Raw genomic sequence first — 144,179 nt, 5'->3', positions numbered from 1 at the left:
CCCTGGGATCCATATTAAAGTGTAAAATAAAGAATTAAAATAAAAAATATTGTTATATTCACCTCTCCGGCGGCCCCTGGACATCAGCGGGAGGATCCGGCGTCCGGCACGGCTTCTTTCTTCAAAATGCGCGCCTTCAGGACCTGTGGAATGACGTCCCGGCTTCTGATTGGTCGCGTGCCGCCCATGTGACCGCCACGCGACCAATCAGAAGCCGCGACGTCATTCCTCAGGTCCTAGAAGGCGCTCATTCTAGGACTTTAGCTGAGGAATGACGTCGCGGCTTCTGATTGGTCGCGTGGCGGTCACATGGGCGGCACGCGACCAATCAGAAGCCGGGACGTCATTCCACAGGTCCTGAAGGCGCGCATTTTGAAGAAAGAAGCCGTGCCGGACGCCGGATCCTCCCGCTGATGTCCAGGGGCCGCCGGAGAGGTGAATATAACAATATTTTTTATTTTAATTCTTTATTTTACACTTCCGATACCGATACCCGATATCACAAAAATATCGGATCTCGGTATCGGAATTCCGATACCGCAAGTATCGGCCGATACCCGATACTTGCGGTATCGGAATGCTCAACACTACTTGCTACCTATCATAAACTATCTTTGATAAACAATTTCATTTTTTTCAATTAGTAAAATATCAAAATATTTCCTTACAGTATTAATGTTCTTATTTTTCCGTTTCAACAGTTGTTAAGCTATCATTAATAATCTTATATGCAACCACAAAGAGAAGCTTTAGTCCCAGAGAGCTGTGCGTAAATTGCAGTAACAAATCAATGCCTGTATACAGAGTGTTCATTACTCTTATGTGTACAAAAACTGTTATATCAACTATATTCTTTGTGATTAAGCTCACCCTAATTAGCCTGGCAAGTACCCTAGGGAAAGTCTGGGACCATTTGACATTGTGATTTTTCATAAGGGAATGGTGGATGTGGAGATAATTTCAGGCAACGAGATAAAAAATGAATTTTGTTTTGGGTCACTTTTAAAATCAACACCATGACTTTATTGTACTCAAACCCTTCAGTGTCCAAAATACACAATGTTACCCTTCATATTTAATATGACTTTGACTTAAAGATTATTGTAGTCGTCTGAGCAGCGACACAGTTAAAAAGTGAGTACTTAATCCAAAACAATGTTATTTATTCATTTTAGATTCAGATATGTTCAGAATAAGACATTGATATGCTCAATCATCAATTGGTTAAGCAAAAAGCTTATCATCTCCTGAACAAAACATTTTATTGCAAAATGCGCATTGGTGTGGTGGGTTCCTGGACCTTTACACTGTAGATAATGTTGCCTTGATACATGTGTTTATTTTAGTATGTCTGTGGTTTAAAAACTCTCTTAGGCTAAGTACACATTAGCGTATGTGTGTGCAGCATTTCGTCTGCATGCGGAAACACATGCCAAAACACATGCAAACGCATGGTTATGCTACGTTTTTTATCCGCATCATCTTACGCATGATGCTAAAAAACCACTGTGTTTGCATGTATTTGTATGCATTTTTGCATGTGTTTGCATCTTTTCAGCGCATGCATTTGATATTTCCAGGAGAATTTTCTTGACACAAGACACAAAACGGGCACATGCAACGGGCCTCATCTTTTGCTGCTGTATACTGCTGCAAGATGGATCCTGACATGGAGAGCTTCTTTCAGAGTCTGGATTTGTCCTTGAAAGTGCCTTTTTCCTTTGATGTGGCTTGTGAAGAAGGAAGGAAAGAAAGACGGAGAAGATGTCGTCGTCGCTGCTGGCAACACCCCATTGTTGAAGTCCCAAAGACTTGCTAGTAAATGTACCTGTAATGTTTGAAGACTTTACTACTAATAAAACACGTCCTGTTACACACCCATCACTACTTCAGTCAACCATACTATACACACGTGTGTTTTCACCTAAAGAATCAAAGAAAACACATAGATTGTGCAAACAGAATAAAATTTCTATTTAAAAAAAACAAAATAGATTTATTTTTGGGGTCTTATTGGCGGTGATATGATGTGAACCTTGGGAGTGTGGAGCTGGGAGGATCGGGTGGCGATTGATGATGAAGGAGTTAAAGGTGAAGGGGAGGTAAATTGGAGGATTGGCTCCTGGATAGGACTGGACACATTGGGAGTAGACAACACATTAGGAATCGTGGGAATGGATAGAAAAATTTGAAGGGAGGGAAGGTAGTGGCAACAGAGAAACACTGGGAGGTGAGGGTGGAGGTGGCAAGTCCATTTTTGGTTGGCTTTTCTTGCCCCGTGTCTTCATTTTTCGGTGCGGTGATGAGTCACTAGTGGCAGTCTTTTTCCTTTTTTGTGGGCAGAGTGGGAGTGGTGGCCTCTTTCAGTGGATGCTGATTGCTGCAGGGGTGCTGCACTTGGCGGCGTGGTGGATGCTGCTTGCTGCAGGTGTGGTGCACGCTGGAGCATGGTGGATGCTGCTTGCTGCAGGGGTGCTGCACTCGGCAGCATGGTGATGTAGCTGTGAACTGAGGGAACAGCCCACTGATGCTGTGATTGTGGATGGTGGTAAAATCCAGACTGCTGATGATAGCTACTGGACTGCTGCTGCTGTAATGCCTGGTTGTAAGCAGCCTGGCAGGCCTGCATGATGTCAAGCTGGAATTCAGGTGTAAGGTTTTCCGACACGCCCCGCTCTATTGCTGGAAAAAAAATGTTGTGCCGGTCTCTGAAGGTCAACATCCAGGTGGCCAAGGTGTTTGTGGACATCCTGGAAATCTGTGTTCATCTGAGTAACCCACCCTGGAAAAGTGTGTTCATCTGAGTGAACCCACTGCCCAGTCTATCTCCATTTACCTTCATCCCATCCTGGAAGATCGAGCTTAAGTGAATAAACTAGGGCATGACTGACCTCCCCCAAACCCTCTGCTGCTGACGAGAAGTCCTAACGAAAGCAGTGGCAGAGGGCTGGGAGAGGGGAAAACTTGATGGACCTGCTACCTGTTCCCCAGCCTGTGAAGCCTGCCTGGTTGCTCCATCACTGGTGGATGATTGGGAAGGTCAGTGGCTGGTCGATGAAGGGCTGCTCCAACTGAAGAAGATCCAGGTTGTAGAGTGCTGCTCCAGGTTCTGTGTGTAAAATAAAAGAAAAACATTAGTAAATTTTTTTTTACAGTTTATATAATAGTAAGACAACAGAAAAAATACTCACGTTCGCTGAGCAAACCGCAGTCCTCTGAAAAGATAGCATGCGGTTGTACTTGTGTTTGGACACCTTTGGAGCAGCACTACTTCACCCGAATCTCCTCTCTCATATCCTTATTGAAGTGATCTGTTATGACCTGGTGGTTAGGACAATAATGGACCTGGTGGTTAAGAGCACACGGAATGACCTGATAGTTACGAAAAATATAGGACGAGCTCTGGGAACTCTGCTGACCGCAATCCCTAATCCTATCACACACACTAGAAATAGCCGTGGATTGCTCCTAACGCTCCCTATGCAACTCGTCACAGCCTAAGGAACTAGCTAGTCCTGAAGATAGAAAAATAAAGCCTACCTTGCCTCAGAGAAATTCCCCAAAGGAAAAGGCAGCCCCCCACATATAATGACTGTGAGTAAAGATGAAAATTACAAACACAGAGATGAAATAGATTTAGCAAAGTGAGGCCCGACTTACTGAACAGACTGAGGATAGGAAAGGTAACTTTGCGGTCAGCACAAAAAACTACAAAAGACCACGCAGAGGGCGCAAAAAGACCCTCCGCACCGACTCACGGTGCGGAGGTGCTCCCTCTGCGTCCCAGAGCTTCCAGCAAGCAAGACAGAAAACAAAATAGTAAGCTGGACAGAAAAATAGCAAACAGAAAAAAACAAGCAGGAACTTAGCTTCTGCTGGGAAGACAGGTCACAAGAACGATCCAGGAGTGAACTAGACCAATACTGGAACATTGACAGGTGGCATGGAGCAAAGATCTAAGTGGAGTTAAATAGAGCAGCCAGCTAACGAATTAACCTCGTCACCTGTGGAAGGAAACTCAGAAGCCGCAGCCCCACTCACAACCACCAGAGGAAGCCCATGGACAGAACCAGCCGAAGTACCATTCATGACCACAGGAGGGAGCTTGCCAACAGAATTCACAACAGTGATCCTTCATCGAACGCCAAGGGACTTTTACTCTGTTCACTGTGAAGGGGGAAGAAAAAAAAATTGTTAAAATGACACCAACATTTCCAGGAAAACAGACGTGTCAGATCACATTGCAATACTTTCGAAAATCTTTTCTGACTTCCCAATCATCCAAACGTGATCTGGCCACTTCTTCACAGAGTCATCGAATCACTCCTGAGTCAGAATGGTTCCGATCATGGGGGTCCCACAATGCTACTCGCTCTTACACCAGGGGAATCAGTAGGTCATTGTCAATTTGATGTTGTTGAACCTACAGATCAAATAAAATAAGATAAAAAAATTAATAACCATATAGTGTTAAAGATACAAACCTGAAAAAAAAATCCAATTACAAGTCTGAGAATAAAAAGAATACTTACACCCCGTCTTTCCTCTTCAGGAATTTGAACCCAACGACCCTGGGAAGCTTCATTTCCACTTAACTGCTCCTGCTCTTCATCACTGGAAGGTACTGGTAAAGAAAATACATGATTTATCACATGTGTAGTATTGCCAGTCATTACATACCAATCAGTATATCAAATGTGATTACATAATCAGTGTCATGTCCACTCTGGGAAGCATTCAGGTCTTAACTGGAGTTCATGTTTGAACAGCAGGCAGCAATCAAGTGAAACAATAAAAAAAAGAACAGAAAAGAAAAATTCATCTTGAGAAAAAAACAATATAGGCAAATGCCAAAATAAAAAAATTGAAGGTCAATACTTACATTAAAGGCAGTCGTCCAACAGCACAGCAGTCAGGCAGCACAGAACCAGGACAGCAGCACAGCACCACAACCAAGAAATCCTGGACAGGAGAAGCAAGGACCACACCACTGCAACCTAGAAATCCTGGACACGAGAAGCAAGGTCCACACCACCACAACCGAGAAATCCTGGACAGGAGAACTGAGGGTCAGTACCACAGCAACTGAATGGAGAAATTCTAGATAGGAGAAATGTGGGTCAGTACATACCACAGCACCGGAATGGAGAAATTTTGGACAGGAGAACTGAGGGCCACAACAGAAATAGTCCAGGAATGGAGCAGAAAACTAGAAGGAACAGAAAAAAAGTACAGAGGACAGAATGCAGAGAAACAGACATCTTCAAAGCTTCTATACTTAGATTCAGAGTCTTGTGCCCTCATCTAGAGCCTGGAGAGTAATGGACTTGCTGTTTTTAGGACCCTTTTTACACAGCAAGCATTTTGGATGTGGTTGCATCATTTCCTGGAGATAATTAGTGAAAAGTGTGCATGCATATCGAACGCATGCGTCCGAATGTCCTTGCGTATCAATGCGTTCCCATAGACAGTAATGCGTTGTTTTGACGCACTCATTTGCATGTGTATGTCTGCGCATAATTGACGCCAAATTGATGCCTCAAAAATTCAACATGTTGCGTTCTCCACCCACCACAAAATGATGCATGCGTACGCAGCCGCATGAGAACTGATGCTAACGCATGTCCTTACGTACACAATTTTAAAGATAGGTAAGTGAGACGCATGCGGATGGGTATGCAGTTATATGCTGCGCACACATACGCTAGTGTGAATCCGGCTTTAGAGTGCTAGAAATTACTCTCTGTGTATGACATGGTTTGTTAACATTATATGAAGTTTTCCTGCATGATTCCCTAAGCTGCTAAGCTGTTTTTTTCATCTGTAAAAAGTTTTCTATTATATACTGTAGCTTGTTATTTTGATATAGAAATTTTATATAGTCTATTATAGTGTCATCTTATCAACTGACGGGCTGTGTCACCATTTATTTATTTATTTATTTATTACTTATTTATTGCTATATTCTGCCCCTTCATCATACCATCTATTTTTTGCAACATCTATTAACCCTAGAACGCATACCTGGGGCCTCGCAGGCCTGCCAGGTTACTTGTTTTCTATTTTCTGTAAAAGTACTTTAGTAGTTAGAATTTTGAAAATCTAGGTAATCCTCAGGTATATAGTTGTTAGTAATTTCCAGTTATTTATATATTTTTATGTTACAGACATTTCGGTATAACAACCTTTTTTTGGGACTACCCCATATTCATGCACCTGGGGCCTTTTAGGCCTGTACTAGGTTTACTCAGTCTTTTTGTCTGTACTGTTGCTGGGGAAGAACTTTTATGACTCTGCTATTGCTGGGAAGAGTGTGGATTCTGCATGAAAATTTTCTGGATGTGCGAACCAGCAAGCTATTATGGGATGAACCAGACCAGATTTGCTGTGGCAAAGAAGCTGATGCTCCAGTCCAGAAAGACCTATGTTCCGACATAGTAAAAACACTTGCTCTACCAATTTTCAATTCAGGAAAAAATATTACAATGGATAATTACTTTACCAATTTTGAAATGGCCAACTTTTTGCTTCAAAAGCAACTTACACTTTTTGGTACTATGATGCCAAACCGCCGCAAAATTCCTCCAATCATGAAGCACAATGCACAGCGAACAATCTACAAGAGTGTATTCGATTTCTGCAATCAAGCAACAATGGTGTCTTATAAAGCCAAGAAAGAAAAATCTGTGATATTACTGAGTACAATGCATCATGATGGAAGTATTGACACCAATGACAGGAAAAAAAAACTGAAATCATACTGCATTATAATAAGACAAAAGGAGGTGTCGACAAGATGGGCAAAATGATTGGAGAGTATTCGTGCAAAAGGCAGACTAAACGTTGGCCTGTTGCCCTTTTTTCCAATATCCTTGATGTGTCAGCCCTCAATAGCTACATTATTTATTGTCAAACTAATCCAGAATTCCATGCCAACAGGAAAGACAAGAGACGTCTATTTTTGACAGAACTTTGTTATGAACTTTTGATGCTTACTATGATGGAGAGAAGCAGCATGATATGCTTATCAAGGCAAATTACAGAGGCAATGATCCGATGTGGAATACACTTTCTGGAACATCCACAGCAAAGAGAAAAAAAAGAAAGCGCTGCTATATTTGTCCAGCAAAGAAGGAAAGAAAATCGGAGCGTTTCTGTTCTACTTGCGGACAAAATGTATGCAAGGAACATTCAGCCGAAAAAATAATATGTGAGAATTGTTGGGGGAATATGTAAAGTTACAAATAAATATTCCTGCACCAAGTTTGCTACAACCAAAAAATGTTTTCATAACAAAATTGCATATAGAAGGCCTATATTTGGCATGCCCGTTTACTTACTTTTTTGTTGTTTTATGCACATAATTATGTTTTGAAATATACACATCTTAGGCTATGTTTCCAGTAGCGCTGGGGTTCACAAGAAGGGGATCCATAATGGATCTGACCTCCTGGTAACTCCAGCTAAGGCTGCCGGAATGGTAGGATTCCGCCAGCCTTAGCTGAGGTCACCAGGAGGTCAGATCCATTACGGAATCCCATCCTGGCGGACCAGTGCGCTAGTGGGAATGCATGCTTACTTTGCAATAAACTTTGAAAAGTATTTTTATTTGAGTTATTCCATGATAATTGTAAACAGGCCTAAAAGGCCCCAGGTGCGTGAATGTGTAGATTTCTATGGGTATGCGTTCTAGGGTTAATAATACTATTTACTCAGTGTTTACATTATATTTTTTATCCAGGAATACCCACCTTTATCTGTATCTGTATTAGCTCATCTTCTTATGTGTTTTATGATCTCCTATCGACATTTTTTTTAATGAATATCAATAAAGATTTTTTAGCACTTTCCAAAAACCTTCTTTTCTCTATGTGTTTATGTTTAGATTAATGTGTGATAATAAAAGAAGTTATCCAGAATTTGAAAATCATGGCTGCTTTGTTCCAGCAACAGGGTCTCACCTGTCCACAGATTGTGTGGCAATGCAGCTTAGTCTCATAGATAGGTGCGGAGTTGCATTTGATAGGAGGTAGCAATGTTTAACTAACTCTTTTTGGCAGAGTGTGATCAGTGTGATTTCTAATCAGTGCTTTACATGCTTATTTTTCTGTACTTGTATTTATTTTTTAAATAAATAAACTAAAAAAAGATGTCGGGTCCCCCTTATTTTCCTAACCAGCTGAGGGAAAGCTGACAGTGAGCTGAGCATGTGAAGCGCTGCCTGTGGCCCACGGTAACATTAATGACAACACTGACGGCCACTCACCTCAGTGTGTTCAGGCTGGTTGGGTGAGAATAAATACAGGGGGACCCCACAACATTTTTGTGGTTGTGTTCTCCTCTATACTAACCAGTAAACTCTAAGCAAAAAGCTGTGAGCTGATATTAATAGCCTGGTAACCTTTATGGCTGTTGGCCCCTTCCCAGAATATTAACATCAGCCCCCAGCTGTCGGCTTTCCCGCAGTTGGCTATGAAAATTAAGGAGGACCCCATGCTGATTTTTTTAAAATTGAATTATTTATTTAATACAAGCTACACTGACAGAGTGTATTAAATACTCCAACTCCCATCAGCATAGCCTGGTCTTGCTGATAGCAGGGCGACCAGACGACAATGATGAGAGCTGCATTCAGGACCTGATGCTTGGGAACAGCGCTACTTGTACCGATTTTCCCAGGCGCAGGTACATGTCACACTGATGACACACGGATGTCTTCAGTATTCACATGTTCAGCAAGCATTTTGTCCTTGCTGCATTAATTAAAAGGACTTAATTAAAAGAACTTGTGGGCAGTTTTTTTCGCACGGACTCACAGTTCATGTGAAAAACCTGATGTGCGCACCACCAGACCACCAGGGTCGCTCCAGGTTTTCGTAAGGGTTCCAGGTGAAAGAGTCTCAGTGGGCCTCTTTAACACTAGAGATGAGCAAACCTTCAAGATACGGTTCAGTCCATAATGGATCTGACCTCCTGGTAACTCCAGCTAAGGCTGCCGGAATGGTAGGATTCCGCCAGCCTTAGCTGAGGTCACCAGGAGGTCAGATCCATTACGGAATCCCATCCTGGCGGACCAGTGCGCTAGTGGGAATGCATGCTTACTTTGCAATAAACTTTGAAAAGTATTTTTATTTGAGTTATTCCATGATAATTGTAAACAGGCCTAAAAGGCCCCAGGTGCGTGAATGTGTAGATTTCTATGAGTATGCGTTCTAGGGTTAATAATACTATTTACTCAGTGTTTACATTATATTTTTTATCCAGGAATCCCCACCTTTATCTGTATCTGTATTAGCTCATCTTCTTATGTGTTTTATGATCTCCTATCGACATTTTTATTAATGAATATCAATAACGATTTTTTAGCACTTTCCAAAAACCTTCTTTTCTCTATGTGTTTATGTTTAGATTAATGTGTGATAATAAAAGAAGTTATCCAGAATTTGAAAATCATGGCTGCTTTGTTCCAGCAACAGGGTCTCACCTGTCCACAGATTGTGTGGCAATGCAGCTTAGTCTCATAGATAGGTGCGGAGTTGCATTTGATAGGAGGTAGCAATGTTTAACTAACTCTTTTTGGCAGAGTGTGATCAAAGTGTTATCAAAATTTCTCGGATGCAGAGAATAAAAAAAAAAATCATCTTTCATTCATCTTCACCATTCAGTCTGTCTATGAAAATGGGACCACACTCAGATGTCATCTGACTGCGGTCCAATTTTTTTCACTGACCCATAAACTTGAATCGCCGAGTGTGTTCCAAATATCAGAGGGAAATAGTGCATGCTGCAATTTATTTCCTCTGACCACTTGGTCTGAAGAAAAATGTCGGACATTTGCATGACTTCATTGAAGGACGTTCATTTGAGTAAAAAATGGCAGATAGCACTTGTCCAATTTTTATGGTCTTGGGCACAAACCCTAAGATTCTGGGCCCACGATGAGTTTTTCATGAGTTTTTGACACTGTGCATTTTTGCTGCATCAAAAATGCAATGTCTTACAGTTCCAGCAAAGTAGATGGGATTTATTGAAATCTCATGCCCACTGTGATTTGTATTTACTCAGCATTATGCTTCCATCACATGTACTGGTGATTCTTGTACTGGAAAATCCAGTACTGGTGAGATCCGTGTCTGTGTGCCATCTGTGTGAATGTATGTGACATCCGTGTTCATGTGCGGTCAGATTGCTATCAGTGTGACATTTGTGAGAGAGGCCAGGGCTGTAGTCATAGCTATGAATGGCTGCTTCAGCGCACCCTGGCCCTCGGTCACGTGCATCAATGTCCCCTTTGCAGCTTACCTTTCTTCCTACTTTCTGTTCCATCAGGATCCTCGCTAATCTGCGGAGGAGTCGTTCCTGATGGTGTCAAACAAAGAGAGACAGAGTCCAGTTCTAATTTAACATAAACGATTTTACTTGGTTCCATTCTCAGTACATCCAGCTCAGTTACAGCAACATCATAGGGAACATCACAAAACATATCCTTGTCTTGCCCTGTGCTTTCCCTTACTTCTCCCAGAATGTCCCAGGGGCACACCGACTCGTCCGGTACTGCAGTGTTCCTTCTGGTCAGCCTAACTATCTTCAGGGGTTCCCCTGTCTGTTCTGAACCTGATTTAAGGGCATCGGCCCACATAGTTACCTGCCACATATTGGAGCTGCCCTGCATTCCTTCTCTGCTGTGACCTTCGGCCCACTGGCCCTGGACGACTGGGCTCCTTACTTAAACTTTATGTGGTCAACTGCTTTGTCCGGGCTCTAAGGCCCTCTGTTCCTATTTTATTACTATTACGCCCTATTGTGCCCCCTCTGGTTGGTTAAACTAACCACTTTACTTTCCCTATATATAATATACAAATAGCAGCATTCAGGTACATAACAATATATACAGAGTGAGACATTCAGCATTTACCAGCTGTGAGGAACATAATAGATGATAGATAGATAGATAGATAGATAGATAGATAGATAGATAGATAGATAGATAGATGTCAGTGTGATTTACGATACGATACGATACGATACACTTTATTGATCCCGTGGGAAATTATGGTATCACAGCAGCACAACTTAAATCATAAAAATCATAAAGGAATTACATAATTGACATGACAGTTTGTTGACAGAAGAACATTATACATTAGAATAGGACATACACAACGAGTGAACTGAAATGTAGAGAAATAAGTAGACATTCACCTTGGTGGTTTAACCCTAATGTTATTATTGTACATTCCCATAGCAGTTGGCACAAACGATTTCCTATATTTTTCCTTCTTACACCTCAGAAGTATTAGCCGGTTACTGAAGGTGCTCTTCTGTCTCATGAATAGCTCATATAATGGATGTGCATTATTGTTCATAATTGCCATACACTTTTTCAGAGTTCTTCTCTCCACTACCTCCCCAAAAGAGTACAGATTATAGCCCACAGCAGAACTTGCCTTCTTGATAATCTTATTCAGCTTATTAGCATCAGAGGCCCGCACACTACTACCCCAGCACGTGATTGCAAAAAAGATGGCACTTGCCACTACAGATTGGTAGAACATTTCTAACATTTTGCTGCACACATTAAAAGACCTCAGTTTCCTTAGGAAATACAATCTGCTCATCCCCTTCTTGTAGACAAACTCTGAGTGGCATCTCCAGTCCAGTTTGCTATCCAAATGGACCCCCAAATATTTGTAACTCTCCACCTGCTCTACCTCCTGACCAGCAATAGTGATCGGTAAGCATTCCAACTTAATCCTGCTATAGTTGGCCACCAACTCCTTAGTTTTCTTAACATTTAGTTGCAGATAGTTACCATTGCACCAATCCACGAAATTCGACACCACACTTGTGTATTCCTCATCCCCCTGATCCCCCCTAATGCATCCCACAACCACGGAGTCATCCGAAAATTTTTGAAGGTGGCAAAGTTCAGATTTATACTGAAAGTTTGAAGTATACAGTGTGAATAGAAAGGGTGCAAGCACCGTTCCCTGGGGGGCACCTACACTGCTCAATAATCTGCTTGACACAACTGCTCCCATCTGTACAAACTGTGGCCGATCTGATAGGTAGTCAGTTATCCAATTTCTCATCCCCTCCTCAACCTTCATATCAGTCATCTTTTTGTGTAGTAAAAGTGGCTGCAGGGAGTTAAATGCACTCGAGAAATCGAAGAACATCGCTCGCACCGTGGTTCCGTCAATCTCCAGAAATGAATGTACCCTATGTAACAGAGAAAGAATAGCATCATCCACCCCCAATCTATGTCGGTAGGCAAACTGAAGGGGATCGATAAAAGCATTGACCCTTGGTCTTAAGTGAGCAAGCACTAATCTTTCCAAGGCCTTCATAGCGTGAGATGTTAAGGCTACAGGACGATAGTCATTTAGGGTTGCAGGAGAAGAAGTCTTGGGTACCGGCACCAGACAGGAAGTTTTCCATAGCACAGGTACCCTCTGTGTTTGTATACTTCCATTAAATAGGCGCGTAAAGACAGTACACAGCTGGTCTGCACAAACTTTAAGGACACGTGAGCTGAGTCCATCAGGTCCTGCAGCTTTACCAATGTTAAGTGACTTAAACTGCCTCCTCACATCATTTTCGGATACTCTAAAATTAGTCTGCTCATCCTCCAATATCGATGTTGCAGAATTTGCACCCAGGTCCCCTCCACTATCAGTTGGCACATGTACACATGTACTGCTGAACCTGTTGAAATACTCATTCATCTCATTAGCCTTGTCCATTGTTCCTGGATCATTTTCAGGCCTCAGCTTAAGCCCAGTCAGTAATTTCATTCCTGCCCAAACCTCTCTGGTATTATTGTGGGACAGTTTATTTTCAAGTTTAATTCTGAAGGCTTCCTGGGCCTCCTTTATTTTATGCTTCAATTCATGCTGTATCATTTTAATTTCCTCTTTGTCACCTACTTTAAATGCCTTTTTTTTCCTGTTGAGCAAATGCTTCAATTCCTTTGTTATCCATGGCTTGTTGTTTGCAAAACACCTAATCTTTTTAGTCGGCACCAGCATATCAGTGCAGAAGTTAATGTAGTCAGTCACTCTGCCAACCACTTCATTAACATTTGTATACTCGTCCATTGTCCCAAGCAGCACATCCCAGTCTGTAAGATGAAAGCAATCCTGCAAAGCCTGTTCATTTGCTGGATACCACATTCTAACTGATTTAAAGGTAGCCGGCTGTTTTTTAACAACAGGTTGGTAGACTGGTGACAATAGTACAAGATTGTGATCAGACTTCCCCAAGGGCGGCAGGGTAGACGATGAATAAGCATTCTTGACATTCGCATAGAGTAAGTCTAAAGTAATATTGTCACGTGTTGTACATTTCACAAATTGATAGAATTTAGGTAAGGCAGTAGAAATTTTAGCCCGGTTAAAATCCCCAGAGATTACAGTAAGCGAGTTGGGGTGTTTCAGCTGGAGCCGAGCAATGACTCCTGACAGCACTTCACCTGCAGCCTCATGGTTTGCAGTTGGTGGTATGTACAACACTATTGCAGTAACAAGCGAGAATTCTCTAGGAATATAGTAAGGTCTGAGGCCAACAGCTAGCAATTCAATGTTCGGACAACAATGGCGCTCCCTTACTGTCACATGCCCCTGATTGCACCAACCATTGTTTATGTAGAGTATAACTCCACCGCCCTTTTTTTTGCCGCTCTTCATAGTGTCTCTATCCGCCCGGACCATGTGAAATCCTGGTACTGAGACACTTGAGTCTGGGATCTCGCCACGTAACCATGTTTCAGTAAAACACATCAAACTGTATTCCTTGTATTCCCTCTGGGTCCGTATTAATGCCAGCAGTTCATCCGACTTATTACCCAGTGATTGAACATTCCCCATGATGATGGACGGAACTACCGGTTTAAACCGTCTTCGCCTTGCCTTAAGTTTTTTGCCCGCTCTGCAGCCTCTGTAGGGTCGCCTTACCTCACACGGGACATGTGGTCTGCCCACTGCAGGAGAAGACATTAGCCTGCGCAGCTCCAGAAGTCGTCCCCTTGAGTAAGCAACACGTTTATGAACAGACTTAGGGACATCAATCAAAACCTTGCCCATGTTAGTCGCACTAAGCCTGTCCGTGTAGGGAGGCAAACAGTGCACTGCTCCAGACATAACTGTACCAATTCCCAGACAGGTAGTGGCCGCCTGGCAGTAGGTGCGTATAATACCAGTCCTAGGTTGCAAGGTGATCACAAATGCACTGTAAATCCAGATAGCTGCGGGTAGCAGCAAACATCCAAGGAAAACCTTCCAGGGGAGCCAAGGATCAGAAGCATACATCCAGAAAGCTGTGGGTAGCAGTATGCATCCAGGGGAAACAAATCAGAGGATCCCAGAAGCAACCAGCCAAGGGGAAATCCAAGGGTTCAGCATAAATCCAAGGGTTCAGCATAAATCCAAGGGAAGCATTCCAGCAGATCCAAGTTCAGAAGGAGAAGGTACTGGGGAAAAGAAATTCCTTAGGAGTACCAAAAAAGCTGAGGTTCAGAAAGAAAAAGGTTCACACATAACAAAAATAATTCCAAAATAAAATAAAGTAAAATAAAACAAAATAAAACAAAACAAAACTATTGCTGCTGCAATGGGCTGCCACTAGCACGGCGCCTTATTGTCCTCATCCAGCAGAGAGCAGACAGACACGTCTGCTCTCCTTGGTGTCCAAGGTGGTCAATAATTTGACTGATTTCTAATCAGTCAACTGATTTCTAATCAGTGCTTTACATGCTTATTTTTCTGTACTTGTATTTATCTTTTAAATAAATAAACTAAAAAAAGATGTCGGGTCCCCCTTATTTTCCTAACCAGCTGAGGGAAAGCTGACAGTGAGCTGAGCATGTGAAGCGCTGCCTGTGGCCCACGGTAACATTAATGACAACACTGACGGCCACTCACCTCAGTGTGTTCAGGCTGGTTGGGTGAGAATAAATACAGGGGGACCCCACAACATTTTTGTGGTTGTGTTCTCCTCTATACTAACCAGTAAACTCTAAGCAAACAGCTGTGAGCTGATATTAATAGCCTGGTAACCTTTATGGCTGTTGGCCCCTTCCCAGAATATTAACATCAGCCCCCAGCTGTCGGCTTTCCCGCAGTTGGCTATGAAAATTAAGGAGGACCCCATGCTGATTTTTTTAAAATTGAATTATTTATTTAATACAAGCTACACTGACAGAGTGTATTAAATACTCCAACTCCCATCAGCATAGCCTGGTCTTGCTGATAGCAGGGCGACCAGACGACAATGATGAGAGCTGCATTCAGGACCTGATGCTTGGGAACAGCGCTACTTGTACCGATTTTCCCAGGCGCAGGTACATGTAACATAGTAACATAGTAACATAGTTAGTAAAGCCGAAAAAAGACATTTGTCCATCCAGTTCAGCCTATATTCCATCATAATAAATACCCAGATCTACGTCCTTCTACAGAACCTAATAATTGTATGATACAATATTGTTCTGCTCCAGGAAGACATCAAGGCCTCTCTTGAACCCCTCGACTGAGTTCGCCATCACCACCTCCTCAGGCAAGCAATTCCAGATTCTCACTGCCCTAACAGTAAAGAATCCTCTTCTATGTTGGTGGAAAAACCTTCTCTCCTCCAGACGCAAAGAATGCCCCCTTGTGCCCGTCACCTTCCTTGGTATAAACAGATCCTCAGCGAGATATTTGTATTGTCCCCTTATATACTTATACATGGTTATTAGATCGCCCCTCAGTCGTCTTTTTTCTAGACTAAATAATCCTAATTTCGCTAATCTATCTGGGTATTGTAGTTCTCCCATCCCCTTTATTAATTTTGTTGCCCTCCTTTGTACTCTCTCTAGTTCCATTATATCCTTCCTGAGCACCGGTGCCCAAAACTGGACACAGTACTCCATGTGCGGTCTAACTAGGGATTTGTACAGAGGCAGTATAATGCTCTCATCATGTGTATCCAGACCTCTTTTAATGCACCCCATGATCCTGTTTGCCTTGGCAGCTGCTGCCTGGCACTGGCTGCTCCAGGTAAGTTTATCATTAACTAGGATCCCCAAGTCCTTCTCCCTGTCAGATTTACCCAGTGGTTTCCCGTTCAGTGTGTAATGGTGATATTGATTCCCTCTTCCCATGTGTATAACCTTACATTTATCATTGTTAAACCTCATCTGCCACCTTTCAGCCCAAGTTTCCAACTTATCCAGATCCATCTGTAGCAGAATACTATCTTCTCTTGTATTAACTGCTTTACATAGTTTTGTATCATCTGCAAATATCGATATTTTACTGTGTAAACCTTCTACCAGATCATTAATGAATATGTTGAAGAGAACAGGTCCCAATACTGACCCCTGCGGTACCCCACTGGTCACAGCGACCCAGTTAGAGACTATACCATTTATAACCACCCTCTGCTTTCTATCACTAAGCCAGTTACTAACCCATTTACACACATTTTCCCCCAGACCAAGCATTCTCATTTTGTGTACCAACCTCTTGTGCGGCACGGTATCAAACGCTTTGGAAAAATCGAGATATACCACGTCCAATGACTCACCGTGGTCCAGCCTATAGCTTACCTCTTCATAAAAACTGATTAGATTGGTTGGACAGGAGCGATTTCTCATAAACCCATGCTGATATGGAGTTAAACAGTTATTCTCATTGAGATAATCCAGAATAACATCCCTCAGAAACCCTTCAAATATTTTACCAACAATAGAGGTTAGACTTACTGGCCTATAATTTCCAGGTTCACTTTTAGAGCCCTTTTTGAATATTGGCACCACATTTGCTATGCGCCAGTCCTGCGGAACAGACCCTGTCGCTATAGAGTCACTAAAAATAAGAAATAATGGTTTATCTATTACATTACTTAGTTCTCTTAGTACTCGTGGGTGTATGCCATCCGGACCCGGAGATTTATCTATTTTAATCTTATTTAGCCGGTTTCGCACCTCTTCTTGGGTTAGATTGGTGACCCTTAATATAGGGTTTTCATTGTTTCTTGGGATTTCACCTAGCATTTCATTTTCCACCGTGAATACCGTGGAGAAGAAGGTGTTTAATATGTTAGCTTTTTCCTCGTCATCTACAACCATTCTTTCCTCACAATTTTTTAAGGGGCCTACATTTTCAGTTTTTATTCTTTTACTATTGATATAGTTGAAGAACAGTTTGGGATTAGTTTTACTCTCCTTAGCAATGTGCTTCTCTGTTTCCTTTTTGGCAGCTTTAATTAGTTTTTTAGATAAAGTATTTTTCTCCCTATAGTTTTTTAGAGCTTCAATGGTGCCATCCTGCTTTAGTAGTGCAAATGCTTTCTTTTTACTGTTAATTGCCTGTCTTACTTCTTTGTTTAGCCACATTGGGTTTTTCCTATTTCTAGTCCTTTTATTCCCACAAGGTATAAACCGCTTACACTGCCTATTTAGGATGTTCTTAAACATTTCCCATTTATTATCTGTATTCTCATTTCTGAGGATATTGTCCCAGTCTACCAGATTAAGGGCATCTCTAAGCTGTTCAAACTTTGCCTTCCTAAAGTTCAATGTTTTTGTGACTCCCTGACAAGTCCCCCTAGTGAAAGACAGGTGAAACTGCACAATATTGTGGTCGCTATTTCCTAAATGCCCAACCACCTGCAGATTTGTTATTCTGTCAGGTCTATTAGATAGTATTAGGTCTAAAAGTGCTGCTCCTCTGGTTGGATTCTGCACCAATTGTGAAAGATAATTTTTCTTGGTTATTAGCAGAAACCTGTTGCCTTTATGGGTTTCACAGGTTTCTGTTTCCCAGTTAATATCCGGGTAGTTAAAGTCCCCCATAACCAGGACCTCATTATGGGTTGCAGCTTCATCTATCTGCTTTAGAAGTAGACTTTCCATGCTTTCTGTTATATTTGGGGGTTTGTAACAGACCCCAATGAGAATTTTGTTACCATTTTTCCCTCCATGAATTTCAACCCATATGGACTCGACATCCTCATTCCCTTCGCTAATATCCTCCCTTAAAGTGGACTTTAGACAAGACTTTACATGTCACACTGATGACACACGGATGTCTTCAGTATTCACATGTTCAGCAAGCATTTTGTCCTTGCTGCATTAATTAAAAGGACTTAATTAAAAGAACTTGTGGGCAGTTTTTTTCGCACGGACTCACAGTTCATGTGAAAAACCTGACGTGCGCACCACCAGACCACCAGGGTCGCTCCAGGTTTTCGTAAGGGTTCCAGGTGAAAGAGTCTCAGTGGGCCTCTTTAACACTAGAGATGAGCAAACCTTCAAGATACGGTTCAGTCCATAATGGATCTGACCTCCTGGTAACTCCAGCTAAGGCTGCCCGAATGGTAGGATTCCGCCAGCCTTAGCTGAGGTCACCAGGAGGTCAGATCCATTACGGAATCCCATCCTGGCGGACCAGTGCGCTAGTGGGAATGCATGCTTACTTTGCAATAAACTTTGAAAAGTATTTTTATTTGAGTTATTCCATGATAATTGTAAACAGGCCTAAAAGGCCCCAGGTGCGTGAATGTGTAGATTTCTATGAGTATGCGTTCTAGGGTTAATAATACTATTTACTCAGTGTTTACATTATATTTTTTATCCAGGAATCCCCACCTTTATCTGTATCTGTATTAGCTCATCTTCTTCTGTGTTTTATGATCTCCTATCGACATTTTTTTTAATGAATATCAATAAAGATTTTTTAGCACTTTCCAAAAACCTTCTTTTCTCTATGTGTTTATGTTTAGATTAATGTGTGATAATAAAAGAAGTTATCCAGAATTTGAAAATCATGGCTGCTTTGTTCCAGCAACAGGGTCTCACCTGTCCACAGATTGTGTGGCAATGCAGCTTAGTCTCATAGATAGGTGCGGAGTTGCATTTGATAGGAGGTAGCAATGTTTAACTAACTCTTTTTGGCAGAGTGTGATCAAAGTGTTATCAAAATTTCTCGGATGCAGAGAATAAAAAAAAAAATCATCTTTCATTCATCTTCACCATTCAGTCTGTCTATGAAAATGGGACCACACTCAGATGTCATCTGACTGCGGTCCAATTTTTTTCACTGACCCATAAACTTGAATCGCCGAGTGAGTTCCAAATATCAGAGGGAAATAGTGCATGCTGCAATTTATTTCCTCTGACCACTTGGTCTGAAGAAAAATGTCGGACATTTGCATGACTTCATTGAAGGACGTTCATTTGAGTGCGATACGTAAAAAATGGCAGATAGCACTTGTCCAATTTTTATGGTCTTGGGCACAAACCCTAAGATTCTGGGCCCACGATGAGTTTTTCATGAGTTTTTGACACTGTGCATTTTTGCTGCATCAAAAATGCAATGTCTTACAGTTCCAGCAAAGTAGATGGGATTTATTGAAATCTCATGCCCACTGTGATTTGTATTTACTCAGCATTATGCTTCCATCACATGTACTGGTGATTCTTGTACTGGAAAATCCAGTACTGGTGAGATCCGTGTCTGTGTGCCATCTGTGTGTATGTATGTGACATCCGTGTTCATGTGCGGTCAGATTGCTATCAGTGTGACATTTGTGAGAGAGGCCAGGGCTGTAGTCATAGCTATGAATGGCTGCTTCAGCGCACCCTGGCCCTCGGTCACGTGCATCAATGTCCCCTTTGCAGCTTACCTTTCTTCCTACTTTCTGTTCCATCAGGATCCTCGCTAATCTGCGGAGGAGTCGTTCCTGATGGTGTCAAACAAAGAGAGACAGAGTCCAGTTCTAATTTAACATAAACGATTTTACTTGGTTCCATTCTCAGTACATCCAGCTCAGTTACAGCAACATCATAGGGAACATCACAAAACATATCCTTGTCTTGCCCTGTGCTTTCCCTTACTTCTCCCAGAATGTCCCAGGGGCACACCGACTCGTCCGGTACTGCAGTGTTCCTTCTGGTCAGCCTAACTATCTTCAGGGGTTCCCCTGTCTGTTCTGAACCTGATTTAAGGGCATCGGCCCACATAGTTACCTGCCACATATTGGAGCTGCCCTGCATTCCTTCTCTGCTGTGACCTTCGGCCCACTGGCCCTGGACGACTGGGCTCCTTACTTAAACTTTATGTGGTCAACTGCTTTGTCCGGGCTCTAAGGCCCTCTGTTCCTATTTTATTACTATTACGCCCTATTGTGCCCCCTCTGGTTGGTTAAACTAACCACTTTACTTTCCCTATATATAATATACAAATAGCAGCATTCAGGTACATAACAATATATACAGAGTGAGACATTCAGCATTTACCAGCTGTGAGGAACATAATAGATGATAGATAGATAGATAGATAGATAGATAGATAGATAGATAGATAGATAGATAGATAGATAGATAGATAGATAGATGTCAGTGTGATTTACGATACGATACGATATGATACGATACACTTTATTGATCCCGTGGGAAATTATGGTATCACAGCAGCACAACTTAAATCATAAAAATCATAAAGGAATTACATAATTGACATGACAGTTTGTTGACAGAAGAACATTATACATTAGAATAGGACATACACAACGAGTGAACTGAAATGTAGAGAAATAAGTAGACATTCACCTTGGTGGTTTAACCCTAATGTTATTATTGTACATTCCCATAGCAGTTGGCACAAGCGATTTCCTATATTTTTCCTTCTTACACCTCAGAAGTATTAGCCGGTTACTGAAGGTGCTCTTCTGTCTCATGAATAGCTCATATAATGGATGTGCATTATTGTTCATAATTTCCATACACTTTTTCAGAGTTCTTCTCTCCACTACCTCCCCAAAAGAGTACAGATTATAGCCCACAGCAGAACTTGCCTTCTTGATAATCTTATTCAGCTTATTAGCATCAGAGGCCCGCACACTACTACCCCAGCACGTGATTGCAAAAAAGATGGCACTTGCCACTACAGATTGGTAGAACATTTCTAACATTTTGCTGCACACATTAAAAGACCTCAGTTTCCTTAGGAAATACAATCTGCTCATCCCCTTCTTGTAGACAAACTCTGAGTGGCATCTCCAGTCCAGTTTGCTATCCAAATGGACCCCCAAATATTTGTAACTCTCCACCTGCTCTACCTCCTGACCAGCAATAGTGATCGGTAAGCATTCCAACTTAATCCTGCTATAGTTGGCCACCAACTCCTTAGTTTTCTTAACATTTAGTTGCAGATAGTTACCATTGCACCAATCCACGAAATTCGACACCACACTTGTGTATTCCTCATCCCCCTGATCCCCCCTAATGCATCCCACAACCACGGAGTCATCCGAAAATTTTTGAAGGTGGCAAAGTTCAGATTTATACTGAAAGTCTGAAGTATACAGTGTGAATAGAAAGGGTGCAAGCACCGTTCCCTGGGGGGCACCTACACTGCTCAATAATCTGCTTGACACAACTGCTCCCATCTGTACAAACTGTGGCCGATCTGATAGGTAGTCAGTTATCCAATTTCTCATCCCCTCCTCAACCTTCATATCAGTCATCTTTTTGTGTAGTAAAAGTGGCTGCAGGGAGTTAAATGCACTCGAGAAATCGAAGAACATCGCTCGCACCGTGGTTCCGTCAATCTCCAGAAATGAATGTACCCTATGTAACAGAGAAAGAATAGCATCATCCACCCCCAATCTATGTCGGTAGGCAAACTGAAGGGGATCGATAAAAGCATTGACCCTTGGTCTTAAGTGAGCAAGCACTAATCTTTCCAAGGCCTTCATAGCGTGAGATGTTAAGGCTACAGGACGATAGTCATTTAGGGTTGCAGGAGAAGAAGTCTTGGGTACCGGCACCAGACAGGAAGTTTTCCATAGCACAGGTACCCTCTGTGTTTGTATACTTCCATTAAATAGGCGCGTAAAGACAGTACACAGCTGGTCTGCACAAACTTTAAGGACACGTGAGCTGAGTCCATCAGGTCCTGCAGCTTTACCAATGTTAAGTGACTTAAACTGCCTCCTCACATCATTTTCGGATACTCTAAAATTAGTCTGCTCATCCTCCAATATCGATGTTGCAGAATTTGCACCCAGGTCCCCTCCACTATCAGTTGGCACATGTACACATGTACTGCTGAACCTGTTGAAATACTCATTCATCTCATTAGCCTTGTCCATTGTTCCTGGATCATTTTCAGGCCTCAGCTTAAGCCCAGTCAGTAATTTCATTCCTGCCCAAACCTCTCTGGTATTATTGTGGGACAGTTTATTTTCAAGTTTAATTCTGAAGGCTTCCTGGGCCTCCTTTATTTTATGCTTCAATTCATGCTGTATCATTTTAATTTCCTCTTTGTCACCTACTTTAAATGCCTTTTTTTTCCTGTTGAGCAAATGCTTCAATTCCTTTGTTATCCATGGCTTGTTGTTTGCAAAACACCTAATCTTTTTAGTCGGCACCAGCATATCAGTGCAGAAGTTAATGTAGTCAGTCACTCTGCCAACCACTTCATTAACATTTGTATACTCGTCCATTGTCCCAAGCAGCACATCCCAGTCTGTAAGATGAAAGCAATCCTGCAAAGCCTGTTCATTTGCTGGATACCACATTCTAACTGATTTAAAGGTAGCCGGCTGTTTTTTAACAACAGGTTGGTAGACTGGTGACAATAGTACAAGATTGTGATCAGACTTCCCCAAGGGCGGCAGGGTAGACGATGAATAAGCATTCTTGACATTCGCATAGAGTAAGTCTAAAGTAATATTGTCACGTGTTGTACATTTCACAAATTGATAGAATTTAGGTAAGGCAGTAGAAATTTTAGCCCGGTTAAAATCCCCAGAGATTACAGTAAGCGAGTTGGGGTGTTTCAGCTGGAGCCGAGCAATGACTCCTGACAGCACTTCACCTGCAGCCTCATGGTTTGCAGTTGGTGGTATGTACAACACTATTGCAGTAACAAGCGAGAATTCTCTAGGAATATAGTAAGGTCTGAGGCCAACAGCTAGCAATTCAATGTTCGGACAACAATGGCGCTCCCTTACTGTCACATGCCCCTGATTGCACCAACCATTGTTTATGTAGAGTATAACTCCACCGCCCTTTTTTTTGCCGCTCTTCATAGTGTCTCTATCCGCCCGGACCATGTGAAATCCTGGTACTGAGACACTTGAGTCTGGGATCTCGCCACGTAACCATGTTTCAGTAAAACACATCAAACTGCATTCCTTGTATTCCCTCTGGGTCCGTATTAATGCCAGCAGTTCATCCGACTTATTACCCAGTGATTGAACATTCCCCATGATGATGGACGGAACTACAGGTTTAAACCGTCTTCGCCTTGCCTTAAGTTTTTTGCCCGCTCTGCAGCCTCTGTAGGGTCGCCTTACCTCACACGGGACATGTGGTCTGCCCACTGCAGGAGAAGACATTAGCCTGCGCAGCTCCAGAAGTCGTCCCCTTGAGTAAGCAACACGTTTATGAACAGACTTAGGGACATCAATCAAAACCTTGCCCATGTTAGTCGCACTAAGCCTGTCCGTGTAGGGAGGCAAACAGTGCACTGCTCCAGACATAACTGTACCAATTCCCAGACAGGTAGTGGCCGCCTGGCAGTAGGTGCGTATAATACCAGTCCTAGGTTGCAAGGTGATCACAAATGCACTGTAAATCCAGATAGCTGCGGGTAGCAGCAAACATCCAAGGAAAACCTTCCAGGGGAGCCAAGGATCAGAAGCATACATCCAGAAAGCTGTGGGTAGCAGTATGCATCCAGGGGAAACAAATCAGAGGATCCCAGAAGCAACCAGCCAAGGGGAAATCCAAGGGTTCAGCATAAATCCAAGGGTTCAGCATAAATCCAAGGGAAGCATTCCAGCAGATCCAAGTTCAGAAGGAGAAGGTACTGGGGAAAAGAAATTCCTTAGGAGTACCAAAAAAGCTGAGGTTCAGAAAGAAAAAGGTTCACACATAACAAAAATAATTCCAAAATAAAATAAAGTAAAATAAAACAAAATAAAACAAAACAAAACTATTGCTGCTGCAATGGGCTGCCACTAGCACGGCGCCTTATTGTCCTCATCCAGCAGAGAGCAGACAGACACGTCTGCTCTCCTTGGTGTCCAAGGTGGTCAATAATTTGACTGATTTCTAATCAGTCAACTGATTTCTAATCAGTGCTTTACATGCTTATTTTTCTGTACTTGTATTTATTTTTTAAATAAATAAACTAAAAAAAGATGTCGGGTCCCCCTTATTTTCCTAACCAGCTGAGGGAAAGCTGACAGTGAGCTGAGCATGTGAAGCGCTGCCTGTGGCCCACGGTAACATTAATGACAACACTGACGGCCACTCACCTCAGTGTGTTCAGGCTGGTTGGGTGAGAATAAATACAGGGGGACCCCACAACATTTTTGTGGTTGTGTTCTCCTCTATACTAACCAGTAAACTCTAAGCAAACAGCTGTGAGCTGATATTAATAGCCTGGTAACCTTTATGGCTGTTGGCCCCTTCCCAGAATATTAACATCAGCCCCCAGCTGTCGGCTTTCCCGCAGTTGGCTATGAAAATTAAGGAGGACCCCATGCTGATTTTTTTAAAATTGAATTATTTATTTAATACAAGCTACACTGACAGAGTGTATTAAATACTCCAACTCCCATCAGCATAGCCTGGTCTTGCTGATAGCAGGGCGACCAGACGACAATGATGAGAGCTGCATTCAGGACCTGATGCTTGGGAACAGCGCTACTTGTACCGATTTTCCCAGGCGCAGGTACATGTCACACTGATGACACACGGATGTCTTCAGTATTCACATGTTCAGCAAGCATTTTGTCCTTGCTGCATTAATTAAAAGGACTTAATTAAAAGAACTTGTGGGCAGTTTTTTTCGCACGGACTCACAGTTCATGTGAAAAACCTGACGTGCGCACCACCAGACCACCAGGGTCGCTCCAGGTTTTCGTAAGGGTTCCAGGTGAAAGAGTCTCAGTGGGCCTCTTTAACACTAGAGATGAGCAAACCTTCAAGATACGGTTCAGTCCATAATGGATCTGACCTCCTGGTAACTCCAGCTAAGGCTGCCCGAATGGTAGGATTCCGCCAGCCTTAGCTGAGGTCACCAGGAGGTCAGATCCATTACGGAATCCCATCCTGGCGGACCAGTGCGCTAGTGGGAATGCATGCTTACTTTGCAATAAACTTTGAAAAGTATTTTTATTTGAGTTATTCCATGATAATTGTAAACAGGCCTAAAAGGCCCCAGGTGCGTGAATGTGTAGATTTCTATGAGTATGCGTTCTAGGGTTAATAATACTATTTACTCAGTGTTTACATTATATTTTTTATCCAGGAATCCCCACCTTTATCTGTATCTGTATTAGCTCATCTTCTTATGTGTTTTATGATCTCCTATCGACATTTTTTTTAATGAATATCAATAAAGATTTTTTAGCACTTTCCAAAAACCTTCTTTTCTCTATGTGTTTATGTTTAGATTAATGTGTGATAATAAAAGAAGTTATCCAGAATTTGAAAATCATGGCTGCTTTGTTCCAGCAACAGGGTCTCACCTGTCCACAGATTGTGTGGCAATGCAGCTTAGTCTCATAGATAGGTGCGGAGTTGCATTTGACAGGAGGTAGCAATGTTTAACTAACTCTTTTTGGCAGAGTGTGATCAAAGTGTTATCAAAATTTCTCGGATGCAGAGAATAAAAAAAAAAATCATCTTTCATTCATCTTCACCATTCAGTCTGTCTATGAAAATGGGACCACACTCAGATGTCATCTGACTGCGGTCCAATTTTTTTCACTGACCCATAAACTTGAATCGCCGAGTGAGTTCCAAATATCAGAGGGAAATAGTGCATGCTGCAATTTATTTCCTCTGACCACTTGGTCTGAAGAAAAATGTCGGACATTTGCATGACTTCATTGAAGGACGTTCATTTGAGTGCGATACGTAAAAAATGGCAGATAGCACTTGTCCAATTTTTATGGTCTTGGGCACAAACCCTAAGATTCTGGGCCCACGATGAGTTTTTCATGAGTTTTTGACACTGTGCATTTTTGCTGCATCAAAAATGCAATGTCTTACAGTTCCAGCAAAGTAGATGGGATTTATTGAAATCTCATGCCCACTGTGATTTGTATTTACTCAGCATTATGCTTCCATCACATGTACTGGTGATTCTTGTACTGGAAAATCCAGTACTGGTGAGATCCGTGTCTGTGTGCCATCTGTGTGTATGTATGTGACATCCGTGTTCATGTGCGGTCAGATTGCTATCAGTGTGACATTTGTGAGAGAGGCCAGGGCTGTAGTCATAGCTATGAATGGCTGCTTCAGCGCACCCTGGCCCTCGGTCACGTGCATCAATGTCCCCTTTGCAGCTTACCTTTCTTCCTACTTTCTGTTCCATCAGGATCCTCGCTAATCTGCGGAGGAGTCGTTCCTGATGGTGTCAAACAAAGAGAGACAGAGTCCAGTTCTAATTTAACATAAACGATTTTACTTGGTTCCATTCTCAGTACATCCAGCTCAGTTACAGCAACATCATAGGGAACATCACAAAACATATCCTTGTCTTGCCCTGTGCTTTCCCTTACTTCTCCCAGAATGTCCCAGGGGCACACCGACTCGTCCGGTACTGCAGTGTTCCTTCTGGTCAGCCTAACTATCTTCAGGGGTTCCCCTGTCTGTTCTGAACCTGATTTAAGGGCATCGGCCCACATAGTTACCTGCCACATATTGGAGCTGCCCTGCATTCCTTCTCTGCTGTGACCTTCGGCCCACTGGCCCTGGACGACTGGGCTCCTTACTTAAACTTTATGTGGTCAACTGCTTTGTCCGGGCTCTAAGGCCCTCTGTTCCTATTTTATTACTATTACGCCCTATTGTGCCCCCTCTGGTTGGTTAAACTAACCACTTTACTTTCCCTATATATAATATACAAATAGCAGCATTCAGGTACATAACAATATATACAGAGTGAGACATTCAGCATTTACCAGCTGTGAGGAACATAATAGATGATAGATAGATAGATAGATAGATAGATAGATAGATAGATAGATAGATAGATAGATAGATAGATAGATAGATAGATAGATGTCAGTGTGATTTACGATACGATACGATACGATACGATACACTTTATTGATCCCGTGGGAAATTATGGTATCACGGCAGCACAACTTAAATGATAAAAATCATAAAGGAATTACATAATTGACATGACAGTTTGTTGACAGAAGAACATTATACATTAGAATAGGACATACACAACGAGTGAACTGAAATGTAGAGAAATAAGTAGACATTCACCTTGGTGGTTTAACCCTAATGTTATTATTGTACATTCCCATAGCAGTTGGCACAAACGATTTCCTATATTTTTCCTTCTTACACCTCAGAAGTATTAGCCGGTTACTGAAGGTGCTCTTCTGTCTCATGAATAGCTCATATAATGGATGTGCATTATTGTTCATAATTTCCATACACTTTTTCAGAGTTCTTCTCTCCACTACCTCCCCAAAAGAGTACAGATTATAGCCCACAGCAGAACTTGCCTTCTTGATAATCTTATTCAGCTTATTAGCATCAGAGGCCCGCACACTACTACCCCAGCACGTGATTGCAAAAAAGATGGCACTTGCCACTACAGATTGGTAGAACATTTCTAACATTTTGCTGCACACATTAAAAGACCTCAGTTTCCTTAGGAAATACAATCTGCTCATCCCCTTCTTGTAGACAAACTCTGAGTGGCATCTCCAGTCCAGTTTGCTATCCAAATGGACCCCCAAATATTTGTAACTCTCCACCTGCTCTACCTCCTGACCAGCAATAGTGATCGGTAAGCATTCCAACTTAATCCTGCTATAGTTGGCCACCAACTCCTTAGTTTTCTTAACATTTAGTTGCAGATAGTTACCATTGCACCAATCCACGAAATTCGACACCACACTTCTGTATTCCTCATCCCCCTGATCCCCCCTAATGCATCCCACAACCACGGAGTCATCCGAAAATTTTTGAAGGTGGCAAAGTTCAGATTTATACTGAAAGTCTGAAGTATACAGTGTGAATAGAAAGGGTGCAAGCACCGTTCCCTGGGGGGCACCTACACTGCTCAATAATCTGCTTGACACAACTGCTCCCATCTGTACAAACTGTGGCCGATCTGATAGGTAGTCAGTTATCCAATTTCTCATCCCCTCCTCAACCTTCATATCAGTCATCTTTTTGTGTAGTAAAAGTGGCTGCAGGGAGTTAAATGCACTCGAGAAATCGAAGAACATCGCTCGCACCGTGGTTCCGTCAATCTCCAGAAATGAATGTACCCTATGTAACAGAGAAAGAATAGCATCATCCACCCCCAATCTATGTCGGTAGGCAAACTGAAGGGGATCGATAAAAGCATTGACCCTTGGTCTTAAGTGAGCAAGCACTAATCTTTCCAAGGCCTTCATAGCGTGAGATGTTAAGGCTACAGGACGATAGTCATTTAGGGTTGCAGGAGAAGAAGTCTTGGGTACCGGCACCAGACAGGAAGTTTTCCATAGCACAGGTACCCTCTGTGTTTGTATACTTCCATTAAATAGGCGCGTAAAGACAGTACACAGCTGGTCTGCACAAACTTTAAGGACACGTGAGCTGAGTCCATCAGGTCCTGCAGCTTTACCAATGTTAAGTGACTTAAACTGCCTCCTCACATCATTTTCGGATACTCTAAAATTAGTCTGCTCATCCTCCAATATCGATGTTGCAGAATTTGCACCCAGGTCCCCTCCACTATCAGTTGGCACATGTACACATGTACTGCTGAACCTGTTGAAATACTCATTCATCTCATTAGCCTTGTCCATTGTTCCTGGATCATTTTCAGGCCTCAGCTTAAGCCCAGTCAGTAATTTCATTCCTGCCCAAACCTCTCTGGTATTATTGTGGGACAGTTTATTTTCAAGTTTAATTCTGAAGGCTTCCTGGGCCTCCTTTATTTTATGCTTCAATTCATGCTGTATCATTTTAATTTCCTCTTTGTCACCTACTTTAAATGCCTTTTTTTTCCTGTTGAGCAAATGCTTCAATTCCTTTGTTATCCATGGCTTGTTGTTTGCAAAACACCTAATCTTTTTAGTCGGCACCAGCATATCAGTGCAGAAGTTAATGTAGTCAGTCACTCTGCCAACCACTTCATTAACATTTGTATACTCGTCCATTGTCCCAAGCAGCACATCCCAGTCTGTAAGATGAAAGCAATCCTGCAAAGCCTGTTCATTTGCTGGATACCACATTCTAACTGATTTAAAGGTAGCCGGCTGTTTTTTAACAACAGGTTGGTAGACTGGTGACAATAGTACAAGATTGTGATCAGACTTCCCCAAGGGCGGCAGGGTAGACGATGAATAAGCATTCTTGACATTCGCATAGAGTAAGTCTAAAGTAATATTGTCACGTGTTGTACATTTCACAAATTGATAGAATTTAGGTAAGGCAGTAGAAATTTTAGCCCGGTTAAAATCCCCAGAGATTACAGTAAGCGAGTTGGGGTGTTTCAGCTGGAGCCGAGCAATGACTCCTGACAGCACTTCACCTGCAGCCTCATGGTTTGCAGTTGGTGGTATGTACAACACTATTGCAGTAACAAGCGAGAATTCTCTAGGAATATAGTAAGGTCTGAGGCCAACAGCTAGCAATTCAATGTTCGGACAACAATGGCGCTCCCTTACTGTCACATGCCCCTGATTGCACCAACCATTGTTTATGTAGAGTATAACTCCACCGCCCTTTTTTTTGCCGCTCTTCATAGTGTCTCTATCCGCCCGGACCATGTGAAATCCTGGTACTGAGACACTTGAGTCTGGGATCTCGCCACGTAACCATGTTTCAGTAAAACACATCAAACTGCATTCCTTGTATTCCCTCTGGGTCCGTATTAATGCCAGCAGTTCATCCGACTTATTACCCAGTGATTGAACATTCCCCATGATGATGGACGGAACTACAGGTTTAAACCGTCTTCGCCTTGCCTTAAGTTTTTTGCCCGCTCTGCAGCCTCTGTAGGGTCGCCTTACCTCACACGGGACATGTGGTCTGCCCACTGCAGGAGAAGACATTAGCCTGCGCAGCTCCAGAAGTCGTCCCCTTGAGTAAGCAACACGTTTATGAACAGACTTAGGGACATCAATCAAAACCTTGCCCATGTTAGTCGCACTAAGCCTGTCCGTGTAGGGAGGCAAACAGTGCACTGCTCCAGACATAACTGTACCAATTCCCAGACAGGTAGTGGCCGCCTGGCAGTAGGTGCGTATAATACCAGTCCTAGGTTGCAAGGTGATCACAAATGCACTGTAAATCCAGATAGCTGCGGGTAGCAGCAAACATCCAAGGAAAACCTTCCAGGGGAGCCAAGGATCAGAAGCATACATCCAGAAAGCTGTGGGTAGCAGTATGCATCCAGGGGAAACAAATCAGAGGATCCCAGAAGCAACCAGCCAAGGGGAAATCCAAGGGTTCAGCATAAATCCAAGGGTTCAGCATAAATCCAAGGGAAGCATTCCAGCAGATCCAAGTTCAGAAGGAGAAGGTACTGGGGAAAAGAAATTCCTTAGGAGTACCAAAAAAGCTGAGGTTCAGAAAGAAAAAGGTTCACACATAACAAAAATAATTCCAAAATAAAATAAAGTAAAATAAAACAAAATAAAACAAAACAAAACTATTGCTGCTGCAATGGGCTGCCACTAGCACGGCGCCTTATTGTCCTCATCCAGCAGAGAGCAGACAGACACGTCTGCTCTCCTTGGTGTCCAAGGTGGTCAATAATTTGACTGATTTCTAATCAGTCAACTGATTTCTAATCAGTGCTTTACATGCTTATTTTTCTGTACTTGTATTTATTTTTTAAATAAATAAACTAAAAAAAGATGTCGGGTCCCCCTTATTTTCCTAACCAGCTGAGGGAAAGCTGACAGTGAGCTGAGCATGTGAAGCGCTGCCTGTGGCCCACGGTAACATTAATGACAACACTGACGGCCACTCACCTCAGTGTGTTCAGGCTGGTTGGGTGAGAATAAATACAAGGGGACCCCACAACATTTTTGTGGTTGTGTTCTCCTCTATACTAACCAGTAAACTCTAAGCAAACAGCTGTGAGCTGATATTAATAACCTGGTAACCTTTATGGCTGTTGGCCCCTTCCCAGAATATTAACATCAGCCCCCAGCTGTCGGCTTTCCCGCAGTTGGCTATGAAAATTAAGGAGGACCCCATGCTGATTTTTTTAAAATTGAATTATTTATTTAATACAAGCTACACTGACAGAGTGTATTAAATACTCCAACTCCCATCAGCATAGCCTGGTCTTGCTGATAGCAGGGCGACCAGACGACAATGATGAGAGCTGCATTCAGGACCTGATGCTTGGGAACAGCGCTACTTGTACCGATTTTCCCAGGCGCAGGTACATGTCACACTGATGACACACGGATATCTTCAGTATTCACATGTTCAGCAAGCATTTTGTCCTTGCTGCATTAATTAAAAGGACTTAATTAAAAGAACTTGTGGGCAGTTTTTTTCGCACGGACTCACAGTTCATGTGAAAAACCTGACATGCGCACCACCAGACCACCAGGGTCGCTCCAGGTTTTCGTAAGGGTTCCAGGTGAAAGAGTCTCAGTGGGCCTCTTTAACACTAGAGATGAGCAAACCTTCAAGATACGGTTCAGTCCACTTCGTCGAACTTTTAGTGATTAGCCAAACATGTGCGCCAAAAAGTTCAGCGAACATACCTGAACCTCATTAGATTAAATGGCATGCCAAACATATTCACAACATCTTAAGGGGAGACAAAAAGCTTCCTAAACAGTTAAAATTAGGAGCAGACACCATGAAAGTGGTATCAATTGACCACAGTAGAAATTTGCAAATGGCAGAGCAGCAGTAAGCCATGGGCCAAGCGGTCTGGGCCAGCATTTGCAGCTTTGAATTGAAGTTTCAATGAGGACCTAGTAGCTAAGAGAGAGGTGTAAGCCTTCTTAGTTGGGAGCCCTGATGCCTCATGCAACACCTCCAATTTTTTTTTCCAGCCACACTCAGATGGCACAAACATTCAGTAATATTGGTAGAAAAATGTAAGGAAAGCAACACAGATAGTTGAGTGAAAGTAAATGCAGGCTTGCCTCTCAGGAAACCCTACTTGTGCAGGAAACACACATGAAGGACACCTAACTTGGAGTCTCCACACTTCAATTATTGTCACACGCTATTAAAATGGCATCAATTTCCACAGAATAGAAACAGTATAATAGGCTTCTGACACACCTTTTACTACAGGCGGTTACCAGGCGGTCCCACCAGATGAAGACACAACTTGGATTTCCACAGAGTAGAAACAGTATAATAGGACTTGTACACCTCTTCCACTACAGGCAACCCACCAGATGGAGACACAACTTGGAGTTTCCGCAGTTCAAAAAATTATTGTCACACACCACTAAAGTGGCATCAATTTCCACAGAGTAGAAATAGTATAATGGCCCTATGACACCCCTTCCACTACAGGCAACCCATCAGATGGTGACTGTTGTATGAATTGGGACTCAGACTGCTTTCCTGATTTGAAAGGGGGTGAGGTGGAAGATTATGCAGATTGTCCTGTCACCTGCATGCACCAGAGGAAGGTGTTTCATTTGGATGTGTAACAGGCAAAGATCAACCACATCCTCTCTTTCCTTGCAGCTACACCATCACCAGCAGCAACATGGCCACGTCCCCTATTTGATGGTTTCCTCATTCTTATCATCCCAGAAAAGTGCAGAGTAGGGTTGAGCGACTTTTGTTTTTATAGGATCGGGTCGGATTTCACGAAACCCGACTTTTTCAAAAGTCACGCGACCAATCACAAGCCGCGACGTCATCGAAAGGTCCTTCAGGCGCTCATTCTTAGGAAGGAAGGCTCCCGGTTACAACCAGGGCGCGTCCGAGGGTGAGTATAGCAATATTTTTTATTTTTATTCTTTAATTTACACTTAAATCTGAATTCCGATACCGATTACCGATATCTTAAACATATCGGGAATCGGTATCGGAATTCCTATAACAGATTCAGAAGATCGCCGACCTCATGGCCGACCCCACACAGGGGTCGCGTTTCATGAAACCCAACTTTGCCAAAAGTCGGCGACTTCTGAATCTGGCCGACCCGTTTCGCTCTACCCCAGTGCAGAGTATTACATGGTCTGCATGCAAAGGGAGTGTGGAGAGCAGATTATTACACTTCCTATTAGCAGAGCATCCTCACAGAGCCTGTTTTCAGAGCAATCTCAAAAAAATATTTTTAAAAAACAAAGAACAAATAGTGTTGGCTACTTTTTCCTCCACCTCTTCCACCTACACCACCATGTCCACCTCTATCTCCTCTTCCACTTGGACATCCGCCTCATGGCTCAAGATTATTAATTTTTATTTTTTTGTATTCTATGTATTTTTAAGTCATTTTTCTATCCACATTTGCTTTCTGGCAATTGTCCTGCTGTTACCCACATTTTGCTTCCTCTTGCAGCCCCATAGCCCTTACTATGAACATTTTACAGCCATTTTACAGCACCAAAGTTCAGGTTCCCATTGACTACTAATGGGTTTGAGTTTGGGTCAAGTTGTGATGCCTGAACCATACTTTGGACTACATTTCCACCAAACCCTATGAACCCCAACATCCACAGGGCCGTTCATCCCTAATGACAGCAGATTTTTTTTCAGCACAGATGGATAACAAAACAGTCGTTTATTTGGGTAAAGCAATCAAATGGTCTCACTGATTTGGTGTCACATGAACCTCTCAGACTGGAACAAAGATAACCCACCCACTCTTTCTCCAAACTCAGCACAACTACCATACCTGGTAGAAGTCCAGCTGCCTTTTATTATGCATATAAGACCTGGATTGGAGTATGGGAGCTTTGCACCCAGGCTGATCATTCTTATTTATGCTTTTTGTCTCCAATTAATCAATGCATTGATTTGGTCACCCCTTGTGTCTTCCCTAAAAATTTGCTGATCCTATAGACTATGAATTTCAAAAAATTCGATAATCAATCAGCAATATCTATTACTTAAACAAGAGTGATCTAGTTTGGTAACATTTTTTTTTTTTAGAATTAAAGCATTGCATTCTCTTAAGAAGTGCATTAAAAAGAGAAAAAAAAACATTCCGTCATTTCTATAATACGTAATGCTTAGTATTTGTGGTAAATGTTGAAATAATGTGCAGTGTCAAATTATTATTTTATATTTTTTCTAAGTTAGCTTCTGTTCAAATTGACATTTCACATTTTCTCATTTCTGCCTCTTTCACAACAATATAATGGTTGAATTAGATTTGCAAGATCTATATACAATTTTCAGTTCTGCATGACCTACCCCTTAACCGTATTATGCTTTCACCTTAGATTTTTATCTGTTATCATGAGAATTCCACTTTAGAAATTTGAAGCCCCATGGTAATACTGTAGTTCCTAAATAAAATAACTCTGGTATCTTAAGGATAAGCACCAAGAAACTAATTCCACTGTGCATTCCCTACTGGCCTGCAGCTGCAATAAAAATATTATGCAGTTACAATAAAAAAGAAGAAAAAAAACATAAAATTTTGGCATTATTGTGTCTGTAGACACTTGACGGTGAAAATGATTTTTTTTCTTCATGTTAGTGAGCATATGAAGGCTGAACATTATGTAATGAATATTTTTATATTTTTATTATTATTAGTTGCAGGATGTTAGTATTATTGTTAATATTAAGGGTAATTGTATTATAAGTCTATTAAGTCTATAAAATTCTACAATTTTCTTCAAATACATTATGGACATAGCTCTCAACGACTCTTTTCTTCCCTAAGTTCAGTGTAATGCTTCAGGAAATATTTGTTATGACATGGCAGCTTCCTGGTTCCAATGTTCTTTGGAAACTTTTTCTACCTTGTCTTTTTGTGTGTGATTTGTAATTGATAACATATAATGTTGATTGCACTTACTGAACTCTGCATTATACTTCCACATTATATACCTTGGCATTGATGGCCGCCAATACTACTATTCTTGCTTGTCTTTTCCCATTAGTTCCTACTTACTGTACCTGGTGGCCCAGGCAGCGTCCTGTTCAGATTTTTATCCACCTCTGTGTATTTTTAACCTCTGCATTTCATGTGATTGTTTTGATGTGATAAAATAAAAATTGCTTTATTTTTAATTTTTTATTGTGTCCCATACATATTATTCACTGTTGATTTTGTTCAATTATATTGCTTTGGGACGGTATAGTGAAGGGATTGATGTCTTAGTTATTGTAATAATCAAAAGATATAGTAAATGAAAAGTCACTCAAGCAATATGTTCAACAGAGCAGTGTTATCTTTTTCACAATTTTCATATTTTCACAAGCCAATTTTCATTTTTGCGCTTTTGATTCTTCCTCTCCTTCTTCTTTTGTATTCTTCCATTGACACAGCCATATGGTAGCTTATTTTTGAGCAGACACCATTCTTTTCATCATTTACCATGTACTGAAAAAATGAGAAAAAAAAAGGAAATTGATGAACAAAAAAGATAGATATTTCTTTTAACTTTACATTTACAACATTCATTTTGTGGTCAAAATGACCAATATGATTTTTTATATCAGCGTGGTTGTAGTGATACCAAACTTGTACAGTTTTTTTAATATTATATGTAAAAAAAAAAATTGAGACATTTGAAAAAAATTGTGTATCCATTTTCTGAGACCTGTAACATTTTATTTTTTGCGTCGATAAAGCAGTATGAGGGAGTTGTGAGATGATATTATTTATTGATATTATTTTAGAGTACATATTATGTTTGGATCATTTTTTATTAAATTTTTTGTTTAAGTGTAGTGACCAAAAATGGTATTTCTGGCATTAAATTTTTTTTGTCTTTGCTTACAGCATTTATGGTACAGGTTAAATAACTTTACATTTATATTTTATATTTTGATATATAACACTTACCGATGTGGTGATACCAAAAATATTTATTTTTCATTTAACCTTATTGTATTTATTTTTAATGGGAAAAAAAAAGAGTGATTACTAGTGTTGAGCATTCCGATACCGCAAGTATCGGGTATCGGCCGATACTTGCGGTATCGGAATTCCGATACCGAGATCCGATACTTTTGTGGTATCGGGTATCGGTATTGGATCCATAGGGATGTGTAAAATAAAGAATTAAAATAAAAAATATTGATATATTCACCTGTCCGGCGGCCCCTGGACATCACGCTGGTAACCGGCAGGCTTCTTTGTTTAAAATGCGCGCGTTTAGGACCTGCGAATGACGTCCCGGCTTCTGATTGGTCGCGTGCCGCCCATGTGACCGCCACGCGACCAATCAGAAGCCGCGACGTCATTCTCATTCAAAAAAAGTTTGTGAACAGCAGTTTTCAGCTCTTTCCACAGATTCTCGATTGGATTGAGGTCTGGACTTTGACTTGGCCATTCTGACACCTGGATACATTTATTTGTGAACCATTCCATTGTAGATTTTGATTTATGTTTGGGACCATTGTCTTGTTGGAAGACAAATCTCCGTCCCAGTCTCAGGTCTTTTGCAGACTCCAACAGGTTTTCTTCAAGAATGGTCCTGTATTTGGCTCCATCCATCTTCCCATCAATTTTAACCATCTTCCCTGTCCCTCCTGAAGAAAAGCAGGCCCAAACCATGATGCTGCCACCACCCTGTTTGACAGTGGGGATGGTGTGTTCAGGGTGATGAGCTATGTTGCCTTTATGCCAAACATATCTTTCGACATTGTTGCCAAAAAGTTCGATTTTAGTTTCACCTGACCAGAGCACCTTCTTCCACATGTTTAGTGTGTCTCCCAGGTAGCTGGTACCCTGACGAAGGAACCCCCTGACGAAGGAACTTTTGGGTCCGAAACACGTGTCGCGGGGGCACAGCTTGATATATTTGGCGGTCCTGGAGATATTTTTCCCTCAGCTTTGTATAGTAAGTAATACTGAATCATATACATATTGAGCATTGTCCCATGTAGAGAGTGTACGGTATACCTGGCATACCATTTTCTTCTTGTTATACACACAGCACTTTGGTCAATATTGTTTACATGTGAGCTTGTCACGTATGAATTATCCTTTTTATATATATAAAATAGCACTATGCACTTTCTTACTTTTTCATGCGATTTTTTTATACGGTATTTGGTTTACACTTTGCACTTTTTGGCCAGTAATTGCTGCATGTGAACTCTATATACAACATATATAGAGGAAGTCATCTCTGTATTATTAGCACTAAGCACTTTCTGGACATACATTTACATTTGCTTGGAGAGTATATATACATTTTTTAGATCCATTCCAATTTTATATAAATATTGTTTTTTACGTATATGATCTCAGCTTTTATACTTTTAAGCTTTCTGGGGTATCCAGTTTATATATTTATATAGATTTTTGACCTGCCTAATGTACTTATATGTTTTTATGTGCACAGAAGTAAATACATATACATAGTATTTTAATTCTTTAATTTTACTGATTTTTTTGCTGTTGCTACACATAAATAAAAGTAATTTATTCAAATGTTCCCTGTCATCATTATTCTTCTTGGTCTGATCCAGATTCGGTGAATGTTCCCCTCGCTTTTCTAGTGGTTTTCACTTATTTCTTTGACACAGGTGGTGGCCGGGTTTATTATTGATACTAATCTATGGGTATACTATCTATATAGTATTTATATCTTTTTTATATATATACCTGGTTTTTACTCCTGTGTTCCGTTGAATAGTAAAAACATGTACAGTAATCTTAAATATTACAAGTCACAACTAGTACAGGAGGAGAGAGGAACCTGCCCGTGAGGGCTCACAAGCTTCAAGGGATGGGTGAGAATACAGTAGGCGAGGGTAGAGCTGGTCATGCAGTGGTTTGGTCGAACAGTGGTTACTGCAGGTTGTAAGCTTGTCAGAAGAGGTAGGTCTTCAGGTTCTTTTTGAAGGTTTCCATGGTGGACAAGAGTCTGATATGTTGGGGTAGAGAGTTCCAGAGTAGGGGGGATACATGGGAGAAATCTTGTATGTGATTGTGGAAAGAGGAGATAAGAGAGGGGTATAGAAGGAGATCTTGTGAGGATTGGAGGTTGCGTGCTAGTAAGTACCAGGAGATAAGTTCACAGATGTATGGAGGACTCAGATTGTGGATGGCTTTGTATGTCATGTTTAGGGTTTTGAACTGGAGTCTTTGGGTAATGGGGAGCCATTGCAGGGATTGACAGAGGGGAGAGGCTGGGGAATAGCGGCGGTACAGGTGGATCAGTCTGGCAGCATAGTTTAGAATAGATTGGAGGGGTGCAAGAGTGTTAGAGGGGAGGCCACCGAGCATGAGGTTACAATAATCAAGGCTGGAGATGATGAGGGCATGGACTAGGGTTTTTGCAGATTCTTGGTTTAGGAATGTACGGATACAGGAAATATTTTTGAGTTGAAGTCGGCAGGAAGTGGAAAGGGCTTGGATATGTGGTTTGAAGGAGAGATGGGATCAGTACCAAGGATTACCCTAAAGCAGTGAGCTTGTGGGTCAGGGGAGAGTGCGCAGCCATTACTTTACTTTACCTTGAGCAGTCTATTATTCATTAAATATAACCATTCACCATTCTGGAACGTTTGATCCACTCCCATCTGTTCCTTTATCTCTCAGATAACGTTCTTCTTGACCCTTTGCAATCTTTTTTCCCCTCCTTACACTCTACTGAAACTGTCCTTACTAAAGTCTCTTATGATCTGCTAACATCTATATCTAATGGTCACTACTCCCTGCTGATTCTCCTTGATCTCTCTGCAGCATTCGTCACTGTAGATCACCAGCTCCTCCTCACTATGCTGTGATCTAAAGGGCTCAATGATACTGCTTTCTCTTTGTTCTTTTCTGCCTCTCTGACCAATCCTGCACTGCATTTTTTGCTGACTTCTCTTCTGCTCCCCTTCCACTTACTGTGGTGGCTCCTCAGAGATCAGTTCTAGGCCCCCTCCTCTTCTCTCTTTACACACAGATGACAGCGTGGAAAGCAACGGATGCATGGGCCCCCCAGTCCGGTGAATGGGATTCGGGTTTGGGTACTGTTCTAGTATCCAAATTGAACTTATTTTTAAATGATCGGCTGAGCCTGAACATCCACAGGCTCACTCATCACTAATACTGATACCTTGGGATGAATTCCTATAGTATTATTGTCAGCTGTGACCACAGGTGAACACAGACAACGCACTGCTCCTGTGCATAGCTCTTGTCTTTCTGATTGTTAATTTGATAAGATATACTAGTCATATCACTCTTTTCTATTGCTCTTGAGAAAATATTTCACTGATCTTAGGAACTGTAAGCAATGGATGGAAGTCATCAGTCAAATAATACATTTTATGCAATTTAAAATACAGCAGGGAGAGCTATTATTATGCTTTTCAATTTGTAGTGGATCTTGGTAAACCCGAGCAGGTTGCAAATATTTTATGAGTTTGACCATATCTGAATTTAAACCTTAGCTACCTGTTAGTAAGTACCCATTTATATAAAGTGTATAGGAGATCTTTATGTACACAATACATTAAGAAGGGAGGGGGGAGATGAAAAGTCCGCTCACCCTGAAAGTAGTAGCAAGACCAGCTGGTAGGCTTGTGTGGAGCAGCCCCTAGGATGGACTGCATAGCAAAGCAGAGAGAAAGGAATTCCAGCAAGGCAGCAGGTATGTGAGAGATAAAATCCACGATTTATTAGGTACTTTAAAACAGTGGCAGTTCCTCCATTAGCATAACGACCTACACGTTTTGGCTTTCAAAGCCTAAGGGTACCGTCACACTAAGCGACACTGCAGCGATACCGACAATGATGTTGATCGCTGCAGCATCGCTGTTTGGTCGCTGGAGAGCTGTCACACAGACAGCTCTCCAGCGACCAACGATCCCGAAGTCCCCTGGTAACCAGGGTAAACATCAGGTTACTAAGCGCAGGGCCGCGCTTAGTAACCCAATGTTTACCCTGGTTACCAGCGTAAACGTTAAAAAAACAAACATTACATACTTAACTTCAGCTGTCTGTCCTCCGGCGCTCTGCTTTCCTCTGCACTGTCAGCGCCGGTCAGCTGGAAAGCAGAGCAGTGACGTCACCGCTCTGCTTTCTGGCTGGTTGGCGCTGACCCAGGATGCAGGAGGAGTGCAGAGAAGCACAGCGGCGGGGACAGACACCGGAATGTAAGTATGTAGTGTTTGTTTTTTTAACATTTACGCTGGTAACCAGGGTAAACATCGGGTTACTAAGCGCCGCCCTGCGCTTAGTAACCCAATGTTTACCCTGGTTACCAGTGAAGACATCGCTGGATCGGTGTCACACACGCCGATCCAGCGATGTCAGCGGGAAGTCCAGCGAAGAAATAAAGTTCTGGACTTTCCTCAGCGACCAACGATCTCCCAGCAGGGGCCTGATCGTTGGTCGCTGTCACACATAACGATTTCCTTAACGATATCGTTGCTACGTCACAAAAAGCAACGATATCGTTAACGATATTGTTATGTGTGACGGTACCTTTACTCTTGGTAACCAAGAGATTTTATCTCTCACATACTTGCTGACCTGTGGGAATTCCTTTCTATCTGCTTATGTATACAATGGTGTATATTATATGGAACAATTGCTTTAATAAGGGTTTTCCATTTTAGACAGTACATACTTGTTGGAAACCTCTTGCTGAGATAACCAGTGCTTAGATGTGATCTGAGGGATGTAATTGTCAAATTTCATCACAGGTCTACCACATGAGACAATAAACATAACGCTTTGCACATTGACATCAAAGGCTTGTCTGCATAATACAGGACTGGACAAAATACAGGACAGAGCAACACTTTTTAAAATTACTCTCCACCCTGTGAGATGAGGACCATGAATCTGTTAACCCAGAATCCACTCATAAGGTATATAAAAATAAGTTTTCTAAACTGGACAACCACTTTAAACTAAGCTCCATATTTACAAAAGGTCAAGCCCTATCATATTGGAACCCTATATCGGAAAAAACGTGTTGAGAATTTATAATTGCACACTAGCACAAGTTAAATCCATTTCACTCCCAGTCAAAAACAATGAAAAGTGTTATAGAAGATGCAAAGTTTGTGTCAGTAGCAAATATTTCCCATTTATTCATAAAACGAGACATGTATTTTCATTTTGACTGATGAAAGACAATGGTCTTATCCTGTATATTGAATCAAAACCATGATAGCTGACATCTTGGCCTACTGATCATAAAAATAAATGGAGAATATATTACAACATGCATCATACAGTCTAATCATCAATCATATAATTCTGAGAAAAATTAAAGAAACTTCATCTGTCTCTGGGAATTATGTTATGTGGTGATGTTAGGTCGTGGTAGGAATTATCTGCATAAACAGTAATATCAAACATTATTTATTTTCTTACAAGGACAAAATGACTTTCCATTGAGAATAAGTTTGTTCCCAAGACAAAAGTAGGATTTTGCCAATTATGTGTCAAAGTTTTTAATGTATTTACCATTTTTAAAGTAAACATTGTTTATACTTTTCAAGTTTAAATTCCATTTTATTATTTGATTTTTTATGTATACTGTAGACATGGGACTTGCGGCAGGTTGAATGAAAAATTAATATGCTTTTCAATTGCCAAAAAGTTTACTGTACCCACTATGTAGTCATAACTTATGCCCCTCAATAATCAAATTGAAACACTAAGAATGATAAGATGTGCGATTTTAAAAGTCACAGGATTGATAGACGTGTATATGTGATGGTGGGCACAACGAAAAATATACTAAAAGAATCAACCCAATGCATACGAAACATGTAACAAAGAAACCAAAGAAAAAAAGGTATGCACACAGAAGGGATCACCTGTTGTGAATTCTGTGGATGAATTCACTCCTGTGGTCACAAGTGGTACTGCAGCTTCTGAGCTTCCTCCCTCAGGTGTTCTGGTGAGCTCGTTGGCTGCTTTGTTATTTAACTCCGCCTGATTCTGTCTTCCTTGCTCCTGGTCAATGTTCCAGTGTTGGATCTGTGCTTCTGGATCTTTCCTGTGGCCTGCTGCTCTGCTTAGATAAGTGCTTCTTTGCTTTTGTTGCTACTTTTTCTGTCCAGCTTGTCAATTCGTTTTGCTGGAAGCTCTGAGACGCAAAGGGTGTACCGCCGTGCCGTTAGTTCGGCACGGTGGGTCTTTTTACCCCCTTTGCGTGGTTTTTGCTTTAGGGTTTTTTTGTAGACTGCAAAGTTCTCTTTGCTATCCTCGCTCTATCTAGAATATCGGGCCTTACTTTGCTGAATCTATTTCATCCCTACGTTTGTCTTTTCATCTTGCTAACAGTCATTATATGTGGGGGGCTGCCTTTTCCTTTGGGGTATTTCTCTGAGGCAAGTCAGGCTTGTTTTTCTATCTTCAGGCTAGTCAGCTCCTCAGGCTGTGCCGAGTTGCATAGGTAGTTTCAGGCGCAATCCACAGCCACCTTTAGTTGTGTTTAGGATAGGTTCAGGTTTGCAGTCTACAGAGATTCCACGTCTCAGAGCTAGTTCTATTGTTTTTGGGATTTGTCAGATCACTGTATGTGCTTTGACTTCTGGCACACTGTGTCACTGGATTGCCTTCATAACAGTACTAGGAACCAAACTAATGATTCTCAATAGAGGGAAAAAAGAAGTTCTGACATCATTTTTTTTCCTCAGCTCTGTGTTCATTTTTTTTTTTCCCCTAGACATTTGGGTGTTTCAGGACACAGGTGTGGACATGGATATTCAGAGTCTGTGCTCTTCAATGGATAATCTCGTTATAAATGTACAAAAGATTCAAGATACTATAGATCAGAAATCTATGCTAGAACCAAGAATTCCTATTCCTGATTTGTTTTTTGGTGATGGAACTAAGTTTCTTAATTTCAAAAATAATTGTAAGCTATTTCTGGCCTTGAAACCTCATTCTTCTGGTAACCCTGTTCAACAGGTTTTGATTATTATTTCTTTTTTGCGCGGCGACCCTCAGGACTGGGCATTTTCTCTTGCGCCAGGAGACCCTGCATTGAGTAATGTCAATGCGTTTTTCCTGGCGCTCGGATTACTTTACGATGAGCCTAATTCAGTGGATCAGGCTGAAAAGAATTTGCTGGCTTTGTGCCAGGGTCAGGATGATATAGAAGTATATTGTCAGAAATTTAGGAAGTGGTCAGTACTCACTCTGTGGAATGAATCTGCGCTGGCAGCTTTGTTCAGAAAGGGTCTCTCTGAGGCTCTTAGGGATGTCATGGTGGGTTTTCCTATACCTGCTGGTTTGAATGAGTCTATGTCTTTGGCCATTCAGATCGGTCGACGCTTGCGCGAGCGTAAATCTGTGCACCATTTGGCGGTATTGTCTGAGATTAAACCTGAGCCTATGCAGTGCGATAGGACTATGACCAGAGTTGAACGGCAAGAACACAGACGTCTGAATGGTCTGTGTTTCTACTGTGGTGATTCCACTCATGCTATTTCTGATTGTCCTAAGCGCACTAAGCGGTTCGATAGGTCTGCCGTCATTGGTACTGTACAATCCAAATTCCTTCTGTCCATTACCTTGATATGCTCTTTGTCATCGTATTCTCTCATGGCATTTGTGGATTCAGGCGCTGCCCTGAATCTGATGGATTTGGATTATGCTAAACGTTGTGGGTTTTTCTTGGAGCCTTTGCGGTGTCCTATTCCCTTGAGAGGAATTGATGCTACACCTTTGGCCAAGAATAAGCCTCAATACTGGACCCAGCTGACCATGTGCATGGCTCCTGCACATCAGGAAGTTATTCGCTTTTTGGTGCTACATAATCTGCATGATGTGGTCATGTTGGGGTTGCCATGGCTGCAAACCCATAATCCAGTTTTGGATTGGAACTCTATGTCGGTATCCAGCTGGGGTTGTCAGGGGGTACATGGTGATGTTCCATTTGTGTCAATTTCGGCATCCACTCCTTCTGAGGTCCCGGAGTTCTTGTCTGATTATCAGGATGTATTTGAGGAGCCCAAGTCCGATGCCCTACCTCCGCATAGGGATTGTGATTGTGCTATCAATTTGATTCCTGGTAGTAAATTCCCTAAAGGTCGATTATTTAATTTATCCGTGCCTGAACACGCCGCTATGCGCAGTTATGTGAAGGAATCCCTGGAGAAGGGACATATTCGCCCATCATCATCACCACTGGGAGCAGGGTTCTTTTTTGTAGACAAGAAGGATGGTTCGCTGAGACCATGTATTGATTACCGCCTTCTTAATAAGATCACTGTTAAATTTCAGTATCCCTTGCCATTGTTATCTGACTTGTTTGCTCGGATTAAGGGGGCTAGTTGGTTCACTAAGATAGATCTTCGTGGTGCGTATAATCTGGTGAGAATCAGGCAAGGAGATGAATGGAAAACTGCATTTAATACGCCCGAGGGTCATTTTGAGTATCTAGTGATGCCGTTCGGACTTGCCAATGCTCCATCTGTGTTTCAGTCTTTTATGCATGACATCTTCCGTGAGTATCTGGATAAATTTCTGATTGTTTACTTGGATGACATTTTGATCTTCTCAGATGATTGGGACTCTCATGTGAAGCAGGTCAGAATGGTTTTCCAGGTCCTGCGTGCTAATTCTTTGTTTGTGAAGGGATCAAAGTGTCTCTTCGGTTTGCAGAAAGTTTCATTTTTGGGGTTCATCTTTTCCCCTTCTACTATCGAGATGGATCCGGTTAAGGTCCAAGCCATCCAGGATTGGACTCAGCCGACATCTCTGAAAAGTCTGCAAAAATTCCTGGGCTTTGCTAATTTTTATCGTCGCTTCATCTGTAATTTTTCTAGCATTGCCAAACCATTGACCGATTTGACCAAGAAGGGTGCTGATTTGGTTAATTGGTCTTCTGCTGCTGTGGAAGCTTTTCAGGAGTTGAAGCATTGTTTTTGTTCTGCCCCTGTGTTGTGTCAACCAGATGTTTCTCTTCCGTTCCAGGTCGAGGTTGATGCTTCTGAGATTGGAGCAGGGGCGGTTTTGTCACAGAGAGGTTCTGGTTGCTCAGTGTTGAAACCATGTGCTTTCTTTTCCAGGAAGTTTTCGGCTGCTGAGCGTAATTATGATGTGGGCAACCGAGAGTTGCTGGCCATGAAGTGGGCATTCGAGGAATGGCGTCATTGGCTTGAAGGAGCTAAGCATCGCGTGGTGGTATTGACTGATCATAAGAACCTTACTTATCTCGAGTCTGCCAAGCGCTTGAATCCTAGACAGGCCCGTTGGTCGTTATTTTTTGCCCGCTTCGATTTTGTGATTTCGTACCTTCCGGGCTCTAAAAATGTGAAGGCGGATGCTCTGTCTAGGAGTTTTGTGCCCGACTCTCCGGGTTCATCTGAGCCGGCGAGTATCCTCAAGGAAGGAGTCATTGTGTCTGCCATCTCCCCTGATTTGCGGCGAGTGTTGCAAAAATTTCAGGCGAATAAACCTGATCGTTGTCCGGCGGAGAAACTGTTCGTCCCTGATAGGTGGACTAATAAACTTATCTCTGAACTTCATTGTTCGGTGTTGGCTGGTCATCCTGGAATCTTTGGTACCAGAGAGTTAGTGGCTAGATCCTTCTGGTGGCCATCTCTGTCACGGGATGTACGTACTTTTGTGCAGTCCTGTGGGATTTGTGCTAGGGCTAAGCCCTGCTGTTCACGTGCCAGTGGGTTGCTTTTGCCCTTGCCGATCCCAAAGAGGCCTTGGACACATATTTCCATGGATTTCATTTCTGACCTTCCCGTTTCTCAAAAGATGTCAGTCATTTGGGTGGTCTGTGATCGCTTTTCTAAAATGGTCCATCTGGTGCCCTTGGTTAAATTGCCTTCCTCCTCTGATTTGGTGCCTTTGTTCTTCCAGCATGTGGTTCGTTTGCATGGCATTCCTGAGAATATTGTTTTTGACAGAGGTTCCCAGTTTGTTTCCAGGTTTTGGCGAGCTTTTTGTGGTAGGATGGGCATTGACCTATCTTTTTCCTCGGCTTTCCATCCTCAGACTAATGGCCAGACCGAACGAACCAATCAGACCTTGGAAACATATCTGAGATGTTTTGTTTCTGCTGACCAGGATGATTGGGTGTCCTTTTTGCCATTGGCTGAGTTCGCCCTTAATAATCGGGCCAGCTCGGCTACCTTGGTATCTCCATTTTTCTGCAATTCTGGGTTCCATCCTCGTTTCTCTTCAGGACAGGTTGAGTCTTTGGACTGTCCTGGTGTGGATTCTGTGGTGGACAGGTTGCAGCAGATCTGGACTCAGGTAGTGGACAATTTGACCTTGTCCCAGGAGAAGGCACAACTTTTCGCTAATCGCAGACGCCGTGTGGGTCCCCGACTTCGTGTTGGGGATCTGGTTTGGTTATCTTCTCGTCATATTCCTATGAAGGTTTCCTCTCCTAAATTTAAACCTCGTTTTATTGGTCCGTATAGGATTTCTGAGATTCTCAATCCTGTGTCTTTTCGTCTGACCCTCCCAGACTCCTTTTCCATACATAATGTATTCCATAGGTCGTTGTTGCGGAGATACGTGGCACCTATGGTTCCATCTGTTGAGCCTCCTGCCCCGGTTTTGGTGGAGGGGGAATTGGAGTATATTGTGGAGAAAATTTTGGATTCTCGTGTTTCTAGACGGAAACTCCAGTATCTGGTTAAATGGAAGGGTTACGCTCAGGAAGATAATTCCTGGGTTTTTGCCTCTGATGTCCATGCTCCAGATCTTGTTCGTGCCTTTCATGTGGCTCATCCTGGTCGGCCTGGGGGCTCTGGTGAGGGTTCGGTGACCCCTCCTCAAGGGGGGGGGGGTACTGTTGTGAATTCTGTGGATGAATTCACTCCTGTGGTCACAAGTGGTACTGCAGCTTCTGAGCTTCCTCCCTCAGGTGTTCTGGTGAGCTCGTTGGCTGCTTTGTTATTTAACTCCGCCTGATTCTGTCTTCCTTGCTCCTGGTCAATGTTCCAGTGTTGGATCTGTGCTTCTGGATCTTTCCTGTGGCCTGCTGCTCTGCTTAGATAAGTGCTTCTTTGCTTTTGTTGCTACTTTTTCTGTCCAGCTTGTCAATTCGTTTTGCTGGAAGCTCTGAGACGCAAAGGGTGTACCGCCGTGCCGTTAGTTCGGCACGGTGGGTCTTTTTACCCCCTTTGCGTGGTTTTTGCTTTAGGGTTTTTTTGTAGACTGCAAAGTTCTCTTTGCTATCCTCGCTCTATCTAGAATATCGGGCCTCACTTTGCTGAATCTATTTCATCCCTACGTTTGTCTTTTCATCTTGCTAACAGTCATTATATGTGGGGGGCTGCCTTTTCCTTTGGGGTATTTCTCTGAGGCAAGTCAGGCTTGTTTTTCTATCTTCAGGCTAGTCAGCTCCTCAGGCTGTGCCGAGTTGCATAGGTAGTTTCAGGCGCAATCCACAGCCACCTTTAGTTGTGTTTAGGATAGGTTCAGGTTTGCAGTCTACAGAGATTCCACGTCTCAGAGCTAGTTCTATTGTTTTTGGGTTTTGTCAGATCACTGTATGTGCTCTGACTTCTGGCACACTGTGTCACTGGATTGCCTTCATAACAATCACCTTATCAACTATGAACAAATACACAAACCATTAAACTACAAAAAATATAAAAACATAAAAAAGCCAAATGCTGTTGATAGCCTGACTGTGCATAGCTGTCTTCCCCAAAATAATCACAATGTACCAAAAAAAGCACCATCAGAGACCAAGCTGGAGTACAAATACAAGAAATAGTAAAGGGCAGTTGATGTTTGCCAAAAAGAATTTTCTGTATGTACCTCCGTTGATGGCGCCCTGCCATCCACAAAATAGGAAAAAAAAGTCAATGCATGCTGTTTATCACATCAATAAGCAGAGTAATAAATGTATCAAGCTCTTAAATATTTGAGCAGGTATAAAGAGCAACCTATAAATGTGGTGGGTCAAATAACGACCGGTTCCCAAATGCGGTTAATGTCTGAAAAGGTAAAACAGATCATGGTGAATAAAATGCTATATTCTGCTGGGGAAACAAAGCCCCACATGTATAGACACACACAAGGTGTCTTACTCAGGGGTTGAGCCAGTGGGAAGAGTAAGACTTATATATAAGAAAAAATCATAAAGAATACTCACCAGCTGTAGCGAGAGAGGCAGAACTGCGGCATACCAGGATTCTTTAAGCGCGTGCGTGCTGATGAACAGTCATGTGTCATCACAAAATTGGCTATGCGCAAGTGCACTGCCAGCCAATCAGGATGGTAACACGCAGATTGCATCACCTGCTCGGCTATGAGCAGGCGCACAGCTGGCCAATCAGAATGCCTCCTGTGGCCACGTCCAGGGAGGTTGGCTACAGTCACATGGCTCTTAAATTGAAATAATATGTGCAACTGTAGTCACAGGAACATAAAGCTGCTTGGAGATGGTCTTATAACGTTTACTTTTAACATGTTTATCTATAATTTTCTTTCTAATCTCCTGAGACAACTCTTTCCTTCGTTTCCTCTGGTCCAGGTTGAGTGTGATACACACCATGTCACCAAACAGCACAGTGAGTATCTGTAGCCCTATATACAGGCCCACTCACTGATTCCAAGTTCGTAAACACCTGTGATGCTAGTTAGTGGACACACCTTGATTTAACATATCCCTTTTATCACATTATTTTCAGGGCTACCATCATTTCTGTCCAGGCCTATTTCATGAGTTTTATTTTTTTTTAAATTCTGTGGAAGCATGGTTGAAAAGCAATATCTGACTATCATTTCATTTTCATAGATCTTTTATTTATTATTACTTTTGTCAGATTCAAGTTATTTCTGTGACCATTGTGGGTTTTTCTGTCATTAAACGAGGGGTACCAACAATTTTGACCATGTGTGTAGTATGTGTTACCTAAGATTATTATCATTATAAAAGTATGTTAGTGTCCATACAAATAAGGGTAAGCCATCAAAATTGTCCATAGGACAAACAAGATAAAAGAGAAGGCTGTTAGCTGGAAGTGATTGGGACTACAAAAGTGACCTAATACGAATGAAGAAAAATAAATGTATTTATATACACACACACAATGGATGGATGTACACACATAGATATATACATTCAAAGTGATTGAAAATCTGTGGCTAGACCTCAAAACAAGCTGAAAACATGAAAATATGTTTGTTTTTGCCTAAAATACAACGAAAATGTGTCATCTTTAAGTTTAGGACTTTTAGAGATCATTTCATCTTCCACCTGCTTAACCCCTTTCTGACATCTGATTAACTATCTTGTCCAGATGGCCTGGGCCCATATGACCACCGACGGGATAGTATGTCATATGCGATCAGCCGCGCTCATGGCGGGAGCGCGGACGATCGCAGCCGGGTGTCAGCTAATTATCACAGCTGACATCCGGTACTATGCGCCAGGAGAGGTCACGGACCACTCCCGGCAAATTAACCGCCGGAACAAATCAAACATGATCGCAGCGTTCCGGTGACATAGGGAAGCATTGCACAGGAAGGGGGCTCCCTGTGTGCTTCCCTGAAACCCTCAGAACAACGCACTCCACGTGAGGAGTGGAGAAGCTGGGGACAAGGAGAACCAGAAAACTGAAGAAAGAGACTGATGAGGATATGAGAACCGGGCTGAGGAAAGAGAACACTGGAACGGTGGAACACGGGAGCAGGTACTAAAATAGAGAAGGAGAAATCAAGGGGTTAATCAGCAACTAGACTGGCGAAGTACAGAGTAACAGCGCGGCCTAACTAAGGCAAGGAAACATGATAATCAGGCGCCTCCACTAAGGGAAATACCTGATGTCAGACACCGATAGGCCAGGATGTACTGCCGGGTCAGGTCACGCAGGAGAATAAAGGCAAAGGGAGCGCGCGGTCAGCAACCTACAGGAGCGCGCCAGTGAGTGCAGGGAGGACGCGTGCCGGGATGTAAGCACCGAGCCCTGGAGTGAGGAGGATGCGGCGGGGAGAGCTACCGACCTGGACCCGGCGGCAGCAGGCGAGGTGTTAGGAGCCGAGGTAACATCCTGCACTGACTGTTAGATCACTGATCTCACACAGTGATATGCAAAGTGTCAGATCAGCGATCTGATAATACATTGTGATGTCCCACCCTGGGACAATGTAAAAAAGTAAAACAAAAAAAAATGCACCGTGTAAAAAATTTTTTTAAATTCCTAAATAAAGAAAAAAAAATCATTCCTATAAATACATTTCTTTATGTAAATAAAAAAAGCAATAAAAATGTGCATATTTAGTATCGCCGCATCCGTAACGATCTGACCTATAAAACTGTCCCACTAGTTAACCCCTTTAGTGAACACCGTAAAAGAAATAAATAAAAACGCTGAACAAAAAGTGGAATAACACGCGATCAAAAAGACAGAAATAAATAAACATGGTACCGCTGAAAACGTTATCTTGTCCTGCAAAAAAAGAGCCATGACACAGTGTCAGAGAAAAAAAAAAGTTATAGCCCTCAGAATAAAGCAAAATAATTATTTTTATATAAAATTGTTTTTATTGTATAAAAGCGCCAAAACATGAAAAAATGATATAAATGAAGTAGCGCTGTTATTGTACTAACCCAAAGAATAAAGCTGCTTTATCAATTTTACCAACCGCGGAACGGTATAAATGCCCCCACAAAAGAAATTCATGAATTTCTGGTTTTTGTTCATTCCTCCTCACAAAAATTGGAATAAAAAGCGATCAAAAATGTCATGTGCCCGAAAATGGTACAAATAAAAACGTCAACTCGTCCCGCAAAAAAGCAAGACCTCACATGACTCTGTGGACCAAAATATGGAAAATTTATAGCTCTCAAAATGTGGTGACGCAAAAACTAGTTTTTGTAATAAAAAGCATTTTTTAGTGTGTGACGGCTGCCAAACATAAAAACCCACTGTAAAAACCCGTTATAAATAGTAAATCAAGCCCCCTTTTATCACCACCTTAGTTAGGGAAAAATAATGAAATAAAATGTCTTTTATTTCCATTTTCCTATTAGGGTTAGGGTTGGGGCTAAAGTTATTATTAGGGCTAAAGTTAGGGTTGGGGCTAAAGTTAGGGTTAGGGTTGGGGTTGGGCTAAAGTTATTATTAGGGCTAAAGTTAGGGTTGGGGCTAATGTTAGGGTCAGGGTTGGAGCTAGAGTTGGGGCTAGGATTTGGATTACCTTTACAGTCGGGTTAGGGATGTCTTAGGGTTAGGGGTGTGGTTAGGGTTATGGTTAGGGTTGTGATTGGGGTTAGGGGTGTGTTGGAGTTAGGGGTGTGTTGGGGTTGGGATTAGGGTTAGGGGTGTGGTTAGGGTTATTGTTAGGGTTAGGGGTGTGTTGGGGTTAGGGGTATGGTTCCGGTTGGGATTAGGGTTAGGGGTGTGTTGGGGTTAGGGTTGGAGTTAGAATTGGGGATTTCCACTGTTTAGGCACATCAGGGGCTCTGCAAACACAGCCTGACGCCCGCAGACCATTCATCAAAGTCTGCATTCCAAGACATCACTACTTCCCTTCCGAGCACCGGCGTATGCCCAAACAGTGGTTTACCCCCACATATGGGGTATCAGCGTACTCTGGACAAATTGGACAACAACTCTTGTGGTCCAATTTTTCCTGATACTCTTGGGAAAATAAAAATTTGGGGGCTAAAAAAATCATTTTTGTGGGAAAAAATGTTTTTTTATTTCCACAGCTCTGCGTTATAAACTTTAGAGAAAGACTTGGGGGTTCAAAGTTTTCACAACACATCTAGATAAGTTCCTTGGGTGGTCTTGTGGGGAGTTTCTACTGTTTAGGTACTTCAGGGGCTCTGCAAATGCAACATGATGCCCGCAGACCAATCCATCAAAGTCTGCATTCCAAAACGCCACTTCTTCCTTTCCATGCTCGGCCATGCACTCAGTGGTTTACCCCCACATATAGAGTAATGTACAACAACTTTTGGGGTCCATTTTCTCCTATTACCCTTGGTAAAATAAAACAAATTGGATCTGAAGTAATTTTTTTATGAAAAAAGTTAAATGTTCATTTTTTTAAAAAACATTCCAAAAATTCCTGTGGCGCGCCTGAAGAGTTAATAAACTTCTTAAATGTGGTTTTGAGCACCTTGAGGGGTGCAATTTTTAGAATGTGTCACTTTTTGGTGTTTTCTATCATATAGACCCCTCAAAGTGACTTCAATTGTGATGTGGTCTCTAAACAATATGGTGTTGTAAAAATGAAAAATCGACGGTCAATTTTAACCCTTATAACTCCCTAACAAAAAAATTTGGTTCCAAAATTGTGCTGATGTAAAGCAGACATGTGGATAATGTTACTTATTAAGTATTTTATGAAAATTCAAAGTTGGAAAGAAACTTTACCACTATCATGAAGTACAATATGTTATGAGAAAACATTGTCAGAATCGCCGGGATCCGTTGAAGTATTACAGAGCTACAACCTCATAAAGGGACAATGGTCAGAATTGTAAAAATTGGCCCGGCAAACCACCCTTGGGGGTAAAGGGGTTAACTTTTCACAATAAAAGTAATTTTGACCAGGGGTGCTCAAACTTTTACATGCCATTGTAGAGCAGAGAAAATAGGAAAAATTACTGGGTAGAAAGGCAAAATGGGCTATTGTGAGTACACAATGCTACATATTATGATAATTGCAATATATAAAGAGGATTAAACATTTAATAGGAGTGCTTCTTTGTTGTGTCATGCATTATTTAAAGGAAACCTGTCTGCAGTTTTGGCCGATATAAGATACGGCCATCACCTTTCAGGGCTGATATACAGCATTTTGTAATGCTGTATATCTGCCCCCAACCCAACCTGGAAGAGAAGAAAAATAACTTTTATTAAACTCACCTGCAGGGCTGTCCGGTCTGAGGGGTGTCACTGGTCGTGATCCAAGCCTCCCATTTTGTTACCATCCCAGTCCTCCTGCTTGCTTGAAAGGTGATGACCATATCTCATATCGGCCAAAACTGCTGACAGGTTCCCTTTAATGAATCATCATTTTAGTGCATCTGATAAATGGCATATGCATTCTTGTGAGAACGTGAAAGGTTGCAATATTTAAGTGGAGCCTCATGTTGTGGCAACATTTTGCAACTTTTCAAAGTTCCAATGAATTAGGCCCAAAATTTTCAAAATATCTCAATTTGTTCAGTATTGACCATGAGCGTCATTCGCAGAAATACATGCACTTTCACACTTTAGCATTATTAATGGTTGCCAGAGAAATGTTCTTCCCCATTGATTGCATCTGGACAAATGATCAAGATCCTCTGTTGGCACCTCTCTTTGCAATTGCTGATGAAGGACATCCCAGATGTGCTCAAAGGAGACAAGTCTGGAGACGCTGCAGGCTATGGTAGTAGGTTTAGGTAAGAGGAAAAGTCAGTGGTGATTTATATGTCAACTATACACATACTGTATATTGATCTCTGGAGTACTAGTATGTACCACCTTATTGTCACTGGTCCTAGCATCATTGTGGTGGTATTATTTGGTTATTATGTAGTAAGATGTGATCAAGGTGTGGGGCTTTATTTCATTTTTATATAGTGGTATTGGTGGTAGTACTGGTGAAAAGTACACTGGGTTTTTGTATTGTGATATTTGATACATGAATAGTAGTCTTTTTTTCCGAGGAAGAACATATATGTTTAAAGATCCAAGAAGAACCACAGTGACGTATTGCATCAGAACGACAAATCAGTGGCTGTAGGGGTACCTAGGTCCCAAATTTTCCCTGAGGCATATAGAACTCTAGGCGTGCCCCTATTTAATATTGCATGAGTGATCACAAACACTACTGCAACTTTTACCACTAGACAGTTAATACCAAACTTGGTGATTACTTTAGAGCTTTGGGTCTGATATCTTTCTTTTGATAGTTAGACTTTTGCCTTATATTATTGTGTAAATTACTTTAAGAAGAATGATTTGGAATAGAATGTAGAGTGTTAACACCACCAATTTGCAATGTAGAAAGTTCTGGAAGGGTAGGAGGAGCAAAGTTTATTTAAGGTTCCACTCTCAATTTGGAGTTTAAATTAGTGTGATTTGTTGTGCAGAAAAGTGATAGCAGAGATTTACAGAAGCATAGTCCTGAATTGTTTGCTTACCAAATAAGGAGGAGGATACTTATATGCCTCTGCATTGCACCGTTAAACTTTTGTACTGGGCTCCTTTTTTAACCACTACTACTACTCTCTTGTTAACCTCTTTATTTGACATCTTGGAGTAAACCACATCCACATCCAGTCTCAATAGTTCAGCAGTGTCATCCCAAACATTATTATTATTTATTTATATAGCACCATTAATTCCATGGTGCTGTACATAAGAAGGGGTTACAGCAAAAGACAAATATCAATTACAGTAAAAAAACTAAAAATGACAGACTGGTACAGAAAGAAGAGGACCCTGCCCTTACCGGCTTACATTCTACAGGATTATGGAGAAGGAGACAGTAGGTCGGGGGTTGCAGTAGCTCCCATGGTGTTGAGGTGGCTATGTGGTCATTACACAGAGGGTGCAGGGGGTGGGCGTCATGGGCACGGATTTGAGGTCGGCAAGATTTTGGGTGTTTATATTGGGTTGGGAGCAATAGAAGGGGATAGTAATGGGAGGTATGAGCTGTGGGGTCCAGGATTGAGAGGTATGTCTCCAGCAGTGAGGAGAAGCAGAGAGAGACAGAGCAGATGGGAGAAGGAGAGTGGGCGGATTGTTTTGTGTTTTACTAGGAGAGATCTGAGGTTGAGGAGCAGATCAGAGGAGGAGGTCAGGTGGGGAGGCAAGAGGGAAAGAGAGATGATTACTTGGTTACTAGCATTCATACCATTCCTAGCCATGAAGTCATCACTGCATCTGAAATACAGTACAAGGCATTCAACAGCCATGATAAAGGATCTGATTCATGCCCAATATACTTCTAACTGTGCAATGCTCAGCATCATCATGTCACATTCTCTTTCATCTGCTTTCTACTTTCCCATATACTGGTGCTTCTGACAAAATTAGAATATCATCAAAAAGTTAATTTATTTCGGTTCTTCAATACAAAAAGTGAAACTCATATATTCTATAGAGTCATTACAAACAGAGTGATCTATTTCAAGTGTTTATTTCTGTTAATGTTAATGATTATGGCCTACTGCCAGTGAAAACCCAAAAATCATTATCTCGGTAAATTACAATACTTTATAACACCTGCTTCAAAAATGGTTTTAAAATCGTAAATGTTGGCCTACTGGAATGTATGTTCAGTAAATGCACCCAATACTTGGTCAGGACTCCATTTGCATCATTTACTGCATCAATGCGGCATGGCATGGAGGTGATCAGTCTGTGGCACTGATGAGGTGTTATGGAAATATTAAATAATTCACAAGGCAATTGATTATAAGACAAGTAGTGATTAATATAATGAACATAATCAAAACTGCAGTCTTAATCAAAAAATGAGGATTAAAATTATAGAAGAAACCACTGAAAGATATACAGTGGGTACGGAAAGTATTCAGACCCCTTTAAATTTTTCACTCTTTGTTTCATTTTAGCCATTTGGTAAATTCAAAAAAGTTCATTTTTTTCTCATTAATGTACACTCTGTGATATTTTAGTTTTTCTTTTTTTAATAATTTTGCAAACATTTTTACATGTCTGTTTTTTTCAGTCAAGATGGGGTGCAGAGTGAAAAATGTAAAGAGGACTGAATACTTTCCTTACCCACTGTAAATTTGCTTTTTAATTATATTCTAATTTTGTGAGTAGCACTTGTATGTAGAATCAAGATCTACTGCAAAATTTCTTTACACTTTTTAATAAAAAGATTAGGAATGAGCGAACGTGCTTGGTGATAATTGGATATTACTTGAGTATTTTGGTGCTCGGATGTGCTAGGTAAACCCTCGATGAGCATTGGTTGTTGCTTTGATTTGAAGCTCGAATTTTCACAAAGCATGTTTGGTGTTTGTTACACAGCCAATAGGCATGCAATGATTTCCTTCTAGCCACTGTAATGCTGTAGCCATCTTGGTAGTTTGGTAGGATTTGCTTGTCACATTACCTCATCAGAGGTTGTAAAAGGACAGGTGCCGCCAAGCTCCGCTCACTGACATCATTGCACAGCTCAGGGACAGTTATGATTGGAGGGAGAGAGCTGTTACTCAGGTTTAAATTTAACTAATCAGGGTCCTTTAGTGGTGATATTATCGCTGATGCTGAACCTTCATACTAACAGTCCTTCTAATGGTACCTTCGCACTGAACAACTTAACAACGATATTGCTAGCGATCCGTGACGTTGCAGCGTCCTGGATAGCGATATCATTGTGTTTGACATGCAGCAGCGATCTGGATCCTGCTGTGACATCGTTGGACAGAGCAGAAAGGCCAGAACTTTATTTCGTCGCTGGATTCCCCGTAGACATCACTGAATCGGCGTGTGTGACGCCGATTCAGCGATGCCTTCACTGGTAAACAGGGTAAACATCGGATTACTAAGCGCAGGGCCGCGCTTAGTAACCCGATGTTTACCCTGGTTACCATTGTAAATGTAAAAAAAAACAAACACTACATACTTACATTCTGGTGTCTGTCCCCTCGCCGTCAGCTTCCCTGCACTGTGAGCGCCGGCCGGCCGTAAAGCACAGTGGTGACGTCACCGCTCTGCTTTACGGCCGGCCGGCGCTGACACAGTGCAGGGAAGCTGAGGCCGGGGGACAGACCCGGAATGTAAGTATGTAGTGTTTGTTTTTTTTACATTTACAATGGTAACCAGGGTAAACATCGGGTTACTATGCGCGGCCCTGCGCTTAGTAACCCGATGTTTACCCTGGTTACCAGGGGACTTTGGCATCGTTGGTCACTGGAGAGCTGTCTGTGTGACAGCTCTCCAGCGAACACACAGCGACGAAACAGCGACGCTGCAGCGATCGGCATCGTTGCCTATATCGCTGCAGCGTCGCTTAATGTGACGGTACCTTAAGGGCTAATCCTGTGCATTGCTATTTGTATCAGATAGATTCTTTAGTTACTCTAGGGACAGTTGCAGGAGAAGGGAGCTTGGCAGAACACAACCTCTAGGCAGGGCTTAGAGCTTTGCAGTTTGTTGTTAACCCCTTCCCGACCCATGACGCCACGTAGGCGTCATGAAAGTCGGTGCCAATCCAACCCATGACGCCTATGTGGCGTCATGGAAAGATCGCGTCCCTGCAGATCGGGTGAAAGGGTTAACTCCCATTTCACCCGATCTGCAGGGACAGGGGGAGTGGTAGTTTAGCCCAGGGGGGGTGGCTTCACCCCCCCGTGGCTACGATCGCTCTGATTGGCTGTTGAAAGTGAAACTGCCAATCAGAGCGATTTGTAATATTTCACCTATTATAACTGGTGAAATATTACAATCCAGCCATGGCTGATGCTGCAATATCATCGGCCATGGCTGGAAACACTAATGTGCCCCCACCCCACCCCACCGATCGCCCCCCCAGCCCTCCGATCTGTCCGGTACACTGCTCCGGCTCCTCTCCGTCCTGTGCTCCGCTCCCCCCGTGCTCTTGTCCGCTCCCCCCGTGCTCCAATCACCCTCCCCCGTGCTCCAACCACCCCTCCTGCACTCCGATCCACCCCCCTGCAGTCCGATCCACCCCCCGATGCTCCGTTCCACCCCTCCCGCGCTCCGATCCACTCCCCCCATGCTCCGTTCCCCCCCCCGTGCTCCCCCCCACCCCATCATACTTACCGATCCTGCCGGGGTCCGTCCGTCTTCTCCCTGGGCGCCGCCATCTTCCAAAATGGCGGGCGCATGCGCAGTGCGCCCGCCGAATCTGCCGGCCGGCAGATTCGTTCCAAAGTGCATTTTGATCACTGAGATAGATTATATCTCAGTGATCAAAATAAAAAAAATAATAAATGACCCCCCCCTTTGTCACCCCCATAGGTAGGGACAATAAAAAAAATAAAGAATTTTTTTTCCCACTAATGTTAGAATAGGGTTAGGGGTAGGGTTAGGGGTAGAGTTAGGGTTAGGGGTAGGGGTAGGGTTAGGGCTAGGGTTAGGGGTAGGGTTAGGGCTAGGGTTAGGGCTAGGGTTAGGGTTAGGGCTAGGGTTTTGGTATGTGCACACGTATTCTGGTCCTCTGCGGATTTTTCCGCTGCGGATTTGATAAATCCGCAGTGCTAAACCGCTGCGGATTTATGGCGGATTTACCGCGTTTTTTCTGCGCATTTCACTGCGGTTTTACAACTGCGATTTTCTATTTGAGCAGTTGTAAACCCGCTGCGGAATCCGCAGAAAGAAGTGACATGCTGCGGAATGTAAACCGCTGCGTTTCCGTGCAGTTTTTCCGCAGCATGTGTACAGCGATTTTTGTTTCCCATAGGTTTACATTGAACTGTAAACTCATGGGAAACTGCTGCGGATCCGCCCCGTTTTCCGCAGCGTGTGCACATACCTTTAGAATTAGGCCATGTGCATTTCATTGGATTCGCAGCAGTGTTCCATCAGGTTTACAGTACCATGGAAAACCAAATCCGCTGTGCCCATGGTGCGGAAAATACCGCGCGGAAACACTGCGTTGTATTTTCCGCAGCATGTCAATTCTTTGTGCGGATTCCGCAGTGTTTTACACCTGTTCCTCAATAGGAATCCGCAGGTGAAATCCGCACAAAAAACACTGGAAATCCGAGGAAAATCCGCAGGTAAAACGCAGTGCCTTTTACCCGCGGATTTTTCAAAAATGATGCTGAAAAATCTCACACGAATCCGCAACGTGGGCACATAGCCTTAGGGTTAGGGTTGGAATTAGGGTTGTGGTTAGGGTTAGGGGTGTGTTGGGGTTATGGCTACAGTTGGGATTAGGGTTAGGGGTGTGGGGGGGTTAGTGTTGGAGGTAGAATTGAGGGGTTTCCACTGTTTAGGCACATCAGGGGTCTCCAAACGCAACATGGTGCCACCATTGATTCCAGCCAATCTCGTATTCAAAAAGTCAAATGGTGCTCCCTCAATTCCAAGCCCCGACGTGTGCCCAAACAGTGGTTTACCCCCACATATGGGGTACCAGCATGCTCAGGATAAACTGCGCAACAATTACTGGGGTCCAATTTCTCCTGCTACCATTGTGAAAATAAAAAAATGCTTGCTAAAACATCATTTTTGAGGAAAGAAAAATGATTTTTTATTTTCACGGCTCTGCGTTGTAAACGTCTGTGAAGCACTTGGGGGTTCAAAGTGCTCACGACACATCTAGATAAGTTCGTTTCGGGGTCTAGTTTCCAAAATGGGGTCACGTGTGGGGGGTTTCTACTGTTTAGGCTCACCAGGGGCTCTGCAAACGCAACGTGACGCCCGCAGACCATTTCATCAAAGTCTGCATTTCAAAAGTCACTCCGTCCCTTCTGAGCCCCGACGTGTACCCAAACAGTGGTTTACCTCCACACATGGGGTATCAGCGTACTCAGGAGAAAATGGACAACAACTTTTGTGGTCCAATTTCTCCTGTAACCCTTGGGAAAATAAAAAATTCTGGGCTAAATAATTATTTTTGAGGAAAGAAAACGTATTTATTATTTGCACGGCTCTGCATTATAAACTTCTGTGAAGCACTTGGGGGTTCAAAGTGCTCAACACACATCTAGATAAGTTCCTTTCGGGGTCTAGTTTCCAAAATGGGGTCACTTGTGGGGGGTTTCTACTGTTAAGCCACATCAGGGGCTCTGCAAACGCAACATGACGCCCACAGAGCATTCCATCAAAGTCTGCATTTCAAAACGTCACTACTTCACTTCCGAGCCCCGGCATGTGCCCAAACAGTGGTTTACCCCCACATATGGGGTATCAGCGTACTCAGGAGAAACTGAACAACAACTTTTGTGGTCAAATTTCTCCTGTTACCCTTGGGAAAATAAAAAATTGCAGGCTAAAAGATCATTTTTGAGAAAATACTTATTTTTTTTTTCATGGCTCTGCGTTATAATCTTCTGTGAAGCACTTGGGGGTTCAAAGTCCTCACCACACATCTAGATTAGTTCCTTTGGGGGTCTAGTTTCCAAAATGGGGTCATTTCTGGGGGATCTCCAATGTTTAGGCACACAGAGGCTCTCCAAACGTGACATGGTGTCCGCTAATGATTGGAGCTAATTTTCCATTTAAAAAGCCAAATGGCGTGCCTTCCCTTCCGAGCCCTGCCGTGCGCCTAATCAGTGGTTTACCCCCACATATTGGGTATCAGCGTACTCAGGACAAACTGGACAACAACATTTGGGGTCCAATTTCTCCTATTACCCTTGGCAAAATAGGAAATTCCAGGCTAAAAAATCATTTTTGAGGAAAGAAAAATTATTTTTTATTTTCATGGCTCTGCGTTATAAACTTCTGTGAAGCACCTGGGGGTTTAAAGTGCTCAATATGCATCAAGATAAGTTCCTTGGGGGGTTTAGTTTCCAAAATGGGGTCACTTGGGGGAAGCTCCAATGTTTAGGCACACAGGGGCTCTCCAAATGCGACATGGTGTCCGCTAACAATTGGAGCTAATTTTCCATTCAAAAAGTCAAATGGCGCGCCTTCCCTTCCGAGCCCTGCCGACTGCCCAAACAGTGGTTTACCCCCACATATGAGGTATCGGCGTACTCGGGAGAAATTGCCCAACAAATTTTATGATCCATTTTATCCTTTTGCCCATGTGAAAATGAAAAAATTGAGGCGAAAAGAATTTTTTTGTGAAAAAAAAGTACTTTTTCATTTTTACAGATCAATTTGTGAAGCACCTGAGGGTTTAAAGTGCTCACTAGGCATCTAGATAAGATCCTTGGGGGTCTAGTTTCCAAAATGGGGTCACTTGTGGGGGAGCGCCAATGTTTAGGCACACAGGGTCTCTCCAAACGCGACATGGTGTCCGCTAACGATGGAGATAATTTTTCATTCAAAAAGTCAAATGGCGCTCCTTCCCTTCCGAGCCTTACCATGTGCCCAAACAGTGGTTTACCCCCACATGTAAGGTATTGCTGTACTCAGGAGAAATTACCCAACAAATTTTAGGATCCATTTTATCCTGTTGCCCATGTGAAAATGAAAAAATTGAGGCTAAAAGAATTTTTTTGTGAAAAAAAAGTACTTTTTCATTTTTATGGATCAATTTGTGAAGCACCTGGGGGTTCAAAGTGCTCACTATGCATCTAGATAAGTTCCTTGGGGCGTCTAGTTTCCAAAATGGGGTCACTTGTGGTGGAGCTCCAATTTTTAGGCACACGGGGGCTCTCCAAACGTTACATGGTGTCCGCTAAAGAGTGGAGCCAATTTTTCATTCAAAAAGTCAAATGGCGCTCCTTCCCTTCCAAGCCCTGCCATGCGCCCAAACAGTGGTTTACCCCCACATATGAGGTATCAGCGTACTCAGGGCAAATTGGACAACAACTTTCGTGGTTCAGTTTCTCCTTTTACCATTGGGAAAATAAAAAAATTGTTGCTAAAATATAATTTTTGTGACTAAAAAGTTAAATGTTCATTTTTTCCTTCCATGTTGCTTCTGCTGCTGTGAAACACCTGAAGGGTTAATAAACTTCTTCAATGTGATTTTGAGTACCTTGAGGGGTGCAGTTTTTAGAATGGTGTCACTTTTGGGTATTTTCAGCCATATAGACCCCTCAAACTGACTTCAAATGTGAGGTGGTCCCTAAAAAAATGGTTTTGTAAATTTCGTTGTAAAAATGAGAAATCGCTGGTCAAATTTTAACCCTTATAACTTCCTAGCAAAAAAAAATTTTGTTTCCAAAATTGTGCTGATGTAAAGTAAACATGTGGGAAATGTTATTTATTAACTATTTTGTGTCACATAACTCTCTGGTTTAACAGAATAAAAATTAAAAATGTGAAAATTGCGAAATTTTTCAAATTTTCGCCAAATTTCAGTTTTTATCACAAATAAACGCAGAATTTATTGACCTAAATTTACCACTAACACGAAGCCCAATATGTCACGAAAAAACAGTCTCAGAACCGCTAGGATCCGTTGAAGCGTTCCTGAGTTATTACCTCATAAAGGGACACTGGTCAGAATTGAAAAAAACGGCAAGGTCTTTAAGGTCAAAATAGGCTGGGTCATGAAGGGGTTAAATATGAACAGTGGGGAAATAAGTATTTGATACACTGCCAAATTTGCAAGTTCCCCCACCTACAAAGAATAGAGAGGTCTGTAATTTAATCATAGGTACACTTCACTTTTGAGAGACAGAATCTAAAAATTAAAAACAGAAAATCACATTCCATTTTAGTGTATGAAATAAGTATTTGATCACCTACCAACCAGAAATTGGGCTCTCACAGACCTGTTATTCCTTCTTTATGAAGCCCTTTACTCTGCACTCAGTCATTACTTATATTATCCATAGCTGGATTACCTGTATAAAGGACACCAGTCCACACACTCAATCAATCACACTCCACCCTCCCCGCCATGGCCAAAACCAAAGAACTGTCTAATTACACTAGAGAGACAATTGTGGATCTGCACAAGGCTTGGTGAGAAGGTAACAACTAATGGCACAATTATTAGAAAATTGAATCAACATACGATGACTTTCACTCTTCCTCAGTCTGATGCTCCATGCAAGATCTCGCCTCGTGGGGTAAGGATGATTTTGAAAACGGTCAGGAATCAGCCCACAGCAAAATCATGATAGCAAGCTGGACAAGAAAACAATGAACAACAAATAAACTAGCAGGGACTTAGCTTCTGCTGGAGTAGACAGGTCACCAGAAAGATCCAAGAGCGAACTGAACCAGTACTAGAACATTGACAGCTGGCATGGAGTAATGATCTGAGTGGAGTTAAATAGAGCAGCCAGCAAAAGAATAAACTAGGTCACCTGTGGAAGGAACCTCAGAACCAGCAGCTCCACTCACAGCTACCAGAGGGAGTCCATGGACAGAACTCGCCGAAGTACCATTCATGACCACAGGAGGGAGTTCGATAACAGAATTCACAACAGGTTAGGATCCCTTTATCACCTTTATGGTGGGGGTGGCATATCAGTGTGTTTTCTGTTTTTTTTTTCTAAAACGCATGCGTTTTTTAACACAAACGCATGAGCTTAAAAATGCATGCGTTTACATAGACATCAATAGGTTTTTTTGCCACAAAAAAACACCGCAAAAATTACTACATGTTGCATTTCTGCAACACAACGCATGCAGAGAAAAAACACATGCATTGCAAAAACGCGTCAAAACGCACACAAAAAACCCAAAAATGCAAAAAAAAAAAAACCCGCAAATGTGAAACCAGCCTCAGTCAGACTTTAACTTCTACAACATGGGCAAGACCAAAGAGTTTAATAAGGATGTCAGGGACAAGATCATAGACCTGTACAAAGCTGGAATGGGCTAGAAAACCATCTATGGGTTGAACTAGATGGACTTAAAGTCTTCCTTCAACCTTAAAAACTATGTTACTATGTTACATAAGTAAGACGCTGGGTGAGAAGGAGACAGCTGTTGGTGCAATAGTAAGAAAATGGAAGAAATACAAAACGACTGTCAATTGCCATCAATCTGGGGCACCATGCTAAATCTCACCTTGTGGGGTACCCTTGATCATGAGGAAGGTGAGCGATATACCTAAAACTACATGGGGAAACTTGTTATAGATCTCAAGGCAGCTGGGACCACAGTCACCAAGAAACCACTGGTAACACATTACGCCATAAAAGGTTAAAATGCTGCAGTGCCGCAAGGTCCTTCTGCTCAAGAAGGCTCATGTGCAGGCCCATCTGAAGTTTTCTAATGAACACTTGGATGATTCTGTGAGTGATTGGGAGATGATGCTGTGGCCAGATGAGACAAAAATTGAGCTCTTTAGTATTAACTCAACTCACAGTGTTTGGAGGAAGAGAAATGAAGTCTATGACCCAAGGAACACTGTCCCCACTGTCAAGCATGGAGGTGGAAACATTATGTTTTGTTGGTGTTTCTCTGCTAAGGGCACAGGACTACTTCACCGCATCAATGGGAGAATGGATGGAGCCATGTATGTTAGGTGTCGAGTACCCACCGCTGCACAGGGGGAATCTCAAACCATGTCCTCTGCAGTCTCCCATTCTTCCCCAGCCACAGAGGAACCTGCTCAGCAGAGATGTCAGTCCCAGTATCTTGCTCAAGCTGACATTGTGCGTCTGGTTACTGTTGCCTTTTCAAAAACCTGACCTGCACATCCAAACATAGACTGAGTGTGAACAGGTGCTGAACCCAGAGTCGCCAACTCGTATATAGTTAAATAAATAGGGCAGCACACTGCAGCGCCAAAACATGCAAACTTGAAAAAACGAAATTTGAACTGCATCACTGCACTAGAAATATGAAAAATGAGAGCTTTTAGCGCACAAAAATGGCCAATTTTATGTGTACCTCGTAGCCACGTTAAGGCATCTCTCTTATACGAGGTCCTACGTTTGACCTACCTCACTGAGAATAAACGTCTCCATCTGAATGGGTACATGTGAAACCTCTTCTTGGACTCAAATTCTCTCTCTATGTGGAGGGGTATTGGACCTACTATAATTAAAACACCTGAAGCTAGGAGGCAGGGAGTGCACGATCAGAAGGCTAGAGAATACATTTCAAAAACCTGACCTGCACATCCAAACATAGACTGAGTGTGAACAGGTGCTGAACCCAGAGTCGCCAACTCGTATATAGTTAAATAAATAGGGCAGCACACTGCAGCGCCAAAACATGCAAACTTGAAAAAACGAAATTTGAACTGCATCACTGCACTAGAAATATGAAAAATGAGAGCTTTTAGCGCACAAAAATGGCCAATTTTATGTGTACCTCGTAGCCACGTTAAGGCATCTCTCTTATACGAGGTCCTACGTTTGACCTACCTCACTGAGAATAAACGTCTCCATCTGAATGGGTACATGTGAAACCTCTTCTTGGACTCAAATTCTCTCTCTATGTGGAGGGGTATTGGACCTACTATAATTAAAACACCTGAAGCTAGGAGGCAGGGAGTGCACGATCAGAAGGCTAGAGAATACATTTCAAAAACCTGACCTGCACATCCAAACATAGACTGAGTGTGAACAGGTGCTGAACCCAGAGTCGCCAACTCGTATATAGTTAAATAAATAGGGCAGCACACTGCAGCGCCAAAACATGCAAACTTGAAAAAACGAAATTTGAACTGCATCACTGCACTAGAAATATGAAAAATGAGAGCTTTTAGCGCACAAAAATGGCCAATTTTATGTGTACCTCGTAGCCACGTTAAGGCATCTCTCTTATACGAGGTCCTACGTTTGACCTACCTCACTGAGAATAAACGTCTCCATCTGAATGGGTACATGTGAAACCTCTTCTTGGACTCAAATTCTCTCTCTATGTGGAGGGGTATTGCACCTACTATAATTAAAACACCTGAAGCTAGGAGGCAGGGAGTGCACGATCAGAAGGCTAGAGAATACATTTCAAAAACCTGACCTGCACATCCAAACATAGACTGAGTGTGAACAGGTGCTGAACCCAGAGTCGCCAACTCGTATATAGTTAAATAAATAGGGCAGCACACTGCAGCGCCAAAACATGCAAACTTGAAAAAACGAAATTTGAACTGCATCACTGCACTAGAAATATGAAAAATGAGAGCTTTTAGCGCACAAAAATGGCCAATTTTATGTGTACCTCGTAGCCACGTTAAGGCATCTCTCTTATACGAGGTCCTACGTTTGACCTACCTCACTGAGAATAAACGTCTCCATCTGAATGGGTACATGTGAAACCTCTTCTTGGACTCAAATTCTCTCTCTATGTGGAGGGGTATTGGACCTACTATAATTAAAACACCTGAAGCTAGGAGGCAGGGAGTGCACGATCAGAAGGCTAGAGAATACATTTCAAAAACCTGACCTGCACATCCAAACATAGACTGAGTGTGAACAGGTGCTGAACCCAGAGTCGCCAACTCGTATATAGTTAAATAAATAGGGCAGCACACTGCAGCGCCAAAACATGCAAACTTGAAAAAACGAAATTTGAACTGCATCACTGCACTAGAAATATGAAAAATGAGAGCTTTTAGCGCACAAAAATGGCCAATTTTATGTGTACCTCGTAGCCACGTTAAGGCATCTCTCTTATACGAGGTCCTACGTTTGACCTACCTCACTGAGAATAAACGTCTCCATCTGAATGGGTACATGTGAAACCTCTTCTTGGACTCAAATTCTCTCTCTATGTGGAGGGGTATTGGACCTACTATAATTAAAACACCTGAAGCTAGGAGGCAGGGAGTGCACGATCAGAAGGCTAGAGAATACATTTCAAAAACCTGACCTGCACATCCAAACATAGACTGAGTGTGAACAGGTGCTGAACCCAGAGTCGCCAACTCGTATATAGTTAAATAAATAGGGCAGCACACTGCAGCGCCAAAACATGCAAACTTGAAAAAACGAAATTTGAACTGCATCACTGCACTAGAAATATGAAAAATGAGAGCTTTTAGTGCACAAAAATGGCCAATTTTATGTGTACCTCGTAGCCACGTTAAGGCATCTCTCTTATACGAGGTCCTACGTTTGACCTACCTCACTGAGAATAAACGTCTCCATCTGAATGGGTACATGTGAAACCTCTTCTTGGACTCAAATTCTCTCTCTATGTGGAGGGGTATTGGACCTACTATAATTAAAACACCTGAAGCTAGGAGGTTTCACATGTACCCATTCAGATGGAGACGTTTATTCTCAGTGAGGTAGGTCAAACGTAGGACCTCGTATAAGAGAGATGCCTTAACGTGGCTACGAGGTACACATAAAATTGGCCATTTTTGTGCGCTAAAAGCTCTCATTTTTCATATTTCTAGTGCAGTGATGCAGTTCAAATTTCGTTTTTTCAAGTTTGCATGTTTTGGCGCTGCAGTGTGCTGCCCTATTTATTTAACTATATACGAGTTGGCGACTCTGGGTTCAGCACCTGTTCACACTCAGTCTATGTTTGGATGTGCAGGTCAGGTTTTTGAAATGTATTCTCTAGCCTTCTGATCGTGCACTCCCTGCCTCCTAGCTTCAGGTGTTTTAATTATAGTAGGTCCAATACCCCTCCACATAGAGAGAGAATTTGAGTCCAAGAAGAGGTTTCACATGTACCCATTCAGATGGAGACGTTTATTCTCAGTGAGGTAGGTCAAACGTAGGACCTCGTATAAGAGAGATGCCTTAACGTGGCTACGAGGTACACATAAAATTGGCCATTTTTGTGCGCTAAAAGCTCTCATTTTTCATATTTCTAGTGCAGTGATGCAGTTCAAATTTCGTTTTTTCAAGTTTGCATGTTTTGGCGCTGCAGTGTGCTGCCCTATTTATTTAACTATATACGAGTTGGCGACTCTGGGTTCAGCACCTGTTCACACTCAGTCTATGTTTGGATGTGCAGGTCAGGTTTTTGAAATGTATTCTCTAGCCTTCTGATCGTGCACTCCCTGCCTCCTAGCTTCAGGTGTTTTAATTATAGTAGGTCCAATACCCCTCCACATAGAGAGAGAATTTGAGTCCAAGAAGAGGTTTCACATGTACCCATTCAGATGGAGACGTTTATTCTCAGTGAGGTAGGTCAAACGTAGGACCTCGTATAAGAGAGATGCCTTAACGTGGCTACGAGGTACACATAAAATTGGCCATTTTTGTGCGCTAAAAGCTCTCATTTTTCATATTTCTAGTGCAGTGATGCAGTTCAAATTTCGTTTTTTCAAGTTTGCATGTTTTGGCGCTGCAGTGTGCTGCCCTATTTATTTAACTGGTTACTGTTGCCATCCCAGACCCAGCTATTGTAACCAGCATTAGTCAGCAGGGAGCAAACGTTCCTGGGACTAAGTCCTGCATTTTGCATACTGAGCATGCCCGTGGGATGACCTCTCATTGGAGGTCAGGGGTCACATGCCCAGGTCCTCAAGCGGCTCCCATTGGACCACTGGGAGGGTCCCGAATGGCTACTATAAAAGGTTTGCATGGCCGCTCCGGTATGCGCTAATATAACCTCAAAACATGGTGTGTATGGATGCATGTGTGTTCTGGTGAAAGCTCCTAATTGATCCCCTTCCCTAGCGTTGTTGTCTAAGTGTGGGTGATTGGAGCTGACTAGTGCCAGTTAAGTGCCATCCAGCACTAAGCACGTTTCCTACAGTGCCATTAGCAGCGTTCAGTGCACTTTCCGGTCCCTAGTTAGGGTGGATAGTTGTGTCCACCAGAGTGGCGCTGCACGCGCTCAATGAGCTAAATTTATTATTAACGGTTTTTCCTGGCACCACAAGCGTTGCACCAAATGCTAGTGGGTCTAGAGGGACTCTAACCCCTGTCCTTGGGGAAGAGTTCTGAGACCGAACACAAGCATTCATTCAGCGATATAGCGGCTCTGTGATGCAACAGAGTCTATCTCCATACTTAACGGGTGATGTTAACCCGTGTGTGTTTTCATTATACCACCATATACTGTCCGCCATTACTGAGCAGCAGGTAATATCTCTGCATGGTGAACCCTAGGCTGCAAACCCACCTTATATCTTCCTTTATATTATTTGGTGCGTTCTGCTATCCCTAACAATGTGCCGTAAAATCCTGAGTGACAACCTCCTTCCCTCCACCAGGACATTAGAAATGGGTCGTGGCTGAGTCTTTCAGCCAGACAATGACCCAAAACATACAGCCAAGGCAACAAAGGTAGTTAGGTATAGGTATATACTCACCCTCGGACGCGTCCTGCTTCTTTCCGACAGCCTTCCTTCCTAAGAATCAGCGCTTGAAGGACCTTCGGTGACATCGCGGCTTGTGATTGGTTGCGTGAGCGGTCACATGGGCGGTCGCGCGACCAATCACAAGCCGCGACGTCATCTAAGGTCTTTCACGCGCTGATTCTAAGGAAGGAAGGCTGCCGGTTAGTACCAGGGCGCGTCAGCGCGTCGCTCAACCCTATTCTCAGTGGTTGATACCTTTTAATGGCTAACTGAAAAGATGGTAACAAATTGCAAGCTTTCGAGACTACTCAGGTCTCTTCATCAGGCACAGACTAAAGCAAATTCTGAAGAATCACATATTTATATACAACACAGCATAGAACTATCATTATGGGAGAGTGATAAGTGATAAATAGTTGTGGCCATAAATATAACAAATATAACAAAGGCATCATCTTATTCATTTAAAAATCTACCCAGTTCATTGCTATATAAATTTGTAAATGGGTGGTAGTTGACCAGTTCAGTAAACAGGCTCATTTTGTTCCTTTGCCAGGATTACCTAATGCAGAGACACACTCCAGGGTGTTTATTTCTCATATTGTAAGGTTACATGGGATCTCTCTTAAAGGGAAGGTGCCATCATTTTTTTCCAGCAATTAAAAACATGTAATCAATTAATGTTTGCGTTTTGATAAAAAATATTATCATTTGTTTATAATTTAGTAAAATATGAAAAATAACTTTAAAAGGTTTGGAATCTTCACTTTTAAACGCTAGGGGTTGCAACTAGGGTTGAGCGAAACGGGTCGAACATTTTCAAAAGTCGCCGACTTTTGGCGAAGTCGAGTTTCATGAAACCCGATCCGACCCCTGTGCGTTGTCGGCCATGCGGTACGCGACTTTCGCGCCAAAGTCGCGTTTCAATGACGCGAAAAGCGCCATTTCTCAGCCAATGAAGGTAAACGCAGAGTGTGGGCAGCGTGATGACATAGGTCCTGGTCCCCACCATCTTAGAGAAGGGCATTGCAGTGATTGGCTTGCTGTCCGCGGCGTCACAGGGGCTATAAAGGGGCGTTCCCGCCGACCGCCATCTTACTGCTGCTGATCTGAGCTTAGGGAGAGGTTGCTGCCGCTTCGTCAGAAGCAGGGATAGCGTTAGGCAGGGTCCATTAACCACAAAACCGCTTGTGCTGTAGCGATTTCCACTGCCCAACACCACCATCGGTGTGCAGGGACAGTGGAAGCTACTTTTTTTTTTCCCCCCCCTCAGCGCTGTAGCTCATTGGGCTGCCCTAGAAGGCTCCCTGATAGCTGCATTGCTGTGTGTACGCCGCTGTGCAAACCAACTGCTTTTTTCAAAGCACAAATCCTCTTGTTCCTTCCTTTCTGCACAGCTATCTTGTTTGTTTGTCCACACTTTTTATTTAATTTGTGCATCAGTCCACTCCTTATTGCTGCCTGCCATACCTGGCTGAGATTACTGCAGAGAGATAGTAATTGAAGGACAGTTCCTTTTTTTTTTTTTTTTTTTTTGTGGGAGATTAAGATTGGCATTTCTGCTAGAGTGCCATCCCTGTCTGTGTCATCTCTCACTCTGTGGGCCATAGAAAGCCTATTTATTTTTTTTGCTTGATTTGGGTTCTAAAATCTACCTGAAAAAATAACTACATCAATCAGTGGGAGAAAAATATTGGCCTCAGGGCTTGTGTGCCACTCCTGACTCCTGTGTGTGCCATCTCTCACTCAGTGGGCCATAGAAAGCCTATTATTTTTTTTGCTTGATTTGGGTTCTAAATTCTACCTGAAAAAATAACTACATCAATCAGTGGGAGAAAAATATTGGCCTCAGGGCTTGTGTGCCACTCCTGACTCCTGTGTGTGCCATCTCTCACTCAGTGGGCCATAGAAAGCCTATTATTTTTTTTGCTTGATTTGGGTTCTAAATTCTACCTGAAAAAATCAATAAATCAATCAGTGGGAGATTAATTTTGGCCTTTGGGCTTGTGTGCCAGTCCTAAGCGTGCCATCTCTCTCTCTCACATAGTGGGCCATAGAAAGCCTATTTATTAATTTTTTTATTGGGTTTATAAATTTTCCCTGGAAAAAAAAAAAAAGTGGGAGATTAATATTGGCCTCTGGGCTTGTGTGCCAGTCCTGAGCGTGCCATCTCTCTCACAAATAGTGTGCCATAGAAAGCCTATTTATTTTTTGGGTTGATTTGGGTTCTAAATTCTACCTGAAAAAATCACTAAATCAATCAGTGGGAGATAAATATTGGCCTCTGGGCTTGTGTGCCACTCCTGACTCCTGTGTGCGTCATCTCTCACTCAGTGGGCCCTAGAAAGCCTATTTTTTGTTTTATTTGTTTTCTAAATTCTCCCTGAAAAAATCATTTTATTTTATTTGGTTTCTAAATTATTCCTGAAAAAATCATTTTTTTTGTATTTTTTTTTCTAAAGTCTCCCTGAAAAAAAAAAAAAAATCAAATCAGTGGGAGATTAATATTGCCCTTTCTACTTGTGTGCCAGTCTTGACTCCTGGGTGTGCCATCTCTCTCTCTCTCTCTCCAATTGTGGGCCATAGAAAGCCTATTTATTTTTTTGCTTGATTTGGGTTCCAAAATCTACCTGAAAAAATCACTAACTCAGTGGGAGATAAATATTGGCCTCTGGGCTTGTGTGCCACTCCTGACTCCTGTGTGCGTCATCTCTCACTCAGTGGGCCCTAGAAAGCCTATTTTTTGTTTTATTTGTTTTCTAAATTCTCCCTGAAAAAATCATTTTATTTTATTTGGTTTCTAAATTATTCCTGAAAAAATCATTTTTTTTGTATTTTTTTTTCTCTAAAGTCTCCCTGAAAAAAAAAAAAAATCAAATCTGTGGGAGATTCATATTGCCCTTTCTGCTTGTGTGCCAGTCTTGACTCCTGGGTGTGCCATCTCTCTCTCTCTCTCCAATTGTGGGCCATAGAAAGCCTATTAATTTTTTTGCTTGATTTGGGTTCCAAAATCTACCTGAAAAAATCACTAAATCAATCAGTGGGAGATAAATATTGGCCTCTGGGCTTGTGTGCCACTCCTGACTCCTGTGTGCGTCCTCACTCACTCAGTGGGCCCTACAAAGCCTATTTTTTTTTAATTTGTTTTCTAAATTCTCCTTGAAACAATCATTTTATTTTATTTTGTCTAAAAATGAACCATAAGGCGCTGCTTAGTTGCTTCAGGTGAATAAGCAGCAAATATATGGACGAAATCACTCCCAATCGTCCCAGAAGTGGTTAATCAAAGAAAACTATATGTGATATTTGCGCTAAGTTCACCTATTTGAAGCCATAAATAGTTAAAATACTAGGAAATGTCATAAACAAGGTTCCCCATACAGGACTGTGATTAACAAGATGTGTTTACCTTAATATCAAAGAAAAGGAAATCTGTGTCCAGTGCTGACATGTGGAAAGGTCCTTCACTCATGTGCTGAAAGGTTGGTATCTGAAGCCTTCTCTGAATTTCTGTTCCGGAAATATCCAATATGTTGCAGAGCAAATAGTAGTATAGGAGACGCTGTCCCGGCCGGTGACTAGCGTGCTCCCCTGGATTGAAAATAGTGAAAAAAGACTGGAGAGGTGGCAACTTTATTCACCAAATGTCAAGAGAAGAAATGAGGTACATATTTGAACTGAATACTTTGGCACCCCACGGACTAAATACCGAGATAGAACTGTTTGCTTTTATCCAATGAGCAAATAAAGAAAAAAATAAAAGAAAAAAAAGCGGCCCGCTATATAAAGCACACATCTTGCACACAGCACCAACCCTGATGAAGGAGTCAGTGACTCTGAAACGCGTAGGATTATTTGGTCCTGTGTGCTATTCGTAGCTCCGTAGCTCCGCAGCTTTGCAGCTGGTCACGTGTACACATCACGTGACTGTGACATCACACAAGGTCCTGCACCTTGTCGGCTTCAGCTCTATACTAGCGGCCGCCACTGCCTGTGCACGGCAGTTACCAAGCTCTGGGGGAGCACGCTAGTCACCGGCCGGGACAGCGTCTCCTATACTACTATTTGCTCTGCAACATATTGGATATTTCCGGAACAGAAATTCAGAGAAGGCTTCAGATACCAACCTTTCAGCACATGAGTGAAGGACCTTTCCACATGTCAGCACTGGACACAGATTTCCTTTTCTTTGATATTAAGGTAAACACATCTTGTTAATCACAGTCCTGTATGGGGAACCTTGTTTATGACATTTCCTAGTATTTTAACTATTTATGGCTTCAAATAGGTGAACTTAGCGCAAATATCACATATAGTTTTCTTTTATTTTATTTTGTTTCTAAATTCTTCCTGAAAAATTCATTTTTTTGTATTTTTTTGTTTCTAAAGTCTCCCTGAAAAAAAAAAAAAAAAAAAAAATCAGTGGGAGATTAATATTGCCCTTTCTGCTTGTGTGCCAGTCTTGACTCCTGGGTGTGCCATCTCTCTCTCTCTCTCCAATTGTGGGCCATAGAAAGCCTATTTATTTTTTTGCTTGATTTGGGTTCCAAAATCTACCTGAAAAAATCACTAAATCAATCAGTGGGAGATAAATATTGGCCTCTGGGCTTGTGTGCCACTCCTGACTCCTGTGTGCGTCATTTCTCACTCAGTGGGCCCTACAAAGCCTTTTTTTTTTTTTTTGTTTTCTAAATTCTCCCTGAAACAATCATTTCATTTTATTTGGTTTATAAATTCTTCCTTAAAAAATCATTTTTTTTTATTATTTTTTTTTTCTAAAGTCTCCCTTTTAAAAAAAAAAACAAATCAGTGGGAGATTAATATTTACATTTGCGCTTCAGTGACAGTCCTGCGTGTGTGGCATCTCTCTCATTTGTTGCCAACAACAACAGAGTGTGTAACATTGTGGCTGATTTTCGTTGTGGTCTCACCCACCTGTAAAGGGGTAGCTAAATCATACTCAAGTTATAGCTCACCGTGTAAGTTGTGTGACAGCAACAAATACCGTTAGTTTGGTAACGTTTTTAAAACAATGAGGAAGTCTGGTGGAAGAGGTCGTGGCCGGGGGCGTTCATTGTCAGCTGGTAATGAGGGTAGTGGTAGTGGTGGAGCATCAGGTGGTCGTGGGAAAAAAAATATTGCACTTAAGTCTGGAGCTGTGGAGCCAGGTTCGTCGTCTGGCTACACAAGGCCTCGAACGCTCCCTTTTCTGGGAGTAGGAAAACCGCTTTTAAAGCCGGAGCAGCAAGAGCAAGTTTTGGCTTATCTTGCTGACTCAGCCTCTAGCTCTTTTGCCTCCTCTCGTGAAACTGGTAAAAGTAAAAGCAGCGCGTCGTTAGTGGATGTTCACGGTCAGGGACAAGTCGCTTCCTTGTCCTCTTCAGCAAAAACAACAACAGAGAAGAATGCAGCAGGCGACACAACGGGTTACTCCATGGAGCTCTTTACACATACCGTCCCTGGCTTAGAAAGTGAAGCAGTTAACAGTCCATGCCCATTACAAGTTGAATCTGACATGGAGTGCACTGATGCACAGCCACAGCCAGACTACTATGCTGGTCCTTTGACTCAGACCACAACATTGCCCTCGCAGGGTGCTGATCAAGAATCAGACCCTGATGAGACTATGTTGCCCCATCACGAACGCTATACCACCGACCGACACGGTGACACAGACGAAGTTGCACACGAGCTACAAGAAGAGGTAATAGATGACCCAGTTCTTGACCCCGATTGGCAGCCATTGGGGGAACAGGGTGCAGGCGGCAGCAGTTCTGAAGAGGAGGAGGGGCCGCAGCAGGCATCAACATCGCAACAGGTTCCATCTGCCGGGCCCGTATCTTGCCCAAAACGCGTGGCAAAGTCAAAACCTGTTGGAGGACAGCGTGGCCATCCGGTTAAAGCTCAGTCTGCAATGCCTGAAAAGGTATCCGATGCTAGAAAGAGTGCAGTCTGGCATTTTTTTAAACAACATCCAATTGATCAGCGCAAAGTCATCTGTCAAAAATGTTCAACTACCTTAAGCAGAGGGCAGAATCTGAAAAGTCTCAATACAAGTTGCATGCATAGACATTTAACCACCATGCATTTGCAAGCTTGGACTAACTACCAAACGTCCCTTAAGGTTGTAGCACCCTCGGCCAATGAAGCTAGTCATCAACGCAACATCCCTTCCGGCAGTGTAGGGCCACCATTTTCTGCACCACCTGCAGTATCTGTGCAGGTTTCTTTGCCAGGCCAAAGCAGTCAGGGTCAGGGAATCACCAGTTTCGTAGTAGGAAACACTGCATCTAGGGCACCGGCGGCAACAATACCATCTCCCACCGTCTCTCAGTCTGCCATGTCCACCGGCACCCCCGCTAGTTCCACGATCTCCAGCTCTCCAGTCCAGCTCACCCTACATGAGACTATGGTTAGAAAAAGGAAGTACTTAGCCTCGCATCCGCGTACACAGGGTTTGAACGCCCACATAGCTAGACTAATCTCGTTAGAGATGATGCCCTACCGGTTAGTTGAAAGCGAAGCTTTCAAAGCCCTGATGGACTACGCTGTACCACGCTACAAGCTACCCAGTCGACACTTTTTTTCCAGAAAAGCCATCCCAGCCCTCCACCAGCATGTTAAAGAGCGTATTGTCCATGCACTCAGGCAATCTGTGAGCACAAAGGTGCATCTGACAACAGATGCATGGACCAGTAGGCATGGCCAGGGACGTTACGTGTCCATCACGGCACACTGGGTAAATGTGGTGGATGCAGGGTCCACAGGGGACAGCAAGTTTGGGACAGTTCTGCCTAGCCCACGGTCTAGGAAACAGTTGGCTGTAGCCGTTCGCACCCCCTCCTCCTCCTCGTCCTCCTGCAGAAGCGAGACCTCGACCACAGACCGCAGTCGCACAACCACTCCATCCGCAGCTGCCACTGTTGCACACCAGGTCTCCCATTATGGGGCAGCTACTGGCAAACGTCAGCAGGCTGTATTGGCTATGAAGTGTTTGGGCGACAACAGACACACCGCTGAAGTTCTGTCCGAGTTCTTGCAGAAAGAAACGCAGTCGTGGCTGGGCACTGTAGATCTTGAGGCAGGCAAGGTAGTGAGTGATAACGGAAGGAATTTCATGGCTGCCATCTCCCTTTCCCAACTGAAACACATTCCTTGCCTGGCTCACACCTTAAACCTGGTGGTGCAGTGCTTCCTGAAAAGTTATCCGGGGTTATCCGACCTGCTCCTCAAAGTGCGTGGACTTTGCTCACATATCCGCCGTTCGCCCGTACACTCCAGCCGTATGCAGACCTATCAGCGTTCTTTGAACCTTCCCCAGCATCGCCTAATCATAGACGTTGCAACAAGGTGGAACTCAACACTGCACATGCTTCAGAGACTGTGTGAACAGAGGCGGGCTGTTATGTTTTTGTGGGAGGATACACATACACGGGCAGGCAGTAGGATGGCAGACATGGAGTTGTCAGGTGTGCAGTGGTCGAAGATTCAAGACATGTGTCAAGTCCTTCAGTGTTTTGAGGAATGCACACGGCTGGTTAGTGCAGACAATGCCATAATAAGCATGAGCATCCCCCTAATGCGTCTGCTGATGCAAAGTTTGACGCACATAAAGGATCAGGCGTCTGCAGCTGAGGAAGAGGAAAGCCTTGATGACAGTCAGCCATTGTCTGGCCAGGGCAGTGTACAGGACGAGGTAGCAGGCGAAGAGGAGGAGGAGGACGAGGAGGATGATGGGGATGATTATATTTTTAATGAGGAAGCTTTTCCAGTGCCAGTGGAAATTGTTGGCGCGGCAAGGCCGGGTTCTGGTTTTTGGAGGGACACAAGTGACGTGGATTTGCCTGAAACTGCCCCTCAACCAAGCACAACCACAGATTTGAGAACTGGAACTTTGGCCCACATGGCGGATTATGCCTTACGTATCCTCAAAAGGGACACACGCATAACAAAAATGATGAACGATGACGATTACTGGTTGGCCTGCCTCCTTGATCCTCGCTATAAAGGCAAATTGCAAAATATAATGCCACATGAGAACTTGGAACTAATATTAGCAACCAAACAATCAACTCTTGTTGACCGTTTGCTTCTGGCATTCCCTGCACACAGCGCCCGTGAACGTTCTCACACGAGCTGCAGGGGCCAGCAGACCAGAGGTGTTAGAGGGGCAGAAATCAGAAGTGGCGTTGGCCAGAGGGGTTTTCTGACCAGGTTGTGGAGTGATTTTGCTATGACCGCAGACAGGACAGGTACTGTAGCATCAATTCAAAGTGACAGGAGACAACATTTGTCCAGTATGGTTACTAACTATTTTTCACCCCTTATCGACGTTCTCCCTCAACCGTCATTCCCATTTGATTACTGGGCATCAAAATTAGACACCTGGCCAGAATTGGCAGAATATGCATTGCAGGAGCTTGCTTGCCCGGCAGCTAGTGTCCTATCAGAAAGAGTATTCAGTGCTGCAGGTTCAATACTAACAGAAAAAAGGACTCGTCTGGCTACTCAAAATGTAGATGATCTAACCTTCATTAAAATGAACCACAACTGGATTTCGAAATCTTTTGCCCCACCTTGCCCGGCTGACACCTAGCTTTCCTATGTAAAGGTCTTGCCTGTAGACTATTCTGAATGACTTTTCCAATCTCGTAATTTGCAGCACCTGATTGTCCAGCATCCGACATGTTAACACCTCCCTAAATGGCCAAAGTCCCCACACGGGGCCGTGGTATCGCCACTTGGCGCCAGCACCCGTGAGAGTACTGTTTGTCTGAAGAGGTGGGTGTGCCCGCTTTTGGTCGACGGCACTGCCACTAGGTCCCTCATAGTACAATAAAGTGTCTGGCGGTGGTGGTGCGCACCCAACGTCAGACACACCGTTGTAATATGAGGGGCCCTGGGCCTGTACCGCCGGCCACAAGACAGTCCCCCCCCCCAGCTCAAACAGTGCTCTACCACTTGCAAAATTTTCTCTCACAGCTCCACCAATGTTTAGTCTATGCGCTGACATCCTTCAATGCCTGGCACTGTCAATACCATTGTATTGACATTTTTGTTATGTTAGGCCTTCGAAGCCTGTCTGCGGTCCCTCCTTCCACTAGGCCTCCACTGACCTGTCTACTGCTGTCCGTGTTCCCCTGGAACAAATTGTAAATTGCCTACATCCCAATTTTTGTTATGTTAGGCCTTCGAAGCCTGTCTGCGGCCCGTTCTTTCCACTACTACTACACTGACCAGGCCACTGCTGCCCGTGTTCCCCTGGAACCAATTTTAAATTGCCTACAGCCAGCCCAATTTATTATGTTAGGCCTTCGAAGCCTGTCTGCGGTCCCTCCTTCCACTAGGCCTCCACTGACCTGTCTACTGCTGCCCGTGTACCCCTTGAACCAACATCAGAAAATAAAAAAATAAGTATTTTGCTTATAAAAAAGAAAATACTGGAGAGATATCAATTGCAGACATTTTAAAATTAAAAACAAAGACATACAACAAAAATCTGGTACAGTACTAAAAATGGCCACCAGCTACAATAACTTTCTCCTGCAAGTAGTTAACTGAAAGTTTTTTTAAATTTAAAACACAGATATGGCATCCACCGAGTGTTGTCCTGTCGCGTCTTCTTTATATTATTGCCAAGAAGATGCAAAACAATGAAAATAATAAAATCATTATTTACCAAAAAAAATAGAGTAAGTCAAAAGCACATTGCAAATAAACATTCATTACAAATAAAGAAGCAGGGCGCGTCCGAGGGTGAGTATATACCTAATAAGAATATAATCACCCTCGGACGCGCCCTGCTTCTTTCCGACAGCCTTCCTTCCTAAGAATCAGCCCTTCCGTGGTGTAGAGAGAGGGTGTGTTACACTCCAAGGTGTTCCCCAGGTTGCCTTTCCTGAGCTTCGATCTTCATGCTCTCGTTTAGTAGTCAGAAACTACGCTGCATGAGGCCTACAAATTGGGTATGGGGTGTAGAGAGATGGTGTGTTCCACTCCAAGGTGTTCTCCAGGTTGCCTTTCCTGAGCTTCGATCTTCCGGCTCTCGTTTAGTAGTTGTTGGAAACTACGCTGCATTAGGCCTACAAATTGGGTATGGGGTGTAGAGAGAGGGTGTGTTACACTCCAAGGTGTTCTCCAGGTTGCCTTTCCTGAGCTTCGATCTTCCGGCTCTCGTTTAGTAGTTGTTGGAAACTACGCTGCATTAGGCCTACAAATTGGGTATGGGGTGTAGAGAGATGGTGTGTTCCACTCCAAGGTGTTCTCCAGGTTGCCTTTCCTGAGCTTCGATCTTCCGGCTCTCGTTTAGTAGTTGCTGGAAACTACACTGCATTAGGCCTACACATTGGGTATGGGGTGTAGAGAGAGGGTGTGTTACACTCCAAGGTGTTCCCCAGGTTTCCTCGCCATTGCTTCGATCTTCCGACTCTCGTTTAGTAGTTGTAGAAAACTACACTGCATTAGGCCTACAAATTGGGTATGGGGTGGAGAGAGATGGTGTGTTACACTCCAAGGTGTTCCCCAGGTTTCCTTGCCATTGCTTCGGTCTTCAGACTCTCGTTTAGTAGTTGTAGAAAACTACACTGCATTAGGCCTACAAAATGGGTATGGGGTGGAGAGAGATGGTGTGTTACACTCCAAGGTGTTCCCCAGGTTGCCTTTCCTGAGCTTCTATCTTCAGGCTCTCGTTAAATTGTGGTTAAAGGGAACAACTGCATTTGGCGTACTAGTTGGTTTGGGGCCTACTAACAGTGTCTGCCGCTCCTTGCTGTTCTCCTGGTTTCCTGTCCTGAAATTCCGTTTTCAGGCGCTCGTTAAGTAGTTGTTAATGTTAGACTGCATTTGGCCTACTAGTTGGGTTGGGGCCTACTATCGGTGTCTGCCACTCCTTGCTGTTCTCCTCCACTGAACAAAGCTGTGCCGCCTGTTTACTACGGTTGCCAATTTTGAACTGCATTTCGACTACTTACTGATTTGGGCCTACTCTCTGTGTCAGCCTCTCATTCCAGTTGTCCTCCACTGCAATGCCCCCTGGTTAGTCCTGTGTTACCAATTTTGAACTGCATTTAGCCAACTTTATTCTTTGGGCCTATATCTGTGTTTCCTCCTCATCCTGCCCATTGCCCAGCCAGTGATAGATGAGTCTGCTGGTACATTGACCCATAACGCAAAATTCCCCGTGCACGCTACACAGCAAGATTGTGACCCTGCTGAAAGTCAGGTTCCTCTTCCCGCATACCATACCACCTTACACGGGGACAAAGAGGAAGGTGCAGATGAAAGTGCAGGTTCCTTCATCAGGTGGGGGGAGGAATACTAGTTGGCGACGTCACTGGCACAGGGCCTCTCATAGTACGCAAAAGTATTGCTGCCGGTGGGAGGCGCCCCCGCCGTGCAAACACACCGCTGTACTTTGAGGGGCCCTGTGCCAGTGCCAATGCCAACGAGTGGGCCCCCCCTGCTTGCTCAGGTTCACAGCACTTGCAAAGTTGAAATACTTACCTCTCCCTGCTCCACTGCCGTGATGTGGTCCAGATTTCCTGGGCCCACTAATTACTTGAACCAGCCCTACCCACCACAACTTTAGCCAAATGACCCCCAATTTCAAATGCCTTCCAATTATTATAAGGTTAATTACGCTTGACAAGCTTCATTAAGAAGAATGGATGGTTTTGACATTAAAATGGGCACTCTAGGTGTTTTCCTGGCCCCCACTCACTGCCGACTATGCTGCCCCATTGACTTGCATTGGGTTTCGTGTTTCGGTCGATCCCGACTTTACGTCATAATCGGCCGATTTCACTCGACCCGACTTTTGAGATAGTCGGGTTTCGCGAAACCCGGCTCGACTCTAAAAAGGTCAAGGTCGCTCAACTCTAGTTGCAACTACTAAAATTTGACACAAAATCCTAGTGTGCAACTTGCCCAGAAACTTACACCCACGCTCATGAAAATGGCAGAACCTGGTGGCAAAAGTAGAAGTAAATAAATAAAAAACTATTAAAGTAGCACATTTAAATTTGTATTAAAATTGATTGATTATGTAATCAATAGTTATTAACACAAAAATTAAAATCATGGCACCTTCCCTTTAACATTGTGTCTGACAGGGGAGTGCAATTTGTCTCTAAATTCTTGAGAGCTTTTTGTGGTAAACTCGGAATAGACTTTCATCTGCTTACCATCCTGAAACCAATGGTCAGACTAAGAGGACAAATCAGTCTTTGGAACAAAATTAAGGTGCTCTGTGGCAGCTTAGCAGGAGGACTGGTCTATGTTTTTACCTCTCGCTGAGTTTGCCTATAACAGTCGAGTATATCAGTCTGTTGGAATCTCACTGTTTTTCTGTAATCATGGTTTTCATCCACATTTTGGTGAATTTTACTGAATTCTGCGATGTCTATATGAGATCCTGGAGGTCGTTAATCCGGTGGCATTCAGATTAAAGCTTCCTCCATCTCTTTGCATCCCTAGCGTGTTCCATAAATCCTTATTAAAAAGGAGCCTGTCCCTTTGGCAGTGTCAACCTCATCCCTGACTCCTCCAATTTGTGTCCATGCTAGCTTGAAGTATGAGTTTCAGAGGGTTGTGGATTCTCTAAGGTTCCGAAATTCCCTCAGGTGATACCGACTAGAGGAGATATCCTGACTTTCAGCTCTAAATATGAAGGCCAAGCAGTTAGTCAGGGCCTTTCATCTAAAATTTCCTGGGAAACCTGGTCCAGTATTGCTTCCCCCTCCCCGTATCTGGTATGCAGTTACTGACTGCTCGGTCATCCAATCTGGTGCATGAGAGTGCTGAAACGGTCAGTACTTTGATTGACAGCTCAGTTTCCAGTCTGGTCCAAGCACATGCAGAGCTGTCAGTGTTTTGACAGCTCATCTATCTAATCTAAGATTGGGAGGTGCTTGCTGTCTCCAGATGTTCACTGTCCCAGTCCCAGAACTCTGCCAAACTTAGCTTCAGCAAAGTGTGGTTGGTTTTCTCTGTGCCTATTGTTTTGCCAGATGATCTTTGATTTCCTGTTCTTGGACCTTGTTCTGACCATCTGTCTGTTTAACCCCCTTGTTCTTATTCGCTATGTTCCTAGTATTTTGACCTCGGACCGTTACCTGACTACACCTCTGTCTCTTCCCTCTGGCTTTTGATTTTGAATTCCTTGACTATTTGGAGTCATGGGTTGTCTGTGAGAAGTGACTCAGCGTCAGATAGAATTTCCTAAAGCTGTCTCTATTAACATGATTGTGGTTTTTGACTGTCAGAAAGTAACTCAGTGTGAACATAACCTTAACATGTCCAGTAAAAGAAATGACTATTTCATGGTGTTAACTGAATAAAATATAAATTAAGTCCATCCATTTGTCAATGGAAATGTGTTAATCCAGTGAGTATAAAACACCAACATTTTATGTCACTGAGGTGGCTGAGCTTACACCACAGGGGAACTAAAAACTGTTAATGACTCCAATTAAGAAGTGAGATCGTCATTTGCACTTTTGTATTATCTCCCAGGCAAGTTTCAATAAAGATGTAAAACATACCACGGAGCGTTCTAAAAAAGGAAAGTTTTATAGTGAAAGTGTTGTTTATTGGACTCATCTGACTTTTACAATGCTGCTAAACTATTTTGTGTTACCTCTTAAATTGTAAGTATAGAACTGCAAACATGCATTTTATTTCATTAATGAGTTCCATTCATTTGCCCTCCCATGTTGTCTGTACACGCTGATGTTAAAACACGTGATGTATAAGTGCAGAATAAAATTGATAAGTCTGTACTGCTTCCTCTGTACTAATATTCTACTAATATATGTATTGTCAATTGTTGTGTTTTTTTTTTCGGTATTTGGATCTTTGTTTTTATATTGTTCAGTACTAGGTGACTTTGCTTCTTGCTATTAAGATGCTTGAATTTGCCAATATATTTTACATTATGAACATTATAGGACCAAGTGATTTCATTCCAACCTACCCTTAATTTTTGATCTTCTGCAATATACTCAATAAAAATACAGATATTTTTAAAATGCATTTAAAGAGCTAACATGGCCTCAGCAAACAAACGCTATTTTTATCATGAAAAACTACTTAATATAAGAAATAGAGTTGGTGCAAATTGATTAAGATGACCCAGTCCATCACTAATCTGTGACTGCTGGACAGGAGGCCTGAGAACTGCCTCTTATCTGATGGAATCATCAGCTCCTCTTCTGAGTATCTGGCCTAACATGAAATCATCATTGTGATGTGACCAAGTGCCAGTCTGGTTAATTAAAAGAAGAGCCATGGATGCCAACAGATAAGGGGTGGTTCACAGGACACCCATCCAGGGTCCACAGAATACTGACGTGGCCAATAAACCGAGTCTGGTGAATCAATTCATCCCAACTCTAATAGCAATTTCTTTCCTTTTTTAAAAAATCTCTGCTTGCTATCATTTTCCTTTATCATCCACTTTCAGTTTATACAAATAAATCCTGGTCATGTGATGGTTTCAGATACAACTCTAATTATGAGCCGTAGACCTCTGTATGATACAAGACCAGGGCATGCTTTTATCAAGTGGAAATAATTATTTCAATTATTATAATCAATAAAACTATGAGGAATCACTGGATAAAGTATATTGTAAAATCACAAAACATTGTATTAAATTGTTTGTAATAATTGTCTTAAACTCTAATCTCTTTTACATGTAAATTGGTCATCATATCTTCATGAAAATCTAAAAACATTTGTAGGACATGACCCACTGCCGAATTCTGTATTCATACCTTCCATATTATCTGCCATGTTACAGTTACTTCATTTAATAAATGCATTATTCTGCTGTAGTAACATTTACTGTAGCTACAATGTTACGTAATGGAATATATTGAGAGTTGTAACATATTTTCAACTATTACAAGGTTGTTTCTAAGCATCAACTTAGTGAATGATTCTTATTTCTGAAAGGTTTAGAAGTCATTAGCACTCTATACTTTTCCTTCCTCTATACATTAAAGAATTATGCTAAACTAACTAAGAGTAACATTTCAAATAGGAACATAAATGTAAAATAGTAAAATAGTTCATTACATCTGCTTCTCTTATCTTGCTGCTGTTGAACTTTATATGGCGCTATATTTTATGTTATTTTTGTGCTCTGACATCACTGCATTATTTATGTACTGTGACCTAATTAGGTATGATTTACCCACATGATGTCATTAATTATGTGCTTCCTATATTTCACGTGCTCCGGGTGATGCAGTAAATGTAGGAAAAAATGTGTTCCTAAACACCTAAGTTCCGTTTATACAGATTGGCTGGTGGCATTGAAAATCTGCAGATCGCTAAATATTTACCGACCAGTGTTCTGAAGCTGTTTAAACCTTTATGGATGCCATCCATACCTACTAATGACACGGATGTCATTTTGTACCTTCATTCTCGGGAGAGCTCCAAAACATGTGGCTTATTAGCTGCATATTTAGTTGATTGTCCAAGGTGGCTGCTGGCCACAACATAGCTGTTAACAATATCATGGCAGACATAGGCAGATTATAATAAGGCCATCTGTGCTACTGTCAGGGGCCCGTAGCTCCTGGGGGCCCATGGTCCAATATCCTCAATTTAAAGTTTTGTGCGCCACTGCCACAATTGGCGGCGCGCCTGTCCCAGCAGGGGGATTCTAGTGAAGGGGCTCCTTCCAGGTATGATGTAATTTCCTGTGATGTGTTATGTGCATGTTCTGATTCAGGAAGGCTCGAAAAAGTCATTAACCTGTGGACACCCAGTAAAACACATTTATAAGACATATAGAGCTGCCTATGCAGCGTCAATAGTAAAAAGATCTGTTAAAAATAATTTAAAAAAAAAAATCATTATATACTCACCTTTCGCGACGCTCCGGTGACCGCTTCATGCAAGCGGCAGGTTCCGGTGCTAAGGATGGTATGCGAAAATGACCTGCCATGACGTCATGTGACTGTGACATCATCACAGGTCCTGCGCGCCTGCGCGAGAAGGACCTTCCATGACATCACGGTCATGTGACCGCGACATCATCACACCCTGGGACCAGAAGCTGCCGCGTGCACCGCGCACAGGCGACAACTACAAGGGGCCCTCGGATCGGAAGGTGAGTATATGTTTGTTTTTTATTTTTTAACCTGTGACATACGTGGCTGGGCAGTATACTACGTGCCTGGGCAATATACTATGTGGCTCTGTGCTGTATACTACGTCACTGGGCAATATACTACGTAACTGGGCAATATACTACGTGGCTGGGCAATATACTATGTCACTGGGCAATATACTACGTAACTGGGCAATATACTACGTGGCTGGGCAATATAGTACGTTGCTGGGTAATATACTACGTGGCTGGGCAATATACTATGTGAACATGTATATTCTAGAATACCCGATGCGTTAGAATCGGGCCACTATCTAGTTATTAATATTTTCCAAATGCTAGAATAATCAGAGAGAGAGAATGACTTGATCGCTGAACGAAGAAGGGGAGCAAAAAATGAAAATGCAAAACCAAAAATACTTCTGGTCATTAAGCGGTTAATATACACCATATTTTGTGGACTATATTGCACAAAAGACGCCACTCAAATTTTGGGTTTGAAAATAGGAAAACATTTTTTAAAATAAAATGTGGTACGCCTTATATTCCGTTTTAATGATAATTTACAAGGGGCGGCAGCGGTGCTGCAGCATCACAGGAGGCAGGTTCGTTGTTTCAGTAGGCCGGCGATGGTGGCAGGAGTGAGACCTTGTTGTAGGACCCGGGTTGGGAGAAGGGGGGCGTCTAGGAATTGCAAGGCTGCGGACCATGAGCTACCATAAGATGTCGGCGCCAGTGATTGGAGTCCATATTTACCATTGGTTTCCCTGCAGTGGGCTTTTGGAAAATAGCCACTGGAGATCTCAATCTGTGCCTGCAATGCCTCCAGGGAAATGATTGGGAAATAGGGACCCCGCTCACCAGTGCCGACATTTTAGGAGACCCCAGGGACAGCAGCATTGTCCGACTCTTGTCGCCACCAGTCTCCTAAGTAATAACTTCATTGTATACATGTTAGATTGTACAATGGATGAATATAATCTGAAAAGCCGTAGATTACAATGTAGGATATTGTATAAATGATATTGCAATCTTGCTTCCATTTTCTAACTATATTACTTTACTATTATTTAATAAGTTGCATAGTTTAGAACTTAGACAATCCTGATAGTTAAATTGTTTTGCATTTACTAGCTAAAGGTTAGTTAAAAAAAGCAAACATTAATGGCAGCTAATAAATAGACATGTTTGCCTTAATTCTGTATAAGAGGTCTTATTAAGGAACAACATTATCAAGCAATTTGCTGACACTGTGACATGACTAATACCCTATTGTCATGAAGGATGACATCCATTCCACAGTATACAATGCATGCTAGTGATTATCCCTAGAGGGCAATTTAAAAAATGCTTACTTTGAACTGAAGAGAACAAAATAGGTTAAGTGTAAGGAAAAAAACATAGAAAGGATATATGCAAAATGCCTTAATGCCAGGAAAAAACTCTGATAAAGAAGAACAAAAGCAACTTCATAACATATCCATCATAATTAATAACTTCCTTCTATAGAGTCATATGTCCTAAAAGTGTTATACGTATGAAGATGTAAAATCAGATTTTGTGTATTCTATATATTATATTTGATTTTGTCATGTCAGATAGAACAGGATGAAAGGTTTGAAAAGGGCAACTGTCCCATGAAAAAATGCTATTAACCAGCAGATATTGGATTCATGTGTTATTAACATTCTAAACTTACCCGGCGCCAGCACTTAGCGCCCCGCTGCCAGGAGGAAATTAAGTTTATTCCCCGCAGCATCATTCTGGCTTCAGTGATGTGGTTGGCACTGTCGCGGGTTTAGTCATCTCTCTGTATAGAGAGTGGCGTCAGTAACCACGAGACTGGCACTGACTGACAGCTGGCTCTAATGCTAAGATAGCTGTCAGTCAGGGCTGGGGATTTGGTTATGGCCACTGCTCTCTATACACAAAGAAGTGACTGAATCCTCGAGGGCGCTGACCTCGTGACTGAAATCCGAATGCTGCCGGGGAGAAAAAAGTCAATTTCCTCCCTGCAGTGGGGCTCTAAGTGCAGGCACCGAGCAAGTTCAGGACGCTATTAACATACAGATGATTTTTTTTATGTGACAGGTTCCCTTTAAATATACATTGCAGCTGTATCTTGTATTCCAGCTCAGTCCCATTCACATGAAGGCAGTACTAAACACAGCTGCAGGTATAGTCTAACCAATGTGTCAAGATCAATATTATGCTGAGGTCAGGTTGGGATAAAAGCGCACAACAGGGCAATACCGCAAGGGATGTAACAGACGATGAGAGGTATGGCAGTTTTCACCTATAAGCAATGGCTCACCTATAACAGTATGTTTCCACGGTCAGTATTGGCAGCGCATTGGACACAGCACATGTCCAAAAATGCTTTCACTTTTGTACGTGTGGTGATTCCACATGTGTTCAATGAACCATGCGGAATCATCACATCCTATACATTGGACTGTGATATGTATCTTGCGGAGACGCTCATGTCTAAATTGACATGCTGCAGTCTAGAAAGACGCGCTGCATGTCCAGCTATGCAAGGAAGCCGGAGGCGCCCTTGCACACATAGTGGAGATGGGATTTCATAAAACATGCAACATCTGGCCGCTGTTGATTTGACGCTGCGGCTATATGCAGCGTTCAATCCGCAGCAAATACTGACCGTGGAAACATACCCTAAGAGCCTTAGAATCTGCAGCTGCAGCCGGGTGGCTGGAAGAAACATTCTTCAAGAGAGAAACTCACTTCAATAGACAAAAATGAGTATGAAAAGCCTTACCGTGCCTCGTCGCTGCTTCATCCAAGGTACTACGATCCATACTGCTGGAAACCGTGTGCAGAGTCCAAGAAAATAGAATATCGGATCAGAACACAAGTAAAACAAAACTAGCTTTGGTTTATTTCTTTAAAAACAAGGACAAAGGATATCCATGGTTATAATAACATGTGATTTGTATGCATTTCAGGCATTGCTGCATAAGAATCACATGTTATTTTATGCATGGATTTTCTTTTTCCTTGTTTTTAATAAATGAAATAAAAGTAAATGTTATTATACTCCTTTAACAAATCCAAAACTCCTTTAGCAACTCACTTCGGTGGAGATATCACAGCACTTGGGCTGTGCTTGCAAGAATGAAAAATCATTGATGGTATAAAATTAAGGATTTTTAATAAACCAACGTATTTCATTGGACTGGACAATTTTTTTAAGGTGAAAAACATACATACAGTGGGGCAAAAAAGTATTTAGTCAGTCAGCAATAGTGCAAGTTCCACCACTTAAAAAGATGAGAGGCGTCTGTAATTTACATCATAGGTAGACCTCAACTATGGGAGACAAACTGAGAAAAAAAAATCCAGAAAATCACATTGTCTATTTTTTTAACATTTTATTTGCATATTATGGTGGAAAATAAGTATTTGGTCAGAAACAAACAATCAAGATTTCTGGCTCTCACAGACCTGTAACTTCTTCTTTAAGAGACTCCTCTTTCCTCCACTCATTACCTGTAGTAATGGCACCTGTTTAAACTTGTTATCAGTATAAAAAGACACCTGTGCACACCCTCAAACAGTCTGACTCCAAACTCCACTATGGTGAAGACCAAAGAGCTGTCAAAGGACACCAGAAACAAAATTGTAGCCCTGCACCAGGCTGGGAAGACTGAATCTGCAATAGCCAACCAGCTTGGAGTGAAGAAATCAACAGTGGGAGCAATAATTAGAAAATGGAAGACATACAAGACCACTGATAATCTCCCTCGATCTGGGGCTCCACGCAAAATCCCACCCCATGGGGTCAGAATGATCACAAGAACGGTGAGCAAAAATCCCAGAACCACGCTGGGGGACCTAGTGAATGAACTGCAGAGAGCTGGGACCAATGTAACAAGGCCTACCATAAGTAACACACTACGCCACCATGGACTCAGATCCTGCAGTGCCAGACGTGTCCCACTGCTTAAGCCAGTACATGTCCGGGCCCATCTGAAGTTTGCTAGAGAGCATTTGGATGATCCAGAGGAGTTTTGGGAGAATGTCCTATGGTCTGATGAATCCAAACTGGAACTGTTTGGTAGAAACACAACTTGTCGTGTTTGGAGGAAAAAGAATACTGAGTTGCATCCATCAAACACCATACCTACTGTAAAGCATGGTGGTGGAAACATCATGCTTTGGGGCTTTTTCTCTGCAAAGGGGCCAGGACGACTGATCCGGGTACATGAAAGAATGAATGGGGCCATGTATCGTGAGATTTTGAGTGCAAACCTCCTTCCATCAGCAAGGGCATTGAAGATGAAATGTGGCTGGGTCTTTCAACATGACAATGATCCAAAGCACACCGCCAGGGCAACGAAGGAGTGGCTTCGTAAGAAGCATTTCAAGGTCCTGGAGTGGCCTAGCCAGTTTCCAGATCTCAACCCTATAGAAAACCTTTGGAGGGAGTTGAAAGTCCGTGTTGCCAAGCGAAAAGCCAAAAACATCACTGCTCTAGAGGAGATCTGCATGGAGGAATGGGCCAACATACCAACAACAGTGTGTGGCAACCTTGTGAAGACTTACAGAAAACGTTTGACCTCTGTCATTGCCAACAAAGGATATATTACAAAGTATTGAGATGAAATTTTGTTTCTGACCAAATACTTATTTTCCACCATAATATGCAAATAAATTGTTAAAAAAACAGACAATGTGATTTTCTGGATTTTTTTTTCTCAGTTTGTCTCCCATAGTTGAGGTCTACCTATGATGTAAATTACAGACGCCTCTCATCTTTTTAAGTGGTGGAACTGGCACTATTGCTGACTGACTAAATACTTTTTTGCCCCACTGTATATATTTTTTAACGTTGAAAGAGATGCCAGTCTGGCTCTGAAATGCATTGGTTGAATAAAAACCTTAACCCCTTAAGGACTGGGGTATTTCCATTTTTGCTTTCTCATTTTTTGCTCCCCTTCTTTCCATGGCCATGTGAGGGCTTGTTATGTTGCTGGACAAGTTGTACTTTTGAATGGCACCATTGATTTTACCAAATCTTCTACTGGAAAATGGGAAAAATATTCCACATGTGCTGAAATTGCAAAAAAAGTGCAATTCCCCAATTGTTTTTTGGATTTTGTTTTACTATCTTCACTAAATGCTAAAACTGACCTGCCAATATGATTCTCCAGGTCACCAAACATGTCTAAGTTCTTTATTATTTAAGTGGTGAAAAGAAAACCCAAAATTTGCAAAAAAAATTGCCATTTTGCGAGACCGTTAGCGTCTCCCTTTTTTTTAGATCTGGGGCCAGGTGAGAGCTTATTTTTTGCGCGCCGATGTGACATTTTTATTGATACCATTTTGGTGTATGCGATTTTTTGCAATATCGCAGCGACCAAAAAAACATAATTGTGGCATTTTCAGTGGCATTTTTTTTTCTCACTTACGCTGTTTACTGATTGGATTAATTCTTTTGATATATTGATAGATCGGGTGATTCTGAAAGCGGCGATATCAAATATGTGATATTTGATTTTTGTTGTTGTTATATTTTGAATGGGGCGAAAGGTGGGTGATTTGAACTTTTATACTTTTTTATATTTTTTTTATATTTTTAAAAAGACTTTTTTTTTTTTACTTTTGGCAGGCTTCAATAGTCTTCATGGGACACGAGAAACTGCCATAACCCATCAGCTCTGCTACATACAGGCGAGGATCAGATAGCCTGTATGTAGCAGAATTACTCACTTGCTAGGAGCACCACCCGGTGGTTACTCATAGCAATCTGGCAGTGACAACAATAGAGGTCTGCAGGAGACCTCTGGCTGTCATGCCAACCCATCGGTGACCCGCGATCATTTGAAGGGGGTCACCGATGGATGGATTTCCAGCGCACTTGCAGGAAGCGTGTGTTAAATGCCACTGTCAGAGTTTGATAGCACCATTTAACAGATTAACAGCCACGATTCCTCTCGTGGCTGTTAGAGGCACATAACAGCTGATCACATCAGCTGTCATGTGCCAGAAAAGGTGCGGGCTTATCGCCAAGGCCCGCACCAAACAGGGAGAGACGTCCAATGATGGATAGAGCTGTCATTGGACGTTAAGGGGTTAATTATATACCATCAAGGATTCTTCAGTCCTGCAAGCGCAGCTCAGGTACCGTGATATCTCCACTGATGTGAAGATCAATATTATGGCTCTAAGGGTCCATTTCCTCAGATTGACTGGCGGCACTAAACATCTGCTTATCGGTAAACATTTAGCAATCAGGCAGTCATTTAACCCCTTAATGACCACCGATACGCCCTTTAACGATGGCAGTTAAGGGTACTTATACCTCAGCGCTACTTATTAATGGTGCTGAGAAATAAATGTATAGCGCCCTCTAGTGTTGTAAAATCTCTAGGGTCTTGGCTACCGGGTGTAGGTGAGACCCCACAGAACATGATTCGGAGCGGTTTATACCATCCCCAGTCTTGTGATTGCCGCTGTTCACTGAATAATGGTGATCACAAAAAAAGTCAGATTTTCCATTCATTTCTCTTTCCTCTGATATGATCTAGCATACCAGAGGAGAGAAAAATGATGTCACTCAGTACTTCTGGTATCCCTGGACCCTCTGGCTCTGTTCCCCAGCCCTCTGTGTAATTTTCCCAGAAGAAAATGGCAGGGGCATGTGAAGTGCACCCGATGAGATGTACCGGCCGCACCCAGCAACGATAGGAAATTTTGCACATGGGTTAATTTTGATCACTGTGATAGACCCTTTTGCAGTGATCAAAATACAAAAAAATAGTAAATCAAACCTCCCTTTGTCATCCCTTTAGTTAGGTAAAAACTATAAAATAAAAAATGTATTTTTTCCATTAGGGTTGGGGTTAGAGCTAAGGTTAGGGTTGGGCTATAGTTAGGGTTCAGGCTAGGGTTAGGGTTAGAGGTAGGGTTAAGGTTGGGCTAGGGTTAGGGTTAGGGCTAGGGTTGGGGTTGAAGTTAGAGCTAAGGTTAGGGTTGGGCTAGATTTAGGGTTGTGGCTAGGTTATGGTTCTGTTGGGGTTATTGTTGTGTTGGGGTTAGGGTTGTGTTGAGGTTGCGGTTGGGGTTAGGCTGGTGTTGGGTTAGACTGGTGTCGGGATTAGGGTGGTTTTGGGGTTAGGGTTAGGTTTGTGTTGTGGATAGGGTTGTGGTTAGGGTTGGGATTAGGTTAGAGGTGTGTTGCGTTTGGGTTGGGGCTAGGGCTGTGCTATGATTGGAGTTAGAATTGGAGGGTTTCCATTGTTTAGGTACATCAGGGGGTCTCCAAACGCAACATGGTGTCTGCCATTATTTCCTTCCACTTTTGCGTTCAAAAAGTCAACCAGTGCTCCCTCCTTTCTGAGCCCTGCTATGTGCCCAAACAGTGGCTTTCCCCCACATACCGGGTATTGGTGTACTCAGGAGAAATTGCACAACAAATTTTGTGGTCCATTTTCTCCTGATACCCTTGTAGAAATAAGAAAGTTTTGTTCCAAAATAATTTTTTTGTGAAAATAGTAAAATGGTAAAATGTTTTTTCCTTCCACATTGCTTTAGTTCTTGTGAAGCACCTGAAGGGTTAATAAGCTTCTTGAATGTGATTTTGCATACCTTGAGTTTTTAGAAGAGTGTCACTTTTGGGTATTTCTTTTATATTGACCCCCAAACTCACTTCAAATGTGAGGTGGTCCCAAAAAAATGGTTTTGTAAATCTTGTTGGAAAAATTAGAAATTGCTGGTCAACTTTTAACCCTTGAAAAGCCATAACAAAAAATTATGTTTCCAAAATTGTGTGATGTAAAGTAGGTAAGGAAGACATGTGGGAAATGTTACATATTAACTATTTTCCACCTATAGAAAGAGGCACCACACATTGATAATATAAAAAAAAACACTTTATTAATATCAAAAAGGACCATAAATGGTCATAAAAAAGCCTAAATAGGCAACAGGTGAGAGACAACAAACACAGAAAGAAAGGTAGACAACTGGTAAAAAAAAAAATTACAAAAATCTATATATATAATTGCCTAAGGGTTTTTCCGTCTGTCTGTCGGTCTGTCTGTCTGTCTGTCTGTCCTGGAAATCGCGCGTCTCTGATTGGTCGAGGCCGCCAGGCCTCGACCAATCAGCGACGGGCACAGTATCGACGTGGCGGCCTCGACCAATCAGAGACGGGCACAGCGACGATGATGTCATAAAGGACGTAGACATCCCGTGTCTGATTGGTCCAGGCCTCGACCAATCAGCAACGGGCACAGCGACGATGATGTCATAAAGGACATAGAAATCCCACGTTTCTGATTCAGCGACGGGCACAGTATCGACGTAGATGTCATAATGGTTGCCATGACGACGATGATGTCATAAAGGTTGCCTCGACCAATCAGCGACGGGCACAGTCTGCCGGCGAATTCTGGAATCATCATTGTCCATATACTACGGGGACATGCATATTCTAGAATACCCGATGCATTAGAATCGGGCCACAATCTAGTATGTATATATACAGTGGGGCAAAAAAGTATTTAGTCAGTCAGCAATAGTGCAAGTTCCACCACTTAAAAAGATGAGAGGCGTCTGTAATTTACATCATAGGTAGACCTCAACTATGGGAGACAAACTGAGAAAAAAAAATCCAGAAAATCACATTGTCTGTTTTTTTAACATTTTATTTGCATATTATGGTGGAAAATAAGTATTTGGTCAGAAACAAAATTTCATCTCAATACTTTGTAATATATATTTTGTTGGCAAAGGTTTTCTATAGGGTTGAGATCTGGAGACTGGCTAGGCCACTCCAGGACCTTGAAATGCTTCTTACGAAGCCACTCCTTCGTTGCCCTGGCGGTGTGCTTTGGATCATTGTCATGTTGAAAGACCCAGCCACGTTTCATCTTCAATGCCCTTGCTGATGGAAGGAGGTTTGCACTCAAAATCGCACGATACATGGCCCCATTCATTCTTTCATGTACCCGGATCAGTCGTCCTGGCCCCTTTGCAGAGAAACAGCCCCAAAGCATGATGTTTCCACCACCATGCTTTACAGTAGGTATGGTGTTTGATGGATGCAACTCAGTATTCTTTTTCCTCCAAACACGACAAGTTGTGTTTCTACCAAACAGTTCCAGTTTGGTTTCATCAGACCATAGGACATTCTCCCAAAACTCCTCTGGATCATCCAAACGCTCTCTAGCAAACTTCAGACGGGCCCAGACATGTACTGGCTTAAGCAGTGGGACACGTCTGGCACTGCAGGATCTGAGTCCATGGTGGCGTACTGTGTTACTTATGGTAGGCCTTGTTACATTGGTCCCAGCTCTCTGCAGTTCATTCACTAGGTCCCCCCGCGTGGTTCTGGGATTTTTGCTCACCGTTCTTGTGATCATTCTGACCCCACGGGGTGGGATTTTGCGTGGAGCCCCAGATCGAGGGAGATTATCAGTGGTCTTGTATGTCTTCCATTTTCTAATTATTGCTCCCACTGTTGATTTCTTCACTCCAAGCTGGTTGGCTATTGCAGATTCAGTCTTCCCAGCCTGGTGCAGGGCTACAATTTTGTTTCTGGTGTCCTTTGACAGCTCTTTGGTCTTCACCATAGTGGAGTTTGGAGTCAGACTGTTTGAGGGTGTGCACAGGTGTCTTTTTATACTGATAACAAGTTTAAACAGGTGCCATTATTACAGGTAATGAGTGGAGGAAAGAGGAGGCACTTAAAGAAGAAGTTACAGGTCTGTGAGAGCCAGAAATCTTGATTGCTTGTTTCTGACCAAATACTTATTTTCCACCATAATATGCAAAAAAAATGATAAAAAAACAGACAATGTGATTTTCTGGATTTTTTTTCCTCAGTTTGTCTCCCATAGTTGAGGTCTACCTATGATGTAAATTACAGACGCCTCTCATCTTTTTAAGTGGTGGAACTTGCACTATTGCTGACTGACTAAATACTTTTTTGCCCCACTGTATATATATATGCTGGTATATCCATATAACGTCCAGGGGTGTGGTGGACTCCTGGCTTTCTCTCCATTACTTGGTAAATATGTGTTGGTGTGTTAAATAATATGCTAAATAATCTCTATAGCTGATTACGGTTTCTGGACACTCTATATGCGGATATATATGGCATACTAGCCCCTCATACTGAGACTACACGCTGAGTCCTATACATGATATTTTGTAATGTTATCTATCAGACTGCCACGCTATATTTAGCCATTTGAAATACTTCATGCTATCTTTTGTAATGTGAGTTATATGGATATACCAGTATCTATATATACATATTTTTGTAATATTTTTTTTTTTTTGCCAGTTGTCTACCTTTCTTTCTGTGTTTGTTGTCTCTCACCTGTTGCCTATTTAGGCTCTTTTATGACCATTTATGGTCATTTTTGATATTAATAAAGTGTTTTTTTTATATTATCAATGTGTGGTGCCTCTTTCTATAGGTGGATTATTGATGTGCGGCTAACCACCGTAGGGTATATTATAGGTGTTGTGTTGTATATTAACTATTTTGTGTGACACCACTCTTTGATTTAAGGGTACAAAAATAAAAAAACTGAAAATTGCAAAATTGCAATATTTGCTAATTTTTTTTCATAAATAAATACAAGTCATATAAAATAAATGTTACCACTAAAATGAAGTACAATATGTCATGAAAAAACCATGTCAGAATCAGTGGGATCCATTGAAGCCTGCTAGAGCTATAACTTCATAAAGTGACAGTGGTCTGAATTGTAAAAATATGCTTGGACATTAAAACGAAACTGCCAGCAGATTTTGCCGCTATAATGGTGTAGATAAGCCTCTGGTCTGACCTTAAAAGATAAGAAAAATAAGTTTTATTATATTCCTCACCTGGGGGGGTTGGTCCGGTCTGATGGGTGTTGCAGGTCCGGGTCCAGTGCCTCACATCTTCTTGTGATGCCACTCTCCTGTTGCTTCATCGCTCCCCGTCATCATCGCTCTCCTGTGCAGGCGTACTCGTCTGCCCTGTTGAGAGCAGAGTAAAGTAATGCAGTGTGCAGTACTTAAGTCCCACACAGCCTCCCTATATACACTGCATGAGCCCCCCACAGCCCCCCGAATATGCACTGCATGAGCCCCACACAGCAGTGAGATGCTCTAAAATAACCTGGTAGAGAGCTGCGCTTGAATTTGGTCTTGATAAACCACAGTGGACCTAAACCAGCAGATGACATGGCTCCCCAAACCATCACTAATTGTGGAAACTTCACAGTAGACCTCAAGCAGCTTGGATTGTGGCCTTTCCACTCTTCCTCCAGATACTGGGACCTTGATTTCCAAATGAAATGCCCAATTTACTTTCATCTGAAAACAACACTTTGGACCACTGAGCAGCAGTCCAGTTCTTTTTCCCCTTGGCCCAGGTAAGACGCTTCTGGCATTGTCTATTGGTCATGAGAAGAGATGGGCGGATACCTGGATGTTCAGGTCTGGCGGGTTCGGCTGAACAGTTACAGAAAGTTCAGGTTCGGGTACCAGAACAGTACCCGGATCCGAACCCCGACCCCATTTACTTGAATGGGGAGGCCCGAAAATCCAGTGTTTGCCACGCTGTCATGTGTATGACAGCACGGCAAACACTGCTTCTAATCTGCAGTGAATTCATCCCCGCCGGTCAGAGAACCACGGTTTCCACGCTGTCAAAAGAGTGTGAGAGCTCAGTTGTGATCGGAAGACAGCGTGAACGCTCAGCCGTGATCAGAGGTATAAAGTTTACCCCCTGTCGCTAGTGTCAGCTGATGGGACAACAGCTCCCATCATGCGATACCTGCTGCCTCTAATAACAGCGAGAGCAGGAGAGCAGATTGGTGTATTCAATGGCCGGCTCCTGTGCTGTAAATAATTAGTGTAAAAAATAATGACGTGGGTTCCCCTGTATTTTTGATAACCAGCTAGGCAAAACTCACAGCTGGGGGCTGCAACCCTCAGCAGTCAGCTTCAACAAGGCTGGTTATCAAGACTAGTGCCCCCCCATGCTGTTTTTAAAATTATTTAAATAAATAATTTAAAAAAACAGAGTGGGCTCACCCCCATTTTTGGCAACCAGCCTTGCTAAAGCAGACAGCTGGGGGCTGGTATTCTCAGACTGGTAAGGGGCCACGGATATTGGCCCCCCCAGCCTAAAAATAGCAGCCCACAGCTGCCCAGAAAAGGCACATCTATTAGATGCGCCTATTTTAGCATTTTGCCTGGCTTTTCCCACTTGCCCTGTAGTGGTGGCAAGTGGTGTTAATATTTATGGAGTTGATGTCACCTTTGTATTACCTAATACTTTGTATTGTGCCTTTGTACCTTTATCACCTTTGTGCTTAATGGAGAGGTGCCTATAAGAAATACAGGGGAACCCAAGCCTATTTTTTAAATTATTTATTTACAGTGCATGAGCCGGCTAATGAATACACCCATCAGCTGCTCCTGCTCTCGCTGTTATTAGGAGCAGTAGGTGTCTGATGATGGGAGCTGTAGTTCCATCAGCTAACACCAGAAACCAGAGGTAAACTTTTTACCTCCGATCACAGCTGAGCAGGAACACTGTCTTTTGACAGTGTGGGAACCACCGCTCTCTGACCAGCGGGGATGATTTCACCACCGATCAGAAGCAGCGTTTTCAGCACTGTTATGCACATGACAGAGTGACAAACACCCAGTGTTCGGGCAGCCGAAACCGAACAGTAACATGAACTTACTGGTGAAGTCCGTGTTCAGTGTCTGTGCCCGACCAGTAGGTGTTCCGTATGGACGCAGAACTTTACTGTGTGGGTTCGCCCATCTCTAGTCATTAGTGGCTTGACACAAAGAATGCGACACTTGTAGCCCATGTCCTTGATATGTCTGTGTGTGGTTGCTCTCAAAGCAATGACTCCAGCAGCAGTCCACTCCTTGTGAATCTCCCCCAAATTTTTGAATGGCTTTTCTTAACAATCCTTTCAAGGCTGCCATTATACCGGTTGCTTGTGCACCTTTTTCCACCACACTTTTTCTTTCCACTCAACTTACCATTAATATATTTGCATACAGCACTCTGTGAATAGTCAGATTCTTTAGCAATGAACTTTTATGTCTCACCCTTCTTGTGGAGTGTATCAATGACCGCCTTCTGGACATCCGTCAAGTCACCAGTCTTCCCCATGATTGTGAAGCCTACTGAAACAGACTAAGGGACCTTCTTAAACGCTTTGGAAAAATTTGCAGGTGATTCTTGTTAATTATTCTACTTTAATTTACTGAGATAATGACTTTTGGGTTTTCATTGGCTGTAATCTATAATTATCAACATTAACAGAAATAAACACTTGAAATAGATCACTCTGTTTGTAAAGACGTTACATAATATTTAAGTTTCACTTTTTTGTATTGAAGAACTGAAATAAATTAACTTTTTGATGACATTTGTGACAAGCATCTTTAAATTGTAGGGTAAATACCAGTGTATGTGGAGGAGCATTGTCTGTCCACTGCTCTCTGTCACCATTGCTGTGACTACATTATATTACTGGCCAATAGCATAGCTACGATTATTGCTGTTGGTAAGAATTGAATGCGTACTGTAACTTCCACCCCACTTTGGAACACCCTCAATCACCCCTAAGGACATTTACAAATTAAGTATTACCACCTTTTGGAAGGGTTTTACACAAACCCCATCCATTTTGACCTGGGGTCACCAAACTGTATGGGGATTGTTTGGGAAAAATGGGACAACTCCTGCCAAATCCAGGACTGCAGCTAACTATGCAATAGTTGTTAACTGACACTCATCAGCTCACAAATTGTTTCTTTTTCAGCAGGATGTCATCACATTACACTGGCCCCACACATCCATATTTTTAAAGTTTATGATACCCTCAAATTATCTAATAGGTGCCAAAATCAAAGACATCAGTATTATATATGCAAAATGAGAAAAGATAGGGACGCGCATGAGCAGGACCAGTGGGGCAATGAGATTATTGAGCAGAACTGTGGAGTCACTAACCTTAAGAGGTTATGCACCCCTGCATAAACTCGGGGTGCATGTGGGGAGAGATGGAGTAGGAGGCTGACAGCTGCAGGTGATGGTAAGGTGATCCACTGTGAAGATCAAGCAAAGCTTCAGCGTTCCCAGCTGGTGGAGTGGAGATTCTCTGTGCAGTGCCTGGAGAGACAGCGGTGCACGTTGGAGGTCACGTGACAAAAGGTCCTGAAATGCCGGTAAGGCATCTGTATTATATATGACATAGTATAACTGAAGTCAAAGAAGCTTCATGTTACACCTCTATTCATGGGTCATTGTATCGTGTGCAGCCCTGCACTAAGCATACGATACATGATTTTTGCCTGGATTATCCCTTTAAGGTTCTCAGACAAACTAAATCAAGTCATGTGGTAGACTTTATGTATTATTAGGTTTTCAGCTCTGTGTCATGTCATGTTCCAAAACCCGCTGGGTACAGCTGTTACAATTACTATGTAAATTATATTTAGTAATTTGTTCTCCTGAATAAGAATGATTGGATATTCTCCCTAACTTTTTTAATGTTCAGGTGAAGTATTACATTTCTACAGACAGGAATTAATTAAGCTTCTATAGATTTGATCTTCCAACTAAAAAGAAAAGATCGGATTTGAAAGAAGCTACATAATTACAGTTCATAGTCGGTTTTCTATGACAATTTATTAGTCTTTAGCGCTTTTATTCTTTGTCAATTGAGCAAAATAATGTGCTGGTAAACATTACAGCTTATAAATTAGATTTTACAATCATTTAACTGGAGTCTCAGATACTGAAATTTTAGGCACTTAATCAGGTTCTATAAGATTTTCAGCTTTTCATAAATTAGATATTTACTACTTTTAATGTATTGTTGTAATTGATGTGGATACTCGACTTTCCTCATGCTGTGTAGTAGATCTTTCTATAGGAGCCTAGAGGAGTCCTTAATTTTTATTAACATTACTTGAAGGAATTATTATGTGCTTTAAATTATATATTATATTGTCACATATCATATTTTACTTGTGGATATTTTTGATACGGAATTCATTTTTTGTATTTGCAGAGATTTGACAGTAGTGGAGCTAGTGGGTTTTACGTTATCTTTTAAAGTTTCTATATAATTTAATTAGGGTTTATCTTTCCAAAAAATACTTTTATCACCTGTCCATGGAGTGTGATTACTGGGGGTCTCAGCACTGGGACCACTACCTGTGCCTCCTCATTACAGTCAGGGTGGTTCAGAATAATTGCGCATAACTACTGCTGGTCCATTTAGTGTCTATGTGACAAAGGAAGATAGCCAAGAACTTAAAATTATGTAGAACAGCAGGGGTCATGCAAACATTACTGTTTAAAATGACAGCATAAAATGAATTAAAGAGACTTTGCCAACCCAGAATGACTGTTCAAACCAAGTACAGGCTCTCGGTGCATCTTGGTGTGGCCAAACATTTAACTACACCCTCCCCACCTGCTAGCTTTCCCTCTTCCCACTGCACCTCTTCTTTGATTGACAGTTCTGGCTTTATAGAGCCAGAGAAGGGCAGAGGTAGATGAAAAACAAGATGCATTTAATTGTTTGACCCCGCCATGATGCACTGAGCGCCTGTACTTGGTGTGAACAGTCATAATGTGCTGACAGAGTCCATATAATTCATTCTCAACCACAATGAGAAAGAATAGTGGTTGGAGATCCCTGTTTAAGTGTATAGTTTATGTTCCAGCAATAAGGTCCCCACTCTAAAGACCGGTATCAGAGATAACTTCAATCTTAGTCATTTAACCCATTAGATGCTGTGGTCAATGCTGTGATCATAGCATCTAGTTCAGGGGTGGGGAATCATTCTTCTGCCAAGGGTCATTTGGATATTTATACAATCCTTCGGGGGCCATTCAAACTCCACCCACAAAGTTCATCCTGACTCTGGCACTGGTTTCAGGATGTAATCTTTAATTGCATGCCCTTCAGTGTTCACTGTGTGTGTGTGCTAACAGAGCAAGAAGAAATTAATGAGCTGGTGGCAATCAAAATACACCTTCCTGCCCAAGAATGCGGTCCCTGAAAATCTGCCCGGGGGCCTGATAAATGGTAATCGAGGGCCGTAAATGGCCCTGGGGCCTGAGGTTCCCCACCCCTGATCTAGTTGGTTAAAAAAAAGTAAAAACTGTTGTAATTATTTTTATACTGTCTTACTAAAAAAAGAAAGATCTGCAATACACTCTGGCCCTGATTTATTAAGAGTGGCAATTTTCACACTAGTATTAATGAAGGGGAATGGTGGAGTCAAAAGCTCTTGATTCATTAAGAGGTGTAAGCGTCTTAATAAATTTGTCACGTCTGAGAAGTGGCATTCACCTCCGTGCGCCTCAGACACTGGAACAAGATTATTGCTAATCATAAATTAGACAATCTGTGAAGTCCCGCATTCAGACAGCTCTGCCGATTTTGGCAGAACTGGGTGAAACTTGTGAAAAAAATTCCAAAAGCTGCAAAAGTCTTGCACAATTACGTGTGCATACACACTTTTCAACTTTTCAAAAATGTTTATGCCAGTTTTCTAAAAACTTTGATGAATCTGGGCCTATATATAGATATAGATGTAGCCACATGACAGCTTGCTTTTTATGGGACAAAATGCAGTTATATATATATATATATATATATATATATATATATATATATATATATATATAACTGCATTTTGTCCCATAAAAAGCAAGCTGTCATGTGGCTACATCTATAGCAAAATTAAAAGTTATGGATTTTTAAAATGAAAGAAAAAAGTAAGAAAATAAAAGAAAATACATTAATAAAGAGAATTTCTTATACCGCATGGCACCACCAGTTTTTCTCTGTAAGTTCCAGTCCTGGTTTTGGCATAGTAACACTGATGGAAAATACTGATCAAATAGTGACAATTGAATAAGCCCTTGGCTTGTTTTACCAGCTTGTATATGCTCAATGGCAGTCTTTTACTATTTTGTGATACTACAAACACAATATATATGAATAACTAGGTTTAGTCCAATAATCAGAAGACTGGCACTTCCTTAACAATTAATAACACAAATGCAGACTAACTCTCAACCATATGCCACAAGAAGAGATCCAGATTTTTTTAAAACACAAAAAAGTTTTTTATTAAAGTATTCTTAAAATTGTAGACAAACACTTCATAAAAATATATACGAGTACCACAACTAGGAAGGACTCTGAGACTGGTTAGGTAATACACCAAATGGTGAAATAAAGCTATTGTGGAGCCTAAAGAACCTTTATATACTGCCTGACACAGTATTCTACCTATTCATAAATATATAGACAATAATAAAGGCAGGGATGCAAAGTGCGAAATATATTGTTATCAAGTGACTATACACAAGTTCAAAGCAGTCCTAGCTGATATTAAAAGAATAAAATAATGTAAATAAAGAAGATCCTATATTATTTACCCGATTGTAAAAAGCTCCACAGACCCAGTGGGAGATCAGCGTACCTCCTCACTCCGACGCACGTTTCGCTTCCGCTTCTTCTAGAGAGATGCTGATCTCCCACTGGGACTTTGTTTTTATCTATTTCTGGGTGCTTCTTGAAGTATGTTTGGGGTCACTGTCCTGCTGGAAGATCCATGACCTAGGACACAAGCTCAGCTTCCGGACACTGGGCACTAAATTGCAACCCAAAATTCTTTAGAAATCTTCAGATCTTGTGATATCTTACACAAAAACAAGGCACTAATTGCCAAAGGCAGCAAAACAACCCCAAAACAGTTTTGAACCTCCACCATATTTGACTGTAGATACTGTTTTTTTCTTCGTAGACCTCATTCCATTTTAGGTAAACAATAGAATGATCTGCTTTACCAAAAAGCTCCATATTGGTCTAATCTGTCCACAAGACACTTTCCCAGAAGGATTTTGGCTTACACATATACATTTTGGAAAGCTATAGTCTAACTTTTATGTCTATGTGTCAGCAGTGGAGTCCTCCTGTGTCTCCTGCCACAGCATTTAATTTCATTCATATGTTGATTGACAGTTCACTCTGACACTGTTGCACTTTGAGGACAGCTTGAATTTCTTTGGAACTTGACTGGGGTTGCTTAATCAGCATCTGGACTATCCTACATTGCAACCTTTCGTCAATTTTTCTCTGCTGTCCACTTCCAGATACATTATCAACAATGCCATTGGTTGTAAACTTCTTGACTATTTTGTGCACCGTGGACAAAAGAACATCAAGATCTCTAGAGATGGAATTGTAACGTTGAGATTGTTGATATTGTTCAACAATTTTGGTTCTCAAGTCTTCAGACAGTTCTCTTTCTGCTCTTCATGCTTAGTGTGGCACACAGACACACAATGCAAAAACTGAGTTAACTTATCCCCTTTTGTTTGGTTTCAGGTGTGATTTTCATATTGCCCACACCTGATACTTGCAACAGGTTTGAAAGAGAATAATATGCTTGAAACATATTTATTTACCCACATTTTTGGAAAGGTGCCAACATTTGCCCTGACCATTTTTGGGTCCAGTGTGAAATTATGTCCAATTTGCCTTTTTTTTAGTTTTTTTTGTGTGCTATAATACATACAAAGAAAATAAACATGTACATAGCAAAAATAATTTTCTGGGAGAAATACTTCAGTTTCTGAAACAATTTCAAAGGTGCCAGTCAGCCATGACTGTATAATGCCTGAGAGATGTGCTTACTGAAAGTGTCTAGATAATGTTAGACATGTCACTTATCTATTACATACTCTGTACATATCATTCACACATTAGATACATGTCGTACATGTCACTCATTCAGTGCATGCATACTGTACACGTCACGCACACATTAGGCAGAGGTCACACATGTCAATCATCCATTACATACATACTGTACACATGTCATCCACACATTAGAAACATGTGTGTAACATATAATCCCTTAAAACATCAATTTATTTATATATATATTAAAAAAAACCAATTCCCAGTGGAGAAAAATAATAAATAAACAACAGGATCCAGATGTGCACCTAACCTGTCAAATAGCCCTGCACTTAGCTACTATCCCTACCTACCAGTGGAGGTTGGCACCCTAATAGATCGATTTGGCGCCCCCACTCAACGCCGGCTGACCCAGACTCACCCTGATAAATATCTAGCGAGCTACAGGTGGGAAAACAATAAGCTATTGAAAGAAATGAAGGAAGGGCTGGAGAGATAAACTAAGGTGCACAAAAAAATAAAATAATAAATAACCCCAGTATTGGTATAGCATACAGTAACAAAGCTACTTATGTGTGCTGCATACAAGCCATGGTACCATCACATAAGAGCTATACTCATAGTGTGCCGGCTAAGAAAAAAAACTGGAATAAACAAATATAGCCAGCACTCAAGAGGTTACAGACTACAACAAAAATAATACTGATAACTGGGGTAGGTAAAATATCCTCAGAATAGCCTGATATGGTGTATGTCAGCAGACTGTTAATAACAGACCCTTTTTACACAGCCTGAGATAGTATGTGCCAATAGTATCATGGTAGATGATAGATGGTGTGACATAGCAATCATATGTAGCTGACATGAAAAACAATAATATTGTCACACAGCACAATAGAAAAAATCTATTCCATGTCTAAGCACCAGACTGAAGACAGATCAATATATCAGCAATGCACAGCCTCAGCATATTGGTGTACATGATATACAGGACAGCTAGAGAAGGACAAAGGCCAAATCAACTTAGCTGCCAGGTAATCGCCCCGACGCGTTTCCCCGCAAGACGGTTCCTCAGGAGGCAAAGATATCAGGAGGCATATGTAATGGATGCAGGCGCCATGATGCTTGGGCAGGCCTGAGTAAATCCCACAGGGGGAGGGATTTTATAGTAAAAGATGAGATCCACCGGCCAGTAATGACTCGCCAGTGGAGACCCACCCCCAATTGACAAAACAACACCGGGTACAGATAATCCGATCCATAAATTGGATCGATAATTTAAGAATTGTCCATAAGAGCATGTGGTTCCCTCACCCACGGCTAACCGGATCATAATGTAAGTAAACAGTACATACCATGTCTAATCTATATGGCATCCTCCATATCGGCGTGAGGATACACGTGGCGCGATGGGGGCCGCCATAGTAAGGACTCACCGTGCGAAGCCCGCATGCGCAGACCGCGCGCATAAGCAAGCGCCGGCACCAAAGTGGAACGCACGCTTGGAGCGCACAAGTGTGCATCCATCAGATGAATGAGTGGAGTCGCACCTGCGCAATGACATAGCCAGAGGGCGCCTGCGCAATGAAATGAGACAGGCAAGGCAGCACAATGCGCACGCGTATGGGACCCACAGTGCCTGCAACCTGAATAAATATATACAAAAATTGGGGTATAACAAAAAAGGCCACCATATAATGGCAGCAAATATTTGATGTAAACAGTCACGGGTAACATATGCGCCTCCTGCCAATTTAGAAAGAAGGCACGGTGTATTGCTAAGAGACCAAAAGAGCCCCAGAAGTAAAAATCTAATATATAAACAGCCGCCAAAACACATAGAGTAACCATATAATCACATGCAGCGGCACGATTAACATTCTATCCAGCATCATATGTTAAACACACCTAAAGATAAACGGAGGACCGTATTGTTGCAGTAATAGGGTTAAATATAGATGTCCATATAGAACTAGTATGAAAGAAACATAGAAAAAATACATAAATAGATAAAGGGAGTTGAACAATAATAAAGATATAGTATAGGGTCAAAATTGACTACTGCATCAAAAACAGTATGCAGAGTATATGGCGGTTCCAACTACGGTTCCCAATATCTTCATTTGCTAAAAACACAGTGCAAGAAAAGGACTAGACAGAATACCAGAGATGCATACTTTATAGGAAACAGGTAAACGTAAGGGATTCGTTTAGGCCTCTCGGGGAGACTGACTGCATACGAAAAATCCACTCCGCTTCCCGTTTTAGGAGGGCCTTGTCAAAATCTCCACCTCTAATCCTAGGTTGTAGGAGTTCTATCATACAAAAGGTAATCCCATCCAGGTTCCCTCCATGTACTAGGTTGACATGGCGAGCAACTGGAGTGTCCCTCCTATGCCTGATGTCCCCCAGATGTTCTCCAAATCTAGTTCTAAGTTCCCTAGTAGTCTTTCCAATATAATCTAGGGGGCAGGGGCAAGTGATCTTATATACAACTCCAGTGGACTTACAATTGCCAAAGTCCCTAATATCAAAAGTTCTACCAGTAGCAGCACTGGTAAACTGTTTTGTTTGCTTGGCATATTGGCATTTGGAGCAATTACCACACCTAAAGAAACCCAGAGGTTTTCTCTCTAGCCATGTTCCTGTGCCCTGTGGTTTTTGATAGAGGCTATGACAGGTTAGGTGCACATCTGGATCCTGTTGTTTATTTATTATTTTTCTCCACTGGGAATTGGTTTTTTTTAATATATATATAAATAAATTGATGTTTTAAGGGATTATATGTTACACAACTGATTATTTTTCCCTAGGTTGCTTATATTCTTTCTTTGTACGTACACATTAGAAACATGTCACACATGTCATTTACATATTCTATACATGCCATACACGTCACTCACATATAAGATCTTCCTTGCACGCTGGATATGTAGATTGACAGCACATTCACATTTTACTCAAACTTTGCAAATAAGACAATTAAATCCTCATTTTGAAAATCTTAGGGACATTGGCAGAGTAAACATTCTCTTCCAGGGAAAATTATGTTTGTGCTACTAAATTACACCCAACATACTGTATATACTTACCACACCTAACATATGTACTTCCCAGCTTAGCAGTGCTCCCAGAGACTCTTGTGATTACAGATGAGTGAATCCTTTAAAATTCGAATTCACAGACTTTGCCAAAATGTTCTCCCCAAGTAAAATATGGAAAGTAATTGTTTGGAAAATACACATATGGGAGTCAGCTGACCATAAGAGTTAACACTTTTCAGACAAGAAACAGAGGAACCTGCTGGGCAAAGCAGAGATAGAGATTCCCTCTGTGACTCTGGAGAAGGAAAATGACTCTACAAACTGTGTTCCACTGGGAACCGCTGATCTGTGATGGTCTAGGTACTGACCACCACTGTACAAGGTATGATAATTCATAAGATGTCATAGCTGTAGGGTATTATGAGGATGCCCTCACTGCAGCACAAATTAACGTTTGCTGCGTCACTGATGCCTCAGCAGTGTGGGAAATGGCGTCCTGCATGTTTGTTTTTTGGGAACTACAAATCTGTTATGTTTGCTAATGACAGGTGTTATGAAGGCAATCCAGAAACACAGTGTGCTTAGCGATCAGAGCGCACACAGTGATCTGACAAATACCCAAAAATACAAGAACGAGCTCTGAGACGTGGAAACTCTGTAGACTGCACACCTGATCCTATCCTAAACACAACTAAAAGCGGCTGTGGATTGCGCCTAACAACTACCTAGGCAACTCGGCACAGCCTAAGAAACTAGCTAGCCTGAAGATAGAAAAATAGGCCTGACTTGCCCCAGAGAAATTCCCCAAAGGAAAAGGCAGCCCCCCACATATAATGACTGTGAGTAAGATGAAAAGACAAAACGTAGGGATGAAATAGATTCAGCAAAGTGGGGCCCGATATTCTAGGACAGAGCGAGGACAGTAAAGCGAACTTTGCAGTCTACAAAAAACCCTAAAGCAAAACCACGCAAAGGGGGCAAAAAAAACCCACCGTGCCGAACTAACGGCACGGCGGTACACCCTTTGCGTCTCAGAGCTTCCAGCAAAACAAAAGACAAGCTGGACAGAAAAAAAGCAACAAAAAAGCAAAAAGCACTTAGCTATACAGAGCAGCAGGTCACAGGAACAATCAGGAGAAGCTCAGATCCAACACTGAAACATTGACAAGGAGCAAGGATAGCAGCATCAGGCGGAGTTAAGTAATGAAGCAGTTGACGAGCTCACCAGAACACCTGAGGGAGGAAGCTCAGAAGCTGCAGTACCACTTGTGACCACAGGAGTGAATTCAGCCACAGAATTCACAACAGTACCCCCCCCTTGAGGAGGGGTCACCGAACCCTCACCAGAGCCCCCAGGCCGACCAGGATGAGCCGCATGAAAGGCACGAACAAGATCGGAAGCATGAACATCAGAGGCAAAAACCCAGGAATTATCTTCCTGAGCATAACCCTTCCATTTAACCAGATACTGGAGTTTCCGTCTAGAAACATGAGAATCCAAAATCTTCTCCACAATATACTCCAATTCCCCCTCCACCAAAACCGGGGCAGGAGGCTCAACAGATGGAACCATAGGTGCCACGTATCTCCGCAACAACGACCTATGGAATACATTATGTATGGAAAAGGAGTCTGGGAGGGTCAAACGAAAAGACACAGGATTGAGAACCTCAGAAATCCTATACGGACCAATAAAACGAGGTTTAAATTTAGGAGAGGAAACCTTCATAGGAATATGACGAGAAGATAACCAAACCAGATCCCCAACACAAAGTCGGGGACCCACACGGCGTCTGCGATTAGCGAAAAGTTGAGCTTTCTCCTGGGACAAGATCAAATTGTCCACTACCTGAGTCCAGATCTGCTGCAACCTATCCACCACAGAATCCACACCAGGACAGTCCGAAGACTCAACCTGTCCTGAAGAGAAACGAGGATGGAACCCAGAATTGCAAAAAAATGGAGAAACCAAGGTAGCCGAGCTGGCCCGATTATTAAGGGCGAACTCAGCCAACGGCAAAAAGGACACCCAATCATCCTGGTCTGCAGAAACAAAACATCTCAGATATGTTTCCAAGGTCTGATTGGTTCGTTCGGTCTGGCCATTAGTCTGAGGATGGAAAGCCGAGGAAAAGGATAGGTCAATGCCCATCCTACCACAAAAAGCTCGCCAAAACCTTGAAACAAACTGGGAACCTCTGTCAGAAACAATATTCTCAGGAATGCCATGCAACCGAACCACATGCTGAAAGAACAAAGGTACCAAATCAGAGGAGGAAGGCAATTTAGCCAAGGGCACCAGATGGACCATTTTAGAAAAGCGATCACAGACCACCCAAATGACTGACATCTTTTGAGAAACGGGAAGGTCAGAAATGAAATCCATCGAAATATGTGTCCAAGGCCTCTTTGGGACCGGCAAGGGCAAAAGCAACCCACTGGCACGAAAACAGCAGGGCTTAGCCCTAGCACAAATCCCACAGGACTGCACAAAAGTACGTACATCCCGTGACAGAGATGGCCACCAGAAGGATCTAGCCACTAACTCTCTGGTACCAAAGATTCCAGGATGACCAGCCAACACCGAACAATGAAGTTCAGAGATAAGTTTATTAGTCCACCTATCAGGGACGAACAGTTTCTCTGCTGGACAACGATCAGGTTTATTCGCCTGAAATTTTTGCAGCACCCGCCGCAAATCAGGGGAGATGGCAGACACAATGACTCCTTCCTTGAGGATACCCGCTGGCTCAGATAAACCCGGAGAGTCGGGCACAAAACTCCTAGACAGAGCATCCGCCTTCACATTTTTAGAGCCCGGAAGGTACGAAATCACAAAGTCGAAGTGGGCAAAAAATAACGACCAACGGGCCTGTCTAGGATTCAAGCGCTTGGCAGACTCGAGATAAGTCAAGTTCTTATGATCAGTCAATACCACCACGCGATGCTTAGCTCCTTCAAGCCAATGACGCCACTCCTCGAATGCCCACTTCATGGCCAGCAACTCTCGATTGCCCACATCATAATTACGCTCAGCGGGCGAAAACTTCCTGGAAAAGAAAGCACATGGTTTCATCACTGAGCAATCAGAACCTCTCTGTGACAAAACCGCCCCTGCTCCAATCTCAGAAGCATCAACCTCGACCTGGAACGGAAGAGAAACATCTGGCTGACACAACACAGGGGCAGAACAAAAACGACGCTTCAACTCCTGAAAAGCTTCCACAGCAGCAGAAGACCAATTAACCAAATCAGCACCCTTCTTGGTCAAATCGGTCAATGGTTTGGCAATGCTAGAAAAATTACAGATGAAGCGACGATAAAAATTAGCAAAGCCCAGGAACTTTTGCAGACTTTTCAGAGATGTCGGCTGAATCCAATCCTGGATGGCTTGGACCTTAACTGGATCCATCTCGATAGTAGAAGGGGAAAAGATGAATCCCAAAAATGAAACTTTCTGCACACCGAAGAGACACTTTGATCCCTTCACAAACAAAGAGTTAGCACGCAGGACCTGAAAAACCATTCTGACCTGCTTCACATGAGACTCCCAATCATCTGAGAAGATCAAAATGTCATCCAAGTAAACAATCAGGAATTTATCCAGATACTCACGGAAGATGTCATGCATAAAAGACTGAAACACAGATGGAGCATTGGCAAGTCCGAACGGCATCACTAGATACTCAAAATGACCCTCGGGCGTATTGAATGCAGTTTTCCATTCATCTCCTTGCCTGATTCTCACCAGATTATACGCACCACGAAGATCTATCTTAGTGAACCAACTAGCCCCCTTAATCCGAGCAAACAAGTCAGATAACAATGGCAAGGGATACTGAAATTTAACAGTGATCTTATTAAGAAGGCGGTAATCAATACACGGTCTCAGCGAACCATCCTTCTTGGCTACAAAGAAGAACCCTGCTCCCAGTGGTGATGACGATGGGCGAATATGTCCCTTCTCCAGGGATTCCTTCACATAACTGCGCATAGCGGCATGTTCGGGCACGGACAAATTAAATAATCGACCTTTAGGGAATTTACTACCAGGAATCAAATTGATAGCACAATCACAATCCCTATGCGGAGGTAGAGCATCGGACTTAGGCTCTTCAAAAACATCCTGATAATCAGACAAGAACTCTGGGACCTCAGAAGGGGTGAATGACGAAATCGACAAAAATGGAACATCACCATGTACCCCCTGACAACCCCAGCTGGATACCGACATGGAATTCCAATCCAATACTGGATTATGGGTTTGTAGCCATGGCAACCCCAACACGACCACATCATGCAGATTATGCAACACCAGAAAGCGAATAACTTCCTGATGTGCAGGAGCCATGCACATGGTCAGCTGGGCCCAGTATTGAGGTTTATTCTTGGCCAAAGGTGTAGCATCAATTCCTCTCAATGGAATAGGACACCGCAAAGGCTCCAAGAAAAACCCACAACGTTTAGCATAATCCAAATCCATCAGATTCAGGGCAGCGCCCGAATCCACAAACGCCATGACAGAAAACGACGACAAAGAGCATATCAAGGTAATGGACAGAAGGAATTTGGACTGTACAGTACCAATGACGGCAGACCTAGCGGACCGCTTAGTGCGCTTAGGACAATCAGTAATAGCATGAGTGGAATCACCACAGTAGAAACACAGACCATTCAGACGTCTGTATTCCTGCCGTTCAACTCTAGTCATAGTCCTATCGCACTGCATAGGCTCAGGTTTAACCTCAGGCAGTACCGCCAAATGGTGCACAGATTTACGCTCGCGCAAGCGTCGACCGATCTGAATGGCCAAAGACAAAGACTCATTCAAACCAGCAGGCATAGGAAATCCCACCATGACATCCTTAAGAGCCTCAGAGAGACCCTTTCTGAACAAAGCTGCCAGCGCAGATTCATTTCACTGAGTGAGTACTGACCATTTCCTAAATTTCTGACAATATACTTCTATATCATCCTGACCCTGGCACAAAGCCAGCAAATTTTTCTCAGCCTGATCCACTGAATTAGGCTCATCGTACAGCAATCCGTGCGCCAGGAAAAACGCATCGACACTACTCAATGCAGGGTCTCCTGGCGCAAGAGAAAATGCCCAGTCTTGAGGGTCGCCGCGCAAAAAAGAAATAATAATCAAAACCTGTTGAATAGGATTACCAGAAGAATGAGATTTCAAGGCCAGAAATAGCTTACAATTATTTTTGAAACTTAGAAACTTAGTTCTATCTCCAAAAAACAAATCAGGAATAGGAATTCTTGGTTCTAACATAGATTTCTGATCAATAGTATCTTGAATTTTTTGTACATTTATAACGAGATTATCCATTGAAGAGCACAGACCCTGAATATCCATGTCCACACCTGTGTCCAGAATCACCCAAATGTCTAGGGGAAAAAAAAAAGTGAACACAGAGCAGAAAAAAAAAAAAATGATGTCAGAACTTTTTCTTTCCCTCTATTGAGAATCATTAGCTGGCTCCTTGTACTGTTGTGTTTGCTAATGACAGGTGTTATGAAGGCAATCCAGAAACACAGTGTGCTTAGCGATCAGAGCGCACACAGTGATCTGACAAATACCCAAAAATACAAGAACGAGCTCTGAGACGTGGAAACTCTGTAGACTGCACACCTGATCCTATCCTAAACACAACTAAAAGCGGCTGTGGATTGCGCCTAACAACTACCTAGAAACTAGCTAGCCTGAAGATAGAAAAATAGGCCTGACTTGCCCCAGAGAAATTCCCCAAAGGAAAAGGCAGCCCCTCACATATAATGACTGTGAGTAAGATGAAAAGACAAAACGTAGGGATGAAATAGATTCAGCAAAGTGGGGCCCGATATTCTAGGACAGAGCGAGGACAGTAAAGCGAACTTTGCAGTCTACAAAAAACCCTAAAGCAAAACCACGCAAAGGGGGCAAAAAAACCCCACCGTGCCGAACTAACGGCACGGCGGTACACCCTTTGCGTCTCAGAGCTTCCAGCAAAACAAAAGACAAGCTGGACAGAAAAAAAGCAACAAAAAAGCAAAAAGCACTTCGCTATACAGAGCAGCAGGTCACAGGAACAATCAGGAGAAGCTCAGATCCAACACTGAAACATTGACAAGGAGCAAGGATAGCAGCATCAGGCGGAGTTAAGTAATGAAGCAGTTAACGAGCTCACCAGAACACCTGAGGGAGGAAGCTCAGAAGCTGCAGTACCACTTGTGACCACAGGAGAGAATTCAGCCACAGAATTCACAACACAAATCAAATCTTAAAATGTTTGAAATCACACAAAATCGTTAATGTTAGTTAACTAAAGTGGAACTCGATCCTCTGTGGATTGATCTGCTCATCTCTAATTTTGATCTGTTACTGCTCTCTGAGGATCATGGGCGCGCCTTGCCTCTTGCCTTCTGTGCACCTGAATAGGCATTATATCTGCCTCTGAGCCATGTGTCAAACAATGTCAAATATTGCTTTGGCTTCTGATATTGGAGTTAGCCATATGCAAAGTATATCATTTCCCTTTAGTCGAAAAAAACAATAATAGATAAAGGAATACAGTTGTATATATAGCAATTTAAAAATATACTGTTTATTAGAATTGCTATAAAAAAATGACCAGAATCGCCTAAAAAATGAGTCAACTATGAACAAGGGCACACTACCGTGACTTCAGTTACTAGTGTTGCAGTCACAGCAGTTTGGTATTGTTAATATTTGACTAATTTTTTAATTTTGTAGTATAGAATTGGGGCCAGTGAGTTCCTCCATACAGTGTCGGACTGGGGTGACAAGGGCTCACCAATAACATTGACTTTGGGGGGCCCACTTTTCACCTGCGTGCAAATATTATACTACCTTCATCCACAAATTTACCTATATCTCTATATAATAATAAACTGGGTAGCATGGTTAATGAATGATGAGATGCTGCTTTTTTCTGTACAGAGTGAATCAAGCGAATAATGCCAAGTACTGCCCAAACAGTGGGGTTGGGGGCCCAGATCTATACAGTGGCCCACCGGGGGACTCCCATGTTGTCAGTCTGAGCCTGCCTCCATATGTGGTTACGTACTCTTCCCAAATGCCTAAGGCTGTTTTAAATTAGAACTGGATCCTACCTGCTCTTTTAATTTGTAGGTCTTATACCAGGAGACGTAAGTTTTGAATTCACAGCATAAGTTCTTTTCTATGGGGTACTCTTGTTGTTGACGGGTGCAGGACGGTGAATTGGTCAATTTGTGTGCTAAGTACCTCAATTGTAAAAATAATGTCTCTACAGTATAGCAGTAATGTTATATTCACTGTAACATACAGTGGGGCAAAAAAGTATTTAGTCAGTCAGCAATAGTGCAAGTTCCACCACTTAAAAAGATGAGAGGCGTCTGTAACTTACATCATAGGTAGACCTCAACTATGGGAGACAAACTGAGAAAAAAAAATCCAGAAAATCACACTGTCTGTTTTTTTACCATTTTTTTTGCATATTATGGTGGAAAATAAGTATTTGGTCAGAAAAAAACAATCAAGATTTCTGGCTCTCACAGACCTGTAACTTCTTCTTTAAGAGGCTCCTCTGTCCTCCACTCATTACCTGTAGTAATGGCACCTGTTTAAACTTGTTATTAGTATAAAAAGACACCTGTGCACACCCTCAAACAGTCTGACTCCAATCACAAGCCGCGACGTCACCGCAAGCTATTGACGCGCTCATTTTTAAAAATGAGCGCGTTAATGGCTTTGAAAGACATAGCGGCTTGTGATTGGTCGCGTGGCCGCGACCAATCACAAGCCGCGACGTCACCGCAAGCTATTAGCGCGCTCATTTTTCAAAAATGAGCGCGTTAATGACTTTCAAAGACGTTGCGGCTTGTGATTGGTCGCGGCCACGCGACCAATCACAAGCCGCGACGTCACCGCAAGCTATTAGCGCGCTCATTTTTGAAAAATGAGCGCGTTAATGACTTTCAAAGACGATTGGCCGCGACCAATCACAAGCCGCTACGTCTTTGAAAGTCATTAACGCGCTCATTTTTCAAAAATGAGCGCGCTAATAGCTTGCGGTGACGTCGCGGCTTGTGATTGGTCGCGGCCACGCGACCAATCACAAGCCGCTATGTCTTTCAAAGCCATTAACGCGCTCATTTTTAAAAATGAGCGCGTCAATAGCTTGCGGTGACGTCGCGGCTTGTGATTGGTCGCGGCCACGACCAATCACAACCCGCTACGTCTTTGAAAGCCATTAACGCGCTCATTTTTAAAAATGAGCGCGCTAATAGCTTGCGGTGACGTCGCGGCTTGTGATTGGTCGCATGGCGGTCACATGGGCGGCCCGCGACCAATCAGAAGCCGGGACGTGATTCTCAGGTCCTAAAAGCGCTGATTTTGAACAAAGAAGCCTGCCGGTTACCCGCGCTGAGTTCAGGGGCCGCCGGAGAGGTAAATATATCAATATTTTTTATTTTTATTCTTTATTTTACACCTCCCTATGGATCCCAGGGCCTGAAGGAGAGTTTCCTCTCCTTCAGACCCTGGGAACCATGAGAATACCTTCCGATACTTGATGTCCCATTGACTTGTATTGGTATCGGATATCGGTATCGGCGATATCCGATATTTTTCGGGTATCGGCCGATACTATCCGATACCGATACTTTCAAGTATCGGACGGTATCGCTCAACACTACTAGAGAGCATTTGGATGATCCAGAGGAGTTTTGGGAGAATGTCTTATGGTCTGATGAAACCAAACTGGAACTGTTTGGTAGGAACACAACTTGTCGTGTTTGGAGGAAAAAGAATACTGAGTTGCATCCATCAAACACCATACCTACTGTAAAGCATGGTGGTGGAAACATCATGCTTTGGGGCTGTTTCTCTGCAAAGGGGCCAGGATGACTGATCCGGGTACATGAAAGAATGAATGGGGCCATGTATCGTGAGATTTTGAGGGCAAACCTCCTTCCATCAGCAAGGGCATTGAAGATGAAACGTGTCTGGGTCTTTCAACATGACAATGATCCAAAGCACACCGCCAGGGCAACGAAGGAGTGGCTTCGTAAGAAGCATTTCAAGGTCCTGGAGTGGCCTAGCCAGTCTTCAGATCTCAACCCTATAGAAAACCTTTGGAGGGAGTTGAAAGTCCGTGTTGCCAAGCGAAAAGCCAAAAACATCACTGCTCTAGAGGAGATCTGCATGGAGGAATGGGCCAACATACCAACAACAGTGTGTGGCAACCTTGTGAAGACTTACAGAAAACGTTTGACCTCTGTCATTGCCAACAAAGGATATATTACAAAGTATTGAGATGAAATTTTGTTTCTGACCAAATACTTATTTTCCACCATAATATGCAAATAAAATGTTAAAAAAACAGACAATGTGATTTTCTGGATTTTTTTTTCTCAGTTTGTCTCCCATAGTTGAGGTCTACCTATGATGTAAATTACAGACGCCTCTCATCTTTTTAAGTGGTGGAACTTGCACTATTGCTGACTGACTAAATACTTTTTTGCCCCACTGTATACCACTGAAATATTTGCATAGTGCTTCACTTGTTCTTATGTTAATAAAATTGGTTATATGAAGTTTGCTTACATGGTAATAATTCCATGGTGGCAAGATTTCTGGGAGTTTGCCGCTGATTTCTGTCCAGAAAGCCTCCACAGAAATATCCTTTAGGACTGATAGGTCATCACAATAAGGAGCTTTCCTAAAATTAGTTATCTTTCTCGCTATGGCTCATTTTTACAATTAACTGTTAATGTGGGAAATTACGAACAGCCATCCATTTCATATTAGTGGGACATAATTTCCCTTACACCAAACTACAACAATTTTACGTATTTTTTGTATTAGGCCAATGTATTTTATTCATGTAATATCTCTCTATGAAATAGAGTTTCATCACTAGAATGCAACATAAATGTTTCATGACTGTGGTATATTTGAAATAAATGGTATTAATTCCATTATATTTATGATTTTAATAAGGGCTGCATGAAACCAGCGTGTTAATATAAAGTACTTTAGACTCACAATCCACATTTGCCCTATGAAACAGGAGGAAAAGGAAGGAATTAATTGTTTTCACTATTTAGTAAATGAACTAAAATATTTGTTTTAGCTCAGATAAAAAAGTTGTGATATTATTTGTACTTTATATGCTATATAGTTGTGTGCTTCACTAGAGAAAAATATGTGGTCAACTACTTCGATTATCCAACCATGGCTATTGCTAACAGGCAAAATCTAACTTGTGATGAAGATCAGGTAATATTTACCAGTTTTTTATTTGACATTTCATAGGTTGTAACCTTGCTATAGAATGTACAGTATGCCTCATTAGGCTGTCAAGCTGCCAATAGAAAGTAAAGCAAATATAAAGTTTGGTGTAAAGAGCTATATATATATATATACATTAAAAAATGTATTTTTTATATTATTTTCATCACTATGTAAATTAATTTAAAAAATATATTCTTTTGTATATATATATATATATATATATATATATATATATATATATATATATATTTTAACATATATTGTTATTACTATCTATATTAAAAAAAACTGTTGCAATTATTTTCAAATTTATTATTAGGTATAACATTGGACTTATATTTCCTATTTTGTACAAGGCAATAAGGCAGGATTACAGTGACAGGTACTATACATAGTAAACAACAACAAAGGATGCACCGGTCCCAATAGTTAATGGTCACAGCTTACATCCTCTATTTCCCATGACTTTCACATGACTTTCTCAAGTTTATTTTTCTGAGATATATATATATATATATATATATATATATATATATATATATATATATATATATATATACATACATACATGTATAACGTTTTTCAAATGTTTGTTGCAAGTTAAAACAGACCTGGAAATATGATTTTCTAGGTCAGTATAATTATTGCAATACCAAAGTTGCATAGATTGTTTTTCTTATTTGTGTGAAGAAAAAAAAAGGCTGAAGTTTGTAAAAAAAGAGGGATTTGCTCTCCATTTTCAGAAACCCATAATATGTAAAAAAACATTTTGTGCAAATTAAAAACTATGCAGTTTCAGAAATCTCAATCACCCACTTGTTTTCAGTACTGCAGCACTTTTAAAATCTGCAGTATGTGAAATCTTTCAGTGTCTTTGTAGTGTTTTGTCACTCAAAGAAGCCAATGAAAAAGTGAAAAAATTATACTAAAAATGAGTGGCATTTATCTCTCTGTTTTTGTAGATGTTTTGTGGCTTTTAAGTGTTTTTGCTGAATAAAACTTACTTTATGAATGTACTATTGACAAAGCAAAAAGTAATCCACACGTAAAAAAAACAGCATAAAACATGTCAAAAACCTTTCTGCACTTCTCAATTCTTAAATATTCTTTTAAATATTCCATGTTTTACATTACGTGAGGTTATAGTTTATTTAACAAAACATAATATACAGCTGGAAGGCTAAATCTTTACTGCTGTATTCATCACTGGTACTATGTTAATGCGTTATGATAATACAATGCTAGGGCAGATGGTGGTGCCTTGCGCAAAAACACTGAACTATGATCTTCACAATCTAATAAAATAATTATTTGGAAATCATGATTTTCATAGTTTATTAGCTCAGTCCTTTAAATGTACTCTAATCTTCTATTAGAAAATATGATTATTAAGAAATGTTAAATTAAAATCTTCCTTTCACGGGTTGGGGAGTGTATTCATGTTCTGCCATAGTACAAAATACTCCCACAAATGATTTTTCAAAATCAAAATGAAGTTTTCCTAACAAATTCATCCAAGACTATGTTGCAAAAATAACTACACTCCAATACAAATCTTAAGAGAAAAGCTAAAGTTCAGACTGCACAATTGTAATTAACAAGAATTCATCCATAGGTAAGTCTAAATATCCATTATACAGTTGTCCAACAGATAGTTGAATATAAAAGTAGAGTACTTAACAAAGAGAATCCCTTTCCATTTCATGCTGTCAGCAATGGCACGACATAGAAGAGAAATGGCGCAAGATCAAAGTAGGGTGGAAGGAAATCAACATGCAAGTTCACTGCAGATAGCTATAGAAGAAAGCCAAACCGGTGTGTGTTTCCTGCTTACATACACTACAGAGGAATGGTATGTGTGGGTGCTGTCCATGAAGAAAGCCTCTCCTAAAGCCCTTGCTCAAAAACGCCCTCCTACGATTTGGCAGATCCCATGTTGAAAGATATGAAGACTACAGGAATTCTATACTCCAAGATAAATGTTTTTAGAGCTGATGGCGTCAAAACTGTATGGTGTCCCAAAAGGAGAGGATTACAAAGAAAACGCATGGTGCCTACATGTGAAACACGGTGGTTGCTGAATTCATATCTGGGGCGGCACAAGTGCTGCTGGTATCCGGGAGCTACATTTTATTGATGGTATCATGAATTCACAGATGTACTGCTCTGTATCAAAAAAGAAGATGCTACTATTACTCTGTGCCTTTGGTAGACGTGCAATTTTCCAACATGACAATGATCCAAAACAAATCCAGCGACATTACCAGACTTACCAATCTCCTACTTTCTTTGTCCTTTTCAGTTTTCTCTACAGATTCCGTGAAATTTTTTTTTGTTGAAATATCATCTGTTTGTTCCCCATCGGAACTATTAAACACGTTCAAGCATCATACAAGCTTCGTGTCTGCATTATTTTGCTGGAATTCTCAGACGAAATACAGGTTGATGGTTTCTCCCTTACATAGACTTATCGCCTGAGTGCGTGCCTCTTTTTAAATATAAGCAAATATGATGATCCAAAACACACATTTTAGACCACTGTTGCATTTCTGAAAAAGAGCAGAGTGAAAGTGATTCAGTGGCCAAGTATGTCTCCTGATCTGAATCTAATCAATTTGGAATTCTGAAGAGACAAGTTGAGCATCATTCTCCATCCAGCATCCAGGCTCTAAAAGAAGGTTGTTCTTGAAAAATGGTAAAAGATACCATATTTTTTAGACTATAAGATGCACCTGACCATAAGATGCACCCCAAATTTTGGGGTGAAAATAGCAGAAAAAAATATTTTTATAAGATGGGGGTCCGTCTTATTGTCCAAATTTAAGGTATCTTACCTGAGGGCTGGCGATGGTACAGCAGGGTCACAGGAGGCATGGTCTTTTGTTCGGGATAGGTCCGGTCTGGTGTTGGCGGTGCTGATGTTCGATGTGGGCTGTGGGGAGTGCACCTAAGCATAGTCCCTTCCTGCTAAGGTGGGCTACTCCACTGCCTGGTGTGGCAGTAGCAGAGGTGCAATGATGCTGAGGTGCGGTGGGCGGTACGGAATGCCCCTGAGCAGGGCCCCTTGCTCAGGTGAGGTGATGCTGCAGACTGGTATCCAAGGCGTGCAGCAGAGTCGGGTTAACCACGGGTTTCTCGGTGGCAGCGGCCATCTTCCTGAGGCTGCGCATGCACAGATTGAGTACTCTGCTTCCCGGAGCTTCAAGAAAATGGCCGCGGGAGGCAGCGCATGCGCAGGTGAAAATCACTACGGCCATTGTCCTGAAGCCGAGATCTCAAACTGCGAACTCGGTTTCAGGAAAATGGCCACCGTGATCTCAATCTGTGCACGTGCGGCCTCACCCGGCCATTTTCCTGAAGCACTAGGAAGCAGAGAACTCAATCTGTGCACGCGTGGCCTCAGGAATATGGTCACCGCCACCGAGAAACCCGTGATTCACCTGGTTCTGCTCTCCGTGGACACTGAGCCACGGTGTCACCTCACCTCACCTCACCACCTGCTCTGGTGCATGCCATACTGCCCACCGCACCTCAGCATCACCGCACTTCTGCCACCGCCACACCACACCAATGCCGCAACCGGTAAGCCTGCGTTCGAACTATAAGATGCCCCCCATTTTTTGCTCACAATTTTTTTGGGGGAAAAAGTGCGTCTAATAGTCTGAAAAATACGGTAGATGTTGTAATATGTCAACAACTTGTACATTCTATGCCTAGAGGATTTGGTGCTCTTCTTAAAAATCATGGAGTTTATATTACTTCATTGACTTACAGTATCTCATAAAGGTTAGATATAGAACGGTTTCTCTTTAGTCAAATAAACCATTTATTAGTTTATTTAGTTTGTTTATACACATTATGTGTTTTTGTAATCTGAAAAAATGTTAATAAAAACATTCTTTAAAAAAATACTGTAATAGTTTCTGATGTGGGGTGTATTCAGTTTTCCATCAACTAGTTTAAGTAAAAATAAAGATTTTGTTACGAAAGTTATATTAAGCACTGTGGATATATATACTGTATATATGTATATATGTACAGGGGGAGAAATTTATTTGGATACACCTACATAAAATGGGAATGGTTGGTGATATCAACTTCCATCTGAAGCATCTAAAACGATGGATATTGGAAGCCTGTGCTAGCATTTCTTCTGCGGTGTTGCTATCAGTGTGTCAAGAGTGGGAGAAGAGGGTTATAATAATATAATAATCTTTATTTTTATATAGCGCTAACATATTCCGCAGCGCTTTACAATTTGCACACATTATCATTGCTGTCCCCGACTGGGCTCACAATCTAAATTCCCTATCAGTATGTCTTTGGAATGTGGGAGGAAACCCACACAAACACGGAGAGAACATACAAACTCTTTGCAGATGTTGTCCTTGGTGGGGTTTGAACCCAGGACTCCAGCGCTGCAAGGCTGCAGTGCTAACCACTGCGCCACCATGTTGCATTAACAATCCAACACAATGGGCAGCACTTTGAACACATTTTATAAGTGGTAATAAATTTGTAAATAACTCATGAAAGAATAAAGTTATGTTAAAACCAAGCACACCATTGATTTTCATCATCATAATAAACATTATTTATCATCATAAACTTTATGGAGCATTATATGGGGCTCCTGATTCAATATGGATATTCAAAAACACTTAACCTACTGATGTCTCAATTAATTTTACTTTTATTGGTATCTATTTTTACTTTTGACATTTACCGATAGCTGCTGCATTTTCCACCCTAGTCTTATACTCGAGTCATTAAGTTTTCCCAGTTTTTTGTGGCAAAAATATGAGGGTCGGCTTATACTCGGGCCGGCTTATACTCGAGTATATACGGTATATATATAGAGAGCGTATTTATATAGTATATGCATATATATTCATGTTCAAATTAAATGCAAAAATGCAAATGTACAATTAGAATACTTACTTCCTATACATAAAGGCAATAACATTAGTCTATAAGTCTATACGGTGCTAAAAATAGTTCAGTATGAAAACATCTGGACGTGTAGGTGCAAATATCACAGTTAATGAATTGTTGCAGCACTTTCACTGGAAGAACATAATATAATAAATGGAATTCAGAATGTAACGCTCTGTTTCAGGTATTTTTGGTAATCACATAGAATTAAGTCAATAGACATGGTATCAAAATATTCTCAGTTCTGCACAATGATGTATATTACATATTCAACTGCACTGTTTAAGTGACTATGATTTGCTGGTTTGAGAGATTAATATGAAATAGGTTTTTGAGAAACAATGACAGCATGTTATCACACAAGTATATTTTGTTAAACAAGTTCCAATGTATGTTCTGAAATTATTATCTATTAATATTTAGCTAATAGCTTCCAAATCACATAAGAAAAGGAGTATGCGTGGATTGTTTATCCTAAAAACCAGAGAGGTGTTGGCTTCATGTCTCCCACAATCAGCAAAACAAAGAGGCTGTCACTGATCCTGGCTATGTGGTTCAGCTCCATTGACTGGAACCACTTCTTCTTTTTATTATTTCTCCTCTGGAGTGGTGGCTATAATGTTAGTTCTTTGCCCTTAATAATATACTCACAGCTGCTGTCTTCATCTCTTCCCGGAGCTGCAGTGATCCCAAGCCATCATTTTGTGACTGCAACTTCTGACTGACTGGAAGTCAGAGATAATGGTTACAAGTTACAACCTTTCAATGTAACACTATGAGAGCCTTGTTCTGGCTCTCACAGACTTACAGCAAACACTGGAGCGAAGCGGCAGGTCCCAACCTGCAGAAGACGACTGGAACGGCAGCAAGAACACAAAAAGATGGCAGCTGGTAAGTATAATACTAGGGTCAGGGAACTTAGATTTAGTTCAGTGTTGGAATGGTGCAACTAAATAATGCTGAAGCTGTACTTTAAACAGAGCAAATCTACAGCACAATGCATATTCATACAGATAATGTGAGGTTTTCATACATACTGTGCTCTCCACTGAGTAATGCATCAGGATTTCTGTCAGAATGATGATGTAAACCCCTTTCAGAGTCCAGACAGAAGTACTTTTATGAGGTTGACAGAGTAACCTTGGACTGTCTGGTCTATGTCCTGACAGCATTCATCTTTTTCAGATGGGAGCAAAAACATAGTCTGCCATGTTTTTGTGCACGTTTAATGAAGATGAACATGGCCAAAACAGGAACAATGTTCAAAGTGACTTCATCTACCTCATAACAGTGAATGGCTCTACCAGGACTTCCATCAGAATCTTGTTTCCAATGGATTCCAACAGAAACCCAAATGCAATGCTTAGCTGGTAGCACTATATGTGTGAACCTAGCCTAAGCAGATATGCCTGGATAACCAAGCCTTGACATTTCATTGAGCATTTTTGACTCCTTGTTCTGCTTCCAGTTTGAGTCACATTTGTAAAATTATTTTTCTTGTAGAATACAAATATTTTGAATTTTTTGCAGGCTTTATTTGGTGGTCTGGAAAATGTAAAAGAAGAAATCTACGTGTTTAGCTGCTTTCTCCTATTTACTTTCCCAGGTAGGTAAAAAGTGTACAAGAACATGAGAATGATGTGCTCACAATTTGCAGTCATTGAAGCAGTAAAGTGGGAAGAGAGCACAAAAATATTTTTATATTTTTTTATATAGTGTATGATGATTGGTGACAGAAGACTATTCTTTATAGAATTCAAAATGGCTGCCTATGTTTTCAGTTTCCTGTCCACAGCTACAGAGCTAAAAATATATTTGAGTGACTACTATGCTAAATAAAATACTATGCAGATAAAAAAATATATTATTTTTTCCCAATAGAGATCTATTTATGAGTTATGCATGTATCTACACTATTTAAATTGAAAAGACATAAGGCTATGAAAATGGGTTAGAAGCTGCAATTTATTTTATACATTGCTTCTTTTCATTTATTCATTCTCTTGCCTGACATCGCAAATGTCACGGTTTTAAATACATTTTCTTCCAATATTCTTACGTATTGTACAAATACCCACGGAAATTCTCAATCAATTGCCTTGCCTTGAGTAGAATGTAAATAGTAAGACTTTCTTATGAAAGTTCCCAGGTTTTAGGCATTTTCATAAGCATAATTGAATATTTCACTCAGAAGAGATTAGTGCTGGCAGCATTAATGAATCATATGGATACACTGGCAGGTCATGATTTATAGATGTATTTGATAGATAATCTTTGTGCTGTACTCTTAATGCTGACTTCTTCTCAGATCTATGCATGTGTAGCAGGGAAGTTTAATACACCATTCATCCATATTTAACCTTAGAAGAAGGATATATATTTTGATCCAGAATATCACAACAAAATGTTTTATTTTTTCTTCATTGTGCTGAGGATCTATAATTTCTGGTTTATTAGCTTGTTCTTCTAAATAAGTGTGTTCTGGATTTGCTTCTTATACCTTCTCTAATATTTAAACAATATAACCTACACTGAACAGCAAGGGCAGACGCAGAAAGAAGAAGACCTCTGTGCAAGAGCAACATTATGCACAGTTCTTCATGCTTTGGAGCTGGATGTGGACCCCCTTATCTCTTGGGCCTCTCTGTAGCTGCCCACGTTGTAACAATGGTATGTAGACAACTGAACTTATCCTGAATGGGAGATCTGGGAGATTAGATTAAGGGTATGTGCACACGTTCAGGTTTTTTAGCGTTTTTTCGAGTTTTTTTGCAATAAAAACACAATAAAACAGCATTAGAAACTGCAGACATATGCATCCTATCATTTAGAATGCATTCTGCAATTTTTTGTGCACATGATGCGTTTTTTTCTGTGGGTGCAGTGTACGACTGATTGTTGTCCTATGGACAGACTGTCCCACCTCAGCTGTAGATCTCTGCAGTTCATCCAGAGTGATCATGGGCCTCTTGGCTGCATCTCTGATCAGTTTGTTTGAGATGAAAGTTTAGAGGGACGGCCAGGTCTTGGTAGATTTGCAGTGGTATGATACTCTTTCCATTTCAATATGATCACTTGCACAGTGCTTCTTGGGATGTATAAAGTTTTTGAAATCATTTTGTATCCAAATCCAGCTTTAAACTTCTCAACAGTATCACGGACCTGCCTGTTGTGTTCCTTGGTCTTCATGATGCTCTTTGTGCTTCAAACAGAACCCTGAGACTATCACATATCAGGTGCATTTATACGGAGACTAATTACACACAGGTGGATTATAATTATCATCATTAGGCATTTAGAACAACATTGGATCATTCAGAGATCCACAATGAACTTCTGGAGTGAGTTTGCTGCACTGAAGGTAAAGGGGCCGAATAATATTGCACGCCCCACTTTTCAGTTTTTGAATTTCCACAAAAATTTAAAATAACCAATAAATTTCATTCAACTTCACAATTGTGTTCCACTTGTTATTGATTCTTCACCAAAAATTTACACCTGATATCTTCATGTTTGAAGCATGATATGTGAGAAAAGGTTGAAAAGTTCCAGGGGGGCCGAATACTTTTGCAAGGCACTGTACATACAGTATACACAGACACACTGTAATGCAGGATATAGTGTGGATCTGTATATACAATATGGTACTGTGTAGGACAGGAGCTGCAAGAAAGATACACAGATAGACAGACACACACAGACAGACAGAGATCATATTCACCCACCGCGACACTGAAGACTGAACCACTTCACCTCTGGATCTTCAGTGACTGAAGATCCAGAGTGAAGTCCTGCCGCGCTCCGCAGTGGAGAAACCTCTTCTTGTGCCGACATCGTGGCTCCGCCTCCTTCCTCGAAGGTAGCTGAACAAACTCTCATCTGATCTAATCCGAGGGAGCGATCATATAGCTGAATAGGTAGCGCCTAAAAGCTTCTGTTGGGATCGGAGAAGGCTGCCGCATGCCATAAGCTAAACATTAGGTACAGGGAGGGTACTAAGGAAGTCTGGCTAGCTCATGGCCAAGGGGCCCGGGCCCTGGGCCACCCCCCAATATAGGAATAAATATCTCAAAACACGCAAAGACATGTCTCTTTGCTGTGAACGTTTCTAATGACAACAAACATTTAACAAAAGAAAAACTATTGAAAGTGTAGGGACCTGGCTACAGTCCTACATCTTAGTGGCTGGCGCAGAGCGGCAGAATCATGGCACCTGACCTGCGTCAGCATCCACTGACCTGGCTAGCCTAGCCAGACTTCCTTCGTACCCTCCCTGTACCCTTAATCTGGGCCTGGTGGATTGTATGTTTATCTTACCTTGATGTATATAACCCTTTTTGGCGCCATCTTGTGGCTGATTCGGGTATATTGACATTTTTACATATTATTTTTTGGTACTATTTTTTAATAGTTTTTGAATAAAAAATATTCTTTTAAATATCTTTCTTTGTACTTTTGGCTTGTTCACACCTTCTTGGTATATGATTTTTTCTCCATTCCCAGAAGCAGTCGACAAACATTTGTGTACTTTAGGGAAAAGTTATAAACAGGGAGTTTGTGGGATTTCCAGAATTAGTCCATACTTGACATCTTTAGGAATAACATCATCATAGAAGACTTGATCAATGACGTAACGTAGTTGTCCCTTCAGATGATGGCATGCTAGTTTCTCCACTTAGTTCTTGCAAAATTTCAATGGATTACTGTTCCATCTCAGTCCATTCCCCTTCATTGGGTAATTACATTCTCATGTAATTTCTTGATAACCAATTTGCGCCAAAGAGATACTATCTTTTACTGCTGTGAGGAAATCAAAAGAAGACACCAAAGAGAAAGCAAGGCCCACTCTAAGGACTTCAATCTGAGTAGTAGTCAAAGCAATTTTGTACAAAATAATAACCTGCAGTTTGCAAGGTAGATTTCAGGGGCTGTTTGCTTGTATCACTATTCCTGCTATCACCCTTTCGAGGTGTCAGTATTGAGATCTGTGTGTATGTCCGAATGGTCTTCTATAGAATAAAGAGAGTAAATAGAAGAGACCAATTTCAAGGGATGTTCTCGTTGCCACTGGTGTACTTTATTAATCTGAAAATATTGAAGGTCACAGAGGAATTTTGTGTCCTGGACCTCTTTTTACCAGGAAATTAATAGTTTGCCAACTTCAATTCTATATAGTTTCATGTTAGCAGAGGATAGAATTTCAGTTAGTGTGCCTTATATAGCATCAATTTCTGATTCAAATGCTTCTAGGCTTTTCTTATTCATCCCAATCAATAATTCAATTAATGATTAGGAGCAGGTTGAGCAAGCTTCCTTTCATCTCTCCTGGGAACGAAGGTAGAATTTTGACACACAAAATTCTTGGCTAAATAGCGGTGTAAAGAGGCATATTCCACCAAATGCGCAATCTTTTCTTCAGGAGGTGCTTGTGAGTATTTTTCATATCAAAGTTTGGACACACCTTCTCATTTAAAGATTTTTCTGTATTTTCATGACTATGAAAATTGTACATTCACACTGAAGGCATCAAAGCTATGAATTAACACATGTGGAATTATATACTTAACAAAAAAGTGTGAAACAACTGAAATTATGTCTTATATTCTAGGTTCTTCAAAGTAGCCACTTTTTGCTTTGATGACTGCTTTGCACACTCTTGGCATTCTCTTGATGAGCTTCAAGAGGTAGTTACCGGGAATGGTCTTCCAAGAATCTTGAAGGAGTTCCCAGAGATGCTTAGCACTTGTTGACCCTTTTGCCTTCCCTCTGCGGTCCAGCTCACCCCAAACCATCTCGATTGGGTTCTGGTCTGGTGACTGTTGAGGCCAGGTCATCTGGCGTAGCACCCCATCACTCTCCTTCTTGGTCAAATAGCCCTTACACGGCCTGGAGGTATGTTTGGCATTATTGTCCTGTTGAAAAATAAATGATGGTTTAACTAAACTCAAGCCAGATGGAATAGAATGCTGATGCAAGATGCTGTGGTGGCCATGCTGTTTCTTTATGCCTTCAATTTTGAATAGATCCCCAACAGTGTCACCAGCAAAGCACGCCCACACTTGGCATTCTCTTGTTGAGCTTCAAAAGGTAGCCACCGGAAATGGTCTTCCAACAATCTTGAAAGAGATGCTTACCACTTGTTGGCCCTTTTGCCTTCACTCTGCGGTCCAGCTCACCCCAAACCATCTCGATTGGGTTCAGGTCTGGTGACTGTTGAGGCCAAGTCATCTGGCAGTAGCACCCCATCACTCTCCTTCTTGGTCAAATAGCCCTTACACAGCCTGGAGGTGTGCTTGGGGTCATTGTCTTGTTGAAAAATAAATGATGGTCCAACTAAACACAAACCAGATGGAAAAGCATGCCGCTGCAAGATGCTGTGGTAGCCATGCTGGTTCAGTATGCCTTCAATTTTGAATAAATCCCCAACAGTGTCACCACCTATGCACCCCCACACCATCACACCTCCTCCTCCATGCTTCACGGTGGGAACCAGGCATGTAGAGTCCATCCATTCACCTTTTCTGCGTCAGACATGGTGGTTGGAACCAAAGATCTCAAATTTGGACTCATCAGACCAAAGCACAGATTTCCACTGGTCTAATGTCCATTCTTTGTGTTGTTTAGCTGAAACAAGTCTCTTCTGCTTGCTGTCTGTCCTTAGCAGTAGTTTCCTAGCAGCTATTTTACCATGAAGGCCTGCTGCACAAAGTCTCCTCTTAACAGTTGTTGTAGAGATGTGTCTGCTGCTAGAACTCTGTGTGGCATTGACCTGGTCTCTAATTTAAGCTGCTGTTAACCTGTGATTTCTGAGGCTGGTGACTCTGATAAACTTATCCTCAGAAGCAGAGGTGACATTCCTGGGGTGGTCCTCATGTGAGCCAGCTTCTTTGTAGCGCTTGATGGTTTTTGCAACTGCACTTGGGGACACTTTCAAAGTTTTCCCAATTTTTCAGACTGACTGACCTTCATTTCTTAAAGTAGTGATGGTTACTCGTTTTTCTTTACTTAGCTGCTTTTTTATTGCCATAATACAAATTCTAACAGTCTATTCAGTAGGGCTATCAGCTGTGTATCCATCAGACTTCTGCTCAACACAGTTGTTTGTCCCAACCCTATTCATAAGGCAAGAAATCCCACTTATTAAACCTGACAGGGCACACCTGTGAAGTGAAAACCATTTCCGGTAACTACCTCTTGAAGCTCATCAAGAGAATGCCAAGAATTTTTGGAAAGCAATCATAAAAGCAAAAGGTGGCTACTTTGAAGAACCTAGAATATAAGACATATTTTCAGTTGTTTCACACTTTTTTGTTAAGCATATAATTCCACATGTGTTAATTCATAGTTTTGATGCCTTCAGTGTGAATTTACAATTTTCATAGTCATAAAAATATAGGAAAATCTTTAAATGAGGAGGTGTGTCCAAAATTTTGGTCTGATATATATATATATACATATATATATATATAAAGTGGTTTTGATGAATTTTGTTGGAAAAATGACAAATACCTCATGGTGTCATCTGTCAGATCATAGGAGTTCACCGTAAGACACTAAGCAGTGGTAGCACATGCTGATTAGTGTCTCTGCTGGAAGGCAGGCTGCATAGTCGCATCATGCAACAATGCAGCCTGCCATCTAGATATAGCAGAGCTAGACCTGTCACGGGACATATGGATTATTATCTTCTCTGCAGTCAGGTGTGAAATAATGTTGTTCATTATTTTAATTCTGTTACAGAATTCTGTTACAGAAGATATTGGCTTCTGTAGACTGGGTAATGAAGTGAGTATAGTTTAATTTCAATTCATTAAAGGAGTCTGTGTCGTACTTTCAATTAAAGGACTTTATTCTGTGTGTGGTTTTTCCTTGATGGGATTTGAACACCAAACTCTAGCACTGCAAGGCTGTAGTGCTAACCACTGAGCCACCATGCTGACCTATTGTGGTATGGTGCTGGTATTTTGCTACATCAAGGAGCAGTTGCTATCGTGATTCAGCACTCCACATATCACCTTGTCATTTAATGTCGATGAAATTCAACTGTCTGTGTAGCTCATGCATACTAAAAAACAAAAATTGCTTCTGTTGCTAAATGTGATATAGCATGCCATATCCCACCTTATCATTTACTAGCAGATATATTATTGTGTGTGCAGAGCTGTTGCATATAAAAAAACATATATTTTTTTACAAAAGTGATAAAGCAGGCTAGATCCGAGTTTGAAATTGTTTGGAGCATATCCACTAGGATATAGGGGCCTCATCCACGCTTTGGTAGGGATCTCTGTTTGAAATTGTTTGGAGCATCTAGTCTATGTTATACAGGTCTCATCCACACACAAAAAAATAATTTCTTCTGTTACTGATGTCATACAGTAGGGGAGATCTCATTTTGAAATTGCTTGGAGCATATTTTTTTGTGATACTGGCCTCATCCCTACTCAAACAATTCTTTCTTCTGTTACTAATGTCAACTAATGAACAACAGACAGGTATGGTATATTGTTGTTCTTTTACTTTAGTTTTTTTACAGGAGAAAGAGGGCTTCAGAGAAATTAGGCAAGGTTATGAACTGTATGAGCGGTCACGTGGGGCTGCCGATTACAATCATGAATATGCGGCTCCACCTCCCAAAGGAGTGGAGCCACATATTCATTACTGTAAATGAGCGGCCCCACGTGACCGCTCATACAGTACAAGGTGCGGCCAGGACAGGACGCTGCGAGGGATTCTGAAGCTATGTAAGTATTTTAATCACAGCGGGGGGGGCGCACAGGGGGTGGGAGGGGGAAGGGGACCTGGATATTTATTTTACACACTAATATTCATATCTTCTCTACAGCAAACGCTGCTGCAGGGAAGATATGAATGGGGCTTCAGCACCAGATGCAGGGGACAGCTCTAAACTTTAGTGCTGTCTCCGGCACGGTGCGTGTGGTACCCAGTGGGCACACGGGCGGCACACGTGTGCTGCACGTGTGCCACACTGATGTGCCACAGAAACGCACCGGCACACGAATAATTCCGGTACAGATTTTTCCGGTACCGGAAATATCTGGACGTGTGAGACTGCCCTAACACAGTGAGAAAAGTCTTGCAGTATAGCGGTGAGTTCACTGCAGTTCACTAGGAGAAATGAGAAACTTTTTCTGATGAACTACGGCTATCAAAAAATACAGAGAACCCATTCCGTTTTTTTAAATTATTTATTTAGAGCGCAAATGCCGGCTGATAAAAACGCCCATCAGCCACTGCCTGCTCTCCCTTATATTTGCGGCAGCTAATTTTTACCTCTGGTCACAGCTGCAGACTCACGCTGTCATTTGTCAGCATGGGAACCGTGGCTCTCTGATCAGTGGTAAAGGTTTTCCCATCGATCAGAAGCAATGTTTGACGCGCGGTCATGCACATGACAGCGTGGCAAACACTTGATGTTCGGGCCCCCATTCAAGTTAATGGTGTCCGGGTTTGGGTACTTGTATAATCTGGTGGCACATTTCTGGCTGAGCAGACCTATGAGGTGTTAGTTTGTAACATCAAAGTTGTCTACAGAGCTACCAGGATAACTTAATAATCAAAGGAACAGATGGAGCAAGCCACCAAAGTCAGAGGATGGAGAGTTCAACACTAGAGCCAGAACAGGTGAGAAATATCATGTTCCATTGGTTATTTTTTTTTCAGACACATTCTTACCTAGAAAAGATGTTTCTTTGGCAATATCTCCAAAACACAATGTTGTGCAGAGGAACAATATGGCAGAACATGTAGTACAGAAAAGAAGGTAATCCATGTGCATCTGAACAGCCAGAACAGTTGTGTCTAATACTGAAATAAGAAAATTAATACATTTATTACAGCTACTTGAGTTAAAAAAAATAAATATTATGTTGGCAAAGTGATTATGTCTATTACAAGCTACAGTTTGATTAAACCACTAAATAGAGAAAATAAGTGGGAAGAACCAGTGATTCAGTAATATTATCTACCTTCTCATTCTTCTAATATGCCATTCATGAAGTAATCTCTGAACAAGTAAATTATAATTTATGGAAATGCATGGAACGCAATAATTGCTTAGTCTATCAAAAGCCTGCTAATGGATATATTCATTAATTTGCTACATTTGGTTCATTAATTTTATGTTGTTGACAAAAAAATGTAAAAACACTTGTGAGCTTCACATTGCTGATAGATGGGCAGAGGATTACAGTATATTTTAGCATTTTTCTGTATGTAATATGTATAAACCTAGACAACCTTGGCGAAAGCAGCGGCTCATGCAATAAAAATGTAAGAAATGGAGACTACCCGACATGACACAATTTAACCTGTAAATTATAAAAGTGAATGATTGCAATGGGAGTTTAAGGACGTGTTACAATGAGTTGGACATATCATTAAGCAAAGGGATCTTTTTTAGGGGAGCAAGGACACACAGCTGCTCAGTAGCTTTGTCATTATCCGTTCCTTATACCCCTCCCTCTGGTAGAGCATCTGTCTAAGCAGAAAACAGATCTCTTCTCCCAAAGACTATGACAGAAATAGGCTGCATTTATGAGACTGTGTCCAATCAGTAGCAATATGCATAGTAATATGTGACACAGCTCAAGTAATGAAGTTCCCAGCGTGATACCTGAAACCAGAGTCTCCAGTGTACTATGATTTATTTCTGCTGTTGTGAGGAAGGACAGAGAGGGCTTATGCTGCCTCATAATACCTATGAACTTGCATAGTTAACCTAGAAAAATAAGGAGGGGGGAGTTTTCTGGATATAAAATAGATAAACACTTGAGGGAATAAGAGAAAAAAATGTTTTTTTATATATATATTATATCATATAGAATATGTTACAATGTATGCAAAAACGTAAATGGAAAAGGTGAATAAATGAAGATCCTTGCTTTCAATCATATTTACTTTACGCAATATGTTTTTTATTATGAGCAACAATATACCGTACATATATATGTATATAATGCATAAAAGCAGGTAATCTTGTTTTTTCTATGGCTTTGTTCTTTCTCACTGGAGCTATGATATGTTTGATCCATTTTCAAATGAATCCCATTGAATTTTATAGATGCCATTGACTGTTAAAGGGAACCTGTCATGTAAAATAACGCTATTAACGTGCAAGGAAGGGCAAGTTTAAGGAATGAATTGTATTGAAATAATAATAATATTTTGTGTCTTACATTTCTTACATTTTTCTTCCCTTTCTAAATACTTATACTTATATTAATTTTGAAATCATTGCATTCTCACAGTTACATGCATTTTTTTCAATACGATGCCGTTATTCTTGGTCATATGATTTCAGAGGGCCATTGTAGCTCACCCTTTTTTAAATAAGTTGTCTATATTCATGTCCTGTGAGCTGTATTTTCACTTTTGCAGTTTGTCCTGAGGGAGAAGCAGTTGATAAAAAACATTTTTACCTTCACGTTTTTTCTCCTGCATCTTATACTACTGGTAGCGCCGCCGGTTTAGCTCTACTTTCTCCAGTTGCACATGACCTCTCTGTTTATGATGTATCCTTCTTGTTTTTGACCTTGGGCTCTTGACTTCCCCACCTCATAGCATGTCCATGAGTAGTGACTAGCATCACATTACAACTGGCCAATACGTCTGTCTTTTTCGCCAGCATGCCTCCTGTTCACATGCCCTGTGACCAGTTTTTGAATCTGACGCAGGTGATTCAGGACCTGGCTAAGGAATACCAGAGTATTGAATTGTCAAAATATCAATTGCAGGGTCAAATAATTAGTATAATGAAATGTTTCAATTATTATCATTATTATTTATTTATATAGCACCATTAATTCCATGGTGCTGTACATGTGAAAAGGGGTTACATACAGGGTTATAGATATTATAGATAGTAAACAAATTTACAGTGACAGACTGGTACAGAGGGGAGAGGACCCTGTCCTTGTGGACTAACATTTTTCAGGATAATGGGGAAGAGACAAGAGGTTGATGTGCTGCAGCACTGGTGGTGGTGAGGCGGCTGCTCGGGTGGTCGTGGCGGCAGCTCGGGTGGTCGGTGACGTGGCAGCAGCTCGGGTGGTCGGTGACGTGGCAACAGCTCGGGTGGTCGGTGACGTGGCAGCAGCTCGGGTGGTCAGTGACGTGGCGGCTAGGGTTGAGCGACCTTTACTTTTATAGGATCGGGTCGGGTTTTACGAAACCCGACTTTTTCAAAAGTCGGGTCGAGTGAAATCGGCCGATCCTATAAAAAAGTCGGGGTCGGGGTCGGCCGAAACTCGAAACCCAATGCAATGCATTGGGTTTCCATGGTTCCCAGGGTCTGAAGGAGTGGAAACTCTCCTTCAGGCCCTGCGATCCATATTTTAGTGTAAAATAAAGAATTAAAATAAAAAATATCGCAATACTTACCCTCTGACGCGCCCTGGTACTAACCGGGAACCTTCCTTCCTTAGAATCAGCCTTCCAGGACCTTGCGGTGACGTCGCGGCTTGTGATTGGCCACGCGGCCGCCCATGTGACCGCTCGCGCGACCAATCACAAGCCGCGACGTCACCGCGACGTCACCGAAGGTCCTGGAAGGGCTGATTCTTAGGAAGGAAGGCTGCCGGAAAGAAGCAGGGCGCGTCCGAGGGTGAGTATATTCCTATTAGGTATATACTCACCCTCGGACGCGCCCTGCTTCTTTCCGGCAGCCTTCCTTCCTAAGAATCAGCCCTTCCAGGACCTTCGGTGACGTCGCGGCTTGTGATTGGCCGCGCGAGCGGTCACATGGGCGGCCGCGCGGCCAATCACAAGCCGCGACGTCACCGCGACGTCACCGCAAGGCCCTGGAAGGCTGATTCTAAGGAAGGAAGGTTCCCGGTTAGTACCAGGGCGCGTCAGAGGGTAAGTATTGCGATATTTTTTATTTTAATTCTTTATTTTCCACTTAAATCTGAATTCCAATACCAATTCCCGATGTAAACATATCGGGAATCGGTATCAGAATTCCGATTCTAGATTCAAAAGATCGCCGACTTCATGGCCGACCCCACACAGGGGTCGGGTTTCATGAAACCCGACCTTGCCAAAAGTCGGCGACTTTTGAAAAATTTCGACCCGTTTCACTCAACCCTAGTGGCGGCAGCTCGGGTGGTCAGTGACGAGGCGGCAGCTCGGGCAGTTGGTGAGGCGGCAGAATGGTTATTGAAGGCTGTAGGCTTTCCTGAAGAGATGGGTTTTCAGGTTCCATCTGAAGGATCCGAGGGTGGTGGATAATCGGACATGTTGAGGCGTGGAATTCCAGAGGATGGGGGATATTTGAGAGAAATCTTGGAGGCGGTTGTGTGAGGAACGAATAAGTGTGGAGGAGAGTAGGAGGTCTTGGGAGGATCGAATATTATGTGAGGGAAGATAGTGGGAGATTAGTTCAGAGATATAGGGAGGGGACAGGTTGCGGGTGGCTTTGTAGATCAGTGTTAGTAGTTTGAACTTGATTCGTTGGGGAATTGGGAGCCAGTGGAGGGATTTGCAGAGGTGTGAAGCAGGGGAGTAGCGAGGAGAGAGTTGGATTAGCTGAGCAGCAGAGTTGAGGACAGACTAGAGTGGTGCAAGGGAGTTAGTGGGGAGGCCACAGAGGAGGGTGTTGCAGTAATCGAGGCGGGAGATGATAAGGGCATGAACAAGAGTTTTAGTAGATTGTGGGCTGAGGAAGGGACGGGTTCTGGCAATATTTTTGAGTTGGAGGCGACAGGAGGTGGCAAGAGTTTGGAGGTGCGGTTTGAAGGACAGGGCAGAATTGAGAGTTACCCCGAGGCAGCGGATTTCAGGTGCGGAAGAGAGCGTGATGCCGTTTACTATAATAGATAGATCAGGTAGGGGGGATACGCAAGATGGGGGAAAGATGATGAGTTCGGTTTTGTCTACATTGAGTTTTAGGAAGCGGGAGTTTTAGAAGGAGGATATGTCTGATAGACACTCCTGGATTCTGGACAGAAAAGAGGCGACATCTGAGCCAGAGAGGTAGATCTGAGTGTCGTCCGCATATAGGTGGTACTGGAAGCCATGGGACTTTATGAGTTGGCCCAGGCTAATGGCATAGATGGAAAAAAGCAGAGGCCGTAGGACAGAGCCTTGAGGGACTCGAACAGAGAGAGGGCGGGATGAGGAGGTGGTGTGGGAGTGGGAAACGCTAAATGTGCGGTCGGAAAGGTATGAGGCAATCCAGGACAGGTCAAGGTCCTTGATGCCGAGGGAAGAAAGAATCTGTAGCAGTAGGAGGTGGTCGACTGTGTCGAAAGCAGAGGACATGTCGAGGAGGAGGAGGATGGAGAACTGTCTGTTAGCTTTGGCTGTGAGTAAGTCATTAGTAATTTTGGTCAGAGCAGTTTTGGTGGAGTGTTGGGGCGGAAGCCAGATTGGAGGTTGTCAAGGAGAGAGTTAGCTGAGAGGTGGGAGGAAAGTTGACTTTGACATGCTGCTCAAGGAGTTTGGAAACAAATGGGATCAGTGATATGGGGCGATAGCTTGGCATATCAGTTCGGTCAAGGTTAGCTTTTTTGAAGATGGTTGTGATGATGGCATGTTTGAAGAGGGGAAAGTACAAGAAGATAGCGATAGGTTGAAGAGATGGGTTAGGGCTGGAATGAGTGTGTTAGTGAGGTTGGAGAGCAGGTGGGAAGGGATGGGGTCAAGTGCACAGGTGGTGAGGTGTGATTTGGAAAGGAGGCGAGTAAGTTCTCCTTCAGTGATGTTGGAGAGGGAAGTTATCGGGGAAGGGCAGAGGTCTGGTATATGGAGTGGTTGGGGTGGTGGAAGAGTAAAGGTTTGCCTTGTTTGGTCGATCTTGTTTTTGAAGTAGGTGGCAAAGTCCTCAGAAGAGATTAGGGGAGTTAGAGGTGGCAGTGGTGGGCGGAGAAGAGAGTTAAATGTGTTGAACAGTTGTTTTGGGTTGTAGGATAGTGAAGATACAAGGTTAGTGAAATAGGTCTGTTTAGCAGAAGTAAGCGCTAGTTTGAAGGTATGTGTAGCTTGTTTGAAAGTGGTGAAGTTGTCTGGCAACCGTGTTTTTTCCAACGCCGCTCTTGATGGGTATTTTGGCCCACTCCTCAAGAGCAAACTGCTTCAGTTGTCTCATGCTTGAAGGTTGCCTTTTCCAGACAGCATGTTTCATCTCTTTCCAAAGATGCTCAATAGGATTTATGTCAGGGCTCATAGAAGGCCACTTCAGAATAGTCCAAAGTTTTCGTCTTAGCCATTCTTGTGTGTTTTTAGCTGTGTGTTTTGGGTCATTATCTTGTTGCAAGACCCATGACCTGCGACTGAGACCAAGCTTTCTGACACTGGACAGCACATTTCTCTCTAGAGTCCTGTGATTCTTGAGATTTCATTGTACCCTGCACAGATTCTAGACACCCTGTGCCAGATACAGCAAAGCAGCCCCAGAATATAACAGAACCTCCTCCATGTGTCACAGTAGGGACAATGTTTTTTTCTTAATAAGCTTCATTTTTCTGAGCTGATGCACCTTACCAAAAAATTCCATTTTCATCTCATCTGCCCAAAGGAAATTCCCATGGAATATTTGTGGCTAGTCAACATTTAGTTTGGCAAATTCCAGTCTGGCTTTTTTAGGATTTTTTTTTCAGCAATGGTGTCCTCTTTGGTAGTCTCCCATGAAGTCCACTTTGGCTCATACAACGACAGATGGTGCGATCTGACACTGATGTTTCTTGAGCTTGAAGTTCACCTTTAATCTGTTTCGAAGTTTTGTGTTACCATTCATATTATCAGTCTCTTTGATTTGTCATCAATTTTCCTCTTGCGGCTACGTCCAGGGAGGTTGGCTACAGTTCCAAGGATCTTAGATTTCTGAATAATATGTGCAACTGTAGTCACATGAACATCAATCTGCTTGGAGATGGTATTATAATTTTTATCTTTACCATGTTTGTCTATAATTTTCTTTCTAATCTCCTGAGACAACTCTTTGATTTGCTTCCTCTGGTCCATGTTGAGTGTGATACACGCCATGTCACCAAACAGTACAGTGAGTATCTGTAGCCCTATATACAGGCCCACTCACTGATTCCAAGATTGTAGACCTGTGATGCTAGTTAGTGGACACACTTTGATTTAACATGTCCCTTTTGTCACATTGTTTTCAGTGGTACCATCATTTCTGTCCAGGCCTTTTTCATGAGTTTTATTTTTTTAAATTCTGTGGAAGCATGGTTGAAAAGCAATGACTGACTTTCATTTGTTCATTTTCATAAATCTTTTAATTATTATGACTTTTGTCAGATTCAAGTTATTTATGTGACAATTGTGGGTTTTTCTGTCATTAAATGAGGGGTACCAACAATTTTGACCACGTGTGTAAATACAATCCTGTGTTAATCACTGTTTCATACTATGGTTAAGGGTTTTTTTGCCAGAAATGTGTCAGATTTTTAAATGTCTTCCATGGACCATTTCAAGATTTAAAAGGTTTGTAATAAAAATGAATATTTTTTAAACAGTTACCGGATGGATTTTCTGAAGTCCTTTTTTTCTTCTCTGGACATCACGGAGCTTCACTAGCAGAATATAGCACCCACTGCTAATTACCCCTTTCAGCCAATTCTAATATCAGCAAAAGTGGTGAGTTGTTCTCTGCTTTTTCACTTTAATAAACTTAACTTTTAATCCTTGCGAAAACAACATAACAAGAAAATCTAGTTTAGTACGCATGCAGAAATTATATATGACAGCAGGCAGCAGTATAGGGGTGGCATGTATGGTTGTCAAATTAGGCTAGTAGAGCAGGTGTGCAAAAACAGACAAAGGCACTTAAATGTTAAAACTATTTAATCATTAATTTAAGAAAATTAAAGCTCATTCCTGAAAATGGCAAAATACCAAATGCTAGATGACTACACATCCAAAAAGACAGCACTTACAACAGTTGTAAAATTTGACTTGTGAATCAGATAAAACATCACATAGCACTCAGCCCAGTGTTATACTATGGAGCAGCTCAGATCTGTGTTTATTTTAGCATGCTGATTCAGCATGAGAGAACAATAGCAGCATGCAACGATTGGCACCGAGACTGGGTCAATCGCACGCAATCAAGTCTATGGGTTTGAGTGAAACATTGCACTGCACTCGAATATTGCCCAAGTACAGTGTGATTCCCACTGATGCCTAGGGCAGAGGAGAAGGAGAAATTACTTTCTCCGTCTCCAACACAGCTGTGCTCTGCTGCTGTCATGTGAGATGATCAGAGCACAGTAGCATGACGCACCAGCCTAAGGCCTCATTCCCAATTGCATATAAACTTGGCGAGTGCAATGAGAGAAAAAATCATTATGGAGACACGGGTGGTTATCAAGCACACTGGTCTGCTAACCGAAACCGCATGGACCAAAGGTCATCTCACTGAACGCCCGCTCTCCCATTAACATGGGCATAATGCTACTCATACAACACAGGGTGAGGGTAAATAGTGTGGCAATACTTTATTTAACCACAAAACAGGCAGATAACAAAGAGAACAGTCCCAGCAAAATACCCCAAGTTGGCGCATATTACAGAATCTCCATCTTCTGGGATAATAGCAGATGTTACTTCAGACAGTTCATGGAGGTACAAGGTCAGTTGACTGGAAGGTCACAACCTGGCTTCTCCGAACATCTCCATGGTGCCAGGTGACCGGATGGTGCCAATATGGTTTCCCCAAATGTATCCATGGTGCCAAGTGACCAAATGGTCCAAATCTGGTTCCTCCAAATGCATCCATAAGATCCAGGTGTCTGGATGGTCCCAACAAGGTTTCTCCAAACATATCCATAGGTTCCAGGTGACCAGATGATCCCAACTTGGTTTTAGCAAATGTCTCATGGTTTAGCTATGGTTAATGGAGCAGATCTGTATTCTTCCACCTGGCCGAGGTCCCATAAGCTGGCATCCTGTAGAATATCAAATCTGTGTCCCTCTTGATGGAGCTATGATGTCTTGGCTGCTGTCTTATCTCTGGTAATTTGGGTGTTTGGATGTCTTGGCTGAATGTCTCTCTTTCTATACAGAGGCATATAGCCTCCTTTTATACTTAACAAGTGTCCTTCATTCAGTTTTTATAGGTAAAGGGAAGTATGGTGGCAGATCAAGTGGCATTATTTGATTATGACATTTATTTGCATAGATTTTCCTCCTCTGTTTTAAAAGTCAGCAAACTATCTGACCTAGACAATGAATAATTAGCATATCAGCAAACATCACTAGTCATCGAGGATAAGACCACAATATGTTACATCAAATGTCAACTTACAAGTCAATATTACAGGCTTACACAATCAAAAGTCTGTTTTCTTGACCAACCAGAAAGAAACACATTAATTCAAAAGTCGACAGATAAATAACAGTCTATTCTTCCTGGCTTGCTAAAAATAGATGTCTGGTTAATTAAGATACAATGCTGTGTCTTCACATTGCTCCCCAATTTAATTAGCCAGACATGATAGGATTCCAGTTATTTTCCTACACTTATTGGAGACATTCCAAAGCATGTCTTTAATCACAGTCACAACTGTAAGATGTCTCACCTTTATGACAACAACACTTTGTATCATCCAGTTTGCTCAGATCATATTCTGAGTATTCCTTGCAAAAATAAATGCCACATGTATTTGAGGAGAAACAACTGGTATCCATTGGGTTTACACATGTCGTCCTTCGTATTCTGTAATTCCTGGATTAAATCCCATTAAATCTGTCGAAGCTGGCACAGCTCCTGGAGTTTCTGTTTCTTGTTGAGGTTATACATCCACTCTGGTCTCCTTCTCAAGGCCGAGTTGGTGTGGTTGGACATAGTGGCATCTGAAACCTGCTGTGCATAACTCATCAATGGTCTGCTGGCTCTGTCTCTATACCTCCCTGGTTGTGGAGCCCTGAGCTCCCCCAGTTAAGCTGGACTGAGTAGTATCCCACCACTGCCACCATAATGTGGAGACATGGGGGGTTGGTGGGAGCCCCAGTACGCTAGCCAAAACCGCAAGGACCAAGGGTTGTCCCACTGAATGCACGCTCTCCCTTTAACATTGGAATAAGGCTACTCAGACAACACAGGGTGAGGGTAAAATAGCATGGCAATACTTTATTGAGCTACAAAACACACAGATGGGCACTTTCAGGTGTGGGCTGGTATTAGACAGATGAGCTCTGACAGGTGCAGGTTGGACCGGCTGATGGACAAAGAGCACAGACAGGTACAAACAGATGGGTACAGGGTAGACAAGCAGATGGGCAGACCTGGTGAACCTGACAACTAGCAAGCATGCAAGGCAAACTAGCAACATTGTTGAGGCACTTCTATTTTGAAGGAGGAGCCTTAAATGAAAGGTGTCGCGCAGCTATTGGCTGGGAACAACCTAAGGGTGACGTGCACGACTCCTTTAAGAGGGAGGGAGCATGAGCGCACCCTAAGCAAAGAGCCTGGGACTACAATTGTACCTTGGGGGACACAGACACAGAGGGGGTGAGATGAAGAAGTGGTGTGTGAGTGGGAAACACTGAATATCCTGTCTGTTAGGTATGAGGAGATCCAACAAAGGGCCAAGTCTGTAATGCCAAGAGATCAGAAAGTCTGTAGTAAGATGAAATGGTTCAATGTGTCAAAGGTAGATGCCATGTCCAGGAGAAAGAGGAGGACAAACTAGCGTCACTTTAATTTGGCGATTAGTAGGTCATTGGTGACTTTAGTCAGGGTAGTTTCAGTGGATTGGTGCGGTCAGATGCCATATTGTAAGGAGGGAGCAACAGGATAAGTGGGAGTATAGTTCAAAATGGACATGTTGTTGCAGTAGTTTGGAGCACAGGGGAAAAGTGAGATGAGGCTATAGCTAGACACAGAGGATGGGTCAAGGGAGAGATTTTGAGGATAGGTGTGATTGAGGTTTGTTTGAATCATGAGGGGAAGACACCAGTTGTTAGTGACAGGTTGAAAAGATGGGTTAGGTTTGGGATGAAGGCTGTGGTAAGGTTTGGAATGAGGTGGGACGTTATTGGGTCAAGTTCACAGGTGGTGAGATGTGATTTGGAGAGTAAAGAGGAAAGTTGATCTTCCATGATGTTGAAGTTGGTTTTGGAGGAGGAGAGTGGAGTACTTATAAGGAGGGGCTGTGGCGACTTTAAGCAAAAGCTTTGCCTCACGTTGTCAATCTCCTGCTTGACGAATGAGGTAAAGTCTTCAGCTGAAATGAGAGGAGAGGGAAGGGGAGATGGTGGATGGAGGAGAGAATTGAAAGCACTGAACAGCTGTTTAGGGTTGTGAGACAGGTATGATATGAGAGATGTGAAGTAGGTTTGTTTTGCTGCAGTACACAATTGCGCAGCATTTTTACAACTTCTGTTATTGAATGGGCTACTCTACTCCCTTGTATTGGCAGCATAGTGGTATGCTTTGTAGATGAGGGCCAGAAAGAATATGTCCTAATGTAGATGGCAAATGCTGCATCCAGTGACCTCTGCTCCTCTTCCTTCACCTTAACATCACACATAGTACAGTCCTCAGAGGTGACACCCCAATTACCCTTGTTTTCCTCCACACCAGAACAACTCTCCAACTGGCCAACTGACTGAAGGGAACCACAGATAGATGAGTCTGCAGATCTGTTCGCACATTCAATTCCATAGGCATTGGAAGTGTACTCCAAAGGTTCACAGAGTCCTTGTCAATGCCAATAAACATTTACCACCCTCTCATTGCCCCCATGGTGTCCATTGACATGTTTAGCAAGCAGTGTCTCTCTTTTATTTCGAATGTCCCCAGATGTTCGCCCACCCTCCTCCTAAATTCTCTAATGGTTTTGCTCACATATGTCATATTACACTCACAGGTCACCCTGTATATGACCCCTTTGGTCTTACAATTAATGAAATCCTTTACTTTGAAGGTTTCCCCTGTGTTCTCATTATAGAACTCCTTCCCCACCTGTATGGAATCACATGCCACACAAGTGCCGCACTTGAAACATCCTTTTGGTTTCTTGGGAAGCCATAATTCCTTTTGGGGAGAACTAAAGTGGCTGTGCACTAGACGATCCCCAATGTCTTACATTTCCTATAAGTGATCTGTGGTCTATCGCCTACAAATTCTCTGATCTCATCGTCCATCCTTAAGATGCTCCAATATTTCACAAGAATATGTTTGACCAATGGCGCCCCATTGTCAAATGCACATATCAGCTTCACCTCTTTCCTTATTGATGGATTATTTTCCTGTGGTTTTAAAAGTGTTCCCCTTGCTTGTCCCATAGCATGGTGAAATGCCTCCCTCAACACCCGGTGGGGGTACCCTCTTGAATGAAATCTTTGTCTCATATCGTCAGCTTTGACCTTAAAGTCCTTCTTATTAGAGCAGTTACCTTTAACCAGAGGTATTGCCCTTTGGATATACCCTTTCTGTGTGAACATGGGTGATGGCTTTCCCATCTTAAAAGCGAGTTAGTGTACGTTAGTTTGCAATTAATATCAGCTCACAGCTATATACTTAGCCTTCACTGGTGATTAAAATGGGGGACCCCCAAAAAATGACGTAAGGCCCCCCTGTATTTCATAACCAGCAAAGGCTAGGTAGACAGCTGTGGGCTGATACTAATAGCCTAGGAAGGAGCCATGGACACTGCCCCTCCCAAGCTAAAAAAAATCAGCTCTCAGATGCCCCAAAAAGGCGCATCTATAAGATGTGCCTATTCTGGCACTTAACCTCGGTCTTCCCACTTACCCTGTAGCGGTGTCAAGTGGGGTGATAGTTGGAAGGGTTGATATCACCTTTGTCTTGTCAGGTGACATCAAGCCTACAGGTTAGTCGTGGAGAAGCGTCAATAAGACGCCCCCATTACTAATCCAATAGTCATATTGTATAAAAACACAGACACCTAGAAAAATTCCTTTAATTGAACGGATGACACAGACTCCTTTAATAAATCTTAATTAAACCATACTTAAAACATCGCCCATTCGACAAACGCTATTGCCTTCTGCAAAAGAGTTAAAATAACAAACAAAAATATTCCTCACCTTTCCGTAGAGAAGATAATAATTCATATGTCCCACGATGGGTGTAGCTCTGCTACATCTAGATGGCAGGCTACATGGCTGCATGATGCGAACATACAGCCTGACATCCAGCAGAAACACTGAGCAGCATGTGCTACCGCTGCTCAGTGTCTTGCGGTGAACTTGTAAGATCTGTCTGATGTCACCGTGAATGTGAGAAAGTTCTCACGCTCCCGATGCCATGAGAAAATTCCTGGG

The 144,179-nt window shown here is 42.1% G+C and overlaps 1 long non-coding RNA gene across 1 annotated transcript; it reads right to left on the bottom strand.

Annotated features, from left to right (window-relative positions):
• Positions 1–35,231: 35,231 nt before the first annotated feature.
• Positions 35,232–95,916, bottom strand: LOC138657653 (uncharacterized). Its single transcript, XR_011317112.1, has 3 exons — positions 95,776–95,916; positions 87,686–87,729; positions 35,232–35,525 (listed from the first exon to the last, which is right to left on the bottom strand). It is a non-coding gene; the product is annotated as an uncharacterized lncRNA (long non-coding RNA).
• Between the last annotated feature and the right edge of the window lie 48,263 nt (positions 95,917–144,179).

This window comes from Ranitomeya imitator, chromosome 1 (genome assembly GCF_032444005.1).
Source record: "Ranitomeya imitator isolate aRanImi1 chromosome 1, aRanImi1.pri, whole genome shotgun sequence".
In the NCBI taxonomy this organism is placed as follows: Eukaryota; Metazoa; Chordata; class Amphibia; order Anura; family Dendrobatidae; genus Ranitomeya; species Ranitomeya imitator.
This window is presented reverse-complemented; position numbering and strand designations above follow the sequence as displayed.